This window comes from Watersipora subatra, chromosome 9 (assembly GCF_963576615.1).
Source record: "Watersipora subatra chromosome 9, tzWatSuba1.1, whole genome shotgun sequence".
Taxonomy (NCBI): Eukaryota; Metazoa; Bryozoa; class Gymnolaemata; order Cheilostomatida; family Watersiporidae; genus Watersipora; species Watersipora subatra.
The window spans coordinates 40,574,422-40,718,600 of record NC_088716.1 but is presented as its reverse complement, the minus strand read 5'-3'; the positions used below and the strand labels follow the sequence as shown (position 1 = coordinate 40,718,600).

At 35.4% G+C, this 144,179-nt stretch overlaps 3 protein-coding genes across 4 annotated transcripts; 1 reads left to right on the top strand and 2 right to left on the bottom strand.

Moving 5' to 3' along the window:
• Nucleotides 1-3,303: 3,303 nt before the first annotated feature.
• LOC137403901 (uncharacterized) lies at nt 3,304-10,594 on the bottom strand. 2 transcript variants are annotated; one of them, XM_068090006.1, is made up of 10 exons: nt 10,324-10,594; nt 8,260-8,363; nt 8,012-8,144; nt 7,543-7,627; nt 7,104-7,227; nt 5,688-5,808; nt 5,333-5,465; nt 4,842-4,968; nt 4,178-4,261; nt 3,304-4,077 (listed from the first exon to the last, which is right to left on the bottom strand). In XM_068090006.1, the coding sequence occupies exons 1-10, from the start codon at nt 10,391-10,393 to the stop codon at nt 3,937-3,939; spliced, it is 1,122 nt and encodes a 373-aa protein (XP_067946107.1). In that variant the 5' UTR covers nt 10,394-10,594; the 3' UTR covers nt 3,304-3,936. The 2 variants fall into 2 exon arrangements, with proteins under 2 accessions (XP_067946107.1, XP_067946108.1); XM_068090007.1 differs by having other exon boundaries at nt 5,342-5,465.
• Nucleotides 10,595-24,298: 13,704 nt separating this feature from the next.
• Nucleotides 24,299-121,505, top strand: LOC137404283 (uncharacterized). Its single transcript, XM_068090467.1, has 13 exons — nt 24,299-24,384; nt 24,641-24,758; nt 24,890-25,089; nt 28,972-29,107; nt 29,410-29,497; nt 34,869-35,000; nt 64,737-64,862; nt 83,151-83,221; nt 87,424-87,612; nt 91,725-91,844; nt 96,589-97,251; nt 114,206-114,344; nt 121,047-121,505. Exons 1-13 carry the CDS (start codon nt 24,324-24,326, stop codon nt 121,095-121,097), a joined length of 2,094 nt encoding a protein of 697 aa, XP_067946568.1. The 5' UTR covers nt 24,299-24,323; the 3' UTR covers nt 121,098-121,505.
• A 9,083-nt stretch (nt 121,506-130,588) lies between these two features.
• On the bottom strand, nt 130,589-142,560 carry LOC137403603 (protein Wnt-4-like). The gene is made up of 5 exons (XM_068089571.1): nt 142,216-142,560; nt 137,554-137,789; nt 135,035-135,303; nt 132,709-132,905; nt 130,589-131,921 (listed from the first exon to the last, which is right to left on the bottom strand). Exons 1-5 carry the CDS (start codon nt 142,329-142,331, stop codon nt 131,645-131,647), a joined length of 1,095 nt encoding a protein of 364 aa, XP_067945672.1. The 5' UTR covers nt 142,332-142,560; the 3' UTR covers nt 130,589-131,644.
• Nucleotides 142,561-144,179: the final 1,619 nt, after the last annotated feature.

The following is a 144,179-nucleotide window of genomic DNA, read 5'->3' as shown; positions in this document are numbered from 1 at the left end:
AGTCTTCTAATAGGCACAGGAATGACATCCAGCCTAAAATTGCTATCTGCAGCTGAGCATATCTCCAGTCAAGGTTACCTTGCCACTGAACTCGGACTATTCAGCCAAGATTATAGAGCTGTTGTTTGTGCAGCAACGATTTTAAATAAAAAAAACACACAACCTCGGCTTCTGGTATGGTAGGTAGATATCACACTCAATCTCCGAGAGATTGCTTGCACATTCACCACTTCTGATGATGATGGTGAGTAAAAATCAAAATTGATTTAATGAAATTATCAAATGCAGAATAAAAAGTGCAACAATATCTATGCTCGTATATGGTGAAATGTTAAAAATTGGTATATTTTGCACAAATTAAAACGAAGCTATTTATCCTAAAGAGTTGACTGCTATTACACTTTCATTAACATTCATAGAGTTCTTCAAATAGACCCAAGTTTGTTACATCTATGTTTATTATTTAGTAGAGAGCAAATACCAATTTTGGTTTGTGTCCAAAAGCAAAGGATTACGAAAGCATTCAGCGTGCTTGACCTTGAACTAAAAATAATGTGTACCATTTAGTAAGACGGAGTGGCTGCTCATAAAGAGGCAATAAGCAGCAGATAAACTTTTTTCAATTGAACGGGATTCATAACCAAATTGTTTCCAATCGTTCAGGAGGGAGTGGAATTTTGCCGATTCCGCGATCATCATTGAATATTCTCCTACAAATTTTGTAAACTCTTCCTCGTTGTGTTAAATGACTCAAAGGGGATGGTCAGAAATAAAGGATACTAGAGCCTTAGAACGATTGGCTGAAGTTACGCAAGAGGCTTCACGAGCTACTTCGCCTCGCTTTGCCAACTGTAGTAAATCAAAATGGCTAGCGTTAATCATCATAGACTTAAACATGACAAAATCAGGTGATATTGAATCTTTTCTGTTCAATTGCCAAATAACTCAGTACTATCATCAGAGTAGATTATATACTATTGCTAGGAGCACGCTTGGTTGCGTATAAACACCGCGTGAATCAACTTTAACTCCGTCGAAAAACTCATAAATGCTGCTAAATAAAAAAGCTTATTGACTCAAAATAGCCTCTGAAAGTCTTTGATTGCAGCCATGTATAACTAAAGTGTCTCTCCGGAACTACGAGAGGTGCTTGAGTATGTGGCTATCGCCGCCATATTAGCTGAGGTTTTTCATTCTTCCATCATTAATATGTCACCGTTTAATGCTGATAATGTCATAGAAGTGTGCATAAACTATTGATCTTGACGGCACCTTGAAACTCTTCCGTTTCCGAGATTTCACATAACTCTTCAGATCATAGAAAACTCTAGTAATAAACCTATATCTTTTTAACTATTTCTCTGAAGTAGGTAGTGTATTTCAAGCGGACTCCAAAAATTCATTAGTTTCAACTATAATTTGTAACGATGCTGTTCAGGCTATTTGATTTCGATCAGATCTGGTCAAACAGCTAATCGCAATATGAATTCCGGTCATATTCAAGCATATATTTCTGTATTGTTCTTGTTGTGATATAGCTCATAAAACTGCCTGTCCAATAAGTTCCTAGTTTTGACAGTACCAGTAGTAAAGTAAACATTTATCCTTGTTCCAAGCAAACTCCATCTTATATTTCACAATCTAACACGATGCTCATGATAAGATTTGAAACGAGATAGGGTATATGTGAAAATCATAGAGCAATCCATATTGTGAAAGTCATAGAGCAATCCATATTGTGAAAATCATAGAGCAATCCATATTGTGAATGATACACACTACTTACATGTATGCTTTAGCTTGTTTCCTATTGCAAGAACATGGAATTGTTATTTTACTAGTATTTTGGCTACATGAATTACGAATGAAATGGCAACAACATTACCTTATGTCATAAACCACGGAGCAGTGGCCAGTTCTACCTTTGTTGCATAGAGCGCCACCTAGTGGTGCACACATTCAGGCATGAGCAGGCTACAGGTAGTTTGCTTAAAGAATATTCCAGATCAATTTTCTTCTTATGCATCACATGCTCTGGTCAATCTTGATCTTGCCAGAGAAGGCCAAGTTACAATGGTATATACATGTAAGTTTCCTGTTTCAGCACATGCTCCTTGGGTTTGAGGGCAATAAGCTATCATAGCTTCAAGGTCTGAGAAGTGTAACAAGCAGACGTAATATGTAATGTCTCAAATGTAGTATATCAGAAGAGTTATACTGGAAAACTATTTTTATAACACGAGTGTGTAATATGGGACAGCTGGGGCTACAACTTGCTTTGTAATACCGACTTGTTTAAAAATAAACTTACACAAAATTTTGATAAATTTTATCAGAAAGTTGTGGTATTTTTTTTATCATTTGCAATTGTTTTTTATGTTTGAGGTGATTCGACTGCCAGGATGTTTCAAGCTAAAAATCGACAAAACTTGACCGCAATTTAAATGCTCATATCAAGCGAAAGTGTGATTATTATGTCTATTGTTGAAAAGAGATCGAAAGAATAGGGACACGTAATGCTGTGGCTTGAATAGCCGATATCAACTATAGCAAAGATAGCAACTAGTGACGTCATTTCGACACATTTTACCATCAAGTTTTGTATATTTTAATCTTGAGACATCCTCAAAGTCGGACCACCTCAAACATCAAAAACAATTGCAAATATTAGAAAATACCGATACTTTCTGATAAAATTCACTCAAATTTGTGCAAGTTCGTCTTTAAAGCTACTTTCATATAAAAATAAATTTTGAAAATTGGGTAACCACAAGCCTAAAGGAGACAGAAATAGAAAGAAACAGACTTTTGAAGCAGTTAGATTTCTTTGCAAAAGTATAGATTCCTCTTTTTCAAACAGCTGTTCGAAGGAATGGTATTAGCTCGTCGCAAAGTTGAAGTTCTGTACTCAATTGCTAAAACATTCTCTTTCAAATATTATTAAATTCTGTTATTATCATCATTGCACTAATGCAATACACAGATACATGAGAAATTACAAACATGTTTGTTTAAAACCTATTGTTGCCGCATTGTGTCATAAACTGTAAATCTTTCCTCATGTGTTAGCCAATAACATCTTTCCGACGTTTGCTGACATTGTTTTTATATATGAGCTTCATTGTTTATATTATTTGCTTGTACTAATCTTTGTTTTGAGACTGCCTGCTGCTGAAAGTGGCATCTGATGAAGCGGGAGTTTGAATACTGACAGCAGGTTTCGCGCGCTAAATTGCACACTAGTTACTGATGCTGTTGCTGTCAGCACTCGGGATATTCCTCGAAATTATGAGAACCACAGGCTAAAAATAATCAGCTTTATTCTTCCAAGGTTGCCTAAGCAAACCATATTAAAAAAAGTAAAAAATAATTAAGACAAATTTATAAATTATATGTACAATATTTAATAAAATTATGAAGTAAAATCTAAAAACAGCCAAAAAATTATTTAAAAAAAATTGCATGTTCATAATTACAATAGTACAATTTTGTATAAAAAGAGTAAAAAAAGATGAAGCGCGAGGCAGAGGCGATATTTACAAACCAGTCGAAGAAACGAATCTTCGATAAAAATTCATTGCACATGCAGCCATAGAAAAATTGCACTTGTCATTGTCTATGCATAAAGAGGGCAAGCTAACCTGGAATCTATACAATGTTGCTTTGCTCATAGCACATACTCATATGGCAGCACCACAGAAAAAAAGAACAATAACTATAAAGACAATGATCTGTCCTTGCATCACGTATGAGGCTTCGTACAACCCGTACGACTGTACACCGGCTGACCAGATATTCGCCAAGCAGCCGGCAAACTTGCATGTTCGATCGGTGAAGACAATTATGGAGGGAAGAAGTTCTCACGGTAGTTGATAACCGGCGATGGTCTCAGTAGTTTTTGCGACAGGAGATGCAGGTGGCTGTATTTAACATTCGCTAACAACCAGCAAGCATTTTGGATGTAGAAGCCATCGCTTCTTCGAAGGACGTATGAACGGGTGATTTATGGTTAGCGGCCATATCTCGGACATACGCTCTAGCTCTGTTGAAGTCATCCACCGCTGATTTCGTCAAATTCTACAAGATCAACAAGTGTGTAAGAAATTTTAAAACCTCAAGTGGAATGTTAAAAGAAGAGGTAGGAAAAGTTGAGCACTTGAACGTTAAATTTCCTTACCGAGTTGCCATTGTCTATTGTCATTTCTCCGATATCTTGTATACAGAATACCATATTTTTGTGCTTGCTTAGCAAATACACAGCCTGCAATATAAACAATATCATAATTATAACTTAGAATACAAAACAATAGTGATGATTTGCAAAAAAATGTGATTCTCACACCTAAAAGAACTAAAACATAACATTTCTTCTCTCTCATCAGCTATTGAGTTCAAACGCTAGCCTCCGGCATGTTGTGTGGGCATGTTGTGTGCCGAGTCCTATAATCCCATTTACTGCTAACTACTGACAAGTAATGGTAGACGCCGCGTACTGGCCAATTCTATACTTAGAGAAATTGCAGTGCATCTAAGGTGCGTGTGGTTAACATTTAAGCCAATTATTGCGAGTTTGCAAATGGCAGGCAAGCTATGAGGCATGATGTTGTAATACAGCGGGTCGGAAGGATTCACAGACTAATTAAATCTGAGAACAAGTGAGCCAATCATTAGGCCTGCTTCTACAATGTTCCTCAAGTAACATTCTTGCTTGTAGAGTTAAGCTCGTACAAGGCATGCTCAACAATCGCTCCCGATGACAGTCTATCATCACTTTATCAAATTTGGTTCTTTCATGTAAAATGTAACACACAAGGAACTCGTGCTATTACATAATCTCTCACCTTGCACATTTCTGAACAGGCCAAGGCCGTGGATGGTATGACGACTAGAATCACCGAACACTGACGTAGGGTGTCAAGGACTTTAGCTGCGGTGCCGTGCGATACGTACAAATCATTTTGGGTAGAACTAAAAAAGTAGAAACACATTGAGATTGACTGACAACCTAGAATCAAGGTAAAGCAACACATTTCGCCATTAAGCAATGTCAAAACTCAGAGATGACCGGCTGTTGTTGGAAGAGGTTACACCATTGAAAGGCACTTGCAGTAGCTTGTCAAAACAAACTAGAGCGGGTATTGTGTCTGTTAGAGGCTTTTCAGACTACACAACTGTTGGTGAAAGTAGACGACTACCAAAATAGGCTCCAACTATTAGAAATGAATCACCAACTTTGTTACATCAGCCCAATGTGTCAAAGAGAGCCGCGAAGCTACCATTAACTTCGGGTAGTCATCCATCTAATCTATCACAACTTCTCAAATCAACTTACCCAATTGACTTGAGCCTTTGCGTAGCCTGTTGTACTACATTATATGGGTTCTCTGCTGCTATGATTCCAAGGCTATATCGATGATGAGGTGTTATTGGCAAATCGCCTGGTCGTTTTTTCTTTCCATTCTCATCTGCAAAGATTTCAAAAAGATTACCTGAATGCTTAAGCAAACGCTTCACAATTACTTATAATCAATTCTTTACGCAAAGGAAATTTTCCAAATGTTTCACGATACCTGACCTGCTGGTCAATAATGCGAATCGGATTATCTGACATCACAAAACATTATCGAGCAAATAGGGTTAGCGCCGAGACTTTGACGCCTCACTAAGTGGCTTGCATTGCAACATACCTGTATGTTTTATTGGTATATTGAGGACTGCAGTAATCCTCTGAAGGAAATACGAGATCTTTTTCTCTCCTTTACCACTATAAGAGTTATGTCCTGTCTTTTGTACAAGTGATGATGAATTCTGCAAACATAAGTGAATGCATGAATGAATAAGAGATCCTTTGTAACAAATAAGCCAGCATTTTTGTCTGCACCGAACTTGGATGAATCTTTCGTGCTTTTGTACCGACCGAGATGTTAGCAGGAGGCCTATGTTGTTACGCGTTTCACCTGACCTTTGTCATTATTAAATTAAATGGATTTGGTAAGGACAACTTAAGCCTGGTTTCCATATGACAGCGCAAGGCGCGCAACAAGGCGCACGACGTCGTGCGTAGGCCAGTTGTGATATGGAAACGTCAACGTACGACGGTCGCGCGACGTGCGTACGCTGATCGCAAGTATCCAACAGAATGGATCCTTGCGATGGGTGCGTGCGATTATGTATCCCACAATACACCGCTAGACCTTTTCAACCTATCCCACAATTCCAGCGAAAGGCTTTGTTCCGAAGAAATCGGTCTCCCGTACGAAAGAGTAAGCCTGATTTTTATATGACAGCGTAATTTCGCAACGGAGGTCAGTTTTTCCGAAGAAATATGTCTCTCCTACGAAAAAGTAAGGAAAATATCCACCCTGTCCAATGCAAGCATGGAGCTTACGCGCGATATGGAAACACTGCCTCGCGGCCCAAGAAATGCATTGCGCACGATCACTGGGCCGCGCGCGATCATTGCGTTGTCATATGGAAACCAGGCTTTAGTATATAGTAAAAAGCTTATCCGCTGTCAATCAAGGCTGGCTAATGTTATTTACACGCATAGGTTGTATCTGAAGTGACCACAAATATCAAAACTAAACAGACATGGCGGAACTTATGAATGGGAGGATATAATGAGAGACCGCAGACAGGACTGAAAGGAGCCTCAATACCACTTCGATCGTTATTTATAGCCGACTCCAAAGAATACTCGAATACAATTTTGATAAACTTTGGTAAATGGTTAAAAAGTGGGCTGTATGCAGGGACAATGTTCGCGTTGAACGGACATGATATCTTATCAAAAAACTGAGTTGAGAGCGATGTCCAAGCATCCAGGGATAGCACGGATCATGTTACGAACTTAACAGCCACGAATTTATCAGTAAATTGAGCCCTTGTGTCAACAGTGGTACAATTACGTGCCTAATTGATAAGCCTAAAGCTTGTCATAGTGTCACCAGCTGTGGCTTAATTAGCCGGGATGAACTAAGGGATTAGAGATCCTAACAGGATTGAATTGTCTCGTGAAGATTAGTAGTCTATTTAGTCATAACTCTATTTATTTAGCCTCAGGGCTCTTCAGATATGAATATAAAGCGGGTTGGCTTACTTACGTTCCTGAGTCCGTCTATAACGAGATCCAAGCCTGTTTCCAAAACAGTTGAGTACTGACAACAGTCATGTTTGTTAATGATTGAGTGCAACGTTTCCTGTGATTCCCTTATATCATCAACCTCTCTGCAATAAAAGGTAAGAAAGATGTGCGGACATCATCACCAGGTCTGCGTATCATAACATCTACCAGTGGTAATGCTGGCAGACTCTATGTACATAACATCTGATTGTTTTATTTTCTAAAGGATATGGACGCTGTTTCTACAACCATAATACAATATTTACACAAAATGTTAACACAAAATGCTAGGAAATATCCTATTAGAAATGATGTGATGCAATTGTTTACTGTACGGATTAGACAAGCATCGCTGAGAGTGCATGTTGCAGTAACTGACCCCCACGTTTGATACTACAGAAGGCCATAATTCAACTTACAGACTAGAAACTGTGTCATCTTTAATGCATAGCTGTCCATTTTCTCTTTGCTGTTGCAGAACAAAGAGCACTGATCGACCACTGCCTATAACCATAAAACAATGTTGTCTTTAATTTATAAACAATACACAAGCAAACAAAAAACAATGCAACAGTTGTATGAGTCTGCACTCTGAGGGTTTTGACATGAATGATCTTCAACTCGAGTGGAAGCGATAGGGGAAGAAGGAAACTATTGTAACTATGGCGACTCACTCGTTTGATAAGTTCAAGAGTTTGGCTAGTTCGAACTTAGACAATATTCTGTTGTTGTTGTTTGTGAGACGGTGATTAACATTATGGATTACTTTAATACCATAATTACAGTCTGGGTCAAGAGACCTTTTACTCACAACTGTTATGAAGAGGAGTGGTGCTCTAGTTTAACCAATAACTATTGTTTAATCATTTATCATCTCAAGGGTCTTACCAACTAGATAGGCAACCTCTACGAGGGAGACGATTCCTCGAGTACTATCTTCCAGCATAAATAGCAACCAATCAGAATTCTCTTTGGCTTTGTTTTCTTTGTGAATTAAATCATGAGTCCACGTTTCTACTTGCTAAAATGTAAAAGTTTGAGTTACGACAAGATTAATACGATTGTAGCTTGTTAGTAAACACTTGATATACATTATTATCAAAAGCTTGTTTATGAGAAAGTTTTGGGTTGCTTACAGGGTTGTAGAATGTAACGTCTGCAGCGGTCAGTTTAGGAATGGCTACTTTATTTCTCCAAGTTGTGGGCGATTTTCTGCCACCGCACGAACCACCAAGAAAGACTACAAAAAATACAACAGAGTTGTATAACACCACATCTATGACTACTAAAAACTCAGCTGACAATTAACGTAGTTTGTGGCTGGCCAGCCATTACTCTCTCTATAAACAAATCGATAAGAAAATCGATAAGTTTTCAAAAGTAAACAAAGCTAAGATGATTCAGAAAGCAAAGTGTAGTCAGGATGAATACCAGCCCATATATGTAGATTACAGCCGTATATGTAACAAAAGGAAAGGTTAGCTTTCAGAATACCTCACCTATGACTGAACAATAAGCTCAAAGGTCATCGACAGGTTATTGAAGTTTGTGGAAGACATTGTGCTGTCGCGCAATAAGCGTTGCAAATTTTGATAAAACCGACGATACTCTAGATAAGATACAAGCGTGATTCGCTGTGTTATCACAAAAAGCTTCACTCAAGATAAGATATAGGATAACAGACAAGCTTTTCCCACCAAGGATAATCTCAAATAATCCACAAGGAGACGAAATCTACAGCTCTATTCGTGACTACCCTGTGCGATTCTTTTTAATAAATCGATTATGAATCACATTGGAAGTATCTCTTTCATTCTTCATCTTTCTCTTTTATCATAATTGTCAACAGACCGCACACAGGCATAAATCTATTCATCGGTCTGAGAAACCTAATACAAGGGAATTTTACCTGTTCAAAAAGGCTTCTTTTTGACCTAACTGATACTTTGGAATGCAGTTTATATTTCATATCAGAGAGAAGTCTGTGTATGAATGACTAGTGTGAGACTAGCGCAGACGGCCGCAAGCAGTAAATAGATGCATTGTGTGAGGAGATGCATGCATATATTGTCCGACTCCGCCAATTCATACGTCAGCCTGCATGAGCTCATTGATTTCTTCGAGTAATATTATAATTTGTTTTCCTCTTTCACACAGCTGCACTCAGCTGCAAACATCGCCTACTCCTTTAACCCACTTTTCTCCACCCTTACACAATTAATTTCTCGAGGCATTCCATCACACAATACGAGTAAGCTTATATCAGATACTTTATACGCCTAAAACATGTATAACCACAAATACTGCGTACTAGAATATCTGATTAACGCTGGAATATTTAAAAGCCGCGCTAAGGGTTGGTAAAAGCTCTGCAAAAATCCAGACAAGCGTTGTTTAATTGCTGGTCTATTATTAGCGAGAGTCGAAAAGCTTACAAGATACTCTATTCTTTGCGCAACCGCAGTTAATGATCTCTTAACGAATGCAACGATCTCTTAACGCAATACATGTTCTATTAAGAAAGCTGAAAATAAACTTGGACAGATGATTGCGTACGACTGGGTGATGGATTTGTGTAAACAGCCTCTTTACGTAAAGAAGCAATACTTAACTTTGTCGATTTGCTGTAAGGTTTGAGTCAGCGAGTCTCAAGAGGTTATGACAGCGTTGCTGCTTACATCGCTGTGCAATTATTGATCGAACAAACGTTAATAGCGATACTAGTAGAATGTACTAACAAGAAAGTTACTTATTCACTGAAGGAAGTTTTCGTGTACAACTAGTATGAAATACTATGATTAAGTACTACATTGTGACGTAAAGCTATATATAGTATGTCTAGCTGGAGTCTATATTCCATGACGGTGTAGGGTTTTCCATTGGATTAAATCTATGAAATCAGCGCTATACTCGAGCATTGTTCTGTGCACAATAGCAACTGTACACGCTGATTGTCTTTAAGAAAATCATAGTATGATGCAATAGGCTAGGACATGATGCTTTTGAATAGATTTTTAATTATTTGTGATGCCTATTGTATATAATTACTAGAAACTATGGTTTGTACTGTATTACGAATGGCTATATGGTAGGTGAAACACTCCACGAAGAGCAGCCATATGATGGGTGGAACACTTCACGAAGAGCAGCATATCGAGTTGAATAAAGGCAACTCTTAATAAATCCATAGAAATACTCACCATTATATTTCTCTGCGTTAGCCATTCTATTCTCCATTTTCTTAGTCTGTGAGCTATCTGTGACTTTCATTAGACTGGTTGATGTTTGACCCTGGGACAAGCAAAAGATAACGAATTTGCTAGTTGGCACTGCTTATCCTATGCGTTCGACTCTGCTTCACCTCTAAAGTTGCTTTGCAGTTAAAATTTATAACCACTCGTCTAAATGCAAGCTAAAATACGGATACGCTTTATTGATCCCAGTTACACAACTACTCGGCTCTACCGCATGTTTTCCAGTGGCGATGAACTGGCTTAGCGCTTATCAAATATATATACGCAATACGATAAGCTCCGCCCACTGTCGATAGAGCTTGGATAGTGATTGCCTGACAATGGGACATTGTGATGCCATGAGTTAATCTCTCGAATAAACAAATCGTTATTGTACCCTGAGTGACACATGAAAATCATGGGAATCTGAATCTACAGTGATCTTGTCACCACAAATGAGTAAATCAGTAGACATGGCACACATCATACTGTCTTAAGCCAGATTGAAACTAAATACATATTGGTAGATGACTCTGATTTCATTCTGCCGTCATAACCTTGTCAATGTATGAGTATTTTAGCCAGATTCACTAATATATTTGTTATATAAAATGCATTTACTTGCGCAAAAATAAAAAATACAAGCATGCAGTATAAATAGAGATAAATACAGATATAAATGTAGAACAAGAAAGCAAAATAATTTACTATAAAATATGTCAACAGATAAAAATAAATTGTTATATATATTTTCTGAATTTGTATCATGAGTAATACAACAATTCAAAACTTATTTATTAATATATAGCAGCAAGCGTGGCGTTGACCGAGATTTCTTTTTCGGGAATGCCTGGGATAGCCTGCAGGTAGGTGAGAAGCTGATTCTCGGGAACCAGATGGAGTTTTGAAACCAAATATTGTTACTGACCTAATAGAAGGCACGGAGCACATGTGTGTGAAGTTTAGATAAAATTTGCCAAAAAATGTGAAAATTCATAGCGATTAGTTAGACTAACAGATAGGTATGACAAAGTGGACTTTATTCTTACGGATCAGTAAAATATAACATAGTAAACAATTTAAATTAATCAGTCTAATTTAGGTTGCTTGTTTTGTAATAAACATAACGCTATGATACGTTACATTCCGAAAAACAAATTATTTTATTTTTGTTGAAACATCTTTCTTTAAATTATCTTTGACCATTTCCAACTTTCTGCATAAATAAAATTAAACATATGGAATGTTATTCTAGTAACTTATGACCAAGGAAAAAAGTTTTGAAAAATTTAGATACCAAATTTAACGGTTATTAAAATTGTAAAGAGTGTCTGTTGTATTTTTTTCTACATTCCTTTACTAAAACACAAATAGAGTAAAATGCTCCAAAATTTTTTGGTGAAGTCATCTAACTATTTACAAAAAAAGCTTTCTCTTATCACCAACAAGTATGGTCAGTTGCAGATTGCAGAGATACAACGAAAGTTAGAAGTATAACCGGACTGTCAACGTGAAACATTTCTTGAAGCTAAAAATTTCTATTTAAAATTACTTTTAGTAGTTTGTACAATTATTTATTCAATTATATATTATGTATTATATATAATTCAACTTTGTAGAATTATGACAAATAGATAGTTCAGACCAATTTGTTTATCTCGCAAAAGCAAAATCAATCATTTTTTTTATTCTTTCGCTAGTTCCCTTATATATATTTACAAAGATTTTAGTTCCGGCTAAAATTGTTTGATATAAAAATAAGTGCTAGCCATAACAAGTACCGATACGTACCTTAAACTCAATGTTAGTTGGTTCAGAGCCTCTCCTCAACAACTCATTCAGTTTGCCAACCCAAAATAAATGGAAATCAAAAATCAAGTCTCGAAAAATTTGAGCTAACGTGAAAACCGACCACATTTCGGCAAGACACGAGTCGCAGATAGCTCGAAGCGTTAAGAAGAATGGTATAGTATTGGAGCAGCTCCAGTAATGCTTTGGTATCTCACAATGACTAGCGGATTTTATATGCCTTGAGTATATTAGTCTCTTGCAACATCAGTTTGATTCTCAATCTTGTTTGTAGTCACACAGTCTGGTATTGCACAAGACTTCATATCAAAACTGTGTGAATACTCCATGTAAATTGTTGAATCGCCAATGATGATTGGCCAAAGGCTTATTGCAAGGACCCTCAGAGAGATTAGAAAATGATATGATTCTAGCATATGCAGTCTGCAGCTTGCAAAAGCTACGCGGCTAAAAACTTTTAAAGTTTTTCTGTCGTAATATACAGCGTAATATACAATCCTTTACAAATGGCTGTGTGGTGCGTAGATAGCATGTCAGCCTTCGAAGCTGAAAATTAGGGTTCAATTCTTGTACAATGCTTTGTTTTTTTTCCTTTCCTCTAAGCATAATTCCGTACTGATGAATGGCATTATTATAGTAATTCTACAAGCTTGACGCCTCCGGAACTGGAGGTTCCGAGTTCAAATCTTCTGCAGAAAGGATTTTTTGTTACTGAAGCATGATTGCTATACGTAACTGGACAGACAGACCCTAAAATTTAAATATATATAGATTACAATTACATTTTAATATTATAGTGATAGTCCTACTATAGTAAAGATTATGATAGCATGTGTGTTACACAATTTAGAAAATGTTACAGATTGAGATAAAAGTTTGTAATAATCTGGATTTGATATCGTAACATTTAGCCGAGTGGACGAGCGCGCTAACATCAGCACCATTTGACCACCATCTACACAACTGCAATTATCCTTATTCTCTGTGCTACCAGGGTAATAGCTGCAATTTATTTATACAGGCGAGTTTCGTAAGTCAGCTGCTGAATTTATTTTAAACCGTGGCATGAACACTTAAATCATTGCAACACTTTGCTTGTAAAACTATAATAAACAAAGATTCAATTACTTAAAAGCAATTGCAATTGTAATAAACAAAGCATACACATACAAACATTTAAACTAGTGACACCGTTACCTAGCAACCATTTTGCTTATACCTACCATACTCACCTGAAGCAATTTACCATTTGCTTTTATGAAACTTTACCCTTTTCTTGTCTCTCCACTAACCTAGCTTGTAAGTTCAGTGTTATTACAAATTAAGAAGACAACTCCATAAACAGTAGATTTTCATTCATAATAGCAAATGGAATTTCAAAACTCAAATAAGAAATGGGTGAAAAGAATCAAGTTGAGTGCAAATTTAAGTACAATCTTGTATTTTATTTAAATAAATGACTGAATAACATCGTTACGGAGTAAATAAAAGAAATGTCTTTTGTGACTGCAACACCCCAAATTAGGACCAAGCATACTATTCAGAAATTTGGCATGTGCAGACAAAAAATGTTGGTCAGCCATGATGCCTAATCATTTTTTTTAAACCGCACGTATATTTGTATCTTTTTCTTCTATAAGTAAAATTAAACAATAGCGGTTATCCAACCGTCAGCTTATAATACCTTAATACCTGTAAAAATGGCATACAAGAAATAAAGTGATAACGAGGCTCACACCGTTACAATATTTTTAAAGTATAAAAAACCAAACCAACATGATTAGCTGCAAACCAGTTTTTCATCCAGCCACAGCGACTACAAATTGCCTTGTTATGAAACTGTGTTAAAAATTGAATCATTAACCAGTTCGCAATGATCGTGAAAGATATTTTAAATTCCCTTGCGTGATAATTAATATCACTTCTCGGCAATTATTTTGTTTTCTATGAACGTTACTTTTGCTACGGAATATTTAAAAATTTAATTGCTTCAAGGCTATGAAAATCTTTAAAGTGCATTTATCACACTATGTATTATGTCGAGCAATGATAAGACGTAAACCCTTTCAGCATTAGTGCACAAATAAATAACATTAAACAGTCACCATGAAATACCCAACTTGTATTTCATTATGTTATTGAATGTAACCATAATCAGTATATAAAAATAGCCTTTGCTCCAACTAACGACTGAAGCTTATGAAATAGTAAATTAACTAAATATACTGCTTGCTATTTGTCATTAGGTAAAGCACAAGAAAATTACGCATTAGGCAAAGCATGTTTTATTGCGCAGGTGACCTTGATATGAATAAATCACACAAATACTTTATTTTTACTGGTGTTTAAAGTAGGAGTTATTAGCCAAAACCTGTGTAACTGGCAATAAATGGTATATTTATATAAATATTTGGATGAGTTGCAGGTGTCAGCTATATGGAAAGAGCGTGTTGTTGACACCTGCAACCAGTCCAACATAGTCTTTTTAGTGATTTATTTCACATTCACCAAATAACAATTTTATAATAAAATATTTTTACAGTAACCTTACAAATATTAGCTAAACTAGAAGTGCAACCAAGATTTGTAATCGTAAAAGCAATGAATAGTTGCGTGGGTTGAATAAGTTCTCTTATGTGTCATAAATATACATGTAAACATAATCTAGACAAAGCAGAATATTTCGAAATTTTGGCTGTGTGGGTGACATTTTATTTTCATTGACGAATAAATAACTCACCTCTGACCAAAGCATTCTAAACGGAAATCTTCAACATTTCAGATACTTCTGTACTTGCTCAGTACATGTGCTATTATTGTGCACATAGAGACCATTTTTGCTCAACTTCTGAGCTGCAACTATCTTCTCAACGATTACCCAATATTTCAACACCGAAAATGCCGTCACTGAGGCAAGCTCAGTAGACATTTGTGATGGTGACCACTACTTGTATTGTTGCATTATCTTGATCTTTCAAATTTATATATAGCTTTATAATGATACTATTGGCCTTCAAAATGCATGAACAAGGGTTTTAGCTGCTAGACAGTGAGATCAAACTTCGCAAAGATCGATTCTATTTAAATGATGCTAAGACTTGTTGCTATCAGCAATGTTGCACAATTCCTTTTAGACTACTTGAATAGAATCATCGGTGTTGCTCAATTTATTACCTTTGGTCATATGATAGCATATATTGATATTCTCAAACCGTTCAATGTTTCATGCGCATTACAGTAATGATGAAATATCCTATCTCAATCAAACAATCTTTGCTAAAAGAATAATCAGCCTATAATCTTATCAATAAATCACAAAAGCTACAACAAAATATTAAATGCTACATATGTAGATCTTGAGCTGAAGAACCCTTATATCAAGAAAATTTATTGATTTCATCTAATAACTCTGTCAGCTTTGCAACGGTTTGGGACTTTTTACACTAAAAGGTATGCTTGAAGCTTACATTAAAATTATTAACTTCCCATAGACCGATTTTTTGGTTTTGCATCTAATGATTGTAGTCATTCAAAACTCTGCAGCTGTTTAAAAACCTTGTAAAAATTGGCCAATATTTTACTACAAGTGCTTCCACAATCTACACACCGTTGTAATCTTAATTGGAATATAAAACGCAGAAATCTGCGAACATTTGTAAATAAACTGCGATTGAGTCTGCGAGAGCATACGAATATATTGGCAATAGACAGCATTCGGCATTGCGTTGCAGTTATCAATAGCAATAACGCTTGATTAAAGGTTGGCAATACCCTTTGCTTTTTATTTAAACATTGCCACTAAAATAAACACATCATAGGATTGATGGGGTATATTATATATTAAGCACAGTAAAATATATGACAAGATTAATATTACAATACTAGTTTACAAAGTAATCAATGTGTCTAACTTTTACCATACAAATTATAAAATTTACACAAATACAATATATAGAAATAATTTGTAAGTTCATACAATTATTCTGAGAAGTAGTGCAATGCAAAACTGTAGTTATCATGCTATTCCGCTAAGGCGGCGACTCGATTAATTTTCGGAACCATTACGAACATCGTTAGTTTGGGTCAAATGGAATCATTACAATAGCTTAAATCGAATCAAAATAAGAAACGGTTACGAGCGACTCATTACCTTTAGCTATCTATACATATCAAAACTATTGTCAAGGTCGGATTGGCACGCGGTTATTTTGGGAACCAGTAATTATTTGTACCTGTTACCGTGTTTCAATGACCGGATCAGCCAAAATTGAAGTTACATTCTAATTCTAAACATGATTTATTGCACTTCAAAACACTTTGAATATTTAAAACATGTACTATAACTTTTTGCTGTACAGCTAGTTTTGTAAAAGTTCTTTTGAAATCGATATACCCAATATTACCCGTTACGAAATTATTGTTTTTGTCTTGCCTCACTACAGCCTCGACTTTCTAGCATTGATTCAAAAATTGTATATTTTAGTTTAACTCAATTTACGAGATATTAGATTTATTGTGCATTTGGCTATAATTATAAAACAAGTGGACTGATTATGCGAGCATAAACATCACAAGTACGGAAAGATGACTGTGTTGGTCACAAGATACCAGTTGCAACTCGCTGCATATTTATGCTAATCTAACATTTAAAACATTGTGGTGAACATTTGTGTATTAGCTGTTAAATTACACAGATACTGCAGTGCTGAAACCTATTTGATATTGTAGATGTATATGGATACCTTGAAGGTACCAATTCAATTGCGATAATTTGTTTTTAAGCAATCATTTTGACGTTAGCAGCACAAAAAACCAGTTTTGGAAACATAAATATTTGTGATGTGAGTTCCGAGCTTATCAAAGACGTGACATGCAATGCCAATAACTGTGAGGCGAAAGTTCTTCTGTTGTCTGCCATTTTAATACATTTTCTCCATCTAATGCTGACATGCTATATGTTTTTGTTACTCAACTTGGCAGATAATTTCAGTGCAAGATTGAAGCAGATTCCACAAATACTGAAAAAAATCTGTGCCATATTTATATGTTCTGCATGACTGTTTTTTCATCTTTGAAGCAAAACATTTTTGGACAATTCTCTTAGGTTATAGAATTACATGCTTGGCTTTTTCTGTACATCGTGTGGAGTAAATTAGCTAACAATTCTTCCTTTGCACAAATAAACAAGATATAAAATTGTTTGCAAAACTTGGCTATTCTCAAAAATAAACTGTTTAAAACCTAATAATACGTGGTAGGCTATGCTTTCATGAATGAGGATTTTGACTGAACAATTTTTGAATAATCTAGCTCAATAGCGAGTGATTTTAATATAATTATGTAACGTCAAAGCTATTTCTGCTTGATGTTTTGTAAAGATCGTCAATCCTTCTGTACATTTTCGCAATTCGAAAATGTTGATATGACGTGATGTTGGGTTGAAATTACATAAAAAAATTATTCAAACTTCAATCTGTAATGATACATCTCCTAACGCGAATGCAATAGAAATTTGTGTTACCAGTTAACCTCACAGGTTCCTTATCTATATAATACAAAAAAATGCATACTTTATTGTTTTATAAGATATTTTCTCAGTCTATTCGGTAAATGGAGATTCATTATTTTAACACAACCTCCAACAAATGCCTAAATGTCCATCAAGTCATTTAATGTATTAGGGTTCTTGCAACTTCAATCCATATTGTGAATTAGTGCTCTGAGACCAATGGGATTTTTTCAATTGCATTTAAAGCATGACATAAATAGTACCTGCAAAAACAAATCATGTTTCACCTGCTGCTGGACCTTTAATTTATGCATTACTGCTCTTTACTAATTGCATCAGCAATGTCATTCACACAATCAAACAGGTCAAACACCACATTCGAAATACATTTTTATCTGTTTTATCTCATTCAAATATTGTGGCCTACTTAAAAATATGTTTTGCTTAATTAGGTTATGCTGTAGAAGTGTGTAAATCTTATTTTTTGGGCTTTTGGATGAGCTTAACTCTTTCACTGCCGTAGACGCATTTATGCGTTTTCTATGGTTGACTGCCGTAGACGCATTTTTAATGATGAGCTCAAAGAAACAATTGGATAGTCCTACTTGCCTTCTGCAAATTCAAGGAACAACCATTTAATGCTATCCATTTAAAAAGCTACAAAGTGTTTTATCAAAACAAAATTATTATTGGAATTGGTTCGTGCATCCTTATAGTCTTTATTTCACTGCGTTGTGCAGAAAAACTAAGCAAAAATTTAGGTACACACGAGTACATTATTTCACTCACTGTTGAATTTTTGTTGGACAGTTTATGCAAGTTATTTTTTATCCCTCTTGAAGGCTTCACGAAGCCATTGAATATACTGCTACAAGTATAAATACATTTTTTTCACTACTTATAGGATCACCGACAACTTCTTAAAATTATACTTATCTATAACAATGCAATAATAGATACAGTGAAACTCGAATAACTCGCCCTCAGGTAGCTCGAACAAATGGTTAACTCGAACGGATTTGTTTGGTCCGTTCCCACGCAATGATAAATTGCTTTAGATAACTCGACCTTAACTTCAGTAACTCGAACAGTCTTTTGCCCAACGGCTATCGAGACAGTTGTTATCGCTGTAGAATATCACTTTATTCCAAGCCATAGAGATAAATATCAACTTTTAGTAGTTCTTAGGCATCATTATTACCACTATCGGCAAAATATTTTCGTTAACGACTTTTCTAAAGGTTTGCAAAGAATCAAATTTTACCGAACATCCAGTTGGGGATAGCCCTTCGAAAGCAAGGAGAAGCGAGGTAACCTTCAGATAAACTTGAAGAAAAATCGGCACAATCGGTTTTTGTTATAACGCTCAAAAATACAAATATGTCTTTTTTCTGAGCGTTTCAATCGTGATCAAGTTTTGCCTATTTTATTATGAAAACGTCCTGGCAGTCGCATCACCTAAAACAATCAAACAAATCTCAAGTAATAGGAAAATATTTATACTTTCTGATAAAAATTGTTAAAACATTACATGAGAGGCCCCTTAACTTGCAACGAGCAATCAATGCTTTTGATTTATATATAGTTTGTATGTGTACTGATAAATACATGCACTTGTGACAGTGTTCTCATAACTTAAACGCTCTGATAACTCGAACACTTTCTCTTGGTCCCGTGAAGGGCGAGTTAGCCGATTTTCACTGTATTTATTTTTTATGGCAATAAATTTAAAATTAGTGAACTATAAACTAATCTTAGAAAGATCACTCGGGAAACTTTCAACACTGTTGTGAAAAAATGAAAACTTTTTTAATGAAAAACACATCTGGGTCACAGAAAAGAATCTTTATAATGTTTCAGAGGTCTTTGGTTAATAGTTTTAAATGTTTCGATTCATTTTGGTCAATTGTACAATCCTTCGTTTTTTCGTGACGTCATTTTATCTTTGTCGGCCATCTTTATAGACAGTTTTATCGTTAAAAACACAAAGCTTTTCCAATGAATTTTTGAAAACGATGCTTTTGTTTGCAATTTTTTTATTTTCGTATCAAAACAACCCCAAAAAGTGCTATTAAATAAAAGTAAAACAATCGTTTTCTACAAATATGGCGGCTTTTTCGTGAACGAGCGCATGTGCAAACAACTTGATGGCGTCCAAAAGAACAATGGATTATGAAAGGTTGCCAAAGCTTATTATTTAGTAGAATGTACTCCAAAATATTATTTGCTTCTGGTATATTATTCTATTAGAAAGCTGTCAGTTGACCTTAAAGCACTGTTGACACTCTGAGATGATGAAATTACAGTTTTATGGCTTGTTTCTCAATGTGTTGCATTTTACTTGTTTCTGAGAGCTCAGGTATGCTATCATTGTTGTAGTCGCCAAAAACTTGAGATTTTTCTAGAATTTAAAAATAAAAATCAATTGACTAAGTCAATGCTGATTGCACCGGCTTCCATTTGATTATATTCAACTTTGGTATCAATAGTTTTTCTGTTAAATGATACCCAATATATAGTATATATATAGTATATATAGTATATATATAATATATCAGCCATCTCTTTGAAAAGACTGTTTGACCGAATGGTTCGTATGACTAACGCAAGAGCTTTGCGTCGTAGACCTTAGCAGTTATCTAATGCCCACATGTCAAGTAGTCTAAAGTTAGATGAGTCTTAGTGATCGTCTCAGCCCTGTCACACCTGGCAAACGTCTTCCTCTACGTTAACCTCTTTTATTATGTTAAAAACCCTTTTTATTTTTACGCATTAATACAAGAACGTTCACTGATGGTATGTTATTTATGATGTTTTGGTGAATGTTATCTTATGCTTTGTTTTTGTTTGCTATGCTCCTTGTACAAATATTTTGGTAATACTTTGACAAGTAGAAGTTGCACATTTTTTACTGTTTGTTCTTGGTTACCTCATCGATCTCACTCACTATAACTATAAATAATATATTGCTAATTTAACATTAGATTTTGATCAGTATCCGCCTTATATTCTTTAAAAAGTAGATAAATATACGAATATTATTCACTGGTAAACTCTATTTGCCATCCTTCAACATCTAGTTTAACTAGCTTGGCAATCTACACAGTATGTAAATTCACTCACATTTCCATGACTTGCCCAGACACTGTAATTATTGAAGACATTAAAATATGATGCTTGGTTAGTAAACACAAGTAGCTAAATTACTTAGCTTAGTCAAGAACATTAGCACTTTTTGTTATTATGATTGTTGTTACAAATCGGATAATAATCTCTGCAAGGAATAACTACAATGCACACTCGGGTTGCGACGTCCCTGTTATATGATTTTTTCGCCTTACGACATGGAACACAATGTTTTTTCGTCCTCACCATAGGACATTTTTTTCGCCATATGGTATCAACAAAAGTTTTTCTCGAAATTATAATTTGGCAGTCGATGTGGTGAATACGTCAGAATAACAGAAATGCTGATATGCTATCAGTCGAAACTCCTCTTACAACACCTGAATGAGATAGGATGCTCGTTCTTTCTCTCTCAGTTCAGCGTTATTCGTTATAAGTTATAGCGAAAACGAAACAGACGATGAAATTTTAGATGATTACAAAGTAGAAGTTTACTTTAGTAAAACAAGTACTAAAAATTAGCTTCAAGTTTCTGTTTAGTAAACTAAATTCAAGTAAGTTAAATTCAACGTTTATGTTGTACATCTGTCTCGAAGGTTACAACTTCCTATGGTACGTACTGCACAGAGTACATTTTTATGTTACATTTTATTGCAGATCAGAACCACTAAATACACTGAAGTAACTGTAGGTAACTATAATTACTAAAGTAACATACTATTTTGTTACTAATTTTTAATTCGTACAGTATGTTTGCGATGGTAGGTTGCGATTAGTTATGAAATATCTTCCTTTCATTTTAAGGTTAATAATGGTTTTAGTATATTATTGCGTGATAAAATTTCCGCGAAATAGCTTCTATAGAGTTGTTACTACTCAAGCGTGTGCACTATTTTTCCTTTTATGAATGAATATAAATATTATATAATTTATAAATGAATGGCATTAAATATAAATCATTGCTTCAAAAGGAGACAGAATGCAGCAAACATTCATAAATAACTGTAAGGTTTTATCTTATCTGGACAAATTTTAAAATGTCTTTATTATAAATTTTTATGCATTGTAGCTGCTATTGTTACGTTAAGCTTAGTTTAAAAAAAATTGATATGGCTGTCATCCTTTAATTTATATTTGAAAAAAATTGTCGATCACTAAGTAGTAATAAACAGAGCGGTTCCTAAAACGATTCATGAATCTGTTTGGGGTAACTCAATATATGTGCAGCAACCTTCAAGTATCATGTTTATGATATGCCAATTGCATATTCTATTTCCCCACTTTCATGATTTAGGTGCTCATTAGAGATATTTTTTGTACTTACCAGTTGGCCCATATGCAATGAAACCAAAATTTGTTGCCATATAATCTTGCAAAATGATCGATTGAGTGTTTTAAGAAACCCGAATCCGCTATCTTTTTATAACATTGCGTGTGATAATGAGATTGTTACATGATGCTTTATATCCGAATGAATCATTGTCAATGTATTACTGCTTGAGTTTTTTGTCTTTGCAAAGTGTTGCAAAAGTCAGAAATTTGCAAATCGTTGCTTTCATAATTCAATCTATTGAATATGAGTTTTTAAGATATTTTAAATATGAAAATCGTTTTCCTCTTGAAATTGTGAAGCCATCAGGGGAGTTCTTTTGGTTGGAGTTGCAGTCTTTTTTCTAAAACGCGTTAGAAAAAAGAACATGCCTATTATGTTCATAAACCATAGCTCCCTTAACTGATTATCATAGATTATGTTCGCCAAATTCTTATACTCCATTATTAATGGTCATTTGAAATTTGACTGCATTAAATTTTACAATGATTTTTAATACGGTAAAAATTTAAAATTTGGTAGATCTATTACAATCATCAATATATTAGTTGGTATTGCTAATTATATTGGCCTGTTGCAGATTGACTATCAATTTTTAACCTCGTCAGTCTGTCCTTTGCTTTTAAAACTTTATTCTTTTTATGATGTAGCAAGTACAAAGATATCGCCCTCGCCAGACTCATATGCTGCATCGTTAAGAAACATTTTGTAGAAACTATTTGAGGATATCGCTGGCTTAGTGCATCAATCATAGTTGTTTTTGACTTCGGTATGTTTTTCATATCTGCCCTTTTTTAAATATGCATAGCTTTCCACATTGAACAACTGTGGTTGGATAGAGGTATCAAATATTTTTGGTCACATTTTCGTTGAATGCTTGTTGAACCACTGAGTGTAGATATTTAATCATGAACTCCCTAACACTGAATGATGAGCAAAAGTGGGGATAAATAATGTGTAATAGTTATTTGTAAGCAGCCTTTTTAATAGATGAATTTAAAAGAATAAATAAAATAATTTGTATTTTCATTATATTATTGTCAACCAATTTAATGAAAATTATGTATTTTAAATGAAGCAAATAATTCAAAATGTATATTTATTGCACATAATCATCAGTAGCTTACTGCATACCTAAAGTGAGCGCAGAGCTATTTCAATGTGAAGCTATACATACATTGCTTTAGAACAAGCCCGTGTTTCATGCAGCTCCATAACACCACTCATTCTTCTGAGTGTCAGTTCGGGTGAACCTTTAGACCAAACCTTGGACTTGGTAGGACAGGGAAGTGTCAAATTTTGCAATACAGTGAACAATGCTCTGACTATCACAGAATGCATCTCCTATTGTATGTTCTTATTTTGGCTTCCTAATCACATTGTTGAATCACCGGTGAACCAGCAGCAACAATACCAATCCTCTGATAATCAACCAGCATTACAAAGTTGTGATACCGCTTGAGTTACGATACCACTGCATTGGGAGAACAAAGCATTCGTTTTATTCAAGAATTGAGTCAGGTTATAGAATTCAAAACTGCCGACAATATGTATTGCAAGCTATCAGCATGTATTGCAAACTACCGACAATATGTTTTGCAAACAATCGACATTATGTATTGCAAACAATCGACATTATGTATTGCAAACTATAACATTTTGCAACAACTGGGCTACATAACTACAAATAAATTGACAGTTGTATAACAAGGTATAGATAATCCATAATTATCTGAAAGTACAACATCATTATCCACTTAATACCATATTTTTTCTGATTGATTGTCTTAAAGAAACATTATTTTTAGATGTACAATTTATGTATTCTTAACCTGTAGTCATTGACGTTAAATTATTGAAAACTTTACTATTTCAAAATGTGTTTGAAAGTTAGATTACCAACTTTCAAAACACATTTTGTTTAACTCAATTAATATTTCTTGATATCTGTTTGTTTTCTTTTGACACGTAATGAAAAACATCATTTTTTGATGATTGCCAATAAAAAGTTACACATACAGAAATACTAATTTGCTCGAAACTATAGTTATGGTCATTATAAAAAGTTCTTTTGCTAGTGAAATGTATTTAAGATATTTCCATCTTTAACATGGTAGTTTTCGAATTGTATCATGGATACTGTAACTATAAATTTATTCTACTGCTCAGGTATATGTATATTAACTGGATAAGATGGAACTCGAAACACCGGTTAAACTTCCTCCTGACTTTGAAACTATAGTTGATATGCTAGGTGAGAATCTACTTGCATTTTACATGGGTGAATGTTTCATGACTCATATGGAAGTTGTAAAATTTCCTCTGTGCGACTCATTTGGTATATTTACAGCTTTGCAGTTCTGTTAATTACTCACCCCCACATCTTTTTTTGTTAAATACTTTGTATTGGTAGAGTTATGCAAGATTGATGTCATTGTACCATTGCATATTAATGAGTCACATTTGTTCAAATGCTGTACTTACTGTGTGATATCTTGACCATATTTTAGAATATATGCAACAGAATTCGGCAACTAGTGTGAGCATCTCAATTGAGGTATTTGGATCGGCTTCGTGTTTGTTTATTTCCGCTGATGCCCGAATAAATCATATAAAGAAGTTACTAAAGTGAGTATAGAATAGGATTTTGCAGTCCTTGAAATTTCTATAAGTTCATCAAACAGACATTTTAAAAGTTTTCTTTAACTTCTACTAACTTGAAAACATACTTCACACTAGTGAAATTTTTCCTGTCGTAGGGCGCAACCCGGAGAAGAAAACAGTAGACAGCGGTTTGCCCGAGGGTGGCAATTTCATTCTGACAAGCTTGTGCTTTTGACAAAGGTTACAACTGATGGTGAGGTCACATACAAAATCAGTGTTTCGGTACCTGACGAAGAGAGCGCAGAACATAGTGGACTGCAAAGACATACCGGTTCTGTTACCTACAACACTGACTGTATCCTTAATTTTTAAGCGGAGTTTTAGCTGATTGCTTGTAACAAGACTATAAGTTGAAGGTTTGGTAAGTGGCAGTTGTTGAGTCTTATGATAGGAATTTGACAGTTCACTTTAAAAACCATTCTCAAGCTTAATATCAGTCCAAAATTATGAAGTTGTATTATAAAATAGCAACCAAAATAACTTTAAAACCGTAAAGAACTAATAACAAGGTAAGAGACAAGCAGCCAAAACAGCTCTTAAATGTTATGACAGCTTTTTGGTGAAGGTTTTGATAAAGATTGCGATTTGTTAGCAGATATGTTAATACAAACTGAATCCTGCAGACTCCAACCTAATACTTATTCCCCCTCCTCCCTCTGGAGTGATATCTAGTATATCTGGAGTGATGCTAGTTAATTTTACATCAGTGTCTGGTTAGTTTGTTTATTGTATTTCAGCAAATTGACCATTGTGAAACCAGTGTTAGAATTTACCAGATGGTAGAAGTTGACTCATTACTTCAAGTTTTACCTACAAATATTTTCCTAAAGGAGAACATTCATATCAGAAAAGACCCCTTCATAACCAATTCATGCCACTAGGATGAGAGAATAGATTTTGTTGAACTATGATGATAGAGGCAGAGTTAATTCACTTGACCATGCACATGTAACAATTAGACCTTGAAGACACAGGTCCTGTATGCATGACATTGTACGCTGTGACCCCCTTGGCCTGTACATTCTTGAAAACTTATGACCGAGTTTTGCATTCTTTCCAATCGGCCTTTACTATCTGATTATCATGATTATTGCATTAACAAACGAGGCCGTCTGTTTGCCACACTAGTTATAGATAATTGGACAGCTTTTACAGATAATTTAATTCCTGATTCATCCACCCACCGACTAGTAGCATCCGTATATTGAGTGTTTACTCATTTCGTTTTGTCTTTTTGTTATGTGACGCGACAATGCATGATAAATGGCGTGGCGTGTCAAGAATAAGGAAGAACAAACCTACTTTCTCGGCCATCCCGTCTCCAAAATCATATTTTATGACAAGCCCAGTCTTTTGAAGCATGCTCAATTATATTTCTTCAAGTCTTCCTTTTGCCCGATTCATCCAATCTTTCTACTCATGTTGCGCAATCACCATAAATTTTATTAGCTATAAATCATAAGTATATATATAGGTACACATATATTAGGTAGCTCTTTGGCAAACCCTTGCAACTCTCAATCCGTCCATATAGAGTAAGCGACGAATACCACATAGGTGTGCCTGTGTTGCACAGAGATGTTAGGTCACCTAACCCTTTGTTTCAGTTACTAAATAAAGCATACTTATCTTTATTGCCTACAACTGGTGTAAGAAAAATGGCGATTTTAACATACTATTTGGACGCGTGCCAAAGATTCTTTTCTCCGCTTTTTCCAGGAGCGTTACATCAACTGCTGAATATGCATTTAAAGGGTGGAGTCATGAGCCGTTTTCAAAGAAAGATATGGTTGGCTGTTACATATAACAATGGAAACACCATGTTTAGGTGTGTCTTGTTTCAGGGGCGCAGTTCACTAATTGTTTAATATATATGCTTAATTAGCTCTTGCGTGCTCCTGCATGTCTTGTCATAATTTTTCATCTTTCACAGCTTGCCAATAATCACTGCTCTTAACTGTCTGCTAGACTCATCTCTAAATAGGTTATGTAGTCAATTGTTGAGTGTTTATTGAGTCAAATATAACCGATAAGGAAATATTAGAACACTTTCAAAAACTATGCTTTACGATTATGCTACTTTATATGGACAGTTATGACCAACGTCTAAGTGCCCCTAATGTTGAGTAGCTAAATGTTTTAGATATTTGCTGTTTAAAATACTCAAATTGTATCTCCAATCTATCTGACCATCCATTACATTCCTACTTCCCCACAAACCACTATACCTTATCCCAAACACCAACACCAATTTACATGATGAAACAGTGTTGTTCTTGTTTCTTGTCTCATGGTTTAGTATGCTCTAAACGGCATCGATCGGTGTAAATGGAGTTAATATCTATCTACATAATATATGTAATAACAAAGCTTTAGTTTTCATTTAAAATATTGAGAAAGGTATAAATGCATTGACTTTGCTGTCTAGAAAAAGAGAAAAAATCGACTTATATTGACAGTGAAGGTCAAGTCAAATTAGCGTAACCATTGGCGCTAGACCAAATGCTAAGAAAACAAGAGCAACCTTGTCAATACAAGCTAATAATACTACAGTTACTCTACAGCCATTAAACTAGGAAGTTAGTTTTAGTTTTTTTCCTGAATGAAGGGCCAAAGTAGTAAGGCTAAATGTGCCTGCGAAGAACTAAAATTTAGAACTAGAAAAAGAACAAATATTAAGATCAACATATGCCTAACATATTTAGATCTTGGGTTTCCAATATGATCTTAGATCTCAACTATGTTGAGAACGTCTTGGAACGGATTAAGTAATTTACATGTATTTTACTGTTTGTGTGATGTACATTTCCTACTACGTAAAGATTCTCAGAATTGATTATTTACGTTGTAGGGCCCCTACTGTGTATGTAATAGCAGTATATATAATAGCAAAGCTTTCGTTTTAGTTTGAACGTGTAAATGTTTGAAACAAATATTTATGCATTGACAGCTGCAATGAACTCGAGCATGCTTAAGGCATACATTTAAATACCTTAGTAATTAAAATCTCACAGTAAGTACAAATTGCTTAAAAAATTGCAAGGCGTTTAAAATTCGTTTCCTAACGTGTCGTATTTATAGCTATGTCTGAAGATTCAAAAAGTGCCAGATGTTGGTGAATAGTTGCAGTAAATTAATGACTAAATCGATTTTCTTGATCTCTGAACCTAAAACTGCTAACCAGTTGGTCTGTTAAGTCTGGTGCATGTTAGGCAATGTCCATTTATCACCAGCTCATCTCTTATGTAATTTACCTACCTGGCTACCTGGTTCTTCATTAAGGATTAGCCCATTAGGCTCTTGTAAAACATGACCTATTGGCTGATGTGGTTTGGTGGCGTGCTTCATGTATTTTGTCTATTAAATGTAAGCTTTTTACTGGTAGTTTAGGCTTTTTTTGTGGCCAACTATAAGGCCAATCAGCCAATGCCGAAGGATTGACTAATTGTTGTTTATGGTTGTATGATGAATTAGCGGGTATTGGCAGACCAACATTGTCCTCCTCGATTGTGAAGTGGAATTCTGATAGAGGTAATTCACATGATTGATAGCTTTTCTTTGTATGATTTTGTGACTGACCATTGTTTCATCGCCGTACAATTCTTGTACAGACATCTGTTTCCTCCATATCTTTGTCTGACCTATGATTGGTTTATTGATGGTAACAGCTTGTAACTGATAAAAATCAATTTCAGAAGTTGTTAAAAAAGATTAGAGCATCATGTCACGTCTATTTTTTGATTTGGTCAATTTTTAGGCTTTAGTAGATGTTTGATGGGTATCGTCCTGAGAAGATCTTCAAAACAAAAAGTTGTTGTTACGGAATATTTTTTTTAATAATTCTATAAGTATATATATGACTGTAAATATAAACCCTTAAGAATATTTTTAGCTTGACTAGGGCCGCAAGCTACAATCAAGCAAGTAGGTTTACATGTGGTCAACGACCTTTTTGTTCTAGATTATTTTTATCACGCGTCAAATGAACGTGACTACCATTCCTTATTCAATGTTTACCTAATTCAGTGTTCCCTCCTTACTGAACTAGCAGCTACCATATAAGTATTTTGCTATATGTAGTTTCTCTTGACTTTGCAAATATCTCTCTGACCACATCCCATTTATCAATTAGTGCCATTTATTCTGCTTTGGTTACACTTCCTGATGATGCCGTCAGTTGAATTACTTTCCGGAGATGACAACCTTTCACATGCTCTCGCTGCTTTCAATTTTTCCAAGAAGAAAAAACTACTGAGGCTTCTAAAGATGATGCCTAATGATGATGACGTGCTCGTCATCTTACCGATGAAAAGGCTGGTACACTTAGTTACTCCGAGATGGCAAACACTGGAGTTCCACTTGCAATGTGCAAATTTTGTTTACACATTTACGTCATACAACCTCATAACTTAAAAAGACGCACTTCCTCTGTAGCCAGATTGTGGCATTTCTGTTTACAAAGCTTGGTACCAGCATATTTCTTGATGATATGATTGTTAAATGTTTTGTAGATATAATGGCCTAGCTATGTGATGGTCAGAAGGATCGAATTGCTAAGATTATTGAAATAGTCATGGTATGGCTGAGCAATTTGCAAGTTTGTCATATTTTTCAGAATTGATAATCATGCCACAATTAAAGTCGCTGTGGAAGGAGGTGACATTGTTCTCGTGAAAAAAAGTAGTCCAATTTCTAGTCTCAAGGTGAGTTGGTTTAGCATCCCAGGCTTTGAAATGGTTGAATGCTCTTTGGTTTGAATCAATCTAATTATATGTTTCACGTTCAAATCGCAAACATTAAGAATTGATCCAATTGGTTTGAGTTCTGCCAGAGACAGTGAGACAGTTTTGTCCTCTTCATCTCTTTCGCAGTTCAACAATTAGTTCAATTCAGATTTTGAAAATATATTGAGGAGCCACTTTGCCTAAGATATCTACAGTGTTCAGGGTATTAGGGTGCTAAACTACTGTTCACCCTAGGGTTATGATGTCCTTGTTATATCCTTTTTCGCTTTACGATGTTTTTTCATCCTCGCCACAGGACATTTTTTCGCCATCCAATATCAACAAAAATTTCTTTTTAAGTTATAATTTTGTGACCGGTGCGCTGAATAGTCTGAAATAATGAAGATGTCGATATGCTATTCGTCGCGATCCCTCTCAAAACGCTTGAAAAAAATGCGATGCTTGCTCTCTCTCAGTTCAGTGTTATTCGTTACATGTTACAGTGAAAACGAAACGGAAACAGGTCAGTGATAAAATTTTAGACGAGGACAAAGTTGCAGCTTAGTTTAGTAAAATACATACTAAAACTTAGCTTCAGGTATGTGTTTAGTAAGCTAAATTCATTTAAGTTAAATTAAACGTTTATGTTATACGTCTGTCTCAAAGGTAAGAACTTTCTATGGTCAGTACTGCACGTAGTACATTGTAACGTTACATCTTATAGCAGATCCTAACCACTAAATACACACAAGTTACTGTAGGTAACCGTAATTACTAAAGTTAACGTACAATTTTGCTAATAATTTTTAATATGTACTGTACGTATATAAAATTTTGATGTTTTTTACCAGACGGTGTTGGCATTAGATAATTGCTATGGATTTCTATACCCCATTATACAACATTTTCACCTTACGGTGCCACCACTGAATTAAAATCGTATGGCCGAGGGTCCACTGTACTTGCTTGGTAAACTAGTATAAACTAATGAACTAGTCCAAAGCTAGCTACTTACCATGTAGACCATCGTCAGTAAATATGAATGAATAATGAGCAACCAGTTTTTGAACAGATTTAATATTTTAACAGGATTTTGAGTGGATATTTGGTCTTTGTGTACACCGCAATGCATTCTGGTTAGTGAGCGCATCCAATGATCTCATCGTACAGTTCTTTTTGTATGCGAGATAAATAGGATGATTTCATTTTGGTTTGTCTTCCTCATCGTTACTATGCTAATTTGTCTGGCCATAAGCATTGACTCAAAATAAGATATGCATTTGGTGTGTCACGACCTTTCGAAACAAAGGCTTACCAGCCCTACTTATGGTAATTGCCTACAACTGTCATCTTCATCCCACCTTCTAGCCTCAGATCCAAAGTTTTTTTTAGTGAAGAATGGAATACGGTTTTATGGTTCACAATATTATGATTTTCATCTTACCTTAGCCTTTTGTTCCAAGCTTGTCAAGGGTATGTAGATAGAAATTGCTTCTGGAAGAAATCTAAACCTCAATTCTACACAGATTATTACTTGCCATGGACAACCTAGCTAAATATACCTATACATACAATATTAAAAGTATCTTTTTTGTAACATTACATATTGTAATGAATTTGTTTGATGGCTTTCGCAGACCTGAGATTGCTTTAGCACAAGGGTTGACCATCCCTTGGTCAGTGTATAATGTCTAATACAATCTAATATTAATGAAAGCTGCTGTAGTACATGCTCGTTTGACCTGTAATTTTTTATGTACCTGATTGGAATTGACGGAAGAGTTATAATAATCCCAATTAGGAGATAATCCTAATTAATTGTAGGTATGATGCAAGGATTATAGCAAAAATGTTTCTGGCGCAAACGCAAACTGATATTTTCAACGACTGAATATATTTTGCAATAAATTTGTTAGAATGAACTCGCATTAGTGGCTGTGTTTTCAATACAGCTCCAAGTAGATCAAACCAAATATAGTTCGCTGGATGGAAGCATCAAGGAAGTACAAGCGAAGCAGTCACGTCGCTTCTAGTGATCGGTTGCCAACAGACAAGTTACGAGTATCTTTCTCTTCTTTCGATACAATGTAGATTCTCATGCAAACTCTGTTCACATTCACCATTCATTCTTTAGCCAAATTCGGGCCCTCGCGATTGTCATGCATATCGCATGATCAAAGTCTGACAGTACCAGCGAGTACCCATTTGTTCACACAATATCTGATAAGTAATCTCATCCTCTCCGTTTGAATAGGTATTGACGCATAAGCGTTGATTTTGGAGGAGTTCATGTTCGGAGTGATAATACCTGTATGCCTCTGGGTACTAGCTGGTGTTGCAATGCTCTCTAATCCGCTCGGCTAAATGGGGTATTAGCATCTGCTAACGCTCCTATTCATTTTGCTAATGTTCAGAAAAGTTTAATTTACCTAGACATTTTTCTAGGCGTAGTGTCAAGCTCTCTCAGCCATGGAATCAATTATAAGGTGATTGTCTCAAGCACGAAGTATGAATTATGTAACGCTGATAATGCTTATAACCCTTTAATAGAATGTTAAACTTGTTCTTATCACTGTGATTGATGGTCAAGCAGACGGTGCAGCCACACCATCCGATTGAATTCACTTTTCTTAGTAAAAATTAATATACTTCTGTGTTGCAACTGCATAACTAAATAACTTGGCATTAATTTGATATTTAAATCAGATCTATTTGCGATTTAATTTCCCTTCTTTCACTTTCTTCATCGCGTTATTAATGGTCTAATTCGCATTTCATAATTGGTCATTATCGGAACGTCTTTTCTTATGGTATTAGTCTGCCATGTCTTAAATTCATAAATAATATCTGACGGTCTAAGAGTTATTGCTCGTGAGACATTTCCAGCGGATCTGCGCTCGATTTGTGAGTCATTCACCCTAGATATATGATAAAGCAATCAAGTTTAACTGATTGTGTTGTGAACATACCATTTTGATGATAGTGAAAATTTCTCTTTTCCTGCTCACAATGACCTGTATTCTTTCACTCTATAATATTTAAGTCGCGCTGTTTAGCTAAAAAGTTTGAATAATTTTTAGCCCATCCAATATAACTCGTAAACAGGAAGTTAGAATGTTGCTTGGTAGGTCAAACGAGTTAGTCTAGTGTTTGTTTCCACTCTTCTCAGAGGTAACGCATGAAGCAATCCTGTCAGACCGATTGTCTGCTCGGTACCCCTAAAGTAAGGCCAAGGTCATGACCAGTTCAACATCCTGCACTTTGAATAACATTTGGCATGCCCTCGTATAGCCAGTGTCAATGATTCCATACTAAATGCCTGGACAGGCACTGCCCGAGTTTATATTTTATGCACATCACTTTCTGTTTGCTTGAAGTAACATGTCTAATATTTTAGGCTATACACTGCCGATTCACCACCACTCTTTAACAATGGTTTTTGACAATTTGGTGCTAGAGGATGGTGTGACACTTGTATTATGTAATGTTGTGTTGCGTAACGTCATGTAATCATATTGGGTCCTATATGGCTTTGTTACGTGACTGTGACTATAGCGTTATGCATCATGTAGTTCACTTTTATGTAGGCTTGTTCGTCTGATCTAGTCCGTTCCTACATCTCTACCAGCTAACTTTTCAATTCTGTATAGATAGATATAGACCTTGGAATGTAGGGGGATCCAATATAAATGCATTAACTGTACCACATGGCTTGGCCTTGAGGGCCAAGCCACTTGCTGGTTGATGAGCTGCCATGGGAGAGACATGAGTGAGGGAGGTGATCGATAGGTTACAATAGGTAGTGTTACCATCAGCCAATCACCGGGCATGAAAATGTGTGGTGCGGTCTTCGATCACATAATTTTTTTGCGTTGTTTGCACATTGATTGCGAATTGTTATCAATAGTTATTATTTGCTTAAATTGTCTGCTATGTTTAGAGTTGTACGAGTACATGACAAAACATAAAACTGTAACTATTTGACATTTTCAAACTGAAACAAGCAGTCAATGAATTAATTGCTTGTTTTAATTTCCTGCTCCGCGTTCGCCACGCTAAACAAGCAAAGGAGTAAGGATTAGTCTTCGCAACTCTTTGTCAGCATGTTCGGTTCAGCTTGTCGTTTGTCTTTCTCCGTGCTTCTCCAAGCAAGACTATGCGATGATAATTTGTAAATATCCGGAATGACATAGCAAACTTGGGATGAGTGATTCCCTGTGGTTCCAAACATTGCATACTCTTGCTAAATTATAATTTTTTTGTTGTTGTTTTGCTAATCTACGGTTTTTCGTAATTTTGTACACGCGTCTCGATGCATTTTGATCATCTTTATGTTATATCCAATAGTGGTGGTGATGCAGATTAATGCTAATCGGTTTTATGGATCTTACATTTTGGAGCCAAATCATCTCCTGAAGCAATCGTCCTTTCACAAACAACCAACCTTGCTATTGTTGTTTCTGTCTCTGGCCCAAAGGTTTGCGACAAACTGATTTCTGGATATATAGGTAGCTTCTAGAAGCTTCAACCATGCATCAGAACTGTAGATTTTAATGCTATGGCGAAATAAAGAGCCACAATTTCTCCAATGACAATTTTGTTACCGCACAAGGGAAACAACTTCAGAGTACCAATGCATCATTGTTATGTGAATGTATCATTTGTATAGTCTACTATGTTACATGGTGACCATCAATGACACACAACTGATGATGAATACAAAAACAGAAACTGAAATGATTTCCATTTTGCATACAAACAGCACTCATGATGTTTTTATATAGTGAGTCTTGTTGAGCATTACAATGATAATTATTGCGTAGATGTTATTTATTTGGATTCACTTCACACCATGAAACAACTTTGCACATGCATTCAACAGTTGCATAATGGTGATGCCTAAAGTATGTCATTATTGGGAAATGCAATGTTTTCTCTGCTGTCTACAAGTACTGGATGCTAGTAGCGGAGTATCACTGGAAAGTTGGTCGTTATGAATTTGGCAATAGACGAACAAATCTCACCACTTGGTCACCTTTTGTGTTTTTGAAAATTGAATTTTGAAATCCTGTCGAGCGTTTCGTTTTCAAAATTTGTTTAACCATTTTATATTATTTTATATATTTCAGTTAATCATGCTATCGCTTTCTTTTGAATTTGTGAACAGATAATCCAAAAACATATTTGTCTAGTTATCACAAAACATTTTGCAGTAAATTTGTTTGGTGAGGGTAGTCAAGCTGTCTTAATTGATTAATTACCATCAATAAATTTACCAATACATGTGTTCGAATTAGCTGAAGAGGAAAACTATTGCCTTAAGATATCTATGACAACCGTTCTGTTGCAGGCTTACCTAGGGTTTGCCTTCCTGGTGCCAGCCATGTGCATATTGGTAGAAGAGTCAGCTGCCGCTGAAACCTTCTGGGTCAGATCTCTAATGCAGACGGAAACGCGATGCTTCACTTCCCTACATACCTCTGTAAGATTTGTCTAAATATTTACCGCTGTTACGTAGAACACTTAGTGGCGCACCGGCTAGGTCTATGCAACTGAATGTACCTTGTGGGAAATTTGACTTCTACTATGCTCACGCCCCCAGCTGACTATCTGGTGAGTGCCGGAACAGGCGAGCAAAAATGGTTCACACTATTTGATAAATGAAGGCTGATATTTTTTAGATTAGAAGACAGTTTTGTTGACGCCTGTATTCTTAGCAAATGATATACATCTACTGCAGTGTGTAGACGCAAAACTTGTGTTCACTTCAGGCTCAATACGGTTATAGTTTATCAGTTTGTCACACAAAAGATTCCTAGATTCCCTGTAATATTATATTATTTTTGAAGATGTAGGGCTAGTTTTCACACTTTCCTCGGCAGCTAGTTAGAGCTAGCTTCTTTCATTGGTCATTGCGTAATGCCAAACGACCCAAATGCGGTACAATCTTGAGTGGTCTTATCGACAATCTTGAGTGGTCTTATCGACAATTTAATGGAAAAAAAGAAGAATATCTATTTAAGTAAATAGCCAATAATTTATTTTTATTAAAGAAAAGTTTGTTTAGATTTAGACGAACTAAATGTCAATTGCTAGCCAGTCAAGTTGCTATAGGGGTGACTTCAAAGAAACGTAACTGAAGCTTCCAAAGTATGGATCTCGGGCCAAGTACCCGAAGTTTAAAATGAGTAACCCTGTAAGCTATTTTCTGTCATAATTTTGCGCGATTCAATTTGTTGCATTTTTAATATACACTAGCGGTAAGATTGGTGATGCCTGTCATTTCCTTCATCGTAATCAGATAGACTGCAAGTTCTAAGAGGCTGGTTCTCAGGAACCGGATGCAGTTTTGAGACCAAATATTTTTACCGACCTCGTGGAAGGCGGAGAGCCGTATGTGTGTGAAGTTTGGATGAACTCACAAAAAATGTGGAAAATCATAGGAGTTAAACGGATTAACCGACACACACAATGACAAAGTTGAATTTATTACTATATATTATGAAAAAGTAAGATGAATAGTGTGTTCACTAGTTATAAACTACTTATGCCTTTTCTCCTAACCCAAATTTCTGACATCGGAAAGTTCGGTTGCTGCGCGACTAACCTTTGACAAGCATTCATCGAAAATATCGCACCTTAAAGATGAACTTAAACAAAGTTTTTTACGTAGATTTTATTATTTTTATGTCTCTGCAACTATAGATGCCATAATAGCGCATTTGCTTGATATGAGCTTTTCAACTGCGATAACAATTTATCGATTTTAATCTTGAAACATCCTGGCAGTCAGACCGCCGCAAATGTCAAAAACAATCGCATATGATAGAAAAATACCGATACTTTCTGATGAAATCAACTCAAATTTTGTGTGTAAGTTCACCTTTAAATCACAGTTGAATTGCCAATTAATTTGTAATACATTAAGCTACTAGATTTTGTGTCTGAGTTTACTCTAAATGATGTACAAAACACGCCAATTTATCCTAAACCTAGTTGAACACTAATCATTTAGTAAGCCGTAAGATGTTCACACGATGACATACATTTATAAGGATCTAGATACTAATGGCAAACCAATGGCTGTGATCTGGACACGATTGAAAGCTTTAATGACATTCATGCCAGTTGTTTGGATGGTGTTGACCTTCATATGAGAAATCGTCTCACACCGGGATCATGTCAGAATTACTGTCCCTCGAAATGACTTTTTAGTTTACGTTGTTACGAGTTGAAAACCTTATTTATATATGCTGTAGAGTTGTAGACGAGAACAATGTTTTTATTACAAAAACATTGTGTTTTTTATAGAACATCATGCTGTACGTTTTAACCACAAAACCTTTTGCCTTCATTCCATTCACCAGGGCCTTATTCGCAAAATAATAGATCGTTTGTCTGCATTCTGCCTTTCTGTACAAGGTCTACGATGTAGAGTATTGCAAGAATAGTCCACAATCGTATGTAGCGATGTCTACAAAAGAAGCTACCTCAGCTTATGTTTCAAATCTTTGATTTTTGGCAATAAACATGTGTAGATAGGTTAGTAACAACAGACCGAGTTTGTTTATCGATGTTATCATTATCATCCTAAAAGCAGAAGCACACTTGAGAACTTATGAGCGAATTTGCTCATGAATTCGATTCACAACCTTAACAATACGACTGAAGATTGATTGGCTTGGGAGTATTTGGTGTTCCTGCTGTTCTATTGTGGCTGGCTCAGTGACTTTCAAGGGCGGTGTTTTAAAATGAAGTCTAAAATGCTCGCAAGAACTATTTCAACTAATAACCGTATCATTTTAAAATAATCTAACAAAGTTTAAAATATTAGTTATTTGAAAAATAAATTTGGATGTTGTATGCTAAGAAGACATATAAGTCATGTTACAAGCATCTTGATAAAATTAAATGTCAAGGACAAAAGATATTGCTTACTGATTCTGGTCCCAGCATTTTTTTTTGTTATTATGCTAATATGCTCCTATCTTAGTCCTAAATAGCTATTTTCCAATAAAAAGGCCTGTGATATATTGATATATTGGCCAATAAAATTATGGCTTCAAAACTATTTCGAATAAGCTTCTGTTTATTATTTGTAAACATTCAATATGTTGTTTGTGGTAACTTTTTAAGATACAAAAATGCTCATTGCTAACAGAAATTAGGCAACGAGAAAGAGCAAAGCGTTATGAATCGATTCCAATGTGGTGGACCTGGTGTTGATGTCATCCAAATCCTGTGCCCAATGACTCAATGTCAGCATCCGTATTGAAAACCGACTTGTGTTGCTACCCCTTGCTCTTAATTAATGCTCGCTAGTCAATTCTACTTTCACATCTTCTGAAGCTCGTATCGTAGGGTAACAGATTTGCCTGTAGGCATATGACAGCGGTTTTTGTAGCCAATTCAGCCCCTTGTGCTTGTTTAATTAGCAATTCATGTCACATAGGCTGGTTATTAACATGTAACACGACGTTTCATTATCTCATACACTGTATTTCCATGACACGATTAATCCATAAGTTATCCGTAAGATGGAAACAGTAAAAATCTGTGAGTCAATTTAGTTTCGTTACTCACAAATTTTTATCGATCGTTTCATGTTTGTGTAAGATGAAAGTGGTACTGCGGTTGATGTGCGAGTAAATGATGTGCAAGCTATTCCATTTTAGCCATTTTACACACTGGAGTCATTCTGATTTTAATTTGAGCAGCTCTGAATGCGCCCCGCAATGACCTCCGGTGTATAATGACCTGTATGACCTCTGGAGTAGAAATCTTTATCTTTATAGAAAGTACGGTTGTTAATTAATCCACCGCATGTGAATGTTCATTGAAATGCAGTAACATCGCACGGTAACTCTACATGCTCACAACTCCGAGTTCGTATTATCCGCATCGTGGATACATAATGAATGAGGTAGGAGAGTAAAGGGATGAGAAACGTTTGAGAGGTGCTCAGGAGTAGCAGGTTATCGACCTTCTTGTTGTTGGGTTAGATAAAAGGGTAACAGCACATTGTTTGGGTTTGCTCTTGGTGACCTGAAAAATTTCATCATAAAGTTGCTTCGTGATGGAAGTGATGGAAATGATAAAAGTGATGGCTTATGCAATTGTAGCTTTTGATGGTGATTTGCTTCCCTATTGGAAGGATCAAAATATTTGTCAGTTGTACACAAAAGTGGTGTTTTCCATTCACGATACTACCTTGAAGAGGGAAAGTTACTAATGTATGAGAGCTTGCGCAATTTCCCATTTGCGAAATGAACAATTTTGAATGTAATTTTCCATCAACTATAAATCAGGCGTATTTTCAATGTAACGCAGATGGCAAATATGTTCACTTTGTCACGGATGAATTATTGCCTAGGGCTTGTGAAAGTGTTTTGTAATTTGTGTATTCATACTCGCATACATGTATACCTGCGAGACATTCTATCATCCTTGTTATAATACACAAACAGTGAAAGGCAGCTTTGTCTGGCAAATGAAGTGCCCGTGTTCTCTTTATCGTTATACAGGGAATGTAAATGACTGAGTGTTTATGCGCACTGTGTGAAGAATGGCTACGAGCAATTAGTTGGGAGTGAGAGCACAGGCAAACTATTGATAAGCTAGTCTTTCTATATTCAATAGAGGTCCTGTTGCGCTTTCTTTCACTATTTTTAGACCAGATAGTACAATATTTATTTGTTCATATGTTTCCTGACCGTCAACTTACCAAATAGTAGCCAGTATAAATTTGTACTCCTCTTAGACTAGTAGTTTGACTGATTTGATTGTGCAATGTAATTCTATTACAGTGTATTTTATTTAAACTGTTTAATTTTGTATAATTTACAATCATTTATTTTAATTCATTACTTGTGACATACATGTATATTACATATGATTTCGTTGTTATATAACACAGAAATTATCAGAACAATAGGTGTTGGTAATCTTGATGTTTGTTTATGGTTGTCTCTTGTATGCTGCTAGTATTACATTGCTACTGTATGTCTACACTGTCATACAGCCACCTGTCACTACATGTCAGTGAAGTATTTTCAGTGAAACTCGGCTAACTCGACCTTCACGGGGCCGAGAGAAAGTGTTCGAGTTATCAGAGCGTTTAAGTTATGAGAACACTGTCACAAGTGCATGTATTTATCAGTACTCATACAAACTATATATAAATCAAAAGCATTGATTGCTCGTTGCAAGTTAAGGGGCCTCTCATGTAATGTTTTAACAATTTTTATCAGAAAGTATAAATATTTTCCTATTACTTGAGATTTGTTTGTTTGTTTGTTTTAGGTGATGTGACTGCCAGGACATTTTCAGATTAAAATAAGCAAAACTTGATCGCGGTTGAAACGCTCAGAAAAAAAGACATATTTTTCTTTTGAGCGGTTTAACAAAAACCAATTGTGCCGATTTTTCTTTAAGTTTATCTGAAGGTTATCTCGCTTCTCCTTGCTTTCAAAGGGATATCCCAAAGCGGATGTTTGGTAAAATTTGATTTTTTGCAAACCTTTAGAAAAGTCGTTAACGAAATTATTTTGCGGATAGTGGTAATAATGATGCCTACGAACTACTTAAGGTTGATGTTTATCTCTATGGCTTGGGATAAAGTGATATTCTAAAGCAATAACAACCATCTCGGTAGCTGTTGGGCAAAAAAGTGTTCGAGTTAACGAAGTTAAGGTCGAGTTATCTAAAGCAAATTATCATTGCGTGAGAACGGACCAAACAAATCCGTTCGAGTTAACCATGTGTTCGAGCTATCCAAGGGCGAGTTTTCCGAGTTTCACTGTATATATAAATATTACTTTAATATCTGTGTAATGTCAAAGTGACATTGTAATATATATGCCAAGCATGAAACAGCGTTGTAGCTGCCATGAGAAATTTTAGTCATAACAATCTCTAATTTTAATATACTCAACTCTCAATTTAGTTGAAACTGAATTAAAATTTAATTTAGTTCAACTGATTTGATTTGAAACTACAAATATATATTTATAGCTTGAAGAATAGGTTGCACTTAGCTTCCAGCTACTGTCAGTTTCAAGGATGTAGTCTATCCTCTCATCAGGTCGTACGGTTTAGTTCCTTTCATGTTGAGTATTCTTTCTTATTAGCCTTACTTAAGTAATTATGTTTTGGATAACTATTTACTTCAGCAGTGAATATATACAGTATATACATATATAAATATATAATAACAGTAATATATACAGTATATACAGTATATACAGTATATACATATATAAATATACAATAACAGTAATATATACAGTATATACATGTATAAATATATAATAACAGTAATATATACAGTATATAAATATATAATAACAGTAATATACACAGTATATACATATATAAATATACAATAACAGTAATATATACAGTATATAAATATATAATAACAGTCATATACACAGTATATACATATATAAATATACAATAACAGTAATATATACAGTATATACATATATAAATATACAATAACAGTAATATATACAGTATATACATATATAAATATGTAATAACAGTAATATATACAGTATATACATATATAAATATGTAATAACAGTAATATATGCAGTATATACATATATAAATGTACAATAACAGTAATATATACAGTATATACATATATAAATATACAATAACAGTAATATATACAGTATATACATATATAAATATGTAATAACAGTAATATATACAGTATATACATATATAAACATATAATAACAGTAGTATATACAGTATATATATATAGAAATATACAATAACAGTAATATATACAATATATACATATATAAATATATAATAACGGTAATATATGCAGTATATACATATATAAATATGTAATAACAGTAATATATACAGTATATACATATATAAATATATAATAACAGTAGTATATACAGTATATATATATAGAAATATACAATAACAGTAATATATACACACAGGTAATAGCAAGACATGTCAAGGTAAGGTAATATCGTAATATATTGTATATAATAGAAAGGTAACATAATACGCATATATTCTGGAGTATGTATACTATGACACTGCCTTGCTGTTACATGTAAATTATTTATTTACCTGGCAATATCATATATAATGTTACCTATAATGTTACCTGTTATAATGCCACTACATGCAGGTCTATATGACATGCAGGTCTATATTATATGCAGGTCTACATGACATGCAGGTCTATATGACATACAGTTCTATATGACACGCGGGTCTATATGACACGCGGGTCTATATGACACGCGGGTCTATATGACACGCGGGTCTACCTGACATGCAGGTCTACATGACATGCGAGTCTACATGACATGCGGGTCTACATGACATGCGGGTCTACATGACATGCAGGTCTACATGACTTCTATTACACTGTACTTAGCTATTGCTTTAGCTACTCAAACAATGCATTTCTTCAGTCTGTGTAAGCTAATTTAGAGTATTCTCTATAAGCATTTTTGTTTTGGACATCTATCAAGTAACATAACAATTAAAACCCTTTGTTCTTGATATTTTGCTAGTCTAGGTTTTTGCTTATATATTTTGCCATAAATTGTTTTTTTAAATATATTTGATTTGATGTAGTATATAATTAGTTACTTGAAATATTTGTCAAGTTATTGTGCTGTAGAAGGAATTGAACTGAATCCAATGTATTTTCATGAAGACATTTTGCTGTAAGATGTAATGGTTTTGACAGATAAACTAGGTTATAGAACTAATCAACTTTATTTGTTGAGGGTTTGACTGTATTCTATGTATATTAAGGTCAAGATTGACCCAATTAAAAATGCCTCAACTCGACATTTTTGTAAACTTCTACAGCTTCTATTTGCCCTGCCATGCTAAGTAAACTACATTAAGGTTTAGAATCTGTCAATCTTACTTACCAAACCCTTGATTATCTGTACTTCGTAGTTGCGCAGTAGGAATTAAGGCTATATTTAGTTGCAGTTGAAGTCTACACAACATGTTTTTAATCAATTTGCTTATTTGACCAATGTTTTTTATTTTTATTTTTTCGCCAAACTTAACTCATTGGGAATGACCTAGATTCTACCGGTGACTTTTTAAATTAGAAGTCAATTTGAAGTCCTGGCATTTTTCCAAGTAGTGACACCTGTTGCAGTCTGTTGATATCTGATTTGAAGTGATTCTCATTAGACCTGTGCAATAAACGAACGAATTGATTGCAAAGAGCCAGACCGAGTTTCGTCAGTTGAAATATCAATTCATCTCGCGTTATTAAAACAATTGAGAGCGAAACAGCCTGCTGCTTCTCGAACTAGACCTTGCGGATGGTTGGTAGCCATAATCATGTGTTCGTCTGTTATACAGAAATCTTGTGCAATCGCGATTCCGCTGCTAAAAAAGTTTTATCTGACATGTTACTTCACTATTGGGAAATGGGCTTATATAGATATAACGGTTTAGCAATACCTCATGATTTGTTCTTAGCCATTGATGATTATTATATTCTATTGAAAGGATGAAAAATATTTCTATTTCATAAGGCTGACGAAAGAACAGTCGCTCTCATATACTCTGAATTACATGTTACTGGTTAACAGCGATTGTGTTTTGTCTATCAGTGGTGATTTCTTAATATCTGACTAACCCAAAGTTCACAGGAGATGGCGTGTTTCAAATCTGACTACTGGACGGACACACATATACACGCACAATAGATCAATAGATCAATCCTAATTTATCAATAAATTATGAAAAAGTAAGGTTAATATTGTATTTGCTAAATATAAACTGCCCGATCAAATGTGAGCTTCGTTTATGCCTGGTTGATCCAAATTGGGTGTTATCGAATTTATTCGAATGTCAGCTGTTTGGCATCATTTACTTGAGATTTTTCTGCTAACCGAACCTTCTGACATGGGAAAGTTTGGTTGCTGACGATCATTCACTTAAAATATAGCACCTTAAAGGTTGACTTGCAATAAAATTCACATTACAGTTATTTGGTATCAAAAGATTCACCATGTCTTACTCTGTTGTGTTGTAGGTGCAAAATATGTGGGAATGTGATTAAAAGCTCTTAAAAGCTTAAAAACGAAAAGCCGCAGTAGATTGGAATCTCTTTATTTCGATGACGTAGTCATGAAATTTGGTTATTGTTTTGTCACGTGATGTTCTCACGTGAATTGAAAGGCCAATAAAAAGCTCAATATAAAACTTATCGTAGCACTAGTTTATGACAAACACTGGGTTTTACCGAAGACCCAGTATCAAATATAGATGCTCGCTACTTTACAGTTTTGTTTCGGTTTAGTCTAATCGGCTAGTCGTAATCTGATCATGTGACTCAATACTTCGCAAATAATTTCCGCAGCACTTTTCGATTATCACAAGTGACCAACAGGCTCGTCATGATTATCAGACAATGATATGTACTCCTTCAAACTAAGGCTAAAAAATTAAACGAATTTTTATGGTAAGTTATAGAATATCACTGCTTAAAGTGACAGCATTACGATGATGATAAAACAGACGCGTAAAAACAATAGACATGGTTTTATTGAATGCGTGAAGTATATTTGTGAAAATATTTCGACGAATAAGATTGCATGAAAGTGTAAACAGAAACCATCTCTCACAACTACATCACATTTGAGCCGTTTTGGAAAGCGAATCCAAACTACGGCGGTCTCGTGTGGCTGCGATTTTTTGTTCGTTTTTGAGCTTTTAAGAGCTTATAATCACCTTTCCACATATTTTGCACCTACAACACAACAGAGTAAGACATGGTGAATCTTTTCATATCAAATAACTGTAATGTGAATTTTGTTGCAAGTCAACCTTTAAATCATAGTTGAGTTGCCAGTTAGTTCCAAATAGCCTCAAGCTACTAGATTTGATCTCTGAGTTTACTTTAAATGATGTACTAAAAACGCCAATTTATCCTAAACCTAGTTGAACACTAATCACTTAGAAAGCCTTAAGATGTTCACACGATGACATACATTTATAAAGATCTAGTTACTAATAGCAAACCGGTTTGTGTTTCTCTATTCGGAAGTTTTTGAACTATTGAGTTGTTCGCACCACCGAATATATATTTATATTATTGCATATATTTATTACCATGCCTGAAGTTTCAACAAAAATCTATGACCTGTAAATATGTAGTCTCAGTATGATTTAATATTCTATAATGTAGCCTAGTTTTTGCCGTTGATAAATCCAGATTCGAATTTTGTTGCTCTGCCCGCAATAGAAAGTATATTTCTCCCTCAAGCATTTTTGTTTTTGAAGGACATTAACTGATTGTAACTCGCTTACTATGTATATACTGTTGTTACCAGGTGCTTTCCCAGCTGTCTGGCTTACCCACCAATGGCAAAAGTCCTACCTACGCTTAAGCCAAAAAAATTTCAAGCTAAAAGTACATGAGCTACTCTGATTGTAAATGTTAGTCAATGTGGGAGGATTTGAATTGACTTGTCCAACTAGGAATAGCATAGTCCTGTTATTATTATTTGCTGTACCCTGGCAGTCTAGTGCTGTGCGAAAGATCTTCATGTATGCCCATAAAACACAGATACATTTAGTAACTGTCTGCATATATATTTTGAGTAAGCATGCGCACAACAGTTACTGCTCTGAAACAATAAAAAGTGGTAGTTTGGAGTATATTGGCGCTTTGGCCTACCAAGCCAAATTTCATGAGTTTGAATCCTCTGCGATGTAATTCTTTTTCCAAACCTTAACCATTGCTTCAGAAAGACAGCTGGACTGGCATGGCTTTTATTAGTAGATTTTGGCTGTCTCAAGTTGAGCCTGTCAATCAGGATGACTCATGAAAACTGCACTATAACTGCTTTATATCTGCACTACAATTGCACTATAACTGCACTATAATTGCACCGTAACTGCACTATAATTGCACTGTAGCTGCACTAGAATTGAACAATAACTGCTCTATAACTGCACTATAGCTGCACTATAACGTAAACAGTAGAACCATGCGTTAGGCCTACTTAAATTCTTTTACATAGAATAGCCCACTTATAGTGTATACTCTCCAAGGTGAACCAAATGGCAGCTTGCTCTAGAAATGTTCCAGAAAGATGTCCGTCTCATCCGCGCGCTCATTGGCTCATTGTAATCTGGCTCATTCCGAGTGAACTATCTGACAACGATAAAGCATCATCAGGCAAGATTGGAGGCGAAATGTTGTTATCTTCGTACTGTCTCTTACCGTGACATTTATTCTATTTATTTTAAAAGCTGAAAACACCCCGAAAAGACAATAACAGTAATAATAATTGTTTGAATTGATAAAAAGGCAACATTTTTATGAGAACCCTTATAACAGGTTTGGTGGTTGCTCATTAATCTATTAGCAGGATGTTCAGACCCAAGTACAACCCATTGATATGCTTGTTTGGTCATGAAAATTCTCCAATTATTTGTCAGTTTTAGAATCTAGGACTATCTATAGAACATATAGGATTAAACCATGTTTATATAAAGCAAATCATGTTTATAGAGGAACAACCTGTGTTCATGGACAGAATGTAACCCTGATTAGCAGAACGTAGTTCATTTTTATTTTTTTGATTTTGACTTCCAAGACATGTTTGTAAGACTTAAATCAGCTTAATGCATTGCAGGTTTTATTATTTGAAATATATTATTATTTGAAATATATTATTATTTGAGATATTTTAACAGGGATTTGATACTTGGTTGGTCAACAGAATTAGTTATTAATTTTCTGTTTTCACGGTGAGCGATGATATAGTAAGAGAGTGAGGTGAAAACCTCTTGGTGTGCATACCCTGTTGATGGCGGTCATAAGATAACACGGCGATGAGCTTAGATGGCTCTGTTGATTGTTTTGTCTTCTGTGGGCAGCCTGAGTTCAACTTACAAGAGTTGGAAAAATATTGTTAGGTTTAACATCACCCATTCATAGGTTAGAGGCATTGCTGCTGGCAGCGGGCTATGCAAATAAACATCAGTATCAATAAACAAGGGTTTCTTTGGAGGCCATTTCTGTTATCTTTAACTCATGGTAACCTTGTCAAAATTTCAAAGTGCATATATCTTCATAAATTTCCACGGTTGTATTCTGTCAACACAGGTCAGTTTCTCACAGGTCGTTTTTGAACTGTTCCAAAGTAAGCAGGTAGGACTGGCGCTCAGGGCTCTCGGTGAACGTTGTTAACAAAAAATGTATAATTATAAACTAATTAAGAAAGAGATGCTATGAATGAACATGATACTGCATGCTAATAGCACCGATGTACAGATGAGCGGTTGCAACAAGGGTGTCTTGAAACGATCACCTTTGTATTTGGGTTGTATAAGGGCTGACTCTCTTCCAACCATCACAAACTAATGGTTTAGCTAGGCTCTATTAGTGGATTACGCAAGGCGCGTGGTGCCAAATCATTACACTGTACAGTGATGGCTGTTTACAATTTTAGCAAAAATTACATCCCAATCTCTTTGATGTTAGCCATGATAGGCATACATTTGGAGGCATTGCCAAATGCCTATAAATCTTCATCAATGTTATCTTATAGACCATTAGCTTGCTAGAAAAAGACATCAACTGTATGTTAGCAGATGATTCCATCAGCTCATTCATAACTTTGGTTATTTCATAATGATAAGATGCTTCGTAGGGTCGCAGTAATTAATGGTATCGCATTTCATGGTTGGAACTCTGACAGGTTAAACCTTAGAAACTGGCCAAGAACCTAGTCCATGGCAGTGTCAGATGTGATGAATTGATTCTGTTATTATCCCGTAAAATCGTTTTCATGACATTCCGCCTCCTTAAGCCTCTTGCTATATATATGTGTATCATTTTTAGGTTATCCAGTTGATGTCCAGTTGATGTCTAGTTTGTGTTTAGGAAAAGGTTAATTAGCATCTGTTTGCTCTCTGTATTCCGCTCAACTCGCTTTTCTTACTATTGACAGAGTGCTTTGATTAAAGATGAATTTACACAAAATTTTAGTAGATTTTATCAGAAATTATCGGTATTTTTCTATCATTTGTGATTGTTTTTGATGTTTACTTAAGGTGATTTGACTGTCAAAGATGTTTCAAGATTCAACATTCAAGATTTGAGCGTTTTATTCATGATTAAGTTTTGTTGATTTTAATCTTGAAACATCTTGGTAGTCAGACCACCTCAAACATCAAAAACTATCATGAATGATAAAAAATACCGACACTTTCTGAAGAAATGTACTAAAAATTTGTGCAAGTTTATCTTTAAGACGTGTATCCATATCTTTATGTTAAGCTCTTTGCCCTTTTTTGTTAAAAATTATGAAAGGATGATTTTTTTAAAGTAGATCCTCTTTAAATCAGGTTTGAAAAGCCAAACAATGTAGAAGTAAAAACGTTACATGTCACTTGTTTTTGTATTTCTGATTTTCATTTTAGAAATTGCATATTTTAACCGAAAATATTAGGAAACCATACTACTATGACAAAATTTTGGTACGCTCAGTGCGTTTGGTACAAAGTGATGCCCGTAAATCAATACTTGTCCACTACATGTTTGAGCTTGGCTTGTTCTGTATGCGGTTTTGATAACTCATATTGGTGTGGGATAGTTTTACTTTGATGGAATATATCTCTGATCTTTATATGTTCAAATAGAATGTGCTTATTACAATCACTAGGGTTTTTTTTCATGAACTGCTGTTACATATTACAAGACTGTTAAGTTGTTTTCTATCCCGGAATTGAAAGAAATGGGAAAACACGGGCACATCGATCAGCAGGTCCCTGAATACGCTACTGCATTAGAGGCTCCTACAACCCAAATAATCCATTCCGAGAACATTGACGTTATATGAATTTTATGTTATATGAACAATAAAATACATTTGAGTTACCTAATCCATTTCAAGATCTTTCCAAACTCACCACTTTTGACCTTCAAAAAGGGAAAAACAACTTAACTATTTAATTTAATGGCTGTACAGTAACTGTGGTATGATTGGTTTGTATCAGCAACTTTTCTCCTTTTTTATCAGTTTCATTTAGTTTAGGGGACACAAGATTTTGCAATCTTCACTTTTCAGCAATATACACATAAATATTGAACAAATCTATAAAACCAACTACCCATGTTCGTCTGACAACTCAATGATTGCTGCTTACATCTGGCATGTCTATATAAGGGGGTTCTTGACTTACGACGTTGATCCGTTCATAAGACGAGGTACAACCTGAATTTTAGTATGTCGGAACATCATAAATAAATTATTCTACATGCAGTGGCCTGGACAGTATTGTTGCATAATAAAATTTAACAAATATTATGACAAAGTATTTTATTAGACAAATAGAAAACAATTTTTTACCATATGAATTAAAGTAAATTTTAATAAGATGGTGTTCCCGCCAAAGTGGAATAATATTGAAACTGAATAAAGCGACAGAAACTTAGTGACAACCGCTGCACAGCATATTCATCTGTTTCGTTCTACAAATTAGTTCGCAATTGTTTAACTCGCAGATTAAATGACTTTGACGCAGATTGAATGATGCTTAGCATCATTTTTATATTTTCATGGAAGTTCGTAACCTCGAAACAGCATAAATCGGGACCATCGTAACCCGCGAGCTCCATGTATTCTATAAAAAAAGTGTAGGTTGCAGCTTTGTGCACCAGCAATTTCTCTACACAACACCTTTCACGTTTGCCATAGCATCAAACTTTACCATGGATTATTAATCAGTTTCTGGATATTATCTTTTATCTTACACGAATATCATAAATTTGATTATGGGTTGCTAATCCTGTATTGCAAGTGGCGCCAAGATAGCCGAACTAAAACCTGATTTACTTTATCTGCAAACCTTGATAGGCAAAGCAGACGGTTATTCTCAAGGATGAACGTGAGAACTTAGCAACTCTCTAGGCGGTTTTTCTCTTTCTGACGCATATGCCGAGAGCGTCCCTGTTTAACACTCGCAGTAGAAAACCTGATGATAGTAACTTGGGTCTCAAATCATTCCTTACTTTGCAATGCTGGTTGGATCGCAATTGTGAAACAAAATTGTTTATGTTGTCAGAAGGATTTCCTTCAAACAACTAAAAGCTATGCATCTGATTTGCGAGATGAATATGCAGCAGAGGTGTTATGCGTTTTGTCTCAGTTTTATGCATGAGATATTATTTCAATCTGTAGTCAACAGCCGAAATGCAATTTCATTGAAAATAATAACCGGGTGATTACTTCTCGCTCATGCTGTTGATCACGTTCTGATAATTGCTATATATTTATAAGTCATTTTGGGTAAACAATATTGTGAATATTGCATAAGCAAGTATGTAAAAAGGGGCTGATTAAAAAGAAATGTTTATTGTCTAGATGTGCAAATGTTGAATTTAGTTGTTAGTAACTAGTTCATGATAGCATTGTTTGAGTTTTGCGATGCTGGTAGGAAGATCTGTACTTGTGACGCTGACTATATGTGTTAGTGTAATTCTTGCGCTTCACAGTGTATGATGATCTTTATCTCTTATGAGAAGTACATCTATGCCACTTCATAGATGTACCATAATGAAAGACATTCATGTGAAAAAAATTTAAACAAAAATTTATAGGCATGAAGGATGTGCCGTCTGCTTGTCGCATCATTTAGCTGTACAGTCAAACCTTTATTTAGTAGTACAACCAAATCCCTACCTACCATTACTTCAATTTACATATTTTGCAGCATACAATGTGATATTTGAGTAGGTATTTGTCTCTATATCCAAAGTAATTTACATTATGCTACTTTTGAAATTTCTTGAAACAATCCTTCGTTTTTTTGTGACTTCATTTTATCGTTGTCGGCCATTTTTATTGACAATTTTTTCGTTAGAAACACGAAGCTTTTGCAATGATAATTTGAAAACGATGTTTTTGTTTGCATTTTTTTATTATAGTATCAAAACAACACTTAAATGTACTAATACATCAAAGAAAAACGATCGTTTTCTACAAAAATGGCGGCTTTTTCGTGAACGAGCGCGTGTGCAAACGACTTGATGACGTCAAAAAAAACCGATGGATACAGATTCGTAAGTGAAGAGACTGAAAAAATTGAAAATATCACATAAATATATAAACTAGCAAAATATATATAAACAGAGAGAGCTTAAACTTGACCTGGTGTAAGTTAAAGTAAGCTCCACTTTGCATATTTATCACCACTTGTATGTGTAAGCCTACACTTCCATTTTCCTTTCTCTAAGATAAAGTATTTACACTATGAAAATTTTCGAGTCATTAACGACGGGTTTTCCAACGGCTTTTCATAACGTAACCCCTCTTTGAGTCATTTTGTCATTAAACGAACACCCCTCTTCATAGTAAGTATAAACTTTGGACGATTACATTAAATTACAAATTTTTCACTTTTTTGGATGCACGAGCATGTACGCAGATGTTTGGCTACTGTAGAGTATATTGCGTGTGCACGAGCATGTAAGCAGATGTTAGGCTACTGTTGAGTATATTGCGTGTGCACGAGCATGTAAGCAGATGTTAGGCTACTGTAGAGTATATTGCTTGTGCACGAGCATGTAAGCAGATGGTAGGCTACTGTAGAGTATATTGCGTGTGCACGAGCATGTAAGCAGATGTTGGGCTACTGTAGAGTATATTGCGGTAAATGTTACGTATTTTTACCTGTTCTTTGTTTGCCTTCCTGGTATTTCTATTTTCATTTACCATTCATATGTACCATAGGTATTTTTCATAATGCTTAATCGACGGTAGATATTAGCCTAATACCTAATACTGTATGTGCGTAAAAACATTGTCATGGCTAGCGTACAGGTGTAATATCTGTACATCCATGGTTACTTGAAGGGTTTTAAGAATTTTCACATTTAATGACATTTTTACACATACATGTAACTTCAATTTTCAAAATTTCAGATGATGGATTTTAATGTTTTGTGCATTCACTTGAATTATTTATCCTTAGTTTTTTGAGTTTTAAACTCAATATACCGTATTTTTATGAGAAAATTTGTTTCAAAATACTATGGATTTTACATCTATGGCAAATTTAAAAACCAATTGACATTGCATGCAGAGGTTTGACTATAAAGAACATGTAAAATGCTAAAAGGTATAACATTAGCTGGTAATAAAGCTCTTCTTTTGCTTTGCTATATGTATTGATTTTCACTACAATTTATCTCCTTGGTGATTCTCAGAGAGAGTGATACTGGAACTTGAACGCATGGGCCTTCTAGTCTTATAACAAGCTCTTTCCATGTCCTTCCACGCGCATGATCATTCATGAAATAAATGTTTCTAATTATCACGAACACAAAACTGTTTCGTTTTAAGTTAAACTTTAAAAATACATCTTAACAGAAATTTACAATGATTTTTGCATAATAATAATATTGCGATATATCATGAATCGTCCATAAATAGATGATTTGGGATACATTATGATGCGATAATGCAAATTTGCAATATCAAATCGTCTGGTGATTTTGGAAACCGCAAAGCTCTATTCACACTTTGGCCTCAGGAAGTAGTCATAGAAATAGAATAGAATAGTCAGTACTCAGTAGTCGCTCACAGCTGAGGATTTTCAGAGTGAGTGATACTAGAACGAAATCGCACAGGCCTTCTAGTCTTACAATAAGCTCATTCCATAACCTTCATTCATGAAATAAATGTTTCTAATTATCATGAACACAAAACTGTTTCGTTTCAAGTTAAAATATACACATAAATATTAACAAAAATTTTAAAGTTTTTTACATAATAATATTACGATATATAGTGATTTGTCTATTTGCTATATCGAATCGTCTGGTGATTTTTGGAAATCGTGAAGTTCTAGTTCCACCCTTTACTGATCAGCTATACAGCGTAGATCTTCAACAAATCACAGGCAATAAGTAAAATTGTAAAGCTCTTGTAAACAAACTTTCATTGGTAAAGCTGCCAACAAACTGGCATTCAACTCTTTTTGTGAAATCTTTGGTGGCAGCTTATCTTGGCAGCTTTATCCCTTTCTAACTGTCATGTAGGCCCGATCAGATCAGGAAAGAGATCTCAATCTGCTTGAGAGCAATGACTGCCATAGGAATTATATTTTGTAAAACATGCTGGAAAGACAGTCTCCCCGTTGACTCATTTATGATAGATTTTACATCGCATCTCTTTTTGTGGGCATTTCAACTGTTTTGATGTTCTATTTCAAACATTTACTAACAGGTATGCAATGACTATAATAATTTACAATGATATCGACATAGTTGCCTTTTAGTACATGATGATACAAAGCATTGTAGCAAATGATAATTTTTTTGTCTATTACACCAGTTTGACTTCCTCTGGAAATGGCTTTTCACATTGCATTTCAATGATTGAGAGTCTGTGTGATAGAACATACTGGAAAAGCTGACAGCAACCCTCTTATATAATCTTCATTATTTAACTTAACTTATGGGTTACTATCATTTCGATATTATATATATATTTTGGAGCTCGACAATGATTTGCTTCGATTTGGTAGTCGAGCACCGGTTTGTTTGAAAATTGAAACCCATTTTATCCGTATGAAATAGTGGTATTTTAATCCGTTTTCACTCCTAAGAGAAATACCCAAAATATTACAAACCATGTAAACCCATTATTAAGGGTAAAGCAACTGAAGAAAATAGAAAAATTGGCGAAAAATAATCAGATGAACTGTGTATGTTTTACTCTGCTAGCGGTCCGAGTCGCACCAAATGATCGAGAAGTGAATTTTACTCGACTCTTTTTGTTCTTACTTGGCGTTTTCCGACTTAACTCGACTGATTCGAGCACCGGAAATCTGTTCAAATTCAAATGTATTTTCTACTCGAAATTATTGTGTAAGTACCGAATTGTTCGAGTAAGAAGGAGGTCGAGCAGCGAGGTTCCGCTGTAAATCATTGTTGTACTGGTCAGGAGTTATCCAGAATACGATATTAGAGGAAAATTGGTCTGAGATGCTCTTGAAGCATACCTACCAACTCGTGCTTGAAGGGAAAGATGTTAATTTTGTGGAAAAGGAAAATGAAACATTCTTTAGCTCATCGAGGCGGTTTTTTTGATGACCTCGCGCCATTTTTTGTTTGTAATCAGTGTCGAAAGACCATGTTTTTGGTAGCCAAAGAGATAGCAACAATAATGATATATTATATATCTTAGTGTTAGATGCGATTGCATTGCGCTGTGATATACCTCAAGTGTATTGAACAGAGAAGCCCTCTTTCATTAGTTTAATGATGAATTTGCACAAAACTTTAGTAAATTTCATCAGAAAATATCAGTATTTTTCTATCATTTGCGATTGTTTATCTGACAACCAGGATGTTTCAAGATTAAAGGCGACAAAACTTGATCGTGGAAAACACTCAGAAGAAAAATGACATCGCTAGTTGATTTCGGCTATTGCAGTCAAGTTGAAGCATTACTCGTCTCTATCCTGTCGGTCTCTGCAACTATAGGCCGCGTAACCGCACTTTAGTTTGATCAGAGCATTTTAACCGCAACCAAATTTGACCCTTTAATCTTACAATATCCTGGCAGCCAGGTCACCTCAAGCATTAAAACGAACACATGATAGAAAATTACCGATACTTTCTGATAACATTTTCTAAAATTTTGTGCAGGTTCATCTTTACAATTGAAGTAGCTTGCACTGTAAGGCCTTCAGTTAGTTTGTAGTAACTCTCCCCAGATATGCCATCATCATCTTAAAATGGTCCGAGTCTCTTGTCACTCTACACTGGAAAGATATTAATAAACAACAATCGGTAACTATGTACAATATGCTATATATAGTGAAGGATTATCAGTGTCATGCTAGATGTTAGCTTTACGCAAAGGATTAACGCGATGTCAGTAGCAGCGTGGTACTAAGTCTCTTAATGGTTGTCCTGCATAATGATACGCATGCCTAAATTCTGTACAAGATCATATCACCACTTTTAGTACATATCGAACAATCCGCACTCTTTTCAAGGATAATGCAGCACAGCATTCATTCGTCACGGAAAGCAGTGCCCATTCTTGACCGAAAGAAATATTTGGCAAAATACCAAAACTGCTTTAGGGTTTATACCATCTTAACAGCCTAAGCATTGCTTAGTGAATCGTGCAAGCCATTAGCTAATTGTATTGAATTGCATCAGGCTTTTATTTGCAAATCACTTGAATTGATTTTCTGTTAAGTCAACAACTATTAGGTTTCATAAGAGATTAAGAAATACGTGCCTCGGTGACACAGTATTCTTCTCAAGAGCACAATTATCCAACACACATACAAGCCTATGAATGTATGTTATAGATTATATTTTTATAATTATTATGGCCATTGTAGGCTACGTGATTTGCTCATGAGATTCCGAGATAAAGGTGTTTGCATAGCTATTGCAACAGAGGCCATATTTATACCTGTTGCTAGCCTCTGGAAGGTTTAATCAGTCGCTTTGCAGGAGGTATTAATTGCCAGACAAATCAAACACAGTTACTGCATTGCGAAATATTTTCTGGGATCGTATTGAATGCTCTTTTATCTTCGCTAAAGCTTTATCCCGATTGGAAATGATAATGCCTTCCATCGTATACTTGTCAGTCATTTCAGTCACACCTGGATGATATATATTTGTTTTAAATATTATGCTCTAGACACTCCTGGCTGATAGCTGGTTAGTGGCAACCATACCTGAGGTTCTGTCAATGAGGTAAAATAATGACATGGATGGTTAGTGCTAACCGTTTTCAGGCGGTTTATACTCCAGACTTATCTCTTTAATACAGCCATCGAAATAACATCATCATGCCGTACCATGTTACCAAAAGCGCACATGAAGCAAATACCCATGAGATGAGGTACTAATTGAAGAATATTGAGCAATAATAACCAAGGCTGTGTATGTTGGATAATTCAAAATAGAACAGTCATGTTCTAGAGGTCAGCATTTCGATCACCTTATACATGGCATCTTGGGTCAGGGTCTTGTTAGAAAAGGATGTCTAGCTGTGTCTACATTTATCAGTAAAATTCTGATGCCCCCAGTAAACTTTTTAGGCTCAGCCTCCACCCGCCGCAAGCCATGTATCAATGGTAAATAATTTGCTCTAGTATTGGTTGGTCGTTAAAGTTCAAGATTTGGACCAATACTTTTGTCCAATTAGCATTGCATGACCAATACCCTTAAAATACCATTGAATCTTGGAGACTATATTGGAATCTTATGTTGCTAGTATCAGTATAATTGTTATTAGATATTTTAATATAGAAAAGCTCAGCAGTGGATATTAGATATTAGACATTGTCAGATAAAAGTATTGGTAGTGAGTATGGGGTATTGTTAGATAGAGTGTTGGATATTAATACTGGGTGTTGGATGACAAAATGCAAGTATTGGTATTGAGATGTTGAGATGGTGTTTAGGTATTGGCCCCAGTCTGTCAAATTCATTTTTAATATTGAATTCAGTAAATTGCGATGCCAAACAATGAGACACAGGCTGAAGGCAGGCGAGCGATGATCTCTACTTCGGTACTGATAAACAGTTTTCTCTAACTAGCAATATTACTGTCTTTTTAACACGTATAGCGGTAGTGGGCGGGGTTTCTGGTGTTTTTTTTCTAACTATTGTATAGGATGTGACAATTAGTTCTGGCAAGAATACTCACACGACAATTTGCTAAGCCAACATTTTTATCCATTCAGAAACTATTCTCCGAAAGGCGTGATGTTTAACCGAGCTGTTCTGGTTGTGCATTAAACATCTGGTGCGTACAAATATTATTTGAGGTACAATTCTGTTTGTCTAGACCTCCATAATATTGTTTCTCGCTAGAAGAAAGTTGCCGGCACCTTCCGGAATTCTGCACAAGCTGTCTTGTCTACTAGTTGTTTCATCTTACTTTTATTTTTAAGTTCATTAATTCTTCTTTATTTTCAACATATTACAATTGGCAAAATCTCTCTCTGTCCCATAAAAAGATCGAACTTTCGTGTGCAGACAACTTCATATTCCATTTGCGGGCTTGTTAGTATAATACTCAAAGCTAGTACCGACACATGAATAAGTATCTCATGTGTAGCTTTAGATATGTAAAAGATCTAGTCAGTTTAAATCTTTTTGTTCTCATTCGTATTAGGAAAACCAAGCAGAATGAAGGAATCATTTGCCTTAAAGCTATTTTTCATTTAGTTTACAAGAGATATACCAGCAAATTATTGGTCGAGCCTCTGATTAAAAGAAATTTTATTTCTGATGAAGTGTTTCAAGGCATGGAGCTATCCTTACTGCCATCATTAGGTATTCTAGATTATTATATGTTAGTTTGTTTCTCTGTAGCAATGCCGGATCGACATTTTCACAATTTCATTTGGCTACCAAGTTTCGGCTTTGCAACTATGATGACAAATGAAAGTGTCATACGGTTGTCAAAAGGCTGCTTTATAAAGTAATGAGCTATGGCACACACCACTTTTTCACATGAGTCGCCCACGTAGCGTGGTGCGCGCGTTTTGTGCTGCGCCCTGTTCCGTGGTGCTCCCTGTTCCATGGTGCGCCCCACTAAGTGCAGGCCAGATGACAGCTTGTTCCAAGAATTCTCCTGAAAATCTTTTTCTGTATCGCAGCTCAGTTGCTTGTGCTAACCTGGGTCACCTTGAGCTAGTCATTCACCATCTGTAATAACGTACTGGAAGTTGTAATAATGGGGCAACCGGAAATTTGACCGATTGATTTACATGATTATAATTTGTATCCAGTGAATGATACAAAAATAAAAGACCCATAATACATATAGACCTGTACAACATAATACAACATGATACATAATACAATATACCCAATGTATCTCACTGCATAGTTATTCCATCGGCGCTCTAAACAGCTTTAAGCAAATGCAGCGTACCAAAGCCGTGACACACAGTTTTACAAACTTCACACTGTAATAACCCTTTCACACTTTGATTTATGTTGAAACCAAATATAGGTTGACTTCCCTTGATCTGCCCTTCATGGGACAGAATGTTCAAATGCAGCCAACTGACATTTTTACTGCTGCCTGCGCAAATAGCTTATATAAGTATGTGCGGTGAAAAATTGAAACAAGATTGGTATTTGAAATTCAGCAGTAGTGATATAATATATTATATATATGCTATATATAATATAAATATAATATTACTCTTGATTATATAGAGTGGTGCTAATAAGACTTCAATTATTTATTTATTTTACATTATTTAGCTAGGCATGTCTGAAGTAACTGGGTTCAATGAGGATGTGCCTTTAATCGTGTTGATACCAAATTGGTTTTAATGGTTATTATTAGATTATTCCAAACAGTTTGTCAAAAGTTTTTGATACAAGGAAATGAAGAGGCAAAATATGTGTTGCCCATAGCGTAACGGTTTTTAGTTACCTGTATTGATATTCAGTTATGTAGCTTTAATGACAGCAATTCACATTAACCTGTTTTTTTGCTCATATGCGGCAGGAGGGTACTATTTAATTACAGCTTACATAGTACAATGTGCAATCCAGGAAAACATTACTCGTGGTTAAAATAGGTTTTTTCCTAGGGATTTTTACCAAAATGTATAGATTTAGTCATATCTGCCTTAAACTACTGCGGAATTCGAGACTATAGGATTTCTAGCGTATATCATAGTCATCCGCAATACTACTACATGTAGATTATCAACTTTTAAAACACGTTTGTTCAACTCACTCAAAAATTCCTGATTTTTGTCATTTTATCAATTTTTTCTTTTCGGCATGTAACAAAGAACATAGATGATTATCAATGCCAATATCAAGTTATACATATATCAATTATGAGAATGGTAAAAAAGAACGCAATAGAAGTATATAAAATCATATTCGATGATTTAGAACATGCTGCTATAAAGCGCATGTAATTTTTATTATCCAACTTTTATCATGACACTGCACTGAATCTAAAATGTACTCAGACTATCACACAAACTCGATAGCCTTATTTTAAAACACTCGAACATGTTTAACGCTATTAAACCTTCAAAGTGTAGGCTATGAAGAAACTCTTCTCATGTCCTCCATTTCCCATATTGAAGCCTTGCTCAGGGAAGTTATTAAGAATTCAGTGCTATCTCAGCCAATCTGCTTGGAGCGTTATAGTTATAGGAGAATAAAAGATATTTCGTGGAATTGTTTGTCAATGTGTGACAATGAGAGGTTCTTTCTATTGGGTATCGATAAGCACACTTTTGGTAGGTCCATGTCGAATATAACAACTAGAACCCTGCAAAGATGGTCAGGTGTGCCTATAAAGCGCAAAGAATAAGTATGTGTACAATTATTCTAAAATAATAGGAATGTTAACAATTAGCGCGGGTGCTATCGTGCCAGGCTGCTAAGCAGATTGTTATGAGTTTTAATATTGTAGGAAGTGATCTTCTTCCCAATATCTAACTGTGGGTTGGAATAGACGAAGACAGCTCTTATTATAGTAAAGGTTCTATTATTGGTAGCTTTTAATACTGCTTAATATGTGATACTCGGTGGGTCAACACGCCAGCAGTCTTTAAAGCTATTTTTTCCATAACTTGCCAAATAGTATCAATTTGCAGCTGGACATTCTTATTATGATTCTTAACAATACATCTGAAGCAATGAGTTGGCCTCTGCCACCTCAATCTGACTTTTTAGCCCTTGCTTGCCAAAATTGGCTTTGATAAATCAGAAGAATTTTGTATAAAAGTATACCAAAGTCATCAATCAAACAGCTTTTGATTGTTTTGGGCTAGTCCCAAGGGCAGAAAAATTACAATATGAAAAACACCAGTTGATTTATCAATGAACTGCTTGGGTAATATGAAACAGCCAGATAAAAGGATAGCTGATTTTAATATATTGGGAAATAAAAGTTCCTAAATTTTTCATATTGGTCCTGCAGTTTTGGGCTTGGTAGCTTTTATACTACAAATCTTCTTGGCGTGTTAAAAAGAGGAAAACGGAATGTTTTTAAGGGAATATATAGCTAAATTTGGAACATGGCAGACTAGATATGGCGTTTTATAATGATAATATTTCACTTGAGGGTTGATTGTCTCTTCTACACTTACCATAAATTAACGTAGTAAATAATAAAGATGTAAATAATAATTCGGCTTGATGCCCGTTGTGTTTAATATTAGTTTTCAATTTATATTTAGTATTTAATGCCTGATCAACAGAGTTTATACATTTTCTATATATTTAATGTTATGGTACTTGAATTTTCTTTGGCTCTGCCAACTGTTTATATGTAGCCATTAGGACTGCAGACATACCCATCTCTATTTATACCCATATTTTTGTTCATATGTTGCCTATAATACAATCTTTGGCCACATTTGTCATTACATCATCATTTTTAGTGAGAAATTTAAAATATGAGCTCAGATCTTTCTGAACTCTCTAATGTCTAAACCAACGTAGTTGCCTTCTGATCAAGAATAACTTGCGTTTGTACAACTCATTCGAGCTTAGACAAATTTGAAATCTGATATAACTGTAAAGCATTGAAAGGTATGCATTCCTATTAACACTGCTGACAACTGTATCAGGTGTTCTTGGAGATGTAGCAATAGGCGTGATGAAGTAATATGGTTGCCAAATATTTGATGCAGTCTGATAAGGCACGGCGCTGGTCCTGTCATAGGTTATGTCATAGCCGAGTAACAGCTACGCGCTGGATTCTATTGTTGAAATGCAACAACTATGAGTGGCCCAACTTCATCATCTAATTATGCTCGCGCAATGTTTATTGTACCTGGTCATTGTTTGCATAATGAACATTGAAAATTGGCTGTTGTAGCTTGAAATCCAATGAGCGAGTTTCGGGTAATTGGGGTGCAGCCGTCTCGTTGTTAGCTTATCTATAGTGTATGCTTGTCATTAAGTCTATTTAGGGAACCAAATCTGGCTCATGTATAATTTATTTTGCAAGTGTATTGTAACGATGCTTATGTTGCCGATGGCTGGTGACACGACAGGTACAGTTCAGTGCATTGGCCTCATCATCGCGTCATATTGTTGCCCATCTCCGGCTGAGATGACCTGATGTTTACCCTTTTCCGTTTGTCCTGTAGCCAGCAATAGATATTCAGGATGTTGATCCAATTGAATTCATTTTTAATAAGATTTCATGTAAATTCTTAGTGATTGTACGCAGATTTTGAAACTGGTTCACTTGCAAAAATATGTCAAAATACTAGGTGTCTGACATCTCCATTTATCAGGACGGCATCACGGCTCCCTTTGCTGAAATCAATTATTGCTACCACATTTCAGGTACTTCCAAGTTAAGTGAAAATGCAAACCAAAACTTTGAATATATCTAAGTAACGTTCTGTGAGTGTAAATTTGATAGACTCCATTTTATTTTAATCGTTAATATCCTTCACTTTTACTTAACTTCCACATGTCGACATGAATATGGAGACACGGTTTTATGTCGACATATCCCCGTGGAAATGTAAATGTTTCCGTAGCTAATATCCCTTGGTATGTGGGTAATAGGTAGAGAAAGTGATTATTTATTGGCTTATACATTATTGTGAATGTAAAGTCCTAGTTATAGTGTTGTAGTCTATATTTAATTAAAGATTCAATGTTTCAATTTTTAAATGTTTTATATTGTGTGAAATAAACACAATTCTGATTGGTAGATGTCATATAATAATTGTCATACAAAAATGAAAAACCTGTTAATTACAGCGTGCATGCAAGCAGAAAACTACCATAACTAGTAATAAGCATATTTTACAGTTCATCATGATATTGAGTTATTCCTTTGAATAATTAAAAATATATAATACATGTTAACATATATTAAAAGTAATATAGTATATAGCAGTATATAGTATAGTAATATATAATATAGTTTTGAATATACAATAATATTATTCCTTTCTAGTCTGGTAAATATTGGATCTCTCTAGCTGGCACCACAGCGATATGTCTCCCATCATATCACGACATCACGATACCTCCCATCGCCATTGTGTCGGCCCATAGAACAATGCTATTTGATTAATAATCAACTCGTATTTGTATACGATTAATTGTTTTAAAAAGTATCATAAAATCAAAGTTATGCTATCATAGGGAAATAATGTGAATTTATCAAAATGTTTTATGCATTGATTTTTTTTCGTCAAGTGCACTTCTCCATCATTGCCTCACAAGCTAAAACCGTATAGTTTTTGCGGTTTATAGGCTGTACAAGAAAAATTACACCCAACTGATACTAGATTCTAGAATTCGCAGCTAGATTCTACTGATTTCCGTGGGTCTGAGAAACATTTTAGCTATAATATTAAAAAATATCAAAGTAAAATTCTAAATCGTAAATTTCCTGTAACCTCCTTTAGGTTGGATTTTTGGTGAAATAAGGGTGGTATTTTCTGGACGATAAAAAGAATTATATCATGTGGTCTACGGTATCTATTACACATGAAATGGATGATATAATGGTAAGGGTTTGTGGTTGACAGTGTAGGAGTTAGAGCGAAATGCGTGTCGTATTTCAAATTGTGTAAGAAGTGCCTTGAGAATGCATTGTTGACGTGGTCGATGAAATGCTAGAACACCTTCTCATGTTAACGATTACACATTCTTTTAAAACTGACTCATGATGGGCTAGTAATTTTCATGATCAATCAATTTTTTTAGCAAGATGAAATCATAGTCACAGCTGTTGGTCTAAGTTGATTTCATCTATTTTTGGATTCGGCAGTTTTACAAGTTAGGAAATGTATGCATATTGGGTGGGCTTGTCTCTACTGAACTATTAGGCAATGTGTCATGGAGGATGATGCCATTGTTTTAGATATTACTTTTCGCAATTTTAATGAAAATAGCACGCGTTCAGTTCTTTATACGGGTTTGTAGTTCTGGTATGTTACCGTTACTAAAGGTTATCAGTTCAGCCTATGATAGTATGCTATTGACAATTAGGATGCTCGTGATCTAATGCCTGCAATGGTATGAATGTGTTACGCGACCAACAAACAAGTTTTACATATAAGCAACAGCCTGTTCAAAGTAGTGCTTGCCTGTACACATTCTAAAGGGATGACAGAGGCAGTCCAAAATTATAGAGAAAGCAACATTGTTTTATTTTCAAGTAATTTACCAGTGAAATGACCGTTTTATCAGGTGTCTACTAGTTGTGATGTCATAATTTTCATCACACCTTGTCGAGGATCACTTAATATCACAAACCAAAATACTGACGAAAATACATTTGCAGTTATACAGGTAACTACCTATTTAATTAATGCCATACATATATGTGTAGACTGCTTAGTTTTACCCTGAAAATACGAATAATAATTTTTCTTTTATTGCAAAACTTTACAAACTTATAAAATCAGCAAACTACAGTTTTGTTATTATTTTTAACAAGTGAAAAACTTTTAATATCATCCTAATAAGAAGGCGGTTTCTCCTAGTTTTATCTAGAAATGCGTAAACAGATTGACGTTTTTAGTTTTTCACACTTCCTCTATGAACTACAGTGTAGACAGGAGCACTTGAATATTTTATTACACAATACGCACGCGAAAGAAAAGTGATTTCTAATTTTTGGTCAATGAATGGGATGAATGCTGAGTTTATTTAGTTTTTACATGTAATTATCAGATGTAATTCACTTATCCTAAAGTATATTAATCCATTTTTTGAAACTAAATGAAAATGATTTTCCCAAATGTTGCTACAGTGGGTTTTCCAAAAGGTACTATGACGGTTTTTCCCAAGAGACGCATAACAAATTTTAATGGCAAACCGTCTGCCTAGAGATTTTTAATTTTTCTCCGAGGTTCTGGCCATGGAGTTTGGTATCTAGAGTCGAGGAAAACAATTACTGTTCTTACAGGAAAAAAGTAAATCTAATTCGTAATTCTTTTTAATTTAAGCTCATTACTCTGCTTTGGTATACATTTTTAATGGTTTTACTCTCGCTGCCACAGTTTATACCATGTGCCAAGCTGACTTTGTCGACATGGAAGCAAATACGACAAATCACCTTGTTGTAAATGCACCATAACGCATTGCAAACCTACAATTATAACTTGAACAAGCTAGTGTGTTTTGGATGCTTGCCCATCACTCGACATATTTTCTTTGATACCCAGATGAAGCATTACAAATTTTAATCAATTTAAGAGCCAAGTAAAAGTTCAGTCATCTTACTACAAAGTCAAGACACCACTTTTAGAATATTTAATCAATGATTAACATACAGAGTTTTGCTGTCAAACTATGGAAGAATGGTTAAAAGTCTCAATCAATTCGATAACTAAATTTGTTCCTAATGAAGAAGAGTACTGAAAATTTGGGATAAAAAATACTATAACTCGACTCCTACCTACTCATATAGCAACAATATATACATCATATCAACAACATCATATGACAACTATTTATTTCTTTTTCAATACTGCAACAACAATCAGACATAAATTTTAATGTCAGATTTTGCACAAGTCATTAACTATTTTAATTGAGTTAAAAAGGCTCATGGTTGCGCAGTAGCTAAGAGTACAAATAGCAGCGCACCCCCCCTGACATCCCATTTGTGTGCTAAAATCTATCTGTGTACCATAGCCACCACGATGACATTCACAGTATGAATAGTTCTATTAATAATTGTGTAGACAACTCCTGTTATTCCTGCTGGGTGACCTTTGTAAGATTTTGCTAGTTTTTGAGGATCATCTGAATGTAATGTTTGGTCTCGGTTGTCCATGTAACAACTCTACATGTTATGCAAGCGTATAAACCTTTACCGAGCTCTGGCTATGTGGCTTGTGCCAGAATGATGTCTACCACTAATTGCCTGTTTTTCAACAAAAAGATAAGTAACGTGTGTAGTTGCTTTTTAGTTTGTGAGTTTTGTTGACCACTGCAATGTATTTTCTGTTCATGGTTCAAAAGGCACATGGTGAACATGATATTGCCTACATTAACGCCGACCATATGCCTGTGTACTGCCCATTTGAAGATTAAAACATGTGCGCATAAAGTTCTTGCATGAATGTCGTAGAGGGAATATATACCGAGTGCGATCTTTCTTCAACAATCAAAACTGAACAAATGATGTTTGGAAGACAATTTTGTTGGAATTTTTTACAGGCTGGATCAGAGGATGAAATGGATGTGAAAGTGCTCATGTCATGTGGTTATACAAACAGTTGGCCATGCCCTTCTGGCCTGCTCTCTTATCACAATGGACGACTTACACGGTATCTCGTACCAAAGGTTAGACATAGTCATTTCTACTTGCTTTGCAGAGCATTTGTTGTCAGAAAGTCTCACTCATGTTTATCAGTTGATCTGGCAGTTTGTAAAGTGCAGTGCACCCTCGGGATACGATGTTCCTGTTATACAATTTTTTTCCTCATGATGTGGAACACGATGTTTGTTCGTCCCCGCCATGCAACTTTTTTGTTGTCATACAGTATCAACAAAGATTTTATTGAAATTCGATTTTGGCAGCCTGTGTGCTGAAAACGTCGAAATAATGAGATCTCTCTCACAGCGTTTAAAAAAGGTACGATGCTCGCTCTCTCTCCAGTTCAGCGTTATTCGTTATAAGTTGTAGTGAAAACAAAACCGGAAACAGATAAGTGATAAAATTTTAGCCGATGACAAAGTCGAAGTTTAGTAAAATACATTCTAAAACTTAGCTTCAAGTATGTGTTTAGTATGCTAAATTCATTAATGTTCAACTCCATGCTTATGTTATATGTCTGTCTCTAAAGTGAGAACTCTCTACGCATGTACTGCACATAGTACATTGGAATGTTACATTTTATTGCTGATCATACACTAAATACGCTAAAGTTACTGTAGGTAACTATAGTCACTAAGGTTAACATACTATCTTGTTACTAATTTTTAATATGTACATTACATATATAAAATTTCGAGGGTTTTTATTATGGGTGTTTGCATTAGATAATTACTGTGGGTTTCTATACCCCTCTATACGACATTTTTGCCTTACGATGCCAACATTGGAACGAATTTAAGTCGGATAATGAGGGTCCGTCCACTGTTTCCTAGTTTGAAACTTGGCATGCTGCCAATTTTATGTGTAAAACTAAAATCTCAATATATTTGTAAGTGAAATATTAGGATTGACCTGAACACGTTATTCTTTGTAGTTGTCTTTTATCACAAATTTCATAGACCACTTTTCTAGGAATGCTGGTTTAACGACCTGGTTAGTAGAGGTCAGCTCTCGTAATGACAGACTCACGTAACCACAGGCAGAAATGAGAATTTGAGTTGTTGGGAATTGGCTTGATCACATTGTTCCTAATGCATGTGCAGCGTGTGAAACTAGTCCATTGTTTAGCTTGCAACTATGTCAATCTTATTTGTTTGCTATGATGCCAAGGAGATCTAAGGTAAAGTCTGTGCTAACTGGCCCTTATGCATTTCCTGCCTACGATAAACCACTGACATATCTGCTGTCTCCTTGACATTTCACAATAACTTCTTATAGCCAAGGGCATGGGTGTCTCTCTTTAAACTTCAATTACTCATGTGTTGGGTCATGACATCAGCAGCTGCCGGTTAAGGAGTTTATTTTGCGATTGAACATGGTGTCAACCATACCGCTGCTGTCAAGTTTGCTGATGGCCATAGCTCGGCTGTTGAACATGGTGTCAAAACGAATACAGACTACTGTAACGGCCCAATGAGTAAATTACAAGACTCCATAGACTGTATGTTTGTCTACTCTACAAACTGGGTGTTTGTCTACTCGACCATTTGAAGTACACAAAATAAATCAATCTACAGATTTGAAGTTTTAGCCCTGGGAAGACGGTAAAGGAATCCAACAATTACACCACTTTTTTGTATAAAAACCTCTCTTCTTACGGAGGAAAATGTTTCATATTGTGCATAACAATGTTTGAACAATCATTTTAAAGGTACTCTGCCAAAAAATAAAACGTTTGCAAGTTTGAACAGCTGTTTAAAAAATATATAGCTTTACCCCTGTGCGTATCAGAGTAGTCAAATTAAACAATTATAGTTGAAAAATATGTATTGGTGATGACTTTTTGCCATCATAACAAACTGTAAACGCAGAGCTAATGTCAAATAGACAGTATAGTTGCACTATTTCCATAGCAATTGTCTAGTCATTTAAGGAATGGCGCTTTGAAGAATTTATATAGCGGTGAAGGTGGCGCAAGGGCGTAGATTTGTCACAGCTCATTTCAGCTCGATAATCTCAATTGCTTATGCTTGTTTTTGACGTTTTTTATCCCAAATATCGTTGCAATACTAGTGAGCATGAAACAATTTGGAAGGTGGACTTAGCTTAAGTTTTTTTTTAGAGATAGGCGTAATGTTTAATCAAAACCGAAAAAACATCGTTGTCAAATGACAGGAAACCTTGTTTTCAAGCATTTATATGCCAGAAACATCATGTCTGTATTTGCCGTAAACCCTGACAGGACCTGCTGCCCAGATGATCCCGATGTACACAGTTGCAGCGCTTACAGGTTAGTCCTTTCCTGTGTAAGACTCCCAATATCATTGTTTTGCTGTTATTTTTAATTGCGGTATTCTTCCTTTACTACCTTCTTATACTTCACAATTGATCTGTTGAGGGCCCTCATATTTGTTTTAGGTTTTATGAGGACCTAGTTGCCTTTGGTGTATCGGCTGACTGGAGGGCTAAAAACAACAAGAAAACACCTCACAAGCACTAAAACATGAAGTAGAATTTTAAAAGAGACCCATTACAAGAATATTAATCTTTGTTTGATTACAGGCGTGAATAGACACTTGCAGATAAGTATATCACTTTGGGTAGATTATTAACCACCAATTTATCATATGCTATGAATTATCTTTCATTTGCCAATTTCCTTTGCATTCTTTGATTGCACCACACAATTGTCTTGTTTCTGTTGAATGTATTCTATAGAAAACATGAAGTATATTTATTGTATTTATAAAATCAAGCCTTATACCAATTAACTAAAATAACTTTAAAACGGGATCACGATACCTTTTTCTGAAATTTTTAATTTGCAGTGAAGGATTTTACTTAGACTTGAAAAAGTTATATTGTTTTTCAGGTAATGAGGTAACATCATGCCATATTGGGAGGTTAGGCAATCTAAACACACAAAGCTAAACCTATGACCACAGGTGTGTGAAGGTTTTTAATGCCTTTTGAAAACCATTATTCAGTAGATAAGCATTGCCAAGGATTGTTCATTGTAAAGTGAATAGAACAACATCAATTTTTAATGGTAGTTAATTTAGCCAAATAAAGTCGTAACGTTCCAAAAATGTTTACGTATAGGGATTTTGTGTTATGTGAACAGTAAGATACATGTACAATGCCTAATCTGTTCTACGATCTTTGTAAACTCACCCTTTGGCCATACAAAAAGGTAGAACTAGACTTGACCTTTTTAATTTGTTTGCTGTACTATAACTGCAGTATTATTGGTTGGCATCGACAGCTTTTTTCCTTTTTAATGAAAAATGATATATTTCACTGGTTTTATAGACCATGATTGTGGTAATTTTACAATAAGTTCATGAGGAGCCCACATCTTTGACATTCATATACAATAATTTGCTTATTTTTTTTAAACAGCAAAGTCTATTCTGGTAAGTAAAACTGATAGCAAATATTTTATACGCCTACAATAAAGCAAAACAAAAAATACTTTTACTATAAAAATAGTGGTACTACGGTTAGGATGAAAGATAACTTTTGACGATACTCCAACTCAAGACATTCAGATTGGTAGACTAACGCTGTAACACCAGCACCAATTGATTGCTTTCAAGTATTTATGAACAATTGCGCAGCTACCTATTCTGTGTTTTGTCGACACATCTGACGATCTATTACGACAAACTAGAATGCCATGGAAGTTGTATATATAATAGATATAACGCTATACGCATGTCGTTTTTTCTTTCTCGCAAACGCAACGAGATAGGTTAACATTCAAATCGAATGTGAGAACTCGCCCGACTTGATACTTTACACTATATGGAATTTTTATATAGTACAAAGCAAAAACTTCACATAAATTCCTTACGTTGTCTAAAATTTACGTTATAAGAACTATTCGTTATAGGAGTTATACGTTATAGGAGCTATACGTTATAAGAGCTATACGTTATAGGAGTTATACGTTATAGGCGCTATACGTTATAGGAGCTATACGTTATAGGAGCTATACGTTATAGGAGTTATACGTTATAGTTGTTATACGTTATAGTTGTTATACGTTATAGTTGTTATACGTTATAGGAGCTATACGTTATAGTAGCTATATGTTATAGGAGCTATACGTTATAGGAGCATCTACTGTAGCTTAATGCCACTGTTGCAGCCGAAATTTGCATGCTTCTGATTATTTTATAACTATTTCAAAAGTAACAAATTGCATATTCTCATAAAAGTCCTTAGTTTATTTTTGTATATAAAATGAAGGTTTACATTTCAGTTATACAGATAACAGTATATGAACAATAAACTTATAGCAATGAACAACAGTGAAAAACATTTGAAAAATGATTATTTATGGCCACTGCTGTGTGATTAAGTTTTCTTAAAACATTGCTTAACGTCCAAAAAATAATAAATGAACAATTATAATTAATATAATAATATAAAGTATAAACGGCCGTCCCTTGAAAAATGTGTGTTTATCCAATCAATGATTAATAATTATTAGCTAATTAGCAATCTTGTAAAATTTACTTTAGATTGAGAGGTTCTTGAGTTTCTGAAAGTATGGATTGAAAGTTATCCTCTATACAAAGGTAGTCAATGAATATGTAAAACAGATAAAATATTTGACTTCTCAAAACTTGTGAAATGTTGAATAAATAGTTTAGTGCTGCATTTGTTCAAAGTCAGATTCCATTCATCAATCATCATACGCTAGCAGAGCATATGTGATGATTGCTGATGTTTTCATTCCTATATATATATATATATATATCTAAAAAGATAATTTGTGACAAATATTTTACCATCATTATTAAATGAATAAGATTGCAGTAATATTTATGAAAGTCGGTATAAGTTACAGAGGTGTTAAGTAACTAACGCTAGTTTGTTCAGGGATGTTGGAAAGGTCTAGAGCAGTGGTTCCCAATTAGGTTCGCTGGTTCCCCCTTCCAGACTACGAAAACTCTATCCCCCCTATTCTATCAGGCTTCGTTTTGCTTTCAATCTGCATACTTTTTCATATTTTGTCATTTCTGCATTCTGCAGCTTCAAATATTAAGTATCACAGCATTTAGAAGTTTAACAATCTTTATAAAGGTCTGGTCAGCATCTTATTGGTGAAAAGGAAATGAAAATTCCCTAAAGTTATAGAAAGTATGATGTTTCTATCAGTCACAAGATTGTACACAATGTAATAAACACCCAGTTTATTAACAACAAACAACAATATGCAACTTATAACTATTATGCACAGCTGTGCAAATACAATGTATTAGTAGATCCCTCTCACAAATACAAATGTATTAGCAAAAATTTATAAATAAAGGCCAAAATTCTCCCCTAAAATGAAATTTTCCCCCTTTGGGAGGAATTCCCCACCATTTGGGAACCACTGGCCTAGAGAGAATACACCTACCATTCTAAGTGTATTTGGTGACACTAGACGAAACAAACCAAACTCTTGTTTTCTTGTTTAATTGTGATACACATACATATTATTACTGAGACTAGAGCAATGTATAGGAATGTAGACTAATCATTTTAAAATGGCTTCTTTTATTTTTTATAGTGACCATAATTTTGCATTTTATGATGTAAAGACCTCAAAATGTATACTAGCTTACCTAATTTTAACGCAAATATCATCAATTCTGTTGAACAAATAAATAGAATAGCTAGTGAACAATAAATAGATATAGATTTGAAAAAATCTGGTCAAGTCCATAAATAAAGTTTCAGTTTGATTTGCTTTTAAACTACATTTATTAATTTTATCCTCACCGCAAGTTGATATATTTTATAACCTCACCGCAAATTGTGGCTTTTGATAGTTGTTTTTGTTTGGCCTCACATTTTAGTAAAGGAGATTTGATGCAGCTACCAAAGATTTGCTTGGAAAAGCAGATGCTTAAAATAGCTGCTATACAGATGTCCATTCATTGATTTTACCTATGTATGTGTATATATATATATATATATATATATATATATATATATATATATATATATATATATATATATATATACAGTCAAACATGGATAATTCGCTCACGGATAGCTCAAACATATGGTTAACTCGAACGGTTTCTTTGGTCCGTTCCCACGTAATGATAAATTGCTATAGATAACTCGAACTCAACACTGTTAACTCGAACTGTTTTTTGCCCAACGGCTACCGAAACGGTTGTTATCGCTTTAGAAAATCACTTTGTTCCTAGCCGTAGAGGTAAACCTCAACTTTTCGTGATTCATAAGCGTCGTTATTACCACCATCGGCAAAATATTTTTGTCAACGACTTTTCTAAAGGTTTGGTGACATTTGATTTATACGAAACATCCGCTTAGCGTTCGCCCTTCGGAAGCAAGGTAAAGTGAGGTAATCTTTGCATAAACTTCAAGAACAATCGGCAAAATTGATCGCTCAAAAGAAAAAGATGTCTTTTCTTTTGAGCATTTCAACAACGATCAAGTTTTGCCAATGTCAATCTAAAAAACGTCCTGGCAATAACATCACCTCAAACAACAAACCAATCTCAAGTGATAGAAAAATCTCTAACTTTTTGATAAAAAATTTTTAAACTTTACATTAGAAGCATTTAATTTGAAACAAGCCATTTATGCTTTTGATTTATATTATAGTTTGTATATGTACATGTATCTACTAATAAATAAGTAAATACATGGACTTGTGACAGTGCTCTGATAACTTGAACGCTCTGATAGTTCGAACACTTTCGCTCGGTCCCGTGAAGTTCGAGTTATCCATGTTTGACTGTATATATATATATATATATATATATATCTATATATACATATAATAGTAACCTTAATCTATTCCAACACTCTAGTTAGTTATATATATATGTATACATATACACTTACATACCGTAAAACCTCTATTTGAACGCTACATTTATTGAAACTCCACTTCTAATAGAACACCACTATTATTAGGTGAGGGCTGAAAAATACAGAGCCACCTTTTTTGAACTCGACTTGACCTCCCTTTTGATATTCTTTGATCTTTATGAACCCATAATAAGAAGTGATCAGTGAAAAGGAGTCCACAAATTAGTACTAATAATGACTCGGTTACATCAAAAACAATTAATTCTGTTGCTGTAGTGGTTGCCATGGCTTTAGTAACAGCGCACCTGAGAAGATCGATTGTCACAATCATCACAACTACACTTTGATTCAGTCAATAAGGTCTAACTCCATATAAATTCATTGTTTTCAAAATCATCCTTAGCACAGCGCCACCTTCTATTTGAACGTCACCTCTAATAAAATGCCATTGTAGGGAAGGGTTAAAAAATACGGTGTCATGATGTTCAAATAGAGGTTTTACGGTATATATATATCATACAATTTATGTACATATAGATTTTATAGTATAATTAAATGTGATTTGGTTTTTATAGATTTCCCGAGTGACACTGACCTGCTGCTGGCTGGCAGCAAACCAACTCAGAGCACCTTTCACAATCTGATAACTTTACTACATGCCACTTACAAAGTATCAACAATAGAGGTGATGGTGATTGTATTAAGGGCCATAACTCTATCCTGCATAATTGAAAATAAGAAGTTTTAAGTACATGTATATCCTAAATGACAGGTTGACACAGACTTCTATAGACAAAGACAATTGTTTCTAAAGCGCTTATGCCTAAGTAAAATGAATACACCACCACTTGTATGCAGACTCGTCATTTCAATAAGAATGATTTTTTTGAATTATCAGCTGAAAGCCCATCTGAAAATCGCCATATAACTAAAAGCTTGACAGTGCTGATGAGGTATTGAATTGTACAGATGTAGTAAATAGGGTCTGCAATGCAAAACTATCCATAAATCCGATTCATAAGATTTAGACACAATGTTAGGCAATTTAGACAAGAATCAATATCAACAACATTACGAAAGGTGATGAAATAAAAGAACAGATGAAAGCTAGAGAATTAGTCAGCAGTCCATATAATTTGACCCATGTTGACATATTAAGTTTCAAATAGCCACACACCGCGTATGCAATCATAGTCATTGTTTATTAAGTAATGTCTTTTTTTCAAAGCATTGAACAATCCGCTGGTATTTTTTAAAGAACATTTAATCCCAGTAATTTTGCCCAGAACAAAGTAGTTAGCTCTTTATTTTTAGTATAAAAATACACACTAAACAACATGCTTCTTTTATAACTTTCTTGTTACACATGACTAAAGCTTCCTTTGAATAGTTTAATATCATTTAAGTAGACTGACTGGTTCAAGCATTCACCGTCGTAATAAATGTGACCGTAAAAAGGTCAGAGAGTGGGTGAAAAAAATGAAAGATCAAGTGCAAATAAAGAGACTCAAAACCTTGGGGTTGTTATCATCTGAGAAGGATGTCAAATGAATGTCAGTTTCGTTCGTTCACATAGTAGTGGAAAGAAAGATTACTTTTCATCCTGGAAAATAGAAAGACCTGAAATAGAAGCATAGTATGGCAAAGGGAATCAACGACTTGCATATAACTAGTCTCTGTTAATGTTTTTAGTTGAAGACTGAGATGATACTGAAGATTTTACGGCAGTAGCGCGTGTGTCTAAACTTTTTTTTAAACTGCACAGCTTAGAAAACTGTTTACAAGTGTCACAAATAAAATCAGTAAGCGAGTACATGTAGTTATTAAAAAATCATGTGAAAAGATAAACCACGTTTGTTGAATCTGAGTCAAAAAGGTATTATCTGATCTCGTTAATTTTGAGCAAATATATTGTTGAAATATAGCAATATGAAGGGAAGACATGATCTTTTGGAAATGGTCTTTTGGCAAGGAGTGCTTAGATTTCCATGATGTTGCATAGGAGACCAAAGAAGTGGGGCTTAGCATGCAGATATTTGAATAATCTAAAATATTTCCCGTACATCATAAATGTATGTTTTTTATTTACGTGCAGCTCTTAAACGCTCATTGTGTTTTTTAAACCTGTATCAGTCTGTCTTTGCCTATTAAGATGCAATTGTTTGGCCATTATGCCTAATCAGACCATTGATTTGAACACCATATTATTGCAGTCTGTATTTTTATCTAGAAATAGATTGAATCTCACATGTTCGTGTATTTCTGATGAAACTCTATGTGCAGAGCTTCATGAGATATCTCTTACAATTAACCTTCCTTTTTGAATGACCATATGGAGAAAAATTCAATATGTGCATTTGATAACTTATCAATTGAATCTATCTCTAGTAATTTTCTATTATAGAAATATGCTTTTTATCCATTTTTGCTTTGTAAATTTTTATAACCATGCTGCTATGAAATGTTGTCGGTGAAGTAGAGTCTTTTGCGAATCAAAGCGACTATTTTTTGTTTAAATCTCTTGAGTGTTTATTGTTGTTATAATGTTGTAATGCTGCTGTTTACACTCGGTTAAAATGGTTGCATAAATATTTTTGATGATTCACATTGTAACTTACAACAAGGACCTTTGCTACTGTGTTAGAAATAGCGTTTAAGGTTCAGATTTTCAGTTATGTCGAATAGTTTTCTGGGCTTGAAACAAAACTTGGCAGAAAATATATACCAAGTGGAGTCTTACTACATTATATAAACCATTCATAAAGCAATATACACTACAAACCAGCCACACTTTGACACATAGACAGTAAATGAGACAATAGTATTTTCATATTTGTAATGAAAACTACTCAATGACTTTAATAAATTGCTTCGGTATTACAGCCATAATAATTTTGTTGCCATTATGCGCGCCATTGCCTTTAACTGTTTGTCTTTCCAGAAGCTTTCTTGTTGTGGTCTGGGGTGCCCTATCCTTTCAATAATCTTTGGACTCCGACTCTTGTTGTAACACATGTAGTGATAAGACCTGCTGGAATTAGGGCTGATCTTTTGACTTGCTTCATTAGACCCTGTCAAAATATGAGCAGTGTCAAATGAGCCATCAAGAACATGTGTTACTCATAGCGATCTTTGAATTCTTTGAGTTTTCTTCATGCCAGAATGATTTTGAATTTTTGAAAGCTTGCATCTCTCACTGCAGTCGTGATACGATCTAATGGATTTTACTATCAGCTCTAGCCAAAGTTTTACTACATGCAACCACACATCAGCACAAAGTCATGGAATAAGTAACATCTGCAACTAACACCATTAGCCTAATAGTTCGAAAAAGCAAAAGGCAATCGTATTAACAGTTATTGTCTACCATTGTCTAGTATAGGGGTCATCAACCCGCGGCTCCGGAGCCGCACGCGGCTCTTTCATCTCCTCGCTGTGGCTCACTTTGACTTTGGATTTTTTTCCTGTTTTTTTTCCTTTTTTGCTTTCTTTACCATATAATTTTTTTGCCAAGTAATTCATAAAATATAGCAGTTTCATCAATAGATTTTGTAATATAATTTAAAAAATTATATTTATGGTGATAAATCAAACATTGTCGCTTGTTATGAATCATTATTTATGCGCCAATAAAACCGCCAAAATTACACCAGCCGGCAAACTGACGACTACTAAAAAAAGTGACAGAGGAAAATAAGAGCATTTGATCCTACGTGGGCTGATTCGTTTGCTTTCACTGCTGATGACACTAGCTCACCAGATTGCTTAATATGGGATGAGAAATGTACGCTTACTCACCGTACACGCCAAATGACAGCATACAGAAGAAATGTAGCACATTTGCTGCAGTTAGAATTTAAGTTCGGTGTTTTGTTAAAAGGTCTGAATTAAACATGAAGTTGCAACTTTTTTTGAAAGTAACCTTCAAAACAACTGAATATTTTCATGTTACGTTCAAGTTATTAGCTATTTTATTGTTCTTTGCAAAAGTGTAATTTTGTTTTCTCAGTAGGTAAATCATTATACATGCCACACCTTTTCGCTTTATGGTGTAAACATAGTATAAGAGCATTGAAAGCTAAACAAAAACGTTACATGTAGTATTTATTTATTTTTCAATTTAAAATATCAAAGGGGGTTTGTGGCTCCCACTGCGTTCTTTCCTGCGGGTCCAAATGGCTCTTTGAGTGGAAAAGGTTGCCGACCCCTGGTCTAGTACAATATATGAAAGGTTATGTAACTGCAAACTTTGTTTTAAATGCGCAAGATGCCACCAATTACAGATTGCTATTTTTTAATACCTTTTTGCATAACTGGACTTATAGAAGAAATTAGTACTATATTTTGTTACTTCTTGTTCAAATATTTACATTGGCATGATCAGTTTTAAGGAAATCTTTGTGGGTTTTGCTATTATTCGGCTAATTCTTATTATTCGGTAAATATATCTGTTTTGATAACGAGTTCAACAGTTCCCAGGGTGGTATTCATTATTGTTGCTCGAACTAGAGAAGAATTCTTTACCCCTTTCTTACATATGGAAAGCTATTTTAGTTGTTGGTCACTTATTAAATCTCTATGTCTATCAGACAGTGTTCTTTAAATGCTGTTTCCAGAGTTTTTAATATTTGATATCGATTAGTGTTTTTATAAAAAACATGTAATATCTGAATCATTTGAAAATTACAATCAACTTACTCGTTTGCATGATCTTTGAAGATTTTACTAAATGATATGTTAAATGTTAGCTCAAGCATGTCATTTTTTTGCCTCTTCTATTTGCTTCAACGTCACCTTAATACGTGATCATTTCTTTGTGAAGGCACCTTCGGATAAAATATTTTTTGGGCTTAACCTGAAAAACAGATTTTATTCACATGACTCATTTTTCAAAGAAATGAAACATTTTGACTGCTTATTTTTATATTTCCGCATATGTATATTACCGAATGTATATTTACCACATTTGTACAATATACCAAACTGTATATTGCGTTTCACTGAAAGCCTTGTTTTGTATATACACAATACATAGCCATGTATTTGCAGAACAGGGTTTGCAACTTCAATTGATAACCTCTTTTTAAAAAATGACTAACATTTTATGATCTCAAGCCATAAAAACTGACAAAGTGAAACTCTCACGTTTTATGCTCCATACATCCTCAGTATATAATGGTTGATTATATGCTTGTCATGGATTTGTTACAATGTTTGACCTTGGACCTGTTTGGAAGCAAATAAACAAGATAACAGATAAATACATACATGATTATGTTCATGTAGGTGGAAATTGCGAAAGTTGTTGATAAGTGGAGACTGGTTATTACAAAGTCTACATCGCAGCACATGACTGAAAAAGTATTTTTTGCCTTTTAGTGGTTTTCACTCCATGGTGAGCGAAACACTATCCAAATCGTGTGGTTATAAGTTTCTGTTATGCAAAGTCTGTAAGGTTATGTGGGTAGAACTCGAGCATTTAATCTATCCTACAGCTTAGATTGTAGACCCGTTGAATTGAGCATTTGTGAGCTGTTTTACGGGTAGGGATACAAGAGCTCCGCTCTTACTAATCAGCGATGTTGGTAGTTTTCTAGTGTTTTCTCATTTACGCTAGATGAGTTTTTAAGCATTTTCAAGTTTAGCTTTTTATATTTGAAATTTGTAAACCACTTCAAGCTAGTTTGTACTAGTCAATATCAATAAACAAAAAGTTTTATCTATCTTTTAAATGATCGATCTTGCTAAACATGAAAACTGCAATACTGTGTTTTGTTGCGCCATGCTACTTCATAGGATTAATGTATAACCCTTACTCTGTCAGACGGTTGGTTCAACCGTGCTATCAGGATTTGGCTTCTTACGCTTCGAGCTGGCATTTACTTGTTTTATTGAATATCAAACATGACTGTTTTAAATGACTTCAAGGTACCCTTATGCCTTCCTAACATTTTATAAATTCTAATTTACCGTCATCGGGATCAAATAATAGATCAACAATCTGGCTAAAAAACTCATTTCACTTTTGAGAGCATTTTGTAAAAACATTTTACACAAAAATGCTTCTTACCTTTAGCAATCATATATCTTGCAATTAAAATTCATTGTAAAAAATTTGTTAATTGTTTAGCTTCTATGACTGAAAAACTTTAGCAATAATCTGAATGGCGTTTGGCAAATACCAACATCTTTTTACATTATTTTTTGATATAAATGTGAAGTATTTCGTTTGATAAGGTTTCCAATACATTCATTCGAAACTTGATAATATCTTTCGAACTGTTTCGTGAGTTTATGTGAATAATTTTAGCTGAAACGGGGTTCTCGAAATAGGAGTCTCAGCTTTGCTTTAAAGACATGTGAAATGAGCATCTAATGCATGAATCCTATATTGTAGGAAAACATATATACGTCTCGAACATTATGAGACTCATTCGATAAGGTCCTATAGGCTTGTTTCAACAATAATGCCAGATTTAGTTTAACATCAATTCCGTGTAGTTTTTAAAAGGAAAAGTTAAAATCTTATGATCCTCTGCGCATTGTCATTTAATGCAGTTGATGGCAGTAGTCCATGCCCTTGCGCTGCTGGTTGACAATTTATGCTGCTACAGAGTTAATCAGCTCTGTGGCGTCTCATTCTAATTTGTGAGGAGCAACAAAGTAAAACTCTGGTTGTGCTGTTTGCAAAATTTTGAACATGAGTTTTTATTTTGTTTTCTAGTTTCATCATTTTCTCACATGCGATTTGTAAATGCCATAGTTTTTGCTTTGCAGCTTTTTGACAGCTTTTGGATTGCTGTTTTAGGACAAAACTTTTTCCATGAGCACTATTCTTTTGCCGGGATTGATCTTTAAACTTCTAGCGAAGAACTTTATCGCATCAATTTTTATTGATTTTTGCCGATGCCTTTTCAATACATGCCTATGTTTTTGCTGATCTTCTCATGGGTCTATCTCATGGGTTTATCTCATGGGTCTACCATTATTAATAAAAAATTTTCCATGGACAGTTACTGTCAATTCCATTTACCTTTATATTGGATAATGTTGATGTCCTATTAAACAATTTTGTATTGCGATAGATTCAAGGATCTTCAATATTCACAGTTCATGGCCGTTATTTTTCATAGCGGTGTGATTGCTTCAGCATTCATTTGTCTCCTATAATAGGTATCTAGGGTGTGACTACACAGCCAGGCCAACGTTATAGGGTGCTTATATTTAGCAAAGGGACATTTCGCTGTCATTTTTGTGGCTACACAAACTCACGATGTATGTCAAAATTTCCTTGTTTTATTTGTTTTCTATTTTTTATTGATAACCACTTTAGTTGGATATTGACAAAAAATCTTACCCATTGAAGACTATTTTTAGGCTTCCTATTTGATTTCCATTAGACAAAAATATTGTAATAGCACTCTTATTGTTTTCAGCAATTTTAAAACACTTGAAAAAAGTTTGATTTTAATATATTTAGCTGGTGAGATTCAAGCATGGACATGCGCAGATCCTAAAGACTGGATGTGCCCTAACTAGGTCTACATTGATGCTTATATTGGTATCAAAAATTAATCAGTTTGGTCGTGGTTTCAGAAGGAAAATTTTCACTATCACAAATTTGTTTGTTTTGACTAGAATTATGCCAGTATAACTCGTAACAACTCATTCAGTTCAAACTAACCTGTCAATATGCCTATCTAACTAGTAAACCACTTGTACGCTGCAGCCTCGCTCAGAGCCAAGTTACGCGTGTAAAATATAAGGGTGTTCAACACATTTTTACGTCATATAGATTTATATTTAGATTAGAATTACTATTCCGAGGTTTATGGTTAGGACTGTTTTGAGAAGAGTTGAAGTACTAAATCTATATTTGTATCAAGTTCCGGTTTTTAACCTGAAGGGATAGGCAAAATGTTTCCATGTCTGAAACATTTCAGCAATGTTTTGATGTTTACGAGATTTTACTCTTCATTCATAATTTTGTGCATATTATATCCTGCTCTGGTTTACACAACTGTCATGTCCGCTTCCGTTTAACTAATTTCATTTTTCGAAATCATTGAAGCCTATCCTCCTGCCGAGGTGATGCACTCTTATTTCACAATTGCCTGGTCAAGTGATCTGATTAGATATTGTAACATCACATCTGTGAAACCGTTTGAAATTGTGGGTGGAAAGCTTTTACAACTGTCCAAACTGTCTATCATAGCCTTACGAAGGGCTAGTCATCAGTTTCTATATAGTTTGTTTTTATTTGGGAGTTGACTAATGCAATGCTATTAAAATAGAAATGATTATAAAACAATGACTATAGCAGTGCCTTTTGACTCAGTGGAAGTTTGCAATCTATTCTTTGAATAAATTGCCAGTCATCATTTCCTATGTAAATACTTAAATTTGTCATCCCAGCTACTGAAGTGTCTCATTTCTTTTTCTTTCAGGGCTGCCTTTTTATCTGTTATCATTATTCATATATATTTTATCAGAGTGTTGAATCATTTTCTCTGAAATATGTAGGCTATTATGTAAATTGTGTTTTCTCTTTGGTTATCACCAGGAAGCCGAGGATATGCTTGTGAGAACGCTATTGCTACTTACTCATGTTTGTAAAGTGTCCGACGTCTTGAAATATTGACTCTTGTTTCCATCTTGTGACTTCCCAAGGTCTAATGCATATTTTTTGATTGAAGACTATTTTATTTTTATATTTTTGCTTGTAAAGACATTTGAGTTTAGACTTTTAGTTCAGTTTCAAATGTTTCATAAATAGTTTCTGTCCTTTTTAAATAAAGTCAAAGAGCACAAACTAATCAGGTCTGTTAAATTTCATTCATACAAACTAGAAAAAATAATTTATTTTTTATCAGTTCACTGCTAAAATATTTTTTATTGTATGCATATTAGTTCCCCGTTATAATTTGCCAATTTTGACTTCCGTAATCTACACGAAAAACTGGTATTATATGAGTGTGACGTAAAAAATTTCAATTGAAAGAATTTTTAAAGAATGTGGCAGTCAAAGTTGCCTATTGAGTTTTAAACTGTCAGATGGTTGATCGACGCCTCGTGATAAACAAGTTAATAACGAGTCGGATAAGTTTCAGATCAATATACACATTTGCTAAGTTTCAGTCGATATGATTATGTCGATACACCGCTACTCAACAGGTTGTCAGTGTAACAATATATACTTATGTGTATATTAATTGCGGTGAAGCAATACCCCTAACAGTGTCCAAAATGTGTCGCAGTGGACATCTTAACCTTTACTACCACCATGGCTGATGTTTGTACTTGCGACATCCAGATTATCTGAATATGCCCAAAAACTGCCAAGATTTTTGTCAAATGTCCGCTGTTTATGCAAAAAAAGCTTGGTCCGCATTCCTTTCATTATTTTATCTGTATTCTTATTGGTCATTATTATGTTATGGTTTGTATTTTCACTGTTAATTATATTTATTTTATAGGATTCTTATTGTTCTTAGTAATGAAGTAATATTTACATATTTATTAAGTTGTAGCGATAATAGGAGTTTTAAAATGTTGATTGACTTAGAAATGTGATGTACTCGATCTAACTACGAAATCATAATGATATAAGAAAACCGAGTAGCCGCTGTAGTCGGGTGTAAATATTCTCAAGCAGAAATGGCATGAATGAAAACTCTACCAGGGTACTCTTATTCCAGCGTGAGGTGCCTATGACATTGATAATGTACTCTTCACGCTTAATGCCCTACATCTGGCTGCGGTAAACCGCTCATTCTTACAAATAGTTTTTGCTTGTTCTAGTATAAATATGTAACCTAATAGCCTTTTAAACAGTAAAACTAGCGAATTTTAATGACTCTAATATGGTTTTGATAGTATGTTAGGTGTATGATTACTGATTAGGTTCTGTTTTCAATTGCGTACAATTAGGTATCACAAATTAGGTAAACCCTAACCATTGTATTTCTAACTCACCGAAATTATGAAGTGGTTAAAAATACAATGTAACCACAGGCATGACTCATAGGAGAGTGGAAAACTCCAGAAAATTGGAAACAACGATACTTAATGCGGTTCACACATACAGCTCTTCCTTTCATTGTTAGTTTCTGTTTTGTTTTATAGTCATTGTTGCGGTTGTAAAAACAATATATATTATATCTTGTTTTTAATAATATATATTGTTAAAAACATATATATTGTATATTATATATATTATATATATGTAGGATATATATAATATATATACACATAATACTGTATATTTTATTTGCAATCTACAGATTAATTTTTGTATTAATTTGTATATATTAATTTATATTCAAACAACAATTGATTTCCTTTTTACCAACACAGTAGTACATGCCATTTAACTGTCTGATTTTAGTTGGTTTTAGCTGTGTATCATCAACAGGAAGTTTATGGTGTCTTTGCACAAATATGATTACGTGAGCTCTTGATGCGCCTCTAGGTGTAAAGAGAGCTCTTGATGCACCTGTAGGTGTAAAGAGAGCTCTTGATGCACCTGTAGGTGTAAAGAGAGCTCTTGATGCGCCTGTAGGTGTAAAGAGAGCTCTTGATGCACCTGTAGGTGTAAAGAGAGCTCTTGATGCACCTGTAGGTGTAAAGAGAGCTCTTGATGCACCTGTAGGTGTAAAGAGAGCTCTTGATGCACCTGTAGGTGTAAAGAGAGCTCTTGATGCACCTGTAGGTGTAAAGAGAGCTCTTGATGCACCTGTAGGTGTAAAGAGGAGAACTTCCTTCAACTAAAGAAAAGAAAGAGTTAGTTCAATTGAGAAAAATTGTTTGTTTTTGCTAGTACAACTTTTTTCGCTATTAACACTCTTCAGCCAGAAGCTTTGGTATTCTTTTGAAATTAAGTTTAAACAGAATTTTCACTCGGGGCTGTGTAAATCGAAGGTATATATCGCTGTAAGGTAATGTTGAATTGAGGTGTTCATTTCGTATAAATGCGTCATTTAAAAAGTAATTGGTGGCATTAGAAGGCTTTTTATAATAAACTGTCGAGGGCAGAAAACTAACGGTTTAGCTCTATAGTACATGAGCTATTTAATATATTGTTTCAAAGATCATACGACATCCACAACATCATACGACATTCGTACAATATTCATACGATATTCTTATTATATTTATACGATATTTGTATGACATCCAGAAACTAAAAGATTTAATGTACTTAGTATATTAAAATTATTTTAAAAATGTGATTTGACTTGAAAAATTAAAAACCTGGATCAAAGTATCTGACTAATAATATTATCTCGTTGAAACTTGTAGATGGTAAAACAGGATAATGCTCTACTTTGCTTCAAGCTATCTGACATTACTAGCAATATTCATGCCTGGAGACATCAAGATATGCTAGGACCTTTTTAGGTGGTGCAAAGTTTAAGATAGGTGGGTGTGTTGATAAGAGACACCTATCCTTTGATGACTTGTTGTAGAAAAGGAGTCGAAGCATGTATAAGTTCCTCGGCATCGTACACGAGATCGACTTGAGCCAGCCTTTCCAACGGTAAGATCTCAAGCTAGATGTCTTCACTGATTCAGAAATGATAGTATTTGATTGCAAGTTATTCACATATCAAGGGTGGAGTTACTTGAGAAAATCGAATCATCGATTGCTCTATAGATATTGACTGCGTTGCGACACAGTTGTCGGTGTGAATGGAACACTTAGGTGATTACTGGAGAGATAAAATTGTGGCCTCACCTCCTTGAGCACACTTGTCTTATCATATCTGGGAGGTAATTGCTCGAAGACTTTGTCTCAATCTACGAGGGTAGACGCAGGTTTGTGAAGGTATCGCCGACCTTTTGGTTTGCATGGAGAGATAGGCAAGGTTGTTTTTCGCTTCATGGTTTAGTAAGGAATAGTCATTAGATGTGTGGTAATCCCTGACTGCAGCCTTGAGCCTCTCTGACGTGATGGATCACTGTCTGCCTTCTGTTTATCAGCTTTCAATGCTTACCTTAAGGATTATGCAGGGTGCTGGCTACTGCTGAGTTGCATTTATAATTGAAAGTACATTCTGCAAAGGATCGGAAAACTCCAAGAATCTTTATTGCCTGGCGGTACTTTTGCAATGCCTTGGTATTTAATCATTACCAAATTAAGGTCTTTTTTATATTTGTTAACAATTTGGTTGGCTGCCTTTGGGTCTGTGTATCACTTTCCGTCATTGTGCGGTTTGTCAGATGAATTTTCTTTTGTTCAGAGCAATTTGTCAGCAGAGAGAGTGAGAGGTTTGAGATTTTCGCAAAGTTAGCTGTGGACTTCTCTTGCCCCGAGCGCATCAACTAACTGCATCTATTTAAACTGATGCGAACATTCGTAATTGAGTGAACTATACTACTGCTTAGAATATTTTTTAATGGTTGCTCCTTTATTGAGAGTGGAGGCAACTTCAAATTCTATAACTTCTGCAACTCTGAAGCAAATTTCCATGTTTTTAAAGCTACATTTTTGGTGTTTTGGACTCAGTTGTTTGAGATTAATGGAAATGCTGTTTTACCCCAGACCTGCTCTCAAGGTACTTGGTTTTGTATCCTAACCCAGTTTTCTGATATTCTCAATATGCGCTCTCTCAGACCCTTGAACCTGTTGTCTGTTATGTCTCACTGTACAAAGACTCTCGTGCCCTTGACTCTGCTTTCCGATGTGTCTCAATCTACAGGCTTTTGCAACTTGACCTAGTTTACTTTGGTTCCAATGCCACACGCTCTTGTTTCTCTGGCCCAGTTTTTTGTTTCTAAACTTGATCCAGTTTATCGTTGCCACTATCAGCGAAAATGCTAGACCAGATGATTTTGTTGCAAAACTAGAAATTTTGACTGTAAGCCACAACTGTAGGTTATATATTGCTGCAACCCTTTCTGTCATCGAACATTTCACAAGGATTCTCTCTCCGTTGCCTGGCTAATATTGGAATGGCGCCTTTTTCATTGCGTATTCCTTAGTTGGCATCAGGCCAACTCACTCCTTAACCATTGCTTGCGAAATATTCTATTTGCAAACGTGATAGCTCACAAGCTCACTTATCATGTTATTGCCTATTGATAATACAAAGTTAGAGCCTGGTAACTGGATCAAAGTCATGCGCACGATTTAGTCATGATCTTGGCCTTTGGAACAGGTTTCGGGTGCCCTTCAAAAGCATCGTTTATCGTAAGAATTGTAGGCTACATTATTAATCTGTACCTCGATCCTTACTGTTTACACATACCCTGTTTCTGATGGCTTCGCACTGCAATGCCTACATTATGTAGCTTATTAACTTTACTCTTAGAGGTTATGGTTTGCAGGCATGTGTTGTACCCTGTTTATCGACCTTATTTTCATGCCCCTCCTTGTTGTTGCCTGCTTCTAATTATTCATCAGACAGGTTTTCTTTGGATATTCGCCAGTCTAATTGAATATTGAATTGTGTAAATGCAAATTTTGCGACAAATTCTGTCTCTGCTGAAAAGAACGACGGTCCCGCAAGTCTTGCGAAACCTGTCCTCTGGCATGACTCGCTAGGTCATGCCCTTCTTGTGCGCAAGCGGGAGCATTGTGAGACCATTGCATGGAACTGCAAGATAACTGGCTGCTTCTCTGCGCAAGACTAGTGCTTGCAGGTGTCGTGAATGTAAAAACAGCTGCAGCGTGCATCAGTTTAAGCCGGAGGGTTAAACATGAATGATTACAAGCCTATTTGGATTATAATTGCAATTATCTTTCACACTTTATGCAGCCAAATAATATATAGCCTATTACGTATGAGTTATCGTACCTCTGTTAGGTATGAGTTTGAGAGAAAGGTTTTTGAACAGCTAAAGGTTATGCGTTGCCATACTCTGTAAAAATTTATGTTCTTAAAGGTTTAAAGTCAATGACAAGTATTCATCCATCTCTTTGAAAGTCGTCTCTTTGTCACTGCCATGTGCAGTGTGTTATCGCTTGCTAGCGCTTTGAAAGTCGTCTCTTTGTCACTGCCATGTGCAGTGTGTTATCGCTTGCTAGCGCTTTGAATGTCCTAAGTTATGCTATGAACCTGCGCATGCTCCTGAATGTGGATCTGAACATGTAAAATGTTTGTCCCTGTTCATTCTTGAACCCTTCAGTTGAACTCTTGAACCCTTCAGTTGGCCGGTTTTTTCTGTTGCCTTCTATTTTGCTCAGTTCTTCCCATCTGTTTGTATCCATACCCAGCTGTTCATTGGCCTCACCATCTCCCTTGTTCTCTTTTCTCACTCCTGGCAACTACCTCTTACTCTTTTACATTCCTTTCTTCTCATACCAATATTTTTTATTGTCACTCTTGATTGTTTCTTTTCCATTCCCTACCCTCTCCTAACCCCTCTCTTTGCACGCTAACCCCTCTCCTAACCCCCCTCTTTTCCATTCCCTACCCTCTCCTAACCCCCCTCTTTTCCATTCCCTACCCTCTCCTAACCCCCCTCTTGGCACGCTAACGCGTCTCTTTCGCTCTCTCTTGCGTGCACATTTCGTTTAACGAGTGCTTTTACATTAGAATAACTGTTCAAATGGCTTTTAGCCTCAGCTTTCTTTATTCGTCATGCTTGGAACCAAGGCTTCTTGACACTACTCTCTATATCTCATTACTTTTGGTCAACACGTTTTTTCATATCCTGGAGCGTTCTCTCACCAACCCGTTTGTTATGAGTTGTTGTTTTTTTGGGGCATGTATGTGAACATTCTATAAATCACAAGTCAAAAATTGGTGCTTAGCCCCATCTGTACGTCAAGTAGTACATGTGAGAAGAGTGGGAAAGCGAGCAGTAATAATTCTTTTAATTATGCTAAATGGCAGATTACAGTACTTACATCTTAATCGTAAGAGCTACCGTGATTAATAATTTGTATTTCTTTTTTCATGGTTCTAAAACAAGATTGAAAAAAAAACATTATTTCCTTCTTTGACACATCCATAAACTGCAGGATTAAAGACTAAACAAGAGCCTGCAGGGATTTATTGTATTGCTCTAAGAGCTTGTAATACCAGCGGTTAAAGAAGAAAATCAGTTGCTTAACAACAATGAATGATAAAACCTCGGCCGATGTGCGATGATAAGTTGCGTAAATGGCCTTTCTACCAGTAAAAAAACACAAATCAATTCTTTAGCATTCGTAAGCTGATCACTTAACATTCCAACTAATTGATTTTCAGTATTCATCAAGTTGCTATAAAATGGCACTCTTCTACAAACAGTTTTCTGCTCTTCTACTAGTTTTTCCATAGAATAAAAGGGAAGAACACTTTAGCTTTATCTTCTATGTCTATAATTTGCTTCTACCCTTTTCTACTCAAATTTCTATGAACATGTTGCAGCTCATTGCTAGAGTCTAATGATTGCTATAGTCTAACCATTCAAACGGGTGTTAGCATGGACTCTTTTGATCGTCATGCTTGCAAATTCATGGTTAGACTTGATCAAGGCTTTGTACCCATGTCCGCTATGCCTCTTACTTTTGGCCTAAATATTTTGTAAGACACTGGAGTTCTCCCGCGAGCTTGCTTGCTATTAAGAATAGTGCTTCTTCAACAGTTATATGAATGTTCTATAAACCTAGGGTCCAAAATTAGTGCTTGGTCCTATGCAAGATAATTAGAGGGCCATTCTCGAAGTTGACGACATTATCTTGTTTTGTTTGTGTCTTCCAACATGGACTTCCTCTGAGATATTCATGTAGAAACAATGTAACTGTTTTAGAGGCATATTAGAGGAATGTGTCAAGCACTATCTGGCAGAGACGGAGCTCTTACGCAGCAGGGGTATCAAACACAACAAGCTCGACGAGGTCTGGAGACGTTGTGCTGCCTGCTTTAAATGGACTCAGGTCACTCAGCCCCTCGAGGAGGGCAAGGAGGCATGTTGCTCCAACTTTAACATACTCATCAGGTTGGCTTGTGTTCTCTATACTATCAATACTAGTAGTGACCTACTTCGTCAAAAATATTGTAATACATAATTAATCAGCAAGAAATTCTACATGAGCCGATGCCATAAGAGCTACAAATGGGTTGCAGAATAATCTCGGACAGTTTTCCGACTTTTTTCGCTCTTACTGCGAGTAGCAAGTCGAGTATGTTTTGAGTCGGATGAGTTATCGATATTATTACAGTGCCACGTCATTTTCCTAGTTGTGAAGTTTTGAGTCGGATGAGTTATCGATATTATTACAGTGCCACGTCATTTTCCTAGTTGTGAAGTTTTCAGTCGGATGAGTTATCGATATTATTACAGCGCCATGTCATTTTCCTAGTTGTGAAGTTTTGAGTCGGATGAGTTATCGATATTATTACAGTGCCACGTCATTTTCCTAGTTGTGAAGTTTTGAGTCGAATGAGTTATCGATATTATTACAGTGCCACGTCATTTTCCTAGTTGTGAAGTTTTGAGTCGGATGAGTTATCGATATTATTACAGCGCCACGTCATTTTCCTAGTTGTGAAGTTTTGAGTCGGATGAGTTATCGATATTATTACAGTGCCACGTCATTTTCCTAGTTGTGAAGTTTTGAGTCGGATGAGTTATCGATATTATTACAGCGCCACGTCATTTTCCTAGTTGTGAAGTTTTGAGTCGGATGAGTTATCGATATTATTACAGCGCCACGTCATTTTCCTAGTTGTGAAGTTTTGAGTCGGATGAGTTATCGATATTATTACAGTGCCACGTCATTTTCCTAGTTGTGAAGTTTTGAGTCGGATGAGTTATCGATATTATTACAGTGCCACGTCATTTTCCTAGTTGTGAAATATCTAATACCGAGAGTTGCGTGAAGCAAAAAATAACCATCCAGCAAATTCGCTCGTTGTTCCCTGATTAAAAGTTCCCTGAATTGAGAATGCAATAGAAGTGTCTTTTCACATTTCAGGATGTTCCTCAGTTTAGTACTGCCCGGAAATTTGTGATAGAGCGATGGATGTTGCAGTTAACTCATTGCATACCATGAGCCGTGTAGTGCGGCTTGAGTTATCTTCATACAAAAGTGTACAATTGTATTCTGATTAGTGAGTAGTTGATAAATTAGCCTATCATATCTATCCTATCATATTTATCTGCGTGCGTTGAGTCAATAAAAAATAAGTTTACAGCTGACGCTTAGTTTCGCTTTGCAATATATTTATTGCAATTTCTTCTTCGTTCTTCTCTCAATTTTTGATCAATGGACTTCTGATGATTATCTATCGAACAATAATACTTTCGGAGTGATCGTATTATTTTTAGCGGTAATAATTATGCCGTAAGCTATAATAATATTGATAACTTGTCCGACTCGAAACATGCTCAACTGGTTACTCGGGGTAGTAGCGAAAGGGGCCGGAAGTGTCCGAGCCCCGTCTGCAACACATTTGTAGCACTTTTTATGACATCAGCAGATGTAAAATCTTATGCAGACTAAGTTAGTATCAAAATATTTTTCATAGACCGTGTGGCTCAAAAGTTATGGCAATTTATATGCACACTTGTGAAATATTAAGTTCTACCGAGTATTTAATTGTTTCAGTAAAAAATTAATTTAGCAGCAAAAGAGTTAATATGTAGATATTACCGCTTGAATGTGGCTTTCTGCCTTTGAACACTGAGCTTTCGTGCCACAATGGCTCACAATTCATTAGTTCACCACTGCTTTCTACTTTGCAATAACTTGTCTTTGGCACGCAATCTCGCTCATCCATTTGAGGAGTCTCTACGTAAATCATCGAGGCTTTCGCTCTGTTCCAAAGCACACCAGTGGATTTATCTGTATTGTGCAAGACGAAGACTTTGACCAGGAAAATATGAATCATACGAACAGAACCCAAGATGATAAACAAGAAAATCCCTTCACTCTGGCTACTTACGTTGACCAGTTGAAAGTAGTTCTTCACTCTACTAACCCTCATATTGACCGAGTGAATGTACCATTCACTCCTTTGGCTACTCGTGTTCAACAGCTAAAAAACTTGCTTGACAATGTTCATGACGAAAATGAAAGATCTTTTTGATGTAGTAATTTTTGTTCATAAACATTTTTGAACTCTTGACCTCTTGACCATTCTTCCAAACCTTTCCAACAATTTAGTTCCATTCCAACAATTTAGTTGGACTTGGTATTATTTTACTGTGTGATAATCTTACTAAACTCGTGACTGCTTATTGCAAAGCCTCTCATCGCAGAAAGACTTTTATTGCAGCTTTCAATTGCATGAGTGCCACAACGTGGGTCGTCTGTTATCCTGTATTTCTCAAATTCTGATTGTGTTGGTCTGTGACTGGTGCAGGCCATTCACGGATGTCAGTTGTGTCCAGAACCTTCCCTGACATCCGGTATGTGTCCGTTAAATCAAAATTGGTTTGTTTATCTCATGTCACCCGAACAGCGTCACCAGGTGCTCTGTGGTACTCGTGACATAACTGGCTCTGATTTCCTTTACGGTCCATTTAGACTGGCATCTCTCATGGTTACCCTTGACCGTGGCTGTCCTTGCGTTTGTAATAATCATACTTCACAAAAAATGCAACTTATCAGATGCAACTCAGGCAGATTTGTGATCACGACAACACAAAGAGTCATCGGCCCTCTGTTCTTTTCAGTGTGTAGACATTGCGCTACCGGCGCCTCATACTTTTGGATAGAATGAAATTGCGCCGGCTTACCGGCTTTTGAGACAAACTATAAATGGCCTGCTGCAGGATATGCCTTCATTTTTTCATCATTCAGTATTTATTTGTGAGCCACAGGCGCGCGGGCGACCATCAATTCTTATAAGTGTTTACGTAATGTTTAAAATAGTTAAGGCACAGGGTCTGCGGTTAAAGGAATTAGAAGGCTGTACGGTTGGAGGTGTTAGCATGCTGATTGGTCGCAATTAATGATCTCTTAATAATGATGATTAATGGCGTCCAATGGCCGCCCAGCTTATGTTTAACGAACCCAGCGATTATTTCATCCATCTTTAAACGTCGGAACTATGATTTGCAAGATCTTTCCGAAAGTGTCCTGGCAATTTTTGCATCGAGACGGTTAGTTTGTCATTGCTCAATCACTTTGGTTCTGCGGGTTAAACCTACTGTTTGAATTCATCATTTCCCACGCTCTTGGCTTGGATAACTTGGTAAGCCATAATATGGTAATGTCAAAGAACGATCTTGTTATTATTCATGCAGAATATTCGGTTTTGCTGGGCATTTCGACGTCGAGCAAAGATTTGGAGGTTTGACAGCTTTGTTCACTTGTCATCGGAACTTCATGGCCTACACGTCAGTTTGTCGACCCGCTGCTATCTGTCCATAAAGCCCGTTGTAATGCAATACAGTTGTCAGTGTATTTGTGGATGAGCGGAAAACATATGAATCGCTGATAATAAGCTGAAAAACATGAATCGCTGATGTGTAAGACTAATAAAATTCATCAGATATGCTGTTGTGCGTTGATTGTTTTGATGTAGTCATCGCTGGATGTCATACACACTCTTTTGCATAACTTACATCTCACCTTGCTAGTAATGTTACATATTTTGCGGTTTATTTAATGTTGTTAATCCGTTGATAAATGTAGAGAGACAACCTCTGGAGTAAACCAGGTGGCCGAGTAGAATGTTTAAGCTTTGCTGTTTGCTTTCGTAGCACGAGTCTGGGCACTTTGTACTGTTGCTGGTGCCCATAGCTTTTATGTGCCCAAATCTAGACCGACAACCGAGATCTTGCTCATCAGCTTTAGTAGTAGTCAAACTTCCTACCCTAGCATTCCATTACTAGCATTTTTTCTGCTTGTGACAGCTTTCATGCGACTTGTACCACCGTTTGAGTTCACTGTAGAGTTGTCTCCTTTTTTACAGCTTATTGTTAGCACAACTCCAATATTCCAGCATCTGTAGGATACATCTGAAACTTATTTCTCTAAAAATTATGATATTGCAATTTTTGTAGATTGTGTGACCAATTTTAATTATTGTAAACACTTTGTTTGTTCGCTCTATAATGTCATGACCCTTGGCAAAAACTTGATCTTGTGTTCTCAATAGCTGTGAAGACGATGCTGGGGAACTGCTGCCAGGTGTTGGCTCCAACAAACTGCCGCCAACTCCAGCCACTGCGAGAAAGAGAAAACGGTCGATCATCGACAAAGGGACACCAAGTGCCAGGTGTGACTATTTGTACCAGCTCTAACTTTACCTTGATTTAAAATCTATTTTAAATCTATATATTTACAAAAATTTAAAATCTATTAGAGGTATTTAAAATCTATATAAAACAAGATGTTTATGATTATTAGGGTATTTTTGGAATGAATGTGGACATTTTTTAACTGGCTGTTCTCATTTACCTTTTTTATTTTCTATTGACAACTCTCGAAACTTGAAAATTTATATTTGCTCATTCGTTATAAGTTATACTTTACGTTTTTGAAAGTCTTTTTTCACACCTTTGTGAGAAGACTATTAGTCTAGCTAACTTCTTCATGAGGTAATTCCTTGGAACAAGCATCTCTGAAGTAAATCAAGGTATCCCATACCAGCTTGAAAAATAAAAGTTATAATTATACTCATCGCTGCGGCGGAAAACGATAAAGCGAAGCTTTACTAGAACATCACAGTGAATGCCATTAATCCTGTTATTTTACTCTTTTTAAATAGAGCTACAACTGCTTATATATATGTATTTTATTTTTCAAAACCTTTTTTAATTTTTAGTTCTCTATTTTAATGGCAATGTCATATTTGATACTAAATATTGCAATTGTATGGTCAGTTCAAGTGAACCTTATAGAAAGTTTAGCTTCTCTTCTTCCATTCTTCTTAGAGTAATAGTAATTATTATTCCTAGTTTGAATTACAGATTAATTGTAGCAATACTGGAAATTTATCTGATGTTTTTAGATGTAGAGCAGATAAATTAATGCCAACCACATGAAGTGTACGCTTAAAACATTATATCTGGAGTTGTGTTTTCCTTGTTTTCTTAGAGGGGACAACTCTCAATTGGTTTAGCATAACATGATTGTTAAATTTGCCACAAAAATATAGTTGTTAGTTTATTACTTTTTAACTTTATATTGATAACTTGAAGTTCTGTGAATAAATACACTGTTGTGTGGATAGACTGTTTTCTTAGTGCTGTGCTGCCGGTGATAAAGGCAGCTGTAAAAACTGCCTAGTTGCAGACTGCCTACTAGAACATAGTCTGAAGTTATACTTCAAACATATATAACATAGTCTTATGCCATGTTTGCTCATGCACGGTGTTTTGACTACACAAATACTGTTGCAAGAACTGTTTCTTTGGAATCTTTGGCATGGTTCCCACGAAAGGCTTGTTGCGACACCCTTGTTAATGGTTTATTACGACATGACACCACTTACAACGCTTACCGTTTAAGATTGCTTGCCCTAAATTATCTCTATTGGCTCTAAATCCTTCTCCGAGAGTATTAGATATTAGAAGATGGAGACATTGTGGCTTGATCAAAGCCTTCATTTTCTTACGCTTAGTGATCATTTGAGATGTGTACTTATTCTAATCTGATCAACATTTTTGTTCCAAATTTTTTATTATGCGATACACTCGTGATATACATACACTCGAGCCTTTACTTAGGATTTTCAGCTCTTTTTACGAGATTTCACTACAGATTTTATTACAGATTTTACAATTTTCCTCTCAGCTGACGAATTTTCCAACGTGTGGTAGGAAATTCGAACTAATATTTGATCCAACACCAAAGGAATTTTCCTCCTATTACACAAACAGATTACAATTTTCTTAGTGATATGAAGAGGTTGATGAACATTAAAATGGAATGAAAACTAAAATTAAAATTGTATAGAAATATAAAGAGAATAGAAATATATAATTAAGTTATACAGCATATCCCTGAACTATGCGTCGCTACGCTTGCACATTTGCTCTCGTGTGTACAAAGTACAAGGTATTAGCAAAGCAAAAATAAAAACCCTTGGTCATTGATATTTAGTTCATTACTTTAGTTTTTACGCATGATTTAATTTTTTCGTATAAATTTTTACATTGATTGATATATATTTGAGATATATTGATTGATATAGTGAAATTGTTTTGATGCTATGTGATTACGGAGTTCTCATAGGTTTTTGTTTTAAAACCAGTTGAACCAATTACTGTGTATAACGACATTTGCTTCAATATTTGATTATTTAAACATACACGTACTTGTACAAAGTAAGTCTCTGAATAAACTTTCTTGATATGTTGAATGTTGATTTGATTTCTGTAGTTTTTAATACTTTCTTGCCGACAGCTCATTAAGTCTCAGAATTTCTCTCATACTCACTAACTAAACTCTCTCACAGTATATTTGTACTTGTACAAAAACCTAAAACGTAACTATCGTAATTATACACAGCATGATATAATCATCCGCATGCGTACTTATTACTTTGTGACCATTGTTGAAAGATAACATTTGCGCTCAATAAAAAATGTATCAAAAAGTTATCAGAGGCCGTTTTATTTTCACGGATGAATATAATCTTCATGTCAGAGTTATTGGTCAATAATAGCATTCTAAGAATTATTGTTAATAATGTGAAATATGTGATGTCTTTACGCGTTGTCAATTAGATGCAGCCTGTGTAGTTATGACATCATGAAATGAGCTAAAGAGGTGATGAGGAATGTCTCTATATCGACTAATGTGTCATTATTGTGAGAGCTCTTAAAGGTTTATTGTAGCTTTTAGAACCAGGAATTTCAAGATTTTTGAGTGACAGATTTTTCAGACATCCATTCATTAAAGGATTAATGCGGAATATGTGTTTTTAATTTACTGGTGTCATTTGGTAAGACCGCCGCTAGCTGCAGGTGGAGAGGTCTTACGGATAGAGAAGATGTCTTCTTTCACATCATCTCTTCGTCACTGCTAATAACTGAAATTAGGTCAATCACCTTCAGACAAATCTCACTAAAATGTTAAGTTGCGGTATTTTTATTTTGGTTGACCTCCTTTTATTGATTCCATAACGTTTCACCGCAAGTATTCATGCACGCTAAAGTAGTAACTGTAAGAGCCAAAATCATGGATTGCGACATTTCAAAAATGTGTTGTTTTATTTTGTTTTTTTATTTTTTCATTTGTGAAAATTATTTATTTGAAATATCTCATCATCGTACTTACATATTTCTTTGTGATGCTGCAAATACGTTTAACAACATTCGGATTGATATTTTAGGAGCGACTGTCTTCCCTGAATAATATATAGGCCTATAGGAAATTGTGCTTAAAGATCGAACGGTCTATAAAGATGTTCCGATTAAAATTTTTATAATTTTGTACCTTATTTTTCTGCTCAGTTTTTTTCCAAACATCTTTAGAAATGCTCCAGTGCATCTTTCAAAATGATGCTCACTATTATCCATTTCAACTCAATGATATAAAAATCAACAATTCCCATATATGTAAACTCTGTTGTGTAATGCAGTGTCAGTAGGTGTACATGTCATTATTTAAAAATACAGTCAAACATGGATAACTCGTCCACGGATAGCTCGAACACATGGTTAATTCGAACGGTTTCTTTGGTCCGTTCCCACGTAATGATAAATTGCTATAGATAACTCAAACTCAACACTGTTAATTCGAACTGTTTTTTTGCCCAACGGCTACCGAAACGGTTGTTATCGCTTTAGAAAATCACTTTATTCAAAGTCATAGAGGTAAACCTCATCTTTTCGTAATTCATAAGCGTTGTTATTATCACCATCGGCAAAATAATTTTGTCAACGACTTTTCTAAAGGTTTGGTCAAATTTGATTTATACTGCTATACGATTAATAGCACGGGCTTGCCGGGTCACGCGCGCAAGGATTTTCGCCACGCACATACAAAACAAAAACAGCATGTTGTTTTGTATGTGCGTGGCGAAAATCCTTGAGTGCGTGACCCGGCTAGCCCGTGACGAATAGTTTTCCGACGTTGATTCCGTGTTGAATCAACGTCGGAATGTTGAATGTTTAAAACATCTTAAAAATTGTTTTTATTAAACGTATACGTTGTCTTAGCTAAAAAACTATTCATCGTTTGACCTAAACACAGAATACGTGTATACATTCAATAAGTATCCATTCAAAAAGCGTGAGTGATATACAATGTACCGTTAAACCTCGTAAAACTTTTAATTGAACTGCCTCGGAGTGTTGCTCTTAACGAATCCCAGGTAAAGTAAGGGATTTTTCTTTGGTAACTTTTTCTTGAAGTTGCATAAACTTCAAGAAAAATCGGCAAAATTGATCGAGGGTAAAACGCTCAAAAGAAAAAGATGTCGTTTCTTTTGAGCATTTCAACAACGATCAAGTTTTGCCAATGTCAATCTAAAAAACATCCTGGCAATAACATCACCTCAAACAATGAACCAATCTCAAGTGATAGAAAAATCTCTATACTTTTTGATAAAAACATTTTAAACTTTACATTAGAAGCATTTAATTTGAAACAAGCCATTTGTGCTTTTGATTTATATTATAGTTTGCATATGTACATGTATCTACTAATAAATAAGTAAATACATGGACTTGTGACAGTGCTCTGATAACTTGAACGCTCTGATAATTCGAACACTTTTGCTCGGTCCCGTGAAGTTCGAGTTATCCATGTTTGACTGTATATTATTTTAGGTTGTTAACTAAATATTAATAGTTGTGATTACAATGATAGTAGATGGCACTGCATTAAAATTGTCTGCGATGTAAATTTTACCCTTTTACAAGCAGGACAAATAGCATTTTTAACACTTCTATGCCAGCTAGGTAAAATTGTCATGTGATTTTGTTGTTTTTATGTATACGTAATGGAATTATAAAGGTTATTATTTATTTTGTGAGTTTTCATGCTTGAGGATTGTTTGTCATTTGTAGATCTATTTCTGAAGTTCATCCTTTCGACGTAACATCTGACCAGTCAGACGCAGATGATGCCAACGCATCTATTCCTCGCAAATTGCTAAGCAAGCGATCCAAGGTTGCCATACTCGAGGGCAATGCAGAGGAATCTGACGAGCAGGCAATGATTGAGATGCATGCTAAAGAAAAATCCAAATCGCCTGTCAAGTCCAAGTCACCTGTAAAGTCCAAATCACCTTCCAAATCAAAGTTACCTGCTGTTTCCAAGTCACCCGCTGTTTCCAAGTCACCCGCTGTTTCCAAGTCACCCGCTGTTTCCAAGTCACCTGTTGTTTCCAAGTCACCTGCTAAATCAAAATCCATTCAAAAGAACTTGACCATGTCACCTTCTCCGGCACCATCTCGAGGTTCTTCTGTGTTCGAATTTAATTCAGCGAGTGATGCGGAGCAAGTGCCTGATAGTTTATCAGAGGATGCCATGAGTGCCATTTTACCAGCACCGGCTTCTAAACGCAGCACTAGTTTAGATATGACCGGAGATACTACCTTGCTCAGCTTGGGTGCTCAACAAAATGGAGATGGTCCACCAACTCCCCTTAAAGCTGATGACTATTATTCGTTATCGGACGATGAAGATCCTAAGGCTATGGAGGTTAAGAGACTCAAATCTGAACTAAGGTAGGTGATTTGCATGGAGAAATTGTAGCTGTGAATAATTTTAATATATAAAAATTTTTTTTATAACTTCTAAGCTTGACAAATTAAAATACAGAGAAGAGAAAAAAATTATTTAAATGGAAGAAAATGGTAGCTATCACCCTTCAAGCCTGGTTCACATGTATTGGACTGCTTTATGTACTGCTCTCTTCAACTTCCTGTTTTATCGCAATTTCATTGCTTGACCAGTCACATGGAACACGAAAAACCACATTTACAAAGTCTCGTTTGTCAGAGGTTGACAAATAGTGTGTATGTGAAGTCATGCACACTTTGTGAAGTTGGTTTACAGAGGAAACAGGAAGCACTTGCGCTCAAAAAGGCACGCTGTAGGAAAATTGACTCACGGCGCATAGCGAGTAGTTTGCATGAATCCTGGGGCAGTTTAGGTGAAGCATCGTTATAGGAAAGTTTAGCACAACGAAAGCAAGTGAGGCTTCTACTCTTTGCCATTAGAGCCATTCGTTCGCTTGAACTACTGATAGCCTTGAACTACTGATAGCCTTGAACTACTGATAGCACGAGATCTTTATGGGCCACTCACATGTCTCTTGTACGGTGTTGGAAATTGTATCATGCTTTCTGGCTTTAAAAACCGGTCCAATTGTAAGTTTTACTCGTATTTAATTATTTTTATGCTGGTCTAACCTTTGGTTAACTTTACATGACAAAATATTTTTGAATGATGCCTCGAGAGGTGAATGTCTATAGATTGCTAGTAACATCAGTAGTCCAATCGTAACACAATATTTGTTTATTGAACACTTTGCCATCTTTGTACTCGATCAGCATTGTGCAGTGACATTTTATGCCATCAAAATTGTGATATTTACATGTATGTTGCCGGGAGAAATATCACAATTATTTTTCATGCAAATACCTTCAAGCTAACTTTATACACGTGTGCATATGGCTACTGATACACTAGTCTCCTACCAAAGATGGGAGTTTCAGTACTCATCATCAGATCTTCTCTGTTCCAAGTAGCACACTCCTCCGCAGCTTACTTTTATTCTGGGTTGCTGGAAATTGGCTAAGCCACATCTGATGGGTAGGTTTCACTGCACCCAATGTTTCTATGACCACTGGTATAACGGATGTTCTGTTGTTTTAGCATCTTTTTATCTCTTCTCGTAACGGTTTGTATTTTTTCACTTCCTTTTCCGTGATGCTGATTATTTGGAACCATCGATTTTCTTTATCCATTACCACAATGTTGGACTGGTTGGCCGACACATTTTTACCTAGTTAGCCGCTAAACTTCCAGATTATCTTAACCTGATCGTGACTGCATCTGCACCTATACACTGCAACTGTCACATTGTTGTTATTCGTGTGGTGTAGACAGGCTGCCAGCTGCTCGCATCCTTTTGCAATCTGCGTTGGGAGTCATCAATATAGAGATACATCTGTACATGGAGCTGTCTGTTAGGCAGCGCCCTTTATTAAGCAGTCAGGAGTATTGGTTTAATATTTACCATTTGATCACAATAGGTCAGCCACAGGTATGTTTTTCTGAGATCCCCAACCTTTGACACCTGCTGATGGTACAAGCCATGAAGAAACTTAGGTACCTTTTGAAATCATCATCTCTATCTGTGAATGGTGTCCGCGCATCAACATTATGATGGAATTCTGTTAGCAAATTATTCAAGCCGTCCCATTGAGGCAGTGTGAGATCTTGGATTTTGTTTTTGACTTCTCATGACTTCTTTCACACGTTATGAAGACCCCCTTCATCCCCCCATCCTCAATTTATGCTACTCTGACATAATCAAGTTGTAGGCCTGCTTGGCTTGGATAGGAAAGCCTCGGGCATGGTTGGTAACTTTTTAGTCACTGTAGCTGCTTCCTTGATGGCATCCATTGTCCACTTTATGATGCTAGCCTGGTAACTCAACAGTTATGAGATTAGAGTTGATAGCCTTGACCTTATTTTTTAATAAATCAGCATCTCAGGATCTGTAGAATTTGCTTTTTGTTGATAGACTCCGAGTTATTGTTTGTACTACTCTGTGTAATGCCCAATCCTTTTTTATATCACAAATAGTACTTGTGGGCAATATGAGGCCACCTGTCTTGACCATATGGCCATTTTTCAGAATTGACCTACCATGCTTTTCAATGCCAACCGTCATTGCAATGCCCTAGTAAAAGACTTCGAAGATGAATTAATGAGTCCATATACCTTTTTTTTAAATTAAACACAAGTGAAAACTGAAATCAAAATTGTGGTAAATGAGGTCTTACCTTCACCGCTAAGATGCTTGATTGTTAACAGTCCGTTTTTATATGTTAGCTGTATGCCAACTCATCAACATAAAGGAAATGTTAAACAAAACTTTGATTTTGGCTTCGCATTCAACACAAAACTTCCATAAATAATCAGTCAGTGTTTCAGTATTTAAATTAACAAGGAGACATGGTTTTTTTTCTTTGTTGCTACTGCCAATTCTTTTGTTTTATGTAAACTGTTATTTGTATTAAGTATGACTCATCACAAATATTAACATTCTCCACATCAAAAGTGCTAGTTTGGTTACACAACCTTATTAGCCAATGCGCAATCAGCACAGGGTGTTGTTGAACAATAATGGTTTCATGAAATCCATCGAAATAAAATATTATTCACTGGATGCATTGCACATTGTAGCCAACAAAAGTGATGTTTTTGGCTTCAGTGCGAGCCAAAACCAAACAGTGTTGTCTATATCCAGGTCTTGTAGAAATGAAACAGTAACATTGGTTACTGACAGTAGCCCCATGTCTTTTATGGTACTACGCTGTTAGCTCTTTGCGCCCAGGAGTATTAATGATATACATGCATTAGATTTTTAAGTTAATGATTTTCTAAACAACATGTGATTTTTGTCACGTATCTGTCATAATTGCGAGAAAAAGTTAATGAACTTGTTTTAAAGTATGGCTATTTTGCTTAATAATTAAACTTGCACCATTTATAAATTCTCTATAGACATACATCACATAAACTTACATGACCCGAATTGAAGAATGCAGACTGATTGTTCATTCAACCATTTTACAAATAAATAACATATTGCTATTTTTCAATATTTTACGCACTGGACCCATTTTTAATTATTAATTATCTGTTTTCTTCTAATTGCTCAGCAAAGTAGGTTGAAGACCCTTGTGAGTGTTTGCACCAGTGTTTGGAGCGTGGATGAGAACATCTGTCCTTCAAAACATTAGTAAATTTGGTAATTGAGAATAATTGTAAAATAGTGAAAATGTGAAACGTGTTTGTGAATACTGATTGGTTGGTATTTGCTATTACCAGTGCAGAATATCAGTGCTTTCTGAGTTCACTACACATGTATGGGGTACACGTGTATACATACGGGAGTCATGCAATCCTTACATTCAGAATTACCGCAGTTTTTGTATTGATCTGGTGAACACGAGGATATGTAATAACATAGTCTGGTAAACTTCGTTGCCAGAGGATAAGTGTTTGCATCATTATACCGTACTTTTCGGACTATTAGCCGCTACTTTTTTCTGATGATTTGAGCCATGTGGCTTATATAAGGGTGCCGCTATTCTGTGGCTTATTCTTTCACCGCTAGGGCGCATTAGCCAGAATCTCCAGTTCGTGCGCCTCTAGCGGTGACAAAAAAAAACAAAACAATGCCTAACGGTACTTTTCCGTTAGGCACTAGGTTAAAAAGCGTCGGTTAATATGAAACAGTGCTGTTTGACACTGTTCCGTTTTAAGCAGCAAAGTTGCTGCCGCGTTAAAAAGCACCGTCCTGAGTTCTGCGGCCTATACAAAGGTGCGGCCAATGTATTGTTTTATTATCGCTTTTTGGAAAATAAAGCAGATGCGGCTTATATATGGGTGTGGTTTATAGTCCAAAAAGTATGATAAGCTGTAGCCCAAGATTTTTATAAAGTAGTAAATTTTTTAGGCTGGGTAGTATATACAGTCATGCTTTGACCTATGAGCTCATGTGTCAATTTACCTGCATCTCAAGGCACTATTTCATTTCCTATATAAAATATTTAAGTACAAATTAATACTATGAAAAAACAGCTAAACAGGATATTACGGTTAAAAACGTGTTTTCAATTGTTGTAATTCAGTACATGCGCTAAAACAGTAACAAATACCTATTTAGTTGTTATGATCTGCAATAAAATGTAACATAACTATATACACCACTTTAAAGAATAGAGAAATCATAATATTATTATGCTTTATTAGTTATCTTGAGGTATTGACTGATGTTCTAAAAAAAGAATCAAGGAGATTGACCCACTAGAAGCTGAGATATAGCCAGCCAAACACAGGTCTACCTAATAACGAATCAGAGGAAAACCCTTTGAAAATCCCGAGAATTGTGACGAATGAAATCGACTTATTGGTCATGTGCCGGAGTTGCGCACCCTTAGCGCCGTTACGTATAATGATTGTTTTAGGCTACGAAATGTGAAACGCTTCTCGCGATAGTAAAGAATTTACAGACTAGCTCTGGTTTTTCAGGAAAATCAAGCAAACATTGTGTGGTAAAGGCATTTGCCCATAACCCCTCACCATGATTTTTTAAAACAGAAGAGCAGATTTTGACTATTGTGCTTCAAATTTTAACTCGATCTTCACGGATATGCTCCGAAGATCCTCTGTTCAACGAACGGCGCGTGTATAGTCTATATGCGACATCCGCGATTTGCAGTTTGTTTAGAATAAGAAATGGGAATGTGAATTTTCGTTCATTCATCATTTTTCTACTGTGTACCTACTGCAGCATTCAGTTGATTTTCATGATTATCGTCACTATTAACAGGCTGTAAGTTCACTACAGCCATAATTTTAAAAAGAATAACTTAACCGTGCTGCTCTTGCTGTAAGAAAAGAAAACGATAACTTTTGATTTGATTTTTCTATTTATCTATTATCTTATCTATGATTTTTTTTATGATTAATATAGTAATCATAAGGCATATTATACAAAATAATAATATAACTGCGTATGGAATAAATGATGTAACTAATTTAATTTGTAGAAAACTCCAAATGATAACCGAGATTGATGATTGATTTAATTGATTCCATTTATTAGCTATAGTTAAAAAAATCTGAACAGCGCTAAAGATGAGTCTGAATAGGGAAGCTAAGGGGGAGAACAACAAAACTGAACTAGCAAGATAACGAAATGTTGCGAAATAATAGATGCGTGTAATTATTTTATGCTAAAACTAATCTACACATGAGAGGGACTGGTTCGGAATTCTCAGAGCAATGATTGTTAGGCCCAATTTGATTGTTCTATACTTCCAGGGATTAAACCAATTAAAACGCCGTGATTGTTATAGGAGAGCGCATTAGTTGGCTTAATTGACCAATGGCACACAAGTCGATTTCATACGTCATATATTGATGATTACCAAAAGACACTTATGTTTTTTGGTAGACCTGTGTTTGGCTGGCTATATCTCAGCTTCTGGTTGGTCAATCTCCTCGATTCTCTTTTTAGAACATCAGTCAACACCTCAAGATAGATAATAAAACATAATAATATTATGCTTTCTCTATTCTTTAAGGAGTTTTTACCTTCGAGACACCCGTTGTGAATAATGACTGTCTGAGGGAGACTTGAACAACGCGTTTGGCACACTAGACTTTTGGACTCTACGTAATAGAAACTTTGAATTTAACTTGAATGAACACCTACTTGAAGCTAAGTTTTAATTTTTCACCAAACTTACTTTAACTTTGTCGTCTTAATTTTTTAATATCTGTTTGTTGTATGTTGCCTCGCGTTTACTATAACCTTTAGTAAAACTTGTAAAACTTTTTTATAAACTGATTCGATAAGAAAGACCGAGCGATGCTTTTCTCGAAAGCGGCCTCTCGCATACTTCACCATGTAATTGCCATTGAGAACCGGCTCATATCTCACAGATTACTCGTACGTATCTCATGGAAAAAACTTGCTTGAAAGTCAACTCGTATTTCAAGTTTCTCACATGTTGAGATACTCATATGCAGAAGTATGACATATATATGGGATTGGGAATATATATATATATATATATATATATATATATATATATATATATATATATATATATATATATATATATATATATATATATATATATGATTGAGAAATGATAAAACTGCTTTTATTTGGCCATATTCTATCGATTACCGCGAAAGTGGCATGGAGGAATAACTCCAAGTTTTTTATATAATCAGGCTTCGACGACTGCTTATTGTGTACCTCATTCAACAATAGCTAGGATTTCTAGATACCAGTAGCGAACCCGAAAGCACATGTCTGATCCCTGCAGTGCCAATATCTTATTTAGCATCTATGGTTACAGATACCAATAATTATTCCTTAAGACTAGCGTTGTGGCTTCCCAGGATATTTACCATCATGGTTGACAAGTAATCCAATCATCAAATACGTTGTGCAATGATTATTGGTAGAGCACTATTAGCTTTACACTAAGATTAATTAGCCTGACTTCCTGTTTACAAATAAGTAAATACTCCACAATATACCGTAAAATCTCTATTCCAATGCCATGGCGCTCTATTTTTCAACTCTCATGTAGTGGCGTTCTATTAGAGGTGACGTTCAAATAAAGGCGGCATATAAATAGAGGTGTTACGGTATTCTCCAAGCTTCTAAAACCAACTGTTCTTAAACTGAATTCGATCGAACCTTTGGGGTTCGGTAATTCTGTCTCAGGGGTTCAGTAGAGCTCTCAAAGGCAACAGCAGATGTCGCACAGATTTTCAACGTCAAGTTTATATGAAAAGATACGTAATTTGTTTTGATTTCATGCACTTTATTGTTCTGGTTTTTATAACACAGAGATGCTAATGAACAGTTCATTCTGTACACTGGTAAAACATATACCTGTCTTCAAAATGGACAAAATCACATTTTATTTTTCAATAAAGAAGGGTTCGGTAAAAGCGTATATGAAACTGTTGGGGTTCAGTATGTCCAGCAAGGTTAAGAACCACTGATTTAAAACCAGATGTATATAGGTTATTCACTAATCACTTTGTTCAATAATTTCAGTAGCTACAATGTAGGTGTTTACTTATGACCCTGTGGCTGTAGGATATTAAATACTTCATTCAACCATGATGCATCTCCCCACCACTGATACAGTCAAACCTCTGCATATGAACTTATATCATTATTATATCCACTTTGTATGCTACAACTGTCATATGTTGGAACAAGTATTCCTATAACAGCATATTGTACTTTGTTTAATTCGTTCCACAGCCCATTATCCTACGATAACTTTCATAAAAACTTCGGGCGCCTATAATTAACGCATAGCATTAAAGGTTAACTGACAGTATTTTAAAATTACATTTATTTATTTATAACAATATATTTATGGTATTTCATTTTTAGCAAAGATTTTAATGTTAAAAGAACAAAAATTCAGTTTTGGAGACAAAACGCTTGTGATGCGGCTCCAAGCTGTGAGTTTAAGGCAGTCATTTTTTCAGCAAAACGTCGATGTAGGATATACGATGCCGATGCCAATGCCAACGATTAGCCAATGCGTAACTGACATTCTTATACACTTGCCCCATCTAGTCACCATGCTACGTCATTATTGCTGTCCAACAAGGCAGATTATTATAAGGTCGAAGTAGATTTCACAAATACCAAATATTCATACGTCCCGCAATACTTTTCGAACATCGGTTATAGATTTTACACAATCAACTGGTGCGTACATCTTGTGGATTGCGCTAACAAAATATTCTTCCTTCACACAAGTTTAAAATTTAAAAAATTGTTTGTAAAGATTTATTTCTCTTGGAGGTCATCTGTTTAAATCGATCAAACTTAAACGATTGATTAAACGATCACAGTTAAAACGCTCTGATCAAGTGAAAGTGTGATTATGACGTCTATAATTGCAGAGACCGACAAATTAGAGATGCGTAGCGTTTCAGCTTTAACGCAATAGCCAATATCAACTATAGCAACGATAACAACTAGTTATCTCATTTCACACATATTTTTCTTCTGAATGTTTTAAGCGCGATCAAGCTTTATCAATTTTAATCTTAAAAAATCCTGGCAATCAGATCAACTCATACATCAAAAACAATTCAAATGATAGAAAGATACCGATACTTTTGATGAGACGTACAAATATTTTCTATAAGTTCATTTTCAAATTTCACATCGCGTGTTGAAAATTAGTATGTTAAGGTGAGTTTAATAGTGCACTGATGCGCCACGAATCATGGATCTTTTAACCAATAAAAAAACTTCAGCCTGTGAAAGAATAGGTGATGAACAAACAGTTATCAACAAATGTGGTACAATTAAATATTTGTTTGCGAAATATTTTCCAGCAAAAAGAGGCAGTAGTATATTTAGCCTCGGGAAGAAGAAACTGTAACAAAGGATAATTTCACAAACATCTAAAGCTGTTATAGATCAAAGCTTTGTATATTTTAATAACTGGTATATAAGCTCCTTGAACTTGGCTTCATATCTTTTCAAATATCTACACTTCTTTGAAAATGACGAGCATCCTAAATGGAATTTCATGACCTATTATAGAACTATAAAAACTACTGAGCTTTGTGTTTGTTGTTTTTTACCATTCATCTGAACAGGCATAGATGCCATCTAATTTCGTATCATCGGAAAGCCCACTTATCATAGAATATGCGATGACTTATCTTTTTTAAGCTCCTTCCGGAACTAGATTATCTCAGTTCAAAGAAGCTTATAGCGCAATGCAACAGCGGCCATATCGGATATTCCAGATTCTTGTGTACATGTATTTATAATAATAACTGGTTAGCCTAGAGTCTGGTCTGTCTAAATTTAATATTCTTTGTCTGTGTCTGGTGAGTAACATTTATGAAAGGTGCAAGAGACTGGATGTTCTTTGTCAAAAAATAGTGGTTGCAGGATAGTTCTGATTCACTGGTAGTCTTGTTTGACTGTAGTCGTGTCGCGCAGTTAAAAGATTTGGTGATGTGTAATTTGGTAATTTGGGCTGCCAATTTTAAAAAGTATGTGATGTATTTATTAGTCAGCGAAATTGTTGTTAGCCCCGTAAGGTCTTGTCAGCCAAATAAGTATGAAACAGTTCACCATAGCAACATATTCAAAATGAAAAACAATAAAAACACTGACATCAAAACAGTAATTGCGCTGAATGCAAATAACAAATTGCTGACCACATCGTATGGAATTGTATATTTACTAGATCTTGTTATTATTATTATGAAAGGGAACCTGACCATAACTGCTGAATGTTTATCCTTGGAGGAAAGTGTCTGGCTCTCTAAACAATGACATCACACATTTGTATTTGATGCTAGCTGTCTATCCAGTTACCATAGTACCAGCGATACAATTTGGGATTTAGCATTTTTTAACTCATTTTTTCTGCTTACATTTAGTTGTTTTTCGGGAATCATTGTTGTAAGTATTTATTGGAAGGACTGCTAGAAGGTAATAAGGCTGCAAGGATTAACAACTAGCTATTCTGATCTCACTCATGATTTGGCCAGTCACAGGCAAGTACCCTGTTGTGGGTGGGATGACAGATACTATGCTATGTTTGTGTAGTGCTGTGAATATTTCTATGCTTTAAGATTGGTCGTGCTTCTAAAATTTGACACTTGAAAAAAAATTTCTTCAAGCCTTTTCTTTTTCGATGAACAAATCCCTTCAATGAGGGGAAATGGCAACCTTTGAAGATTTGAATCGTTGCAAATAATATCTTGTTTCTATTAAAGATTGTGTGCTGTAAACTCTATCGTGGCCAATCCATTTATCTTTTTGAATAAAATTTAATTTAAAGTATTGTAATTTGATTAAATTGCAAAAAGTTTGTAATTATAAACTAAAAGTACACAAATAAACAATCAAAATAAATATATTTAAAAAGATTTGCAGAAGTTGTAAATTGGCTGAGATAGACATCTGGAATAAGTTAACAAATATGTAAAATGTACTCAGTAATTTTTTAGCTTGTGTACCCACTTTGGTTTCATTACATCAGTCAACTAGAATTTACAAAGTTTATATGCTGACCATCGTCTTTTTTGTGGAAACCTTTGTTCAATAAAAGAAACCATTCCTATGAAGGATATCATTGGTGCATTGAAACAATATTTTGATATATATATATATATATATATATATATTGAAACACCATATTTTAAGGCTATTTGTGGAGCTTTTATTTTGTATGTAGGATATGTCTTTTCTCTTGATGATTTGCAAGAAGTTTTTGTTTTATCCGTTTCATCACCTTTGATACTAAATGATAATCCTCAGGATTGAGATTCTTAGAGATGCATTCTGATAGGACAATTGGAAGCTACAAAGATTAGATGTGTTCATATAATGACTATAGGAAAGTAAAAAGCATGCCAGTAAAATTATTTATTCACTGAACATATTTATGCAGTCGATAGAACTATTTGTTTCATTAATAATTTTTGAATAATCATGCAAGAGAATATAACTCCGAAATTGAGAAATTTAGTACAGTTTAGGCTTACTCGCAATATAAAAGCTGGTTCAATTGTGTACACTTTTCCCAATTCTAGTCATATTTGATGCTGTCTCTTTTGAGAATGGAATCGGTTTGTTTTGCAAATTTGCATTGATTGCCGGCACTTAGATCATACAACCGTGAAGAAGTAATACTGTAGATAGGTCGTAAGAGCCTAGTCTTTCCAGCTGGTTGCATCAAGCATCATCCCTTCTTTCACATATCTTCTCCTTATCCTTTGTGCGCTTGCCTTATTTGAGGTGCACAAGCAGGCAATCAGTCTCGAAAAGGTACGTAGTTGCAACCCCTCGCAACATTTGAAGTTTACCTTTTATTTTAAGTTACCGATTATGAGCATGATCGTGAATGGTTCATAAGGATAAACCAAACCGTCTTTCGTATTTCCAACTTGGTAAAACAGTGAGTGACTTATGACAGTGTTATGCATTATTTCCAGAACATCTTCACAGCGTAACTTCGTTGAACAGGATTGTGGTTTGGTTGCTCTAGGTTTGGTTTGTTTTGTCTTTGATCAAGTTTGTTTTGGATGAAGTTCTGGTTGTATTTATGCCTGCGGAGGAAGTGAGGAAAGTCGTCAATTCCTCAGAGCATCTACATACATATTGTATTCCGTTGAGCTTGTTTACGTTAGCTACTTTTTTGGGAGTTGTTGTTGCTTGGAGGAGCTGATAACTTCTCATCTTGTTTCTCTGCAGGCTCTGCAATGCGAGGCACCTGTTCTTAACGAAGGGCATTCGATATTTGCTTCATCATCTCCAACCGTTTTCGGTGACCAAGAATACCAGTGCAGAAGAACTTGTTGTTTTACTGACAATTTGCATACAGAGAGCTGAAGATTGCTTAGACCTCTCTCTGACTTCTTGTTTTCCAAGTCCTTCTGTCTCTCCGTGTGAATAGTATGCATGTCTATATTGATCTCTGAATATTCTGACGATTTTGTATTGAAATATTTTTGTTGGAAGTATTCTACATTTGTTTTGTATATTTCACGTGTGCAAACGCATCCGGTCATCAGTATATTAAAATTAATTTTTTTATTTTTTCACACGCTAACATACTGTGAACTTTTTAATAGGTCTTGGCTAGTACCAAAGATAATATATGTGGATCAGTATTGTTAAAGAATAACAAGGCTAACGTTTTAGTTAGCAAATAACCAATAAGATAATTCGTAGTATGACCTTGTGTTGGTTACTTTATCTGATCATGCCATCGCTGGTGTGACAAGTTTTAACACACCAGCGATCAAAGTGATTTACTGACATCACCTTACAATGTCAGTAAAAATACCCTCCTGCCCATCAGAGTTTGTTTTATTGCCGCTGCTTTGTTTATAGTCTGTCTACTCTAAGTATAACATGAAGCTTAAATGGTTTTTTATTTTGCATTAGCTCATGTGGCCTCCCTTTGCGATTTATGCTGAGTTGCAGGTAGCAGCCCTGAGGCTTGTCGCAGACACATTACGTATCGATGAACTGTCTATATTCCTGGTAGTCAACCAGACTTTAATCTTAACTAGCATTAGACTTCACGCTGCTCCATATTTCTTTCCTTTTCAACGCAAATTGTGCAAATTGTTTCATGACAAAAAAAATTCATAAACACCTTCATTGAGTACAAGTGCACTTAATGACTGCAAAAATGCCTTCCTGAGTTTCCAATCAGGTCATCATAGTTGCTAATCAGACAAATTTATAGGAACAACAGAAGTTGCATTTGCCACTTGTGCCTGGCATGGCTTGAAGTCAGCCTGCTTTAGCACAGTAAATATGTCTGAGTGCGTCTGTTCTTATAACTCTTCCATCATGTGAGAATTTGTTAACATCACATAACATCGCTCTTAATATAGCAAGGATTATTCTTCAAGAATGGAATGTGGTTGAGTGGTGCAAGTGGTGGAGTGTTCATCTCTCATGCTAAATGTCACAAGTTCTAGTCCAGTACAATGCAATCTTTTTAAAATACTTTAATATATGTATTAAATTGTAATATATATTAGTTTGTAATGAATGTGTATATATTACACTTTATATATTACGCTATATATAAGAAAATGAAATCATTGCCAATAAATTAATATATATATATATTACTTTGTTGGCAATAGTTTCGTTTCAAACAGATGTTTTCCAAATTATGCCATACAACAATCATAAAAAGTGCAACAGCTAGCCAATAAAATCAAATGAGAATTAATTACTGCTTGTGTTATTTCTTCAGTGCGACGGTATCGAAGATCGTTACAAGACGAACAGAGTTTTATAAACACAGTGAAACTCGGACAGCTCGAACACATGGTTAACTCGAATGGATTTGTTTGGTCCGTTCCCACGCAATGATGAATTGCTTTAGATAGCTCGACCTTAACTTCATTAACTCGAACGGTTTTTTGCCCAACAGCTACCGAGGCGGTTGTTATCGCTTTAGAATATCACTTTATTCCAAGCCATAGAGATAAACATCAACTTTTAGTAGTTCTTAGGCGTCATTATTACCACTATCCGCAAAATAATTTCGTTAACGACTTTTCTAAAGGTTTGCAAAAAATCAAATTTTACCAAACATCCGCTTTTTGATATCCCTTTGAAAACAAGGAGAAGCGAGGTAACCTTCGGATAAACTTGAAGAAAAATTGGCAAAATTATTTTTTGTTAAAACGCTCAAAACAAAAATGTCTTTTTTCTGAGCGTTTCAACTGCGATCAAGTTTTGCCTATCTTAATCTGAAAACGTCCTGGCAGTCGCATCACCTAAAACAAACAAACAAATCTCAAGTAATAGGAAAATATTTATACTTTCTGATAAAAAGGGTTAAAACATTACATGAGAGGCCCCTTAACTTGCAACAAGCAATCTATGCTTTTGATTTATATATAGTTTGTTTATGTACTGATAATTACATGCACTTGTGACAGTGTTCTGATAACTTGAATGCTCTGATAACTCGAACACTTTTTCTCGGTCCCTTGAAGTTCGAATTAGCCGAGTTTCACTGTATATAGATTTAAAAACTATGACACAGTTCAAGTTGATATCTAAATTGATTTATAAGGTTATATGGGCTTTCATTTGTTGTTTATAATTGATATGATTTGTTTTCTGTTAACAGTGAGCAAGTGCTGCATTTATATGATAAACAGTCATGATGGACATCTGTTTACTGATGTCAAGAAAAACCATTAATCTGTTCAAATCTCGCATAAGCTATTAAGCATGACTTCCAACCTTTCCGTCGCTAATAAAACAGCTATACGAGTTGGTAATAATCTGAAATGTGATTTTCGTGATAATAGCTTTATGGGCAGCAAGTCAGGAATATCTTTAACAAAAATTTAATTAATTCGAAATATTATTTGAACAATTCAGTTGGCTACCATTGTTGTAATACAGCTGGACATACATTCAAGAGATATGGATATTTTAAGAAAAACTCACTCTTTCTAATCATTGCTGTACACCCAGTGTGTATCAGGACACACGATTCATGCAAGTTTTACATCAGTAAGTGCAATAAACATCCTAAACTAAATTTCACAGACATCTAAGGCGGCTAAACGCTTATCAAATTGATACTGAGTAATGCACAATTGTTTGCAAGCTACCTTTTGTCAATTAGCATTAACATAGCAAGCTGCTATTAAATTTTAAGCACGCAATATATATAATGTTGAACTGTTCTTATTACTAATTTTATGCTTTGTTGGTTGTTAGTCAATAAGTTTACTTGTTTATTGTTTAACCCTTTGACTGGGTATAAGCCCCCAAAGACAACCGAAACTCGTGTAATTTATTTTTGAAAATTCAATAAAATCGATATTTTATAAACATGCATAGCTCAAATCTTAAACTTATTTCTATGAACAAAATTTTTTGTACATAAACATTCATTCAGATATCTACTACTAAAAAAAATACAACCATGTGCAGTTGTCCCTGTATGAAATGCTTGGAAGCATTTTTTTCTGTAGCATTAAACGCTATAACGTAGCCGTGCGAGCCACCATAACGATCGTTTTCTCTGTATATTCCAAGTATATTAAAAGTCCAAAAAGTTTGCATCACTTCTATCATTTAAATTATTTTATTCTGATCAGACAAAAAATCACTAACGATCGCAGGATCAAATAATCTTTTATTTTACCGTTTTGAAAGTCGAGCCGATGTTGACTGGTTTTTCCAACTTTTATTCTTTTCCAAGGAGGCGCGATTTGTTTAGCCTTTAGCACAAAGCAACGCCTCTCAGATAATCGTTTCATATTGTAAATCATTGACCGATATCTTGTTGATAATATTTAAAACTTACTAGTGTGCATATCCTTTGTTTAACGTTACTAGGCGACAGCTTTATAAACGTCTACCGAAAGGGACATAAATGTCGTTTCCCCACGCAACCGGTAAACGACATTTTGGTGGTTTCCCCAGCCAAAGGGTTAATTATACTTGTAAGCATGTTTTAAATCACCAAAATATGCACACTTCGTATCTTACATCGCTTGAAAATTGATATTTTCCATTCAAACTTCTTTAAGTTACTCAAATTAGCCAATTTCGTCATTTTGGCATTGGCTAATTAGTCAAATTAGCCAATGCCAATGACAGCTATATTAGTTGCCACTGTTTATAAGTTGTTTTTTAATACCCATTTAAGCCAGCATTCAGTAGTAGTTTTATATAATACATTTATGTAGACCTACATGTATATAATTACTTATACAGTGGACCCCTGCCATGCGACATTAACTCGTTCCTGCGTTGGCATGGTAAGGCGAGAATGTTGTAGAGGAGTATAGAAACCCATAGTAATTATCTAATGCAAACACCAACTGGTAAAAAATATCACAATTTTGTATACGTTTTGTACATATTAAAATTAGTTTCAAAATAGTATGTTAACCTTAGTAACTATAGTTACCTACAGTAATTAGCATATCCAGTTTGTGTAGTGGCTATGATCTGCCATAAAATGTAACATTACATTGTACTATGTGCAGTACGTACCGTAGGGAGCTCTTACCTTCCCGACAGACGTATAACATAAACGTTGAATTTAACTTAAATGAATTTAGCTTACTAAACACATTCTTAAATCTAAGTTCTAGTTTGTATTTTACTAAACTGAACTTTTATTTTATCATTGTCTACATTTTTATCACTGTAAAATTTTATCACCTATTTCTTTCCGGTTTTGTCTCCGCTATAACTTATAATGAATAATGCTGAACTGAGAGAGAGTGAGCATCATATCTCTTTTAGGGGTTGTGAGAGGGATTTTGGTGAATAGCATATCGGCACCTTTGTTATTTCCACATAATCAGCGCACTGGCTACCAAATTATAATTTCAAGAGAAGTTTTTGCTGATATCGTATGGCAGGAAAAAGTCAAAAATATTTTTGTCATCGTATGGCAAGGACGGAAAAACATCGTGTTCCATATTGTACGGTGAAAAAAATCTTATACCTGGGGCATCTTAACCCGAGGGCGCACTGTATTAATTAATAATTTAAGGTGTGCAGTTGCGAAATGGATATACTGTGTATAGTAAGAGCAATGAATGTGATGAGAACGGCCAAGCCTTGTGGTTAGGTGCGCGCGTTACAAACTTGTGGTTGCAATCTTCGTCAGTTCAAATCCAGTACGAAGCATATCTTTCGCTCCTAAATCTTTATCGCTACAACGGGACAGACGAATGACAAACTTTGAGGTTCATAAATATAGATTAGCTTCAACATGTGACTGTTTTATCATACAACGAAGGTCGTCAAACAAATAAACATTGCATGAGAGGTTTGATTGTGCTTAGGTAAAGTTGACAAACCAGTTGATCGTGATAGCAGGAGTTTAGGTAATTAGCCAATCTTTAAATCTCTAGCCAACAATGCAGTGAGACAACTAAGCAATGTCAGCTATGAAACATAGAGCGGGAAAGAAGTGGCCGATGATCAAATTGATGTAACAACTGAGAATTTCATTAAACCGATCAAAACAACTTCACCATTATTAGTCCAGGACAATTTTGTATACTGAATTCCCTGTTTTTGGAAAATATATTGAGCCAATCCCTGTGGTAGTATTTATCTAGCAATCAAAGGCTAAGAATTTTGGATGAAATCGAGAGTTGTCATCAAACCGAGGAGATGACTCCAGATTCAGTTTTGGTGTAAGTTTAAGCATAACAAAGTGGTTCAAACTGTAATTAAGTCTTATCTTCCTTTTTCAGTACCTGCGCAGATGTTGTCGTCTGCTTATTGAAGTTTGCAGCCAGAGAAAAGCTCACTACGGAATTAGCTCACACTTTCTAGAAACTAAACTACCTTGGTGATTGTCTTCTCTCACACCTTTGCTATAATTTTAGTCGTTGCCGGAAACGGTTGGAAATGCTACGCTCTGCCGCTACCAAGTTCCTTGACCTGCTACTTATTGACAAGAGAATTAATAATGAACCAGTCGTCCGACTTGATGCTTCCCCAGAGGAAGTCATCTCAATACTTATGGTAAGATCCACATACGCTCTGCTGCTGTTACCTGTATGAGGTGACAGGTATTTGTGTAAAGGCTATAGAAGTAGCAGTGATCCAAGTCTATTCTTCACATTGCTTTTGTTGGAACATTTAGATAATAATTAAACTTCTACTTTAGCAATGTGTGTATGTGTGCGTGTGTATAATACGACCTTGTGTGTGTATCATATGATCACATGTGTTTATTATCCTGTTTGTGTACGTGCGTGTGTGCATGCGTGCGTAACATATGACCTTGTGTGTGTGTAACATATGACCTTGTGTGTTTAATATATGATCATAGATGTGTATCATGATCACATATGTGTATCATATGACCTTACCTGAGTATAACATGATCACATGTAGGTATTATAACATCATGACAACCACAAATATATTGTTAAGTTCCTTTTTTGTCTTGGGACAGGTTAGAAACGTAGACAGAGAGCCAAACTACAAGTATGTCGTAGAGTCTAAAATATCTCTTTAGTAGTGTGGAGTTGTCTTCTCATCGAATTTTTGTATTTTGGATTTGATATTGTAATAAGTTCTCAACCGTTTACTGTCTCACATTTCTGTTGAGAGTATTCTATATTTGTTTTATATACATTTCAAGTATGCAAACTCATCCGGTCATAGGAATATCAAAATTTATTTCTTTGATTTGTCATACCCTAACATACCGTGAACTTTTTAATAGGCCTTGGCTAGTGCCGAAGATGATACTTCTTCTTGATCAGTTATATTAATGAATAACAAGGCTAGATTTTTAGCAAGTTAATGACCAATAAGATAATTTGTAGTATGACCTTGTGTTGGTTACTTTATCTGATCAGGCATCGCTGGTGTGACAAGTTTTGTCACACCAACAATGGCATGATCGAATGTACCAGAAGAAATGCTCTGTCTGTGAAAGAATTGGTAACCTGTGAAAACTGAATTGAGATCCTCTAAAGGGGTGGTCACACGAGAGCTGAAACGAACTAAACGACGCAAAACGACGTCGCTGTCAGTTGTACACTGTTCGGTCGAAGACATTTCTGGCCGAAACGAACCATTTCGGCCCTGCTCGAAATGTCGGGGCCGAACCCTTGCTCTTATTTGCTGGTTAAAATTCTAGCAAGCACCCGTCACATTTCTCCTTACGTGCGTGTGAGCAAAGTTAAAAAAGAAATAGGACGATATTTTTATTTCGTTAAATAAACAACATGAAGCAATTTACGACAAGGCTCACCCGGACTTGTGATGATTGTTTTGCATAAATGTAAGATGTTGCACTTAAGTTTTGCATAAATGTAAGAGAATGGTTGTGGTTTTCTTTTATGTATAATAGAAGTAATGTGTCATACTCATCCTAATGAAGAATCGTTGACTGATTTATTTATGTAAAACCACAGTACTATGATAAAGACTGTTTTTGTTTGTTATGTACTCAGCATAGAAAAAAATTCATATGTTAACAAAAAACATAATTTTGTTGATGTTGGAAAAATCATTTGTTGGATAAAATTTTGTTGGGTTGGAAAAATCTTTGCATCGAGTGATTTATTTTGAGCAACTGAACGATCTTCTGATAAATCTGCTGCGTAATTATAATTAATAATTGTCCCTCAAAGTTTTTTGTTTACAATAGAAATATTTAGCTCAAATACATTAAAACTACCAATGAAACAGTGTCCTTTCTCTATGCGTATGGTATCTAGGAAGCGAAGTGACTTCGGATGCCGTGTGACATGTGGCTTTGCCGAACCGAGGTAAAACAACCTCCGAACCAAACCTAAGTCGGTTCGGTCATCGTGTGACCACGGCTTAATTCTGCTCTCCAAACATTCATCAAGCTGATTGCAGAAGTTTACATTAGACTTGTGTCAACTCAATCATATTATTTACCAAAATACCACTTGATTCATCAAGCCCCACCCCCGCATCCCCAAGTACACCTTTGTAATGCCCTTTGGTTATTGCCTGTGCATAAGCGCTTCACATTTATAAAGTGATATGACATCATATCCTTTTTTTAATAAATCAATATTAGGCATTACGGAATGTATACATTTTAGAGGGAGCCTTGTGTGAGTTTAAGCAGTAACGAGTTTGGATGTCGATGTCTGTAGTGTACTTGATTTACAACCTGTTGCCATAGGGATGAGATAGAAAAAAATGCATATCTCAACTCTGCTAACAAAACAATGGATCATAAAATTAACTAATCTCTCTGTTTGCATAGCTCAAAGTGTTAGGATATGTCTGTGTGTCAGCAGACTAGACTGAGGCGAGTCGAAAACATGTCTATCTGAAGGGATGGTAGTTTGGCTCACTCCAGAGTATGAGGAACTGCCGGGTGGCCAAGCAATACCTGTGTGCGACGCAGAGTCCATCATTGTCAACATAGTGTAGCTGACCGTATATCTGGCCAGTTGAGCTGGGCCGGCCCTTTTTATACTCCTTATCATTGTTCAAATGCTCATTGCTGATTGGGTCATCGTATCTAACCAATGCTCTGATTGGGTTGTATCCAACCAATACTCTGATTAGGTTGTCATACCCAACCAATGCTCTGATTGGTTTGTCTTCCTAGATGCAATGGACCTAGTTTTTATCAGAATTAAAAAACAGAAAATATATAAAAAACGTGGTCCTAATTTATAAATACTATCTATAGCATATCCTCAGGCAACGGAACTACCCTCTGCAATCGTCCAGGCTTTCCGACATTTTCTCCCAAAAAACCGGTCTAAAGACAGAAATCTCGCCGGTCATGTTTTCACTATTTGTGTTACGAAGGCCTTCTTCAGCTATGGAGACCATCTTGAGTCTTCCCATGTAATGCCTGACTTTGGAATATTTCTATCTTCTAACCTGTTGGGATGTCTGTTCTCTAAAAAAGAAGATTGGCTCTTCATTGCCCAGTAAATATTCTCCATCAACATCGCTGTCTAGTTTTAATATTCTCACACATTAGTAGTACAAGCTAGTCCATTGTAAATGCGACTGTGGTGTGGATTTCTCTCACTCTCTGTCTTGGCATGCTGTGATGACTCTAACAGTCATCACATCTTAGATGTGATAACTAAGATATGATGTATGCTCTCAGCATACATCACTTGGAATCATGTGATGTATGCACATGCTCCCATTTGCATACATACATGTACATCTCCCATGTGCATACATGGGAGTACGCTGCACATGCTGTCATGTGATGGAGAGCATGGGAGCATGTGATGTATGCTCCCAGGCCTTCAGCAAGAAGCACCAAAGTATCCATACTTGGTCTCGCTGCCGATGGTGTGTAAAAACTGCACCCACAAGGGTCAGTCAACGACACACTTGACCACCCACTTTTGGGACCTCACTAATCTCTGCGGAACCTTGGAATGCAGTTGTTGATGCTAACAAAGTCCTGTCTGAGGTAGAGTACATGTTCTTCCCAGCCCTCAGAATCTGTTTAAACTATCCTGGCCCTCACCATCTCCTTATCAGCAGCTGAAGAATCGGGACTGGTGAAGCTCAGTCAGCTCTTTCCTTGACCTTTTTGAGAGCCATCAGCTGTTACCAGGAGTGTTTGGCTCTCGTTTACTTAACCCTTTGGCAGGGTAAACGACAAAAATGTCGTTTATTGGTTGCGTGGGGAAACGACATTTTTGTTGCTTTCGTTAGATGTTTATAAAGCTGTTGCCTAGTAACGTTAAACAAAAGGATATGAACGCTAGTGAGTTTTAAATATCATCAACAAGATATTTGTCGATGATTTACAATATAAAACGATTATTTGAGAGGCGTTGCTTTGTTCTAAAAGCTAAAGAAGTCGCGCCTTCTTGGAAAAGAATAAAAGTTGGAAAAACCAGTCAAAATTGGCTCAACGTTCAAAATGATAAAATAAAAATTTATTTGATCCTGCGATCGTTAGTGATCCTTTGTCTGATCAAAATAAAAATAATTCAGATGATATAAGTGATGTAAACTTTTTGGACTTTTAGTTTACTTGGAATATACAGAGAAAAGCAATTGTTATGGTAGCACGCACGGCTACGTTATAGCGTTGAACTCTACCGAAAGGAATGCTTCCAAGCATTTCATACAGGGACAGTTGTACATGGTTGTAGTTTTTTTGTAGTAGTAGATATGCAAATGAATGTTTGTGTACAAAAGATTTTGTTCATAGAAATACATTTCAGTTTGAGCTATGCATGTTCATAAAATACCGATTTTATTGAGTTGTAAAAAATAAATTAGACGACTTTTGAGTGTTTTAGCGGGGTTTTAACCCAGCCAAAGGGTTAACATCTACATGTAATACCAAAAACACTTCTTTTGTTACTGTAGTATAGAGTTTTCTGCTCATTTCTTATATAAAGATGACAAGACAACTCCAAAGTTTGAAGGTTATGGCAGAAGCTTTGTTGAAATCTATGGCATGTTCAAATAGTTGTCAATTACAGATGTTTAATTTCAGCTGTTAAATAGAAATTGTTCCAATCTATTGCTTTCACCAAAGTAGCTAAGAAGGCTCTATTATTTTTTTATTTATTTTGAACTTCTCGATCTGAATTATAAGTCCTTTGTACTGATGTCATCTCCAGATCTTTGGGATCATAATATAATATCAGGTTGGATATGTGGGTCATTTAGGTTATACTATACTCTCTGATGTATATCATGCCTGTGCTGTGTTGTAACAAGCTTGCGAAAGGGAATATTATCTCTATCATGACTACTTGCATATTTGTCAGGAAAGTGGGTAGGCCATGTTCACGTTCCGTGTGCTACATTACACTAGAGATAACAAAATGACAAATTTGTAAGGATAGAACTAAACTATGAGCTATGAGAATATTGACATAATGTTAGTGAGAATAATACTTATGGTATTGCCATGATAAATTGCCGACATTATCAGCTCGTGTCAATATACTATATGTTTTATTGCACCAATTAGAGAGCTGATAGCTTGAGTAGGGAAAGATTGCCATAGTTGTCTGTGGCAATGTCTCGTTTCGTCTCCTCAGTCTTGACAACAGCTAAACATATACGATAGAGCTATCATGATAAATAAGGGGACATGTATAAGGTCCGGCAGGTAGAAGTCAGTCAATTTATCATCTCATCGCGCTTATAGTAAAATTCTTTGTTATTGTAAAATTCCTCTACATTAATAAATGTCACTTTGTCAGAGTGCGTGTCTGTGTCTGTCTGTTAGTCCACATAAATGCTATGCATTTCCACATTCTTTGACCGAGTTGGTCCAAAACTCACAGGCTTATGCTCCACGCTTTCCGCTAGGTCTTCAAAAATATTGGATTTCAAAACCCTGTCTGGTTCCTGAAAATCAGCCTTCTAAACACTGACCTGCGACCTATCTAATTGGAGATGAACGAAATCTCGGGCTACAGCTAGTTTAAACTAAAATTTCAGCTGCCACAAAGTTTACCTCCTTGTATTACTTCATTAGGGCTTCATATTAACTTTTTTGCACACGATTGCAAAGTTATTTTAAAAGCTGCTGTCCGTACCAAAATAAATTTCGCGTGAACGCGTTTCTTATGTTTCAACTCAGGATAATATTGGTTAAACTTCACAGACTGCGCTAATGAGGTACTTCTCTAAGATATGCGATAGCATGCAAATCCCACTGCGTTTATCTGTGAGCACTGGCATCTGATCATCGGTCTATGGCATAAGTTGGCTTTTGATTTTAGGGTGTCTGCTCATATTCTTGTTGCAACAACATGTTATTTTATCATTTGAACGCTTGTAGGTTTGTTATGGATGTGGCCTGGTGTTCTTAATTGGCTCACTGTGGCAAACTCATTCTCACTTGTATTACTCATTCCACCCACTGGAAGCAAAGCAATTTTAGCTGCAATATTGATTATCAATATCTGTTAATGTTTAAGAAGTTGTGTGACCTTCATTAGTATTTTAGTGAGCCTATTTCACCTATTTACAAAGACTTGGTTGAAGAGTTTTAACATTGTTCAATATTACTGAAGTTGTGTTATTCTGCTTTTAGTTTGCTAAAAATACTTACACCAATGTATTTTCACAATGTGAATGCTATATAACAGCTTGTTATATAATAGATTTATAAAAATACTTCTGTGGCTGTAAAAAGTTATTTTTTACCAATGGCTGGAGGCAGGTCTGTTATTTTTTATAACTTTTTTAAAAGCAAGTATGCATTCCATCAGCGGAGTTAGGCAATGATATGCGAATGATTTAAACTGCTACAAATAGCCTCCAACATGTTGGACCTGCAACTGATGACAGTGGCAGGATGGCAGTGACAGCATGTGTGGAACTTGGTGCAAACTCGGTGCGAAGCATGCGTAGCCTGCCCTTAATATTGTAAATTTTTGTTGAAAGTTGCGTTTAAATCTTAAAACAGGATATAGAGAGACACTTCTGGTTAATTTTTGTTAAAGCTTTTTTGTCAATTTTCTTATTTGTCAATTTTCTTTTGACAGTCAATTGAAGAAAATCCATTTTATTGATTTTTAAGCACTTTGAATCGCTTGCTAAATAAATTTGCTTCATAGTTATGGACTTGTCGGTAACTTAGCCCTAGTTTATCTATCGTTTGGTGATCATCAGCGAGACGTGTAGGCCTACCTGCAGGCTGACTAGGCTGACGAAGGGAACTCTAGTATTTCTACTCCTGAGTGTTTTATCGTGTTTATTGTACAATTTTAGAGCCTAGTGGAGGACACAGATAACCTCAGAGCCAAGGTTGGTAGAACCTGACCTCTCATAATATCTGCTGATGCATCAGAGAGACTCTCTCCCAAATACAAATAACTTCATTGGTTTGGTCGATGTGGTAAAGATCATGTGGGACAGAGGGACAGTTTCTAGTTTTATTATATATCTGTATATCTTATGTAAATATTCATCACATGGAGAAATTTTAATTTCACTTTTAACGTTTTAACATTTTTAGTAATGTTTTATATGCACTACGCTATCATAGAAGTACTGGTTCATTGCTGGTAGCAAAAAGCGTTACATCCCATCATCGCTATTAGTTATAGTCGAGATATACAACTTGTTGCTGTCTGTTATAATTTAGATAACATACTATTTTATCAGCTATAATAGAAGTGTCATCCCTTTGCAATCTTCTATAATAGAGGTATCATCCAATTGCTGTGATCCGTAATAGATGTACCAATCCCACAACCATTAGCAGAAACCAAAGCCTATCCTGTTATATTCTTTTGCTATTACAAGTAATTGGTGTACATATATATATATATATATATATATATATGGGTCGCGATCTCGATCAGTGGGGTTAAGTAGCACGTATTAAATTTTCATAATAGCGATAGCAAGTTAGTAAACTCAATGCCATGTGCATTTGTTATGTTTTTAAAGTTACATTATTTAGGCCAATCAAGTATGCTCTTTCAAAATCTGAATTCAGCTTAACTAATAGAAGCTTAAAACAGCCCAAATTTGCCTCACGAAGCCATTGCTATGCAAACCGTAAATAATAAAACATGGCGTCGCATAAGTCAAACGATCGAGTTTTTCATTGACACGATTGATACTTTGGCAGTGTAACCGATGCAGAATCGTCTGATGAAGAGGAAGGTTTTGATGTAGATTATTTTCCATGTGCAATTGATGTCAAAGATGATTATGAAAAAATAATTGGGCAGTTAGAAGAGCAAGAAGCCGTTAGAGTTCAGACCGTGTTAGGAAATTTCATACACGAAAGTGAACTTCACTCTGGTAACAAAAAAATCGACCTTCCTAACCGGTCTCTTTTTTGTAAATGTTCCTGTAAATTGGGTCCAGGAGGCTCCAAGTGTATAACTCAATTTGAGAACAATAAAATCTGTCTCTGCAGATATGCTTGCTCTGAACTATCCAGTACTGAGTTGGGTATTGCTCTCTTAGCCAAGATTTAATGTAGATTTCATGCTAGTAAGCACACAGTTTCTATGAAAAGAGCAAGTAATCCATTTAGACGGAACGCTAGAACTGAGTATAAACAACATAGTAAGCCAGTATGCAGACTTATGTTTGCATATATGCACACTATATGTGTCAACACGCTGGACAAGATTGTAAATCACTACAAGTCAGTCCAGTCAATTATTCCAAGAAAGCTAAATCGTGGAAGCAAAACAAATATCACATATGAACAGTCCGTATGCTTTCAAATATTCATGAAAAATTTTCTGCAACAGCACAGTTTAGTGCTACCTGATAGAGTGAACGGAAATCCAGAGAAATCACAGAAGTGTTTGCCTTATAACTAAAAATACGTCTACAGCCAATATTGTGAGGCAAGTTCTAATGCTGAATCTCTGAAAGTCAGCATCTCTAGTTTTAAAGGACTGGAAGTTGCTGTTCCCTAGAGTACGCTGCTGTAAACACATGTTAGATCTGTGCTGGACAGAAGACTAAAGAAAAAGTAACAGTGAAGTCGCCATAACCAGCAACACATTTCGACCTTTAATTTTGACTCGGTATGGAGGTATGGATCATTACTAATATGGATCATTACTAATATGGATCATTACTAATATGGATCATTACTAATATAGATCATTACTAATATGGATCATTGCTAATATGGATCATTACTGAAGGAAAGATTTTAATTTAACTATTTGGATTTAGAATTAAGTTTCATAGCATTGCCTATAAGGTGAAAGGTATTGTTATATTACATGTTACCATATTCTTGTGCCATAGCAAATCAAATTTTTTGCAGTCAACAAAATTTGGTTATCAAATTGTAGCTAATATTATCTATAGACATAAAATAATTAAACTTTCTAATTTAAATATTCAGATTCAGCATAGAATTCTGTTCTAGAACCTATGCATTTGTGGAATTGCAGCTAAGTTTAGTAGTGGTTGCTATGGTGATTTTAACTATAAACAAATAGATATGTCACTTGAAACTTTAAACACGATTTTTTCGGATTCGCGTTTCAACTGTTTTAAAAAGACATATGTAGACGTTTGACTATAAAATCAGTTCTAATCAACGTAGAAACAAGTTTTCTGCAGGGAAATTTGTAAAAAAATTTTAAGCTGCGCAACCATCTAAATTTAGATAATTTCCAACTTAACCTCACTTTCTGAGATCATGACACATATATATGAGTCATGATATATATATTTATATATGATATAGTTGTATATATATATATATATATATATATATATATATATATATATATATATATATATATATATATATATATATATGATATATATGTATATATCATTGCTGTCACCTGTAATGAACACACACTGGGTTGCTGTCACTGATAATAGAAATGGTTTACAATTGTGAGAAGAATCAAAGCATTACCTAATTTCTGTCACGGAAAAGGTTGCTATTACTCCTGACAAAAAGTTGAAATTTTTGTAAAATTAGGAGTTGTTCCCTCATGGAAATGGGAATTTCATTACATATATTTCCTTCAGACGCTCTTCAGCAAGACTTGAAGTTGTTTGTCTGAAGAACACTTGTCTAGTGTTAATCTTTTTACTTATTACATCTTCGTGTTTCTATCAGTATATTCTGCAGCAGAAGTTAAAGGAAGACCACTTTCTCTGCTGTAAAGCAAGCACCGTAGTTCATTCGAGCTTCACGTATTAGCTGAGTAGTTGTTTCCTCTTTCTAAAATTGCATACATAATCTGGATATTCAATTTCAAATAGCAGGTGCAAACAAGGAAGGTTAGAGCTACATCTAAAAATAATATCATCCTGATCAGAGACAAATTACCATTGTAGTGCTTATCTACCTGGTTGTTCATTGCATCTCTTCTAGGGAAGTGGTGCGAAGCACCTGTAGGGAGCCTTCAAAGATCCAAAATGTTTCATCTAATGTTACTGTATGTGTTGTTGTTGGGTATGTTTTGCTGAAATGGCTGCTGACTGACAGCTAGTTACCGGATTGAATAGGCTTGTTCAAGGTGAGAACCCAACCTTGCAGATATCTGTTTTATTGTCATTACTGCAAGCCCAGCTTTATGGAAAATCAGTCTATAGATGTCAACTGTTATACGGTTAGAGTTGAAATGTCATTCTCTTGCGTGTACAGTCGATCTCCGCTTCTTCGGGCATCACTTGTCCAGACAACAGCCATCTTCCAGATGGTTCTCTGATGCGATTTGTCTCCGAATAATGACAACAATAATGACAACAATAATGACAACAATAACGCGTGTGCAGGAGTTTCCTGTCTCAGTGTTCTACTGTGATTTTTGTTTGGTATAATTTCTGTTATTAATATTATACTGTACCTTACTGCAAGTATAGCAATATTCTACTCTCTCATGAATACTGTATATGCATATTGTACTCTAGTAGTGTGTCTGTGAGACAATATAGGTTGTTTAATGTAATGTACAGTACTCGATTTTTAATGTCCGGACTTGTATGTCCAGACATGGCCCAGTCTGTATATAAAGTTGCAGAAATCAATTACCGCTACTGAGCAGCATTCTCGCGCCAAACGTCTATAGATACCGAAAAGTTTGCAGGCTACAATGGGGTTTATGGTTTAATCGCTATTCGCTCTTGATGCCGTGTGATTCCCTTCTGATACTAACAGTGCAATCCGTTAACATGCATATATGCTAAACAACATGCTGATTTTCACATTTTAGTTATAATATGTGCTCTGTTTCTTTCATCCTGTTTGGTGAACAACTCATCATTAACATTGTTTTTGGAAGTTTTTTTGTTGATAGCTCTGTTTTTACTTGATTTTAACATTGTATACCATCTATATATATATATCTATATAAATATATATATATATACAGTCAAACATGGATAACTCGTCCACGGATAGCTCAAACACATGGTTAATTCGAACATTTCCTTTGGTCCGTTCCCACGTAATGATAAATTGCTATAGATAACTCGAACTCAACACTATTAATTCGAACTGTTTTTTTGCCCAACGGCTTCCGAAACGGTTGTTATCGCTTTAGAAAATCACTTTATTCAAAGCCATAGAGGTAAACTTCATCTTTTCGTAATTCATAAGCGTCGTTATTACCACCATCGGCAAAATATTTTTGTCAACGACTTTTCTAAAAGTTTGGTGAAATTTGATTTATACTGCGATACGATGAATAGCACGGGCTAGCCGGGTCACGCGCGCAAGGATTTTCGCCACGCACATACAAAACAAAAATCGCATGTTGTTTTGTATGTGCGTGGCGAAAATCTTTGAGTGCGTGACCCGGCTAGCCCGTGATGAATAGTTTTCCGACGTTGATTCCGTGTTGAATCAACGTCGGAATGTTGAATGTTTAAAACGTCTTAAAAAATGTTGTAATTAAACGTATACGTTGTCTGAGCTACAAAAAACTATTCATCGTTTGACCTAAACACAGAATACGTGTGTACATTCAATAAGTATCTATTAAAAAAGCGTGAGTGATATAGAATGTACCGTAAAACCTCGTAAAACTTCTAATTGAACTGCCTCGGAGTGTTGCTCTTAACGAATCCCAGGTAAAGTAAGGTAATCTTTGCATGAAAGGTAATCTTTGCACTTCAAGAAAAATCGGCAAAATTGATCGTGGGTAAAACGCTCAAAAGAAAAAGATGTCTTTTCTTTTGAGCATTTCAACAACGATCAAGTTTTGCCAATGTCAATCTGAAAAACGTCCTGGCAATAACATCACCTCAAACAACAAACCAATCTCAAGTGATAGAAAAATCTCTATACTTTTTCATGAAAACGTTTTAAACTTTAAATTAGAAGCATTTAATTTGAAACAAGCCATTTGTGCTTTTGATTTATATTATAGTTTGTATATGTACATGTATCTACTAATAAATAAGTAAATATATGGACTTGTGAAAGTGCTCTGATAACTTGAACGCTCTGATAATTCGAACACTTTTGTTCGGTCCCTTGAAGTTCGAGTTATCCATGTTTGACTGTATATTTCTGAAAGTATGTGGATTTGTGTGTCATTTCGGCTATAGCGCACGCTGATTATTTTACCAATGCGGCCACGCGTTACGATACCCCTGTTAACAAATATTTTTCCAAAGGTTCAGTTACTATATCTGGGGTCAAGACCAGTTTTTCTCACACAGACAATTATGATGTCTCAGTGAGAAGAACCTCGAAATTATCTCTCCGTTCGGTCAGACAAAAACAGTATGATACCTCATTTTTACATATGTACCGGTATCGAGAGGTACCAGTATCGTCATATTCAAAGTTTTGATGGATAACTTCTGGTGGAACAGTAACCCTTTTTATACACACACTTCTATGCGAGAATTGTTATTATTATTTCGGCATATTCACAATTTTTATTTTGTTATCTCAGTTTGTATTAATGTATCATTACCGAATCATATTTTATTGCAATCGTAGCAAAACCGAATTAATTTAGCTATTACTTGCTAATTATTTCACATTTACATCTAAACCTTTTTATAGTTGTTTTATTTTTTTAATTTATTTGACCTGCACGAAACATTTTCCTCACGATATGAAGTTTAAATGTTCTTTTTCAAAGATTGAAATCCTTTATAATTGTTTTTATTTGCTCTTAATTTATTTCAATTACACAAAACACTTCTCATAATATGTAGTTTGAAAATTAGAATGGCAAATGTTGCTATATGTTAAATACAAATAAATTTTCTGTCCAAAAAGTTTTTTATTACCCGGGCAACGCCGGGTTGTACAGCTAGTTTGAATATATGTTTCTATAGCCACCTGTTTAACTAGACGTACAGTTAAAGCTGCCAGTAATTAATATTAGTAGAATAATTCGTGTATGTTAACTGTTGGAAATGCTAAGAGTTGAATCGCCATTTGAGTTATGACCCCCATCTTACTGTTACGCTGCTAAAATATCAACGAGTTGTGTCGGCTTCAGCAGATTCGGAGACAAAAGCATCTGTGAATTTGGTTACAAATGTACACCATCAATCAATCTTGCAAATTTGGTAAGATTTTAGCTTGAATGCATCGCTGTGTCTCTACAATGTTTTTTAATACAGAACTTTTTCACTGCTGTTTCCTGATTTGCATGATGAACATACATGCGTGTTGTTAAGTTGGATGGCATCATACCTACCATTGTTACATTTGCGTTAGCAAAAATTAAGGTTTCTTGACATTTCTTATCAATTTGAACTGGATTGGTTTGTCATCATGCATCTGCCCAAAACTTCATTTTCAGGTTTTGGTGATCGAGAAACACATTCTGCTAAAGACGGAAGCTTGGTACGTAGTTGATAATTAATTACGATAAAATGAAGTAAGGTATGCCACAATATGAATATTGTGTGAAACCAGCATTGGCCTGACACAGAAAAGTTTTTCGGTTTGATATTACAATAGCTTGCTACAAGCTAGTTTACGCTATATCCTAATATGTCAGCATTAATTCCACACTACATTAATGATAGTCTATAATTATATTGTTCATGCTATCACAAACCCATCTGTGTTTGCATCAATGAATAGTTCATGACATAGAGTTCTCATTTTACTAGTCCCGCAGCAACTATCACAAAGAGAAAAATAGATCAAACAATCCACGACAGCCAACCACCATTGCTGACATGATACACATTGCACCGAATGTCATGGAGGCACAGAGAAATATGAAAAAATTCTGTCAGCGGCAATGTTTGCCAACATCTCTATGTTGCCCACCCTATGTCATCGGTCTGCTGGGTATATAGTCAACAAATAATCGCCGGTAGGACACCTCCGACATGCTAAGATACAGCGGGAACTTAACGCAAACTTCTAGTTCACTCTACATTGGCTTTCTACTTGGGTTTTTGTAAGAAATTATAGACTATTTGGTGTTCAGAAAGCGTGCCATTGCCTATGGACAGTAATAGGACAGTAGCTGCACTTGGAATAGGTGGCTGGGAAGGTTCCATGCGCTGTAACAACACTTGCTCCGCTGTTCCATTACTCACTCGGAAAGTAGTGTTGCAACATGGAAACTTCCTGACAAAAAGTTGACTTCCGATTCCCACTGTATCAGCAACAGTAGCTGGTGCGTGCTGGTTGGTATCATGGTTGGTATCATGTGTAAGGATTATTTGAGTACCCAAGCTTGTTATTTTTAAATGGAGACGAAATTATCCAATACACTCTAGTCATATTGCAATACTAGAGGTTTTATGGTTTCATTATTTATTTGTTTAATCTGCTAGTGCTTTACATAATTACTCTGGATTATTTGTAGATTATCAGATCAATTTGTGGATAATCTTCAGCTTTGGATACTGGAATATTGTCGATCGCAGTGCAGTCATTGCTTTCTGCAATGACTTTCCTAAACTTATGTGAGTTTGTTGTAGGAATGTAGGTGCTGTGTCTGTCCATAACGCAGAGAGTTTTAATTTTTGGGCTTCTTGTTGATTCTAAAAACTAAGCTACTGAAAGCCTTGGTTAGAATGTTAAAGTCAAAAATCAGCTTCTGTACATAATACCTGATATCGTAGAAAAAGTTATACCGTTGTAATTGAATGACTACCAAAGTCGATATCTTCATTGCTATGGAATAGCACATTTGCACTCTCCCACAGAACTGTTAGTTTCCTGTACCAAATCTATCTTTCGTACGATAAGTTTATCATATCGTTTGCCGCTATTGTAAAATTTATCTAAACAAAGTAAATATGCCAGTACTCATTTAAAGGTTTGTAAATGTGATAGGAACTGTTTTATTACGATTGCATAGTCTGTAAACCGCCTTGTCATCACACAGTGACTCTGCGACCCGCTTGAGGTTGCTCATAGTCATTTTTTGCAGTTGTTAGTTGGCTTCAGTCAAAGCGAAGTGACAGCAGAAAATGCACTTCATTAATTAAGTCTTAGCTCGTTGGTTTTTTGAGAGATTCGCTCTCAATATGACAACATTCCAAAGGTCAAAGTGCGATGGTGCGGTACAAACCCAACCTCTTCAGTTAAAAAACTTAAACATTTCATGCATGATTTATAAGCGATTAAATGTTGTTTATTGAGTGAAAGTTGGAATTCTTTGGCAACCAAATTCCAACAGACTTTCAAAATAAATCTTTCTTTTACATTTGTGGTTTAAATTCTGACTTCTTCAGCAGTATGTTAATGGTTTGTTGTGTTTTATGAATATTGTAATAGTTTTATTATAGTAGCAGATCAAATTTCAGTATACTTTTTAAAAGTATCGTTTTTTTTACCATTATGGTTGAGATTCCAACATTTTCAACAGAATTTTAATAGTTTACTGTATTTTCTGAATATTGTAATAATGTTATTATAGCTGCTGACAATTAACCAGCCGCGTCAGCATTAAAGGCTGGTTCACACTATATTGCCGTATGTCGGCGTTTACTTCGGTGTTCATCTGTAATAACAATGTTCACACTAACACAGATCCATCAGCGTTTGTATCATATTCAGATACCACTACCTCACGGAGTATTTGCATCATATCGACGAATACTCTGTGAGGTAATGGTATCATTTTTCTTCTTGACTTTTCATGAAGAAACCTCTTTGTTGTCATATGCTTGAATCAAATACTACTCCCGCAGCAACAGTCAAAAATAAAAATAAGTAAATTGCGCTATCCGTGACTGCGAATTGCTATCAACGAAATAGTTCACATTGTACAGGCGGTCGTCGATGCTCGGCGAAATATCAGAAAAGTTTGACCGCTGTAAACTTTACAGATGTATCTGCGTTGCTTTGACGATGACATCGGTTTACGGCTCGCATAATCGACAATGAGTGCCTAAAGTAGAACATGCGGCGATATAGCGTGAACCAGCCTTTATGCTGTGTATCTAACACAGTTCTCAGCGATATAACACAGGTCCTGTGATGAACTGAGTACAGACAGCAGCGAGGTGCGCTCCATTACATATAATGTTACAAGTGTAAACTAGGCAAAGCTGGCATGAATTTACTCTGCCCTCTTAATTGAACAATTTCTATTCTCTCGGATGAATATAATTATGGAGGATATGGTTAGTCATCTAATAAAGCAGTTGCGATGCCGAAGCACCTCACATACTTGTACAGTTGGGGATTAGGCCTACGGAATGTTTGCTTTCCGACTAATTCAAGTTTATTGCCGAGCTGAAGCCTTTGATCTTTCACTCCCTCCGACCAAATAGCTTTTCAAATATGTGATCAATTTGTGTTGGCGTGGATGAGAGAGCCGATGGATTTTATGTTGTCCCAAAAATGAACAGGATGCAGAAAGATGTATGAAATGATAGTCTGTATTTAAAGTGAGAATGAGAATGAAATATATATATACATCATTGTATGAGAGGATCATGCCATAAATAGTCAGTCATGTAGAGTAACTGCGTAATACAATTAAACGCATCGGAAAAATAAATATTCACTTTCGAAGACAAAATATTATATATAGGAAAACTTGCATCTTCGACAGTTTGAAAATTAAACACCAAAGAGATATAAAAACAATAAATAATTTATAATCATTAATCGTTCTGTTTTGTGACATGCATATGCGTTGAGCTAAAGTAAAAAGGAGTGTAAGCTCGGTTTCCTGTAGATTAGATTGGATCACCCATTTTAACTTTCCCAAGAGGAGTTTTATATAATAAAAAAAATTATTTACACAAATGCCATCAACAGTTATTGAATCCTAAAGAAGCTAATGAGAATTTTGACCGGAGGATGAGTGTCTAGGGTGTGATCCGTCATCACAAATTGGCAGCATACGCCGTAATTGTTAACAGTAATAATATTAATACACTGTTTCCTATTGGGCTAGGCGGTGGCTGATGGCGGCTGTGATACCTGAGAAGGGCCACACTCTGTCATTCCGAAAATAAGATGAAGAGGGCATAAAGAGACAGTTTACCACGACTAATAATTAGTGGCTGATGAGTACTTGGTCGGAGGCTCGGTTTAGCTATCATAGGACAGAGCTTCTTCTTTGATGTGGTCTCTCTCACTCAAGTAGCCGATGACTACGCCTAAGCTCCCTTAAATTACTCACACCCGCAGCCAGACGTTAGTCAAGTGCTGGTTGGCTACACAGATGTGAGGCTATCTGTGAATTGGAGATAGAATAGGTCTGAGCGGCGGTAATAAATGTGTGAATGGCTCTTCAAAGGACATCTTATCTCTGAGCCAAAAAAATAGAGCCTCTTATCTGCTTGAGAATGGTTATGGATCATCTCTGCGGCCCTCGGACCACCTCACTTCTCCCGGGATGGTTAGATGTTTCAAACAGTTGCTACATGTTGATTAAAATGACCTTTTCAAGGTCATAAATTTTCTGTTCTCATAGGCAGATGTTCTTTTCAACACGTCTCTCGCATTCCTCACACTCCACATAGCAGCACCAGAGGAACTTGCAGTTGCACCGGTCAATTACTGTTTCTATTTTTGTACGATACCCTCTACCACAACACATGATGTCACAACCATCTACTGTTTTACTGCTCTTATTGCATTCTCTGCCGTGTGTTCCGAGGGAGCCGAGTGTTCGATTTCGCTCACAAAAATCTGGACTTTCTTTGAGATACACGAGGTTCTCTATTGTGGGAGTCTTAAATTTTCTGCAAAAAGACAGATTTATCAATAAATAAGAATTAGTAAAACAATCAATGCTATTGTTACATGTGAGCAAACTACTGTTGATAAAAGTTGCACTCTGTTGGCTAGCAGAGTGCAGGGAAACTGATGCCACCTGTGAGTTGTGCATCATACGAGGATGGAAATGATGGGCTCCTTCACTTGATGGGCAATAATCAATTTGATACCCAACAGCATATCATCATTTCTCTTCGATCATAATAGCTGTTACAGTAGGTTCATGGCAGTCACAAAAATTGTGATGAATTGCGAAAATAATAATAGCGCTAATTTACACAGATAAGAATATAGGGGCCAGCAAAGTATAAATACGTAAGATGATAATCTATATATGACATTAACTCGCCAGTTATATAACTCCGCTATACACCAAATTTTCCTAATTGATAGCCTAAATGAAAACCTGCAATTAGCACACATTTGAGCGTTCCATGGTAACAATAGCAAATTTTTGAAGTTTTGGCGGTTTTAGCCGATTCTAGTACTAGGCAGAGTCTACACCGTTAGCTTTGCAGACGACAACAAATTATGTTTTACTACTATAACTTTTTACACTAATATTTGATTTGGCGTGGATGCTTCTACTGCTGAGTGAATGTGCCAACAAGTTGATGTAGGGCATTAGTTGTTATTCAGCAAACTCAATGGATTGAAAGCTAAATACAGATATATGACTGAAAAGTCAATATCGAGAGAAACAATTATGACAACGTGAGCTAACAATGGTGGAAATCACAGAAATGTAGTTACCTATTGGCCGGTTGGAGAGCGAGCCTGCCATTTTCTGATTTCTTGCGAGATTTGACCTCTGTGGCACCATCAAATGCTATTTTCAGTTCTTGGCCGACATGGCGAAAAGATGGAAGTGACCTCCAGCAGGTCCGAAGTTCGCATGAGCCGGACACTCCATGGCATTTACATTCCATTTTCATATTTTTCTCGATGACCTGTAAATTGGTGGAGCCTCGTGAGGTCAGAGTGCGATTAAATCAAAGCTGGTTTGCCCGATGAATTAACTAAATTATATATTTTATGAGTCATAAAAGTGAACTGGCAGGAAAGTTGTTAGAAGTATCGGGTAACGCAGAAGTGATACCAAAAGTAAGCAGCAGACTGTCCACACTGCAATTATCCAATCAAACAGCTAAACCTAAAATATGCGTCGGCTTGGAGAATCAAAGACTGAATGCTGCCGAGAAGTTTTATTATGACATTTTGATAAAAAGAATTCCTAGAAAACAAAGGTTGAAGAGGCATGCGCTAGCTTCAGTTGATAGATAACCTATCATTCCTAAAAGTGTTAAAAACATCGTATTGTAAACAAATATATCATAAATCTGTATTTTACGTAAGCTGAGAAAGCTGGAATTGTAGCACCGCTATCAAAAAGATTCTTATATGAATGGCTCAGTATAACGTAAAATATTTTTAACGACCATTTAATTTTTTGTACATTTTTCAGCCTCGTTAAATGATTGAATTTTTAAAAATAAAAGCGGTCTTTTGACAACAGTAGAGAGAGCTCTGCATGATTTTTTCCTTATCACCAATTCTGTCATGGCAACCTTCAGACTGAGAATTGTACGAATATATGAAACTGAAAGTGACTGAAAAGAGGTAACAACATTATTTAAAACTATTTTATATCTTTGATTTATGCATTATTATATATTACTTTTATATTAGACTTTGACAGTGTATAAAAATAACTGCAAACTTTGTATCAACACCGACATTTTGTTAGATAATTAATGTAAAATTCTGATATACCACAAAATTCAAACTATCAAATGAGAAAGACAAGAAATTTTATTCTGAAACTATATTTTTGATGGATTATGCAATTATTTTAACACTACGTGTACTACAGCACTACCTTGTGTGATAAATTTTTATATCACAATTTTTACATAGATTTTTTTCAAATGACTCCAATAAAATCAAACTTTTATTTGTTTGGAAGCCTCGAGGCTCTGTTGTTATAATGGTTATTATCTGTTGTTATTTGCTGCTCCATTCTAAATACATTCTCAACTTTTGATCATATATGTAAAGATATGTTAAAGATACAGAGTAAATCAGTCAATAAGAAGTACTGGAAGTGTGCGATGTTGTTTTGGCAACGCCTTGTCTGTTGGTTATCCAAGCAGTAAATACAAGATTATGCAATCTTTATTCTTTGTTAAACCTCTCAGCTTCATCTAAATTTTGATGACTAATAAAATAAGTTTGTCATAAAATTTTTTAGAAAGGTTTAATGTTGACAGCTTTTCTTATTGTGTCAGCATGTGGTGAGTGCGCCAGACAATAGTGGCTACCGTTAAACTTTTGAATTTCAACACTCAAATATTAAAAGCATTGAACCTGGAAGTATTGTTGTGAGATATTAAGCTCGCGTCCTTCAACAGCGCTGCAGTGTAATTGTCTTTAAAATCTATTTGCCATTTAAAAAAAAGGAATAGTGATATGACGCGATATTTCATCACAAATTTTATTTTCCTGGTTACTCTAGAATGTCAAAATTGCTGCTCTTTTTATGACACTTTTAAATAAAACTAAAGTATTCTAACACTAGTTATACCGACAATAGAATATTCTAACACTAGTTTTATACTGATCAACAAACAACTCATTGCGATGGCGTTTCTATAGTTTTGCACCACCTTTTTTAAGTGTAAAAGTTGCGCATTACGTTAACAGAATTAGCCAATCAAAAGTGAGTGATGGGAAAGGTAAAGCCATCAAAAGTGTTGTGCATGGTGCTTGGATTGAAGAAACACCTTTATAGCGGTTCCTTTTGTCTGGCTATCTGTAAATCAGCTAATTAAATGAATATCTCAGTTAATTGGACTTGAAATGAAAAAACAAATTGAATAACCTAAAAGCTGCCATAATTTAAAATCCCATCATTGCTAGAGGCAGGCGTATATCCTAGACAACTTCAGCATTAAACCTTCCTATTAATATGGCAGCAATTTGTCACCAGTAGCTGTATTTTCAACCGCCACAGCTGTTTCTACCGTTAATATTATAATTATGTCTAATATCATTATTCGAGGCAATAAAAGAGTCTCACCTCGCGACCAGCTTGGTTATTGTGTAGATTCATGAGTGAACGTAGATTGCCATTTTTCCGTCTCTCTCTGGCATCAGTAAACAACTTGCTAAATTGAGTTCCATACACAACGTTATCTGAACAGCCGGCCCATGTAAAACTGCCTTCTTCTCCAACTTTTGTCTCATCGCACCCACATCCCTCGAGCTCCCCTCGGCTGCAGCCCTTGGTAACGGCATAACTCAAACCAGCTGCAGTGATGGCGTGAACATATGCTGCCTCTCTTGTACCTATCAATGATAATCAATAATAATTGGTAAAATTCAGAATATGATCCACTTTTTTGGTAGCTCGAAATACTGTATCTTCAGTGAGATGAAACGCTGCCAATGATCGCTACAGATCATTTGATTGGATTTGTAGGTTGTTGTTATACTCTGTAAGTTTTGCATACCTTTTTATGATTTCATGGCACAACTGCCTTACAGTGTAACAGTATTGCAACATTACAATTCGAATCTCTAACAGGCAAGCTATCTTGAGAAACTAATGACGTGGAAGATTCAGAATTTGAGAATCAACTGTCGAAAAAACCATACAAGTAATGTCTCTTGGTTTTTAATTAGCCACATCCCCAACTCACCCCGACTGGTTTCACCTTACAAAATGGGTTTTAATTAACTAATGATCATATCCGATTTAACCCAATACATTCAAACACTTAGAAATGAAGCGACTTTGAAGTGGTCTTGCGCAAGAATTGGGGCCAATTACCAGAGATCACACAGGTCTGTTCTATGATCTTTGCCTGAACAGATGTTGCAAGTAGCATATGATCATAATCCCTTGTTACTTAACGCACGCTGGATTAGCATTTTCATCTCTTTGATAATCTTGCATCAACATGTGAAAGCGCTCGGTGTTTCCGGAAAAAATACTTGAATGATTCTCCAAAAAAAGTAGAACTGCGTTGGCGGATTGAAGGTCTTTTTTTCACACCTTGTTCATTTTGTTGAAAATGCATCAACCCGCAGTACCCTAGATCTTAAATATACCCCTTTACCTCACCGACCATTAATTTACTACTCAATTTAAAGCAGAAATACTAATGTTTTTCTGATGTTTTAAGGAATGGTGGAACCTGCCCGCCATCTTAAACTTAAATTTGTAAAAACATGGTTATATTTTTATTATCTGACATTGGTTACCGGTCTCTCGTAGCGACCGGATGGTGTGGCAGGATATGATGGATGGGGTGAATTAGCTCCATCAGTTTAGTTTTATAGAACATTAGAGCTAACTTAATAGTGGGATCAGCATAAAAGACTCCTGTGTGGGAAGGAAGCTATAGGAGGAATGTACTCAAGACCTAAGACCTGTGTTTCCATGGTCTGGATTTGGAATTGTGTGCACATGGAGTTATCTATTGGTAAGTATTTCAATGGACATTCATTTGCATTTCGTAGATTAACGCGGGCGCTTTGTTAAAAAATATGAGAAATTCTACGCCAGAAGTCATTGCGGCGCTATGCTATCTCGTCAAATCGAAATAGGAATGACTGATATGTAGAAAATGGTTAAAATGGAATAGCTTGCGTGACATTTTCTTGAGCATCATTCATCTTCGCAAGCATAAAATTTTGGGTAAACATTTGCGAGTAACAAAACTCGCTTGACTTGCAGAATTTTGCTGTTTCCATTTTTGCCGTTTCCATCTTGCAAATAAAACTTGAAGATTAACCGCATCATGAAAACGTGGTGATAAACAAGTACAAGTCAGTACTGGGTTTAAAATAGTCAATGCAATACAGTAACTAAATATTTCCTCTTCTAACCATAACAAGCAAAAACTTTTAAATGGTAAGCTAAGTAGTGTTGAAACACAAAACTTTTAATGAACTTTTAACCATAAAACAATAGAAAATACAATTTTTTATGTAAGTTATAATCTTTCAGGGGAATGAAATAACCTTCATTTCTGAAAAAGAAAGTATAAGAGATTTGTGGCTTTGTGGAGAAATTATTTTTAACTATGTCGAACTGAGTGACGGATGAACTTTGAGGAAAGGCTTCTCATAACTCTTTCACTTCTGACAGCTCCTACATAATTTAATTTATTTCTACATAATTCTAGTGAATTAGAATAGGTGAAATGCAGAAAATGGCTCAGTTTCCAAATTAAGTTTTTAAGACTGGTAAATATGCAAATTTCTATGGAAAATTGTAACCTTGTTCTTTGACTGACTAAATGTCGAAGGTTGAACGGCTGTTTTACTGCATCCGCAATCTAAATGATAGAATATATTGCTCAGCTGTAAATGAATTTCATTTAGAAATAGTTTGCAAACAGTCAAACAATTTTATGAAGGAAACTTTACAAGCAGGTCATAAACAAACTAATTACTGGCATTTTAATTAGTAAAATAATTGCTTGATATTTGCTAATAGATATAAAGTAAACAAGGCTGTTCAAATGGCAGACAGAAGAGAAACTTCCTTTAAGATTTTTGAAAAGAAACAAGAAGTGATGCCATTTATACCTTTATTGATAATATTGCCGAAAATGCTGTCGTGATCTATGAGTGAGCAATTCCAGCGTCTGTCTTTAAATTGAAATTGACATTCAGCTATAGATAAGTTTGCTGCCTTCATGACTCCTCCCATCATAGCTTGGTGCTGCCGGCATACCTTCTTCTGTCTTCTTTCTAAACCAGGCATCTGTGAGCAGGTGTCTGGATCATTGCTGATCAAGGATGTAGAGAGACTTCCAAGGGTGCTGTCAAATAGAAAGTACCTTGTAAGTACTAGGAAACTAGTAGGTTACTTACTGCAGTTGATTTTGCTATTAAACCATTGGATCCGAGGCTACAGAAGTTTACTCATGTTGGACAGCTGATTCTAAAGCTAGACACGCTGAATCAGTCTATAAATCCATATAAAATATATTTAATTATTGATTAGGTTACAGTTACTTGGCATACACATTTAGTGGCTTTCATTATTGTGTACAGAGTAACAGAATTGCATTATTGGTTGCGCATTAATAAAACTGCTGCTTTCGGAAATTTTTTTATGCAAAAAGTAGAGCTGCTAACATTTAGTATATGTTGTACAAACACTCAAGCACATATGGCTATGTTATTAGCAGAGCTGAAATACTTATACAGTGCTAGCCGCACACATAAGAAATTGTTGAAATTTACACAGCAGTTTGAGCACAAATAAATTTATTATATAAATACTTTTAGGAAACAACTGTGTTAAATACATTTTAATACTTTCACTTATTCCAAATTGCAACTTATTCGAAATAGATTTGAAATATTGCCTTACATTTAGTTGGATGACACAGACAGAAACCTTATTTATTTTTGAAAATAAATATTATTTTATTTATTGTTAAAAATTTATTGTTTCGAAAGGTAAAACTTACTCTGTATGTAATGCTATCTAGCTGTGCTATGATGAGCATGTAATATACTTTTGCTTAGTTTTGCATTAAATGTTCAAGCAGCAAAAAAGTCAACAACAGGTCACCCAAAGTGCTGTTTTGCTTTGAGATCTCAAGTTAATGATTGCAACGTGAAACATTCTGTTCTGCTATTCATATAGTCAGATACCAAAAAGACCTGATGACTCTGCGTTTATTAGTTAATTATAGCCAAAGCTTTTTTGACCAAACTTTAAACTAGGTAAAATCATCTGAGTATGATTGCAGTTTTTTTTAAAAGACACATTTTAATGCTGCCAAAAACAAGCCGAAGTCGTATTTAGGCTGAGCAGACTTCCCGACGAGGCATTAGGATACTTTTTAGGAAAAAACGAGCCAACTATCCGGTGTTACACTTGACAGCCAACAGAACTGCTGACTTAAATAACATAACTCAAAAAAACGTTCCATTGTCCAACCAGCACTTCTTTCATGGCTAGCTACATTACCACGTGTGTGGCAGCATCACGCGGGTCATCAAATACTGAGCACAATTTCTGCACTCAGACTCCAGCTATCTTAAAGTGCGCGCTAATTGATCTGGCTGCTCCAGAATACTTGCAGAAATTTACCACCAAGGGAATAAGTCTGCCAACCACCCATGGCGCAAACGCCGTATGCTTAGAAATTTTTTGCTAAAGTACTCGAGTCTCCAACTGCGTTTGGACACCTCCAATGATGCATTAATGGTGAACTTACACCCATAGATTAACAATCCAGAGAGCTACCACTGTTTACTTATAATTATACGCACTAAGGTAGATGTTTATGAAGTAGACAAATGCAGTCAATGATAAACATTGACATTATTCATTCAAATGATAAAACTCAACCCTGGAACCTTGCGCACCGGCTATAGAATGATTGCATACACCCGTCTACAAGACGAAGCTCCAGAGAGAGCTCGACAATGAGCTCAGAAATATTAAAGAGATTCAATTTACAAGAAATGTGAGAGAATAAAGGGAATTAACGGAGAATTGAGAGGACATTGTTTCATGTTAATGAAGCTGAACCGGAGAGATCTGCTGAAGATACGGTTTATAACGTTTATTGATAAATTTAATAGAAAATAAAGTGCTAGTCATTAGCCCTAATGACTTGTAAACGAAGAGTGCAAGAAAAGAACACGCCTGCCAGAGTATAAATTAATATCCTGCCAAATGATTTTGCCCGCAAGACTGGAAAAAATAATTAAACAAGTTTTGTAAAATTTCAAAAAGTGAGATTGTTATCAGGCATGGATTAACCGGTGTGGTTGAGCACCTGAGGGTAAATGCTATTTTTACTAGAAAAATGTTGACCGTACCGTGAGCTTCTTTAAACCAAAGTTGCAACATGGTGCTGAATCATGCGTAATGAATTGCTATTCTTGATACCATGACTCATTTGAAGGCTGAAGCGTATGACATCATCATGATTTTATAACATAATTTTTAGCTTGAAGAGGTTCGTGTCATCAATAACATAGTAACTTCCACTTCCCTCAAAACACTCACATTTTAATATTCTACCTACATCTTGGTATTGATCTTTCAAGACTCCCTCAATTCTATCCTAATATGTTTCTGCGATACAATTGAAATGCATTTTTTGAAAACAATGTTTTTGGTTGTGCAAATTATTTTTGCTAATAAAAAATCGGTTTTAACATTAAACATGAAAACAAAATTTAAATAGGAATTATCAGTTTTTTGGAATAACAGCATGAAGGCTCATGGCTTTATTCAAGAGATAATTTTGTAAGGCATTTGGTAAGCGGTAATCGCTGTGTAATTGAATACCCTCAAGTGTAGCTCGGTGGACACGAGTAGATGACAAAGCTCTAGAGTTGGAAAAGATTCCTCCGCTTACGGAGACAATAAATTGTCACTAGACACCGAGCTCTTATGTTGAATATTGCTTCTGGTAGTCGCCTTTTTCTATCCGCACGCAATTGAATACATCAATTCATTGTGATTCACCTAAAACACTTAATATTTGCCTTTTAACCGCACGATTTCATTCTTCCACCACTGCTATCTCTCACAATAGAAAAGCAATATGTACAAACATGCATATTTTATATCAGCATGAAGAGACGGTCCAAGCTGACTCGATGCTTCACGGAGTCACGGTCTGCTCGCCTACGCTACGATCGGTAAGGTGGAATAAATCAATGTATGTTGTAAATGAAAGCTTATCTCTGTAGAGCAGATGGCGTATAATGCATCTCGTCTGTGAGCATAAACAAGAATTAGTGAGCTGCAGTTGTGATATGTCTGAATTTAACTCTTCTTTGGATAACTCTAGCAAACGGGTAACAAATGCTAGTAATACTATTATGTTTTACTAAACATGTCTTGAGAAACTCCAAGCATGCATTTCTTAGAGTTGTTATGTTATTTGCAGTCAAGAATACAATTGGGAGTTTTAAATCACAAATCATTTTTTGACATCAACCGTTTATCTGCACTGGCTACATATGTGTTATGATAGAGCAGAAAAAACTATTTAAAATTAACTGGATGTACATAACAGAATATATAAGCTATGCCAAACTAACAATGAACAAAGGTGCTCACTTTGTCTTTATTCCGTCAATAAAGTTTTATTTATTTAAAAAGGTTGCTTTTAACTCCAATAAGCATGAAAACTCTAAAAAGATAAGGTTGTGTATGTATGTAAAAGCTGCAAAGTTTTCAGCAATAACAGTAATGGTTTCCACAAAAAACGCTTTCAACATTTAAAAGAATTGCTATAGTTTACATTGGCGGTTTAGCTATTTTTGTTTTTTGAGAAACTTTTAATAACGATGGCTTCACATTATACAACATGAATGACTGACTACTGGGCTTAATTGAACGACTCATTTTTCCTTAAAAAATGTTTAAGGAATTTTTAAATGATATTTATAGTCATAAGCTACAGCTATTGGCTTTGATGAGGCACGGTGGCTGCAAAACAAGTGACAAATTACCTTTCTGACATCTGTGGAACATAAAATATCAAAGGAACGAAAGGTGATGAAAAATAAAATTGCCAACAATGACCTAGCCGAGCCTGCATTGTTTCATCAGCAGAGCATTTCCTTGATGGCCCTCTTTGATGGATTAGTGAGAGAAAGAACCAGGACCAATCAATCAACACTCCATTTAATGTTGCTGAGAGAAGAGAGTGAAACAAAGTGTTTCTTATTGTTACACATTTCAGACAATCACCAGTGTGTAGCTGGCTAGATAGTATCAATTAGCTTGATTTTTTAAAGGTGACCTTAAGGCAGTTACTTAGTGCAAAGGCTTGCGGCAGCCGAGTTGATGTATTGCATCACAATATGCTGCCGACATAATCAGGCCAACAAAGCCATTAAACTTTTGTAAATCTCTTGGGTGTCTGCAGATATATTGATATTTATTGAAAGATTGTCAGGCATGAAATCTCGTTCTCCAATCTGTATTGGAGCTTAGTTTCATTATTAAATATATTTTTTAGCTAATAGAGTTCTAGGAAAGGGTGTTACGTTAGTAGTAACAGGTTAATGAATAACATCCTAACTAACGAAAAGTTACACTTATGAATATCCTAATGATGTAATTGTTTTCTCATGGTGCTACAATCTGTATTGCATTGATGCTACGAGAACAAGTCGAATAACCATGATAGAACATATTACTGATGGAAAAGGAGTATTTTAGGATATGATCTCAGTGTTAGAGAGACAGAGATTACTTACAGCCATTTGAGAGACTGAGCTGTTGTGATAACCATTAGATATATAATCCAAATCTTGCTGGTCCTCAACATCAGCAAAGAAAAACTCGGTATCTTCAAATTCTTCTTCAAATGCATTTTGCTTTCTCCTTTTCACACTGTTTATACTTCCCTAATATAAAAAATCCTCTCCGACGCTGCCAAACAGCAAGCTTTAGAACTTTTCTGTCAGTGATGAAGTATGCGTCGAACTTTAAAATTACACCAAGATCCAAGTTACACTACAATCTCTCCGACTAACACAAATATTGATACCAGACAGCGATAGTCTGTATGCAGCTGTCCGTCAGAGGTGTGCAAGGTTTGAAGTTCTGTAAGCAAGTGTTTTACCTCTAACCTTCTGCTTCTCTTTTCATCAATGCAGAATACCGTGATAAGTCACATGACCAGTGTAAGTAAATATACCCGTGTAATACAGGGCGATGAATTGTTTTACACTTCTGTGCCGAGCTCTCATTGGACGGCTAAAACGGTTTGAGATTAATACAATTAGCGATGATCAGAGATGGATTGAGCAGATCAGTGTGAGGCATAGGTTGAAGCGTGCCTGTGTCAAGTTGATGGGTGGAGGGCAGATAGACCTGATTGATTAGTCAATGGAAACCGTGTCAAGTCATATAATCTAGTGACTAGCAAAATAGATATCAAACTACAGGTGTATGAATTTGCTTGGTAATTTTATTCAAATGTCCAAATCAAGCCTGGGAAAGTTACAGATCTCTTGGATGTTCCTCTAGAAATCCATCCTAAAGTGCCCCGGACACCCATTTGTAGGAATGTGCACTGATTATTGCAGCAAAAAATTGTTCGACAAATTCTGATTTCAACACGGTTTAATTACATATTACATATGATTAAATGCACAACTGTTATGTCAGGTAAGTGAGAACATTCCAACAAGTTCTTGCGCTACAATATTGACAGCTGTCAGTTTTAAAATAGATCAGAGTATGATAACTATACACAAATTTACTATCATGTATTTCGCATTTTCATTGCCTATCAATAGAACACAAATATATACATTTGTTCTGATTGCTTATGACGCTGTATCATGGCACCAAACATTAACTCTGATTGCGTTCTAGTAATCATTTAAACTATTTTTCCTTTTAAGTTTTTAGAATAATAACTCACAAACATGGAGATGGTAAGTTTTCTAATACAAGATTAGCTATTAAAGAAATGCATGATGTTATCTATTCCGATTTATGTTACCGCTGAAAAATTCCTAAAGGCCAAATACCGTACTTTTTAAACTATTAGCCACTACTTTTTTCTGATGTTTTGAGCCATGTGGCTTATATATAAGGGTGAAGCGATTCTGTGGGTTTTTTCTTTCACCGCTAGGGTGCATTAACCGGAATTTCTGGTTTGTGCGCCTCTAGCGGTCAAAGAAAAAATGAAATGATGCCTAACTGTACTGTTCCGTTAGGCACTGGGTTAAAAAACATCAATTAATACGGAACAGTGCCTAATGGCACTGTTCTGTTTTAACCAGCAAAGTTGCTGCCGTTTTAAAAATCACAGTCGTGAGTTCTGCGGCCTATGCAAAAGGTGCGGCTTTTGTATTGTTTTATTATCGGTTTATTGAAAATAAAGCAGATGCAGCTTATATAGGGATGCAGTTAATAGTCCAAAAAACACAGTAACTAAGTTATGTCATGCTTCTGAGAAAGTTATGAGCTCAAAGTGTGAGGTGCTATAAATCAAATATTTTTATGCAAAATTTTGACATTCTACTACAGAAGTGTGCTGTTATAGTTTTGAAAAAGTGTGCTAACATAAGAGAAATAGATAAAAAATTGTTGAGGAAGTATTAGCTCAGTTTAGGTAATGAAAAGAGATATGAGTGAACTAAACACAAGGAAAGAGGTTGGGTAGAAGGAAAGAGGTCAAGTAGAAGGAAAGAGGTCGAGTAGAAGG

What these genes read in the sequence shown, in the direction of transcription:
- LOC137403901 (XM_068090006.1), bottom strand. Translation starts at nt 10,393, where the DNA reads ATGAAAGTCACAGATAGCTCACAGACTAAGAAAATGGAGAATAGAATG. An exon ending in GATGACACAGTTTCTAGTCT is followed by an intron (nt 7,228 to 7,542) that starts GTAAGTTGAATT and finishes CTTTTATTGCAG; the next exon opens with AGAGGTTGATGATATAAGGG. An exon ending in CAATAGACAATGGCAACTCG is followed by an intron (nt 4,078 to 4,177) that starts GTAAGGAAATTT and finishes TTGATCTTGTAG; the next exon opens with AATTTGACGAAATCAGCGGT.
- LOC137404283 (XM_068090467.1), top strand. Translation starts at nt 24,324, where the DNA reads ATGGAACTCGAAACACCGGTTAAACTTCCTCCTGACTTTGAAACTATA. An exon ending in GTCATCTTACCGATGAAAAG is followed by an intron (nt 29,108 to 29,409) that starts GCTGGTACACTT and finishes CATATTTTTCAG; the next exon opens with AATTGATAATCATGCCACAA. An exon ending in TCACTTCCCTACATACCTCT is followed by an intron (nt 35,001 to 64,736) that starts GTAAGATTTGTC and finishes AATTTTTTACAG; the next exon opens with GCTGGATCAGAGGATGAAAT.
- LOC137403603 (XM_068089571.1), bottom strand. Translation starts at nt 142,331, where the DNA reads ATGCATTTGAAGAAGAATTTGAAGATACCGAGTTTTTCTTTGCTGATG. An exon ending in GCTCAGTCTCTCAAATGGCT is followed by an intron (nt 137,790 to 142,215) that starts GTAAGTAATCTC and finishes TCTATTTGACAG; the next exon opens with CACCCTTGGAAGTCTCTCTA. An exon ending in CGGCAATATTATCAATAAAG is followed by an intron (nt 135,304 to 137,553) that starts GTATAAATGGCA and finishes TATCATTGATAG; the next exon opens with GTACAAGAGAGGCAGCATAT.